General features: G+C 41.3%; 5 protein-coding genes across 6 annotated transcripts; 1 reads left to right on the forward strand and 4 right to left on the reverse strand.

Moving 5' to 3' along the window:
* Positions 1–2,788: 2,788 nt before the first annotated feature.
* Positions 2,789–48,844, reverse strand: grin2db (glutamate receptor, ionotropic, N-methyl D-aspartate 2D, b). Its single transcript, XM_030157951.1, has 16 exons — positions 48,593–48,844; positions 34,276–34,614; positions 33,732–33,938; positions 32,548–32,814; positions 28,907–29,235; positions 27,688–27,802; positions 22,589–22,794; positions 21,917–22,085; positions 20,426–20,579; positions 19,842–19,967; positions 18,773–19,002; positions 18,258–18,418; positions 16,139–16,211; positions 15,914–16,034; positions 9,996–10,231; positions 2,789–9,097 (listed from the first exon to the last, which is right to left on the reverse strand). The coding sequence occupies exons 2-16, from the start codon at positions 34,561–34,563 to the stop codon at positions 7,535–7,537; spliced, it is 4,245 nt and encodes a 1,414-aa protein (XP_030013811.1). The 5' UTR covers positions 34,564–34,614; positions 48,593–48,844; the 3' UTR covers positions 2,789–7,534.
* A 10,094-nt stretch (positions 48,845–58,938) lies between these two features.
* pitpnc1b (phosphatidylinositol transfer protein cytoplasmic 1b) lies at positions 58,939–74,172 on the forward strand. Its single transcript, XM_030157924.1, has 10 exons — positions 58,939–59,530; positions 62,437–62,585; positions 65,276–65,364; positions 65,617–65,624; positions 65,785–65,856; positions 67,069–67,161; positions 70,236–70,391; positions 71,273–71,336; positions 71,535–71,621; positions 73,217–74,172. Exons 1-10 carry the CDS (start codon positions 59,483–59,485, stop codon positions 73,363–73,365), a joined length of 915 nt encoding a protein of 304 aa, XP_030013784.1. The 5' UTR covers positions 58,939–59,482; the 3' UTR covers positions 73,366–74,172.
* Positions 74,173–103,160: 28,988 nt separating this feature from the next.
* On the reverse strand, positions 103,161–117,034 carry LOC115435469 (myocardin). Its single transcript, XM_030157898.1, has 16 exons — positions 116,755–117,034; positions 114,887–115,057; positions 112,742–112,795; positions 111,801–111,856; positions 111,273–111,339; positions 110,391–110,516; positions 110,091–110,287; positions 109,761–109,901; positions 108,985–109,150; positions 108,726–108,891; positions 108,481–108,625; positions 107,482–108,069; positions 106,659–106,757; positions 106,368–106,505; positions 106,218–106,272; positions 103,161–106,130 (listed from the first exon to the last, which is right to left on the reverse strand). The coding sequence occupies exons 2-16, from the start codon at positions 114,939–114,941 to the stop codon at positions 105,712–105,714; spliced, it is 2,472 nt and encodes an 823-aa protein (XP_030013758.1). The 5' UTR covers positions 114,942–115,057; positions 116,755–117,034; the 3' UTR covers positions 103,161–105,711.
* Positions 117,035–123,435: 6,401 nt separating this feature from the next.
* LOC115435999 (zinc finger protein 236) lies at positions 123,436–128,196 on the reverse strand. 2 transcript variants are annotated; one of them, XM_030158672.1, is made up of 3 exons: positions 128,139–128,196; positions 124,650–127,150; positions 123,436–124,540 (listed from the first exon to the last, which is right to left on the reverse strand). In XM_030158672.1, the coding sequence occupies exons 2-3, from the start codon at positions 125,976–125,978 to the stop codon at positions 124,172–124,174; spliced, it is 1,698 nt and encodes a 565-aa protein (XP_030014532.1). In that variant the 5' UTR covers positions 125,979–127,150; positions 128,139–128,196; the 3' UTR covers positions 123,436–124,171. The 2 variants fall into 2 exon arrangements, with proteins under 2 accessions (XP_030014532.1, XP_030014533.1); XM_030158673.1 differs by lacking the exon at positions 128,139–128,196 and adding an exon at positions 127,477–128,128.
* A 260-nt stretch (positions 128,197–128,456) lies between these two features.
* Positions 128,457–136,129, reverse strand: LOC115435956 (sushi, von Willebrand factor type A, EGF and pentraxin domain-containing protein 1). The gene is given in 10 exon segments (XM_075353521.1): positions 128,457–129,056; positions 129,178–129,375; positions 129,547–129,729; positions 130,171–130,247; positions 130,838–130,961; positions 133,988–133,992; positions 133,994–134,084; positions 134,087–134,164; positions 134,574–134,719; positions 135,996–136,129. Coding segments are annotated over 10 exon segments (1,104 nt in total). The 5' UTR covers positions 136,115–136,129; the 3' UTR covers positions 128,457–128,973.
* Between the last annotated feature and the right edge of the window lie 413 nt (positions 136,130–136,542).

A 136,542-nucleotide genomic window follows, 5' to 3' on the forward strand; every position in this document is an offset into this window, starting at 1 on the left:
TTAGGTGTGTTGCTCTCTTTGAGGGTGAAAGAAGTGGATTATGTTAGGTCAGCTCTGGCCAGATCAAAGCTAAAGTCTGACAAGAACCCAGAAACCTCTGAGAAATATGTGGAAGCAGGCATGCACATACACTCACACACACACACACACACACACACACACACACGCACACACACACACACACACACAAATACACAAACCCACACTTTGGCAGAGGACTGCTTGTCAGAATGCCAAAGAAACTACTCTTTGAGCTCTCCATAAATTTACTTTGAAGGAGTTCTGACTGGGTAATAGCCTGTATGGAAAATACTGTAACAAGAGGGAATACACACACACACACACACACACGCACACACACACACTGCACAAACACTATCTCAAAGTCCCTTATTTATAATCACCTTTTTGACAAAGGAAGTGGAAGGAAACACAGCACCACTGGCATTAATTAAAGAGAATCATATTTTATGAAGCAATTCTCAGGAAGTTAAGTGCAGCACTGACCCTCCAGCCCCACCCCAGACAGACAATGTCAAATAAACTAACACATTTAAATTAGGGCATAGACCAGACCAGTCTGGGCTAGGAGCAACATCACCCTAATAGCAACCTGCCTTAGCAACCCGTAAGTAGGCCTATAGTGTTGGCGAGGTTACTAGAGCAGAACTGGGCCTTGTACAATGAAAACACACACACTGGTTTCTGTGGGTATATGTGCCCTCACACCGCCTTTCATGGTGCAACAAGCAGACCCTAGACCTGGTGAGTTTGACGTCTGGCACCCCTGTATTTCCTTGATATAATTCATGGCTAATTCAGCCAATGAGGACCCTGTTTGATTTCTGGAGTACCACACATGCTACTTCCCAGGTCACAGGTCAATAAAGCAAGGGGACAAGCTTGAGGCTGCACCGGTATATCTTACTACCTCAGGCACTAGATTAGCCTGGAGCACACTGCACTAGGCTGGACTGGAGTGTTCGATGCTTATAATCTGATAAGTCTGATAAATCAAAGCAGATTAGGACAACAAGGTAAATCAAAACAGGAGCAAGTAAGCAAAGTAAAACAAATTGAACCCGACTACTCTAAACAGAAACTGATGGATCAGAAGAGGCAGGACAGTGGAAAGCAGAGCACAGGCATATACAGCAAACTCAGGTGACGGATAACTCAAAAACGTTTCCTGTGAATGTATTTAACTTCCTTTGGTGATCAAATTTCTGGGCCAAATTCTGAAAAAAAAATGCATTTTTAATAAATTACATTAGCTACAGTATGTGTGGTGTGCATTGTGTGTGGTGTGCAAAGCCACATGTGTGCCAGTGTGGGATGATCCGTCTACTTGAGGCGATGCTTTAGATTGCAGCTTAAGGAAGGCTAGAAGAAAATGAAGAACCTTGCCTGAGTGATGTCGTATTGTGTGTTTAATATGCATGCGAGCAAAGGGTGTGCGGTGAGTTTTCAGAAATAGTAGTAGAGAAAAGATCAGATTAGGGAAGGAGATCACTACAGAGTCATGCTGTAGTGGGCTTTTACACATGATTAGTGCACATGCAACACACATACGGCATGTACACTGTCAACATAAAGTGAGGATAGACAAAAGACACACAACTGCCTTGGAATTGCCTTTGAAATGATATGCATGTTGGCACAAACTGATGATTGCGTGATTAACACTTTATCACAGCAACGTCAACCCAGTCCAGTCTAGATCAGCATGGACAGCAGATGTGCCATCACTGTGCTGCCCCTCAGCACTCGTCCAAAGTGAGCTTTTAAATATTTCACTTCCCATTGATTAAGGTTAGGACTGAGCAGAGGGGGAGCACAGCGGATCTTTGACCAGTGCTTTGGGGAAAGTGAAGGACATTATGCTATATTACCCAGCAGGTACCAGGTGGTGGCGGTGCAGAGGACACCATGGCAACGCCATGAAAATGCCATGGCAACACCATAGCAACTGTGGCCTCATTTGCTCGCTGGTGGTGTGGTACAGCCCAGACTTGCTACAGTGGCATGGTCGTCAGATACACACTTCAGTCACATCATTAATAGTAACATTGTTCATTAATTATTTCATCAATCAGTTAATTGATCATCATCATTAACAATCAGTCAAAAGGAGCAAGAACACAGTATCTACTGGTCTCTGTTTTTTGCTAAGTGAGAGACATAAAAATGAACTGAATTAAAAAGTAAGTGATCAACGGAAAAGAGGTCAATGGATGGGCTATAATAAACTAATCAAGAGATGTGATTACCAGATGAGAGTACTTTAAAAGAGGATAGGTGGACAATGCTCTGTGATGTTGATGAGAAACAGGAGAAAAAAAAACTGCAGAGGAAAGCAGGTGAAAGAAACAGCAGAACGCGTGAGAAAAACATAATGATGTGTAAAAGCACTGAGTGTCAAAAAGTAATGTTAGGTAGTACGAGAGGAGTGACAGACTGATAGCTATAGTAGATACAGATGAATAGAGAGTTTAGACTTTTACTTGTCTTTTTTGTCACAGGCACTAATGTCTTCACAGTCATATAGGAGGAATCGAAATTCAAAAATGATTTCAGTGTCTAGAATCGCTACAAAGCTAAAACATTGAAAACTATTTCATCTAACACTTCCTCCAAATATACCAAACTTAACTAATATATATATACCTGTATGTATATATATGTATATATTTATTTGTACATATATATTTCTTTATAGATAAATGATAGAATTCAAATGATAATTGAATACAATAAAATATCTCAGTTAAATCACAGTATAACATGGTACATTCTCAAAAACATAGTATATTTTAATATATTCTTTTTTCTCAGCATTAAATTAAATAAATAAAACAAAATAAGCCAGAGGGTTTTTAAAGAGTCACTTCTGTTCATGCAGTCACAGACTTAAGTATTAGCGCCTCAATAGGAATCAGTAATGCTCAATGACATACCAGGTTTAAGCCCTGTTGATTGGGTGAAATGACTGTGTTCTACTACACAGGAAGCAGTCGAACTGTTGCCGTGGTTTCCACTGTTGGGGTGCAGAGTAGAGCGAGCTTAATACCTCACTGAAAGGTGGCTGCCCTGGGTCCTAAGCATTTGCTACAGTTGAACTACACAACCCTCCACCACAAATCTTTGAGATTTCATTCAGCTAAACATGCAATGAATCTGGGGCTTTCCAAAGGAGGGGAAAACGGCAAAAGCATTTCTTTAAAACAAAGACAAATTGTTCTCAAAATTGCCCCACGCAGACCCAGAAAAAAAAGCAATCCATGTGCAGATAAAAGGTACAGTCTGCCCTCACCAAAAGGCAAAGGAGTCAAAAGGGGAATAGAGAAGGTCGACTAACCCTTCGATCTGTGACGACATGCACAAACACAACGCACAGCCCCTCACATAGCAGGTCAACCCCCCTCCCCTCCTTCTAGCCATTATCAACAGCATCCAAAAAGCTACAAAGTCTAAAAGTAGGTGTTCATTTGCTACATCATGTCAAAGCTACATTCAACTACAATAGAAGAAGAGCTGGGCTGTGGCTGGTCTTAGTGTGAGAGATGAGGTTGACATGTTGACCTTACTGTATGAAAGTGGAGTGTGTATGCATTGCAAGTTGGCACAGTTTACACAGTAGATGGCTTTTGGCACAGCTCACCGAGGATACAACGCCACAGTTCACTATTCTCTCCTGAACTCAAAGCATTTAAATTATATATTATAATTACATCCTACCAACTTAGATTAAACCTATCCAATCTATAAGAACATCATTAGAGTTGTGGAACATCTGACTCTTGCTTAAACAAATGTTCTCATTTTAAAAGAGAGGAAAAACAATTACAATGTCTCAGATGCAAACAGATGTGCCATTGCATCCCTGTCACATTGAAGGTGGGAATATTGCTCAAAGTCAAACAGTCATCTGATGATTTAATAACAGGAATTATTACTGACTTTATTCAGTTAAGTCTCAGCTATTGTGTGTGCACCTCAAATTGAAACATTCACAGTACGTTGTTATTTACCGAAAGGCAATACTCAAAGTACAGGATCTTTTCCTCAGCACAAGACGTCTGTGTACTTATGATGAAACTTAGCTGCAGTAATTTTTACTATTCCACAATAGCAACATGAGTTAACATTAAGTGAGTAGTTTTAATATATCAGCAAAGGATTGTGCAGTTAAAACTGTGGCACAATGTCTGAAAAATACAATGAAAAATTGTGCTTCATTTAATCCATCATCTACAAACTTTGCCCAGCTACAGTATAGTGATGAAACACAGCAAGAGAGCTTTACAGTGCACTATGCTTGATTTCAATTCCCCTAACCTCCTCTGCATAAATTCTGACTGGCCATTTTCATAAAACTAATAAAAGTTCATAGCTACACCCTGTGCTCTGCCACAATTATTAAATCCACCACAAGCCCCTTGCACAATTGTCGCCTAAGCTTATTTGAATATTATGCAGCCATCTAGTGCCAATTACAGATATTGCACCAATCATCCCCTTGATCCACTTACATGATGGTGAATTATGCGTAGTTCACATGTAGAAAAGAAAAGATGGAGCTTTATCTATGAAAACAAATTACTCAAAAACCAATCTTGCTTAAAAGCTCTTGAGTGGAAATTTGGCACTGCTATTGAATCATTCCCACTTTTAACACTAGCCACATCCAGCGTCCTCTTTATTAAAACACTAACACAGTGAGAGAAATATATTGATAGAATAAAAAAGAAGGGATGGGGAGAAAAGTCTGAGTAAGAAAGAAAAGAAAAGACAGACGTAAAAGAAAACTTGCTACGTCTTTTTTGTTCATATTGTTTTTTCTCTTCAGTTCAGTTGTTGAAATACTTTGATACTCAACTGTGTTCAAGTTCTGGTTGGACCAGAGGTGACATGACAAGCTCCAACAGGATGTAGGAGACGTGGTTCCTGTTCAATCTGACTGGTTAAAAGGGTTTCTAGTAAAACATGACATCACGTTGATGGTCCTGGGGTAGAGCTAGATGGGTCTGATGATGTGATGGGGTCAAAGGGCAAAGAAATAGCACTGTCCTCACTGCCCAGTGAAATGTGATCAGGCAGATTGGATGTATGCGAGGTGACTGCATTGCTTTTCATATCAACTGACTTACAAAAGGGAAGAAGAGGGGGCAGTCTCTCCAACACCAAGGAGCAGTCCACTGATCCAGTTCAAAATCCACCAGCCAATGAGGACAGAGAACCAGAGTCTACGGACTAAACACTGGCATCTTTTCGCAGGGTGGGACTCTCTACGCCCACAGAGGTGTGTTCTCATAGCCAGAGGGAGGGAGACGTTTTGAGCATATCTTGTCTGTGTGTGTGTGCTCGTGCATGTGTGTGAGTGTCTGTGTGCGTGTACAAATATGACATCATTACTCACAGGTTGGAGACTAATCTTATCCACAGTTGTGACTCGGGGAGGGGAGGAGAACCGAAGATGACATCACAAAGCTCAATTCTGAGCGGAGGAGAAGTTCTGGAGCTGCTGTCCCCGGTAATGCAGCCTCACCTTCATTCTCGTCATCATGGGAACCATCCAAGCGGATGTAGCTCACCCTGGTGTGACGTCTCACTGTCGCCCTCACTAGAACGCGTACAATGGAACGGGTGGCAGCAGTGTTACTCTCACATAAAGTGGTGCCAGCAACAGAACTACTGCCCAGATTAGTTCCCGTAGTGATGGTCGCTAATTGATTTCCTATGGTCACCAAGGCAGCCATGTCTCCGACATCATCCCTGGCTGTAGCTGCCATGGCACCACGGTTCTCAATAGCAGTGGTGCTCGCTCCGACGTCTCCCTCTCTCCTCTCCCCCTGTCATACCTCGCTCTCCAGGCTGGAGAAGTGGGCTGACCCTCGACGAGAGCACAGGCTCTTAGCTTTGAGCGGCAGGTGAGGGGAGTAGAACCTCCGTGGCTGTGGCACAGAGCGAAGTCTCTGATACTGGGTAGTTTGGCACTTGGCTGAAGCCTGAGCCTTGTCCATGGCCTGCCATCCTCTACCCCCTGCTGGTTGGTGAGACAGCCGGATGACGAGGGTTGGAGGCTGGAATGCGGCATTGGGAGGAGGTGGGAGACAATGGACGGCTGCTGTGTTGTTGAAGGTGACGGCTGAGCCGGCGGATGGTATGTGGGTTGTTGTGCTGAGGCTGAGGTTAGGACTGCTGCCTGCTTTTGGCCTGACTGGGATCTGTTTAGGGGGCAAAGAGCTTTGGACGGAGGAGCCCCAGCTGAAGCTGTGGCACGTGGGAAAGAGGAAAAGAAGCTCCTCCTGGCTATGGGGAAGCGCTGTGGCCTCCTCTTCTTCGAGTGGGATGTTGTGAGCGGCTATGAGGATGTGGGTACGGGTGGGGTTGAGGGTTAAAGGCTACAGGAACAACATGGTGGACCGTCCCTGCTTCCTCCCTCTGTCCCGAGGTCGCCCCTTGCTCTTCCTCCTCCACTCTTCCACTTTTTCTCTCCTTTCACAGGGATCTTGTCCATAGACCAGTATCTTCGAGGTGGAGGGAATGCAGCGGGTGGTGGTGGCCACTGTGAACCCAGCCCTCCACTCCCTCCCCCTGATCCCCAACCGACACCCGGCCCTGAACCCCAGAAATCAGCACCAATCCAGCCCTCTGCTCGAGTTCCTAGTAAAGAATCATTCCCGACTGTTTACACTGCCTCCTTTCTCTCTTGAGGGGTAGGTCCCAAAGAACCAGCTCCTCCACCTATACCTCCGATTCCAGTGCTGCTCCCCCCTGCGCCTCCCTCCAGTACCTTTCAAAACGACCCAAACTCCCCTGATGAGCCCTCATCTGAATAACTGTCATCTGCCCTTGCTCTATCCCTCTCTGACTCAGACACCGCCCCTCTACCTGCCCTCCTTCCCCTCTCCTCCACCCGCTCCCTAACTCTCTCCCTCTCTCTCTCCTCCTCTTCATCATCATCATCGTCCTCATCATCGTCAGAATCCCACTCATGGAAGGACAGCCCTTCTCTTGTCTGTGCTTTCTCTTTTTCATAATGCATTAACAAAGGACGCCGCTCACCAATTCTACCACTGTCCTCCCTGTCCATTCCTCCACTTCTTCGCCGCTTAGTGGATGGAAGGAGTGGATGAAGGGATGTTGGCGGAGTATTAGAGTCTCCTCCTCTTCCATTCACCCAGAATTTAACTGATGCAGGGAGTTTGTTGAGGTTAGGGTAACGTTTACTAGGAGTGCGATGTGCAGAATGTGAATGTGAGGACTTGGGTCGCCTCTCTCTGCTTCTACTGCTGTCTTCTTCTTCTCTGTCATTGCCTTCATCTCCTCCCTCTCTCCTACTTCGCTCCCTGTCTCCATCCCATGAATCCCGTCCCTTTCTCCCCAAATGTGCTCCGATATTGAGCAGAGAAGGAAGAGTAGTCTCCTTCCCTTTCCCCCTCTGCTTCTCAGTCCCTCTCTGGCTCTACATCTCCATCCTCAGGCTCAGATCGCTTACCCACACATTGATTTCTTACGTTTTTTTTTGGTCTTAAGTGCCTTCTTCTTTCTCTTTTTCACTTTCCTTCCGCTTTTCTTTCTCTTTCTCGCTCTCTTCTCCTTCTTCCCTCTTTTTCCTCTTTTTGTTCTGTTTTCTTGTTCTTCTTCTCTTTATCTTTCTCTTTTCCTCCCTTCCTTTTTCCCTTTTTTTGCCTCTCAGTGTCCCCACCGCTCCACTCATCTCTCTCTCACTCCAGCTTGCCCACCACTCTTGGAGCTGTGACAGTTGGCTTCCACCTCTCTCCCGCTCTCGCTCCCTTTCTCTGTCACCCCAGGATGTGCGTGGTTTCCTGGGAGGTATAGGAGGTGGCAGACGCCCGTGGCTAAAGGAACGAGGCCGGATGATTGAGCGTTCTCTCTCCCTCCCCCTCCCTAGAAGGAGGCTGGACTCTTCCGTCAGCTCCTCATCATCATCATCGTCCTCTCCATCAATCCCTCCAGTCCTGTCCCGTGTGCTCCTGGAGGAGCTGTAGGAGTAGGTGGGAGAGGTGGAGCGAGATGATGAGGCAGACGAGGATGTAGACGTAGTTGAGGTGGTTGACGAAGAGGACGAAGACGTATAGTGCAAGGACGCAGAAGGAGAGGGAGGGGTATAGGTAGGGCTGAGGGGTACTGGCATTGGAAGTGAGAGAGGGGGAGAAAGCGGGCGTGCCCTTCTCCCTCCTCCCTCTCTCACTCCATCTCTTGCTCCTCCCCTCCGCCCTAGGGGCAGAATGTTCTCGTAAAGTGGCCCTCCAGGTTCTTTGGGCTTCTTGGGCCTTCGCTTCCTCCAGAAGGATGAGGGGAGAGGGGGAGAGGGGTGTGGCAGTGGAGGTGTAGGAGGCAGAGGGGCCTGACTCTTAGGAGGCAATCTGGGAGTGCCCAGAGGTTTAACGGCCCCTTTCCCCTGACCTCCGCTGCCACCTCCCACTACCCTCTTCCCCACCCCATGGTCCATGCCCTTCTCTGAGTAGAAGGCCACACTGGCAGGAGGAGGCTGGGGGTGGCCCCTGGGCATAGTCTTGGGGGTCTGGGACCCTGCCTGCTGCTCCATGCAGGGCCCCAGTCCCTCAGGGTCAATGGGACCATAGTATCTCTTATAGCCATCTAGTCCCCCGCCTCCTCCTGCAGTTGAAGGCCAGTTTGGTGGGACTTTCTGAGCAAATGGTCCCATATCAGTGATGCCCCCTCTTACAGCCATAGGATTGGTTGCTGTAGCAGATTTGGGCAGCCTCCAGCGATCCACCACAGCCAGTCTACGGTCTGGCCGAGGCAGGAAGGTGGAGCAAGGGAGGGGTGCACCAGCAATAGGGGTACTGGAGGGACCCAGTGCTGTCCCAGAATGCATCACGGTGGGAGGAGAACCCGGTAGAGGTGTTTTGTAGACAGGCTGTGGTTGCTGCTGTTGCGGTGGTTGCTGCTGTTGCGCCATAGCAATAGCTGGGTTTGTCATAGAGGTTGAGACAACATGTGACTGGGAAGGGACTGTGACCATCGCAGTGTGATGGTGAGTAGGCAAAGACTTAGCTCCACCTGGTGCTGTTTCATCCTCAAAGCTACAGCAGCTATACATGCCCTGCAACAAAGAGAAAGAATTAATTTAATAAAAACTTTTTGAAAACTTCTTTCTTCTTCTTTTTTCATAAAATGAAAGATTAAATGAATTAAAATGAGTTATATGGGGACAGTGGCAACACAGGTTGCAATGCAAGCATATATAGATGCTGTGGACTGTATATACTATATGCAATTATACTGCACTACTATATGTATATAAGAAATGGGAAGAGAGAGGAGGTGGATGAAAATAGAAAATCAGACACTGGCAATTCAAAGATGCTCCAGTTTCAAAAAGATTGGGTGTAGCTGGTTTACAAAGAACTGCAAGATTGCTATTTTGCAGATAAACATGAATTCCTATTTATAGTACAGTTGTGCATTGTTAGGTTAATGAAATTTCATAAATAAATACATAAATTACAACCACAGTGGTGAAAACAGATAACTTATTATCAGTGAAGCTACAATAATGAAATGCATATGGTGTGGGTCTGTTCTGTCAAGGTCACTGTCAAAGGAACAGGATATCCAGGGTGTGAGCAGAATTGAATTTCAATTAATCTCCTGAATTGACTGAGTGGAATTGAATTGACCCTGGACCTCACACTTTCTAACACTCACGCTCTGTAACAGATAAGGGCACACACATGCAAGAACACACATGTTTACACATGCATGTAAATGACTTTATGCACAATGTTTTGGATTTAATGCTTTATGTTGTAGGGTGGTTAAATGTAGTTATTTTGAAACACAACAGTTATTGTGCACTTGCAACAAGAGTATGTTCTAACAAAGTCATGGTTAAAAAAAACAAAAAAAAATACCAAACCCTTTTTCAAGTGGCCTGAATAACAGAAAGACATGTAGTGTTCTTGTACAGAAACACATTACACACAGGCAAAAACACTTACCCTGCTGATTGCCAGGAGAAAGTCCAATTTTCCAGAGCTGGTGGCCATGCAGTGGCGCAGCTTCCAGTAGACCAAGTGTTCCCAAGCAAACACCAGCAGACTGAGACCCATAGCCACCAGCAGCATGTAGAACACCCCAGCCATGTTGTCGATATCCAGTTTACTGCTCATCACCTCAATTTTGTCATTATGGCAGATTCCTGACAGCCAGAGACGCTCCAGCATTTCAATCTCATCTGTAGAGGGGAGGAGGTAAGGATGAGGATGAGAAGAAGTAAAAAGAAAATCGAGAAGGTTAAAGTGGGGAAAATAACGAGCAAAAACAGGAGGAAAAGAGAGGGATAGAGATGCAAAGAGAAAAAAATACATAAGGGGTTAAGACATGTTGATGGAAGAAGAATTGGAGGATAGATGGGAGAGGAAACTGAGAGATGGGATTATTTCAAGGTTAGATCAACAGATCCATAGCTTCTATTGCATTTAATGTTTTACAATATTTAAAGGTTAGTAAGTGTTCCTAAATGTACATTTATGATAATTCTGAGCACTTGAGTGTAATGTTGGTTTGTGTTAATAAACAGTAAACATAACCATGAACATAACTGGGAAAAAAAATCACTTGAAATATTCAATTCCCTACTCACACTCAAACTGGCAAAATAAACGAGGCTCTTAGCTGAACTGCTGGTCAGTTCCTCCAGAAAAAATGTGGGCAGAATCTTTGATTATGTGATGGAATATGGCAGGGTTTATGTGCTTCATGCAGTGAAATTACGGAAATTTGCAAAAAAAAAATGCGCAAAATTGCAAAAATATGTGGAAACTAGAAAAACATGTGTTTCAATGAAAAAATTGGATTCTTTTCCCACACCCTGTTCTGACTAGGCTACTAATGAATGAAAAATGTCTAATTACATCCTATGATAAGCAAACACACAAGAAGTAAGCATACACTGCATCACATCACTTGTCAAAATAACTTTATGACTAATGCTTTGTTTAGACCCATATTACATAAATACATTTTTTCCTGTATTGCTAAATGTTAGAATAGCAAATTTAATCAAAAGTCCGTTATGTTGGGTGGAAATGCTAGTTCTATGTCTATCCTTCCTCCTTCATCTGACCCAAAAGAAACACTTTAAAAAATTTTTTTTTTTTTTTTTTTTTTTAACTTTGGTTTAGTTTCGAGCATTATGCTCCACTTAGGAGCCTACAACAACTCACAGTAAAACATAAACATTTTTGGCCATAGATATAACATTTTCAACATTTTTTAAGAACAGTTTTAACTAATCTAAATGGCCCAAAAGAGTTACTGTCAATGGCAATGTGAGTGAGAAATGATGGTAACTGATCTGGCCCTTATTCAGGTTAATTGTTTTTTTCAGACCATCCTCCTCAAATGCAGCAAATTATTTTAGTACGACAGTGAAAAAACATTTACATCCCGCTCTGTAGCAACAGTGTGGAGGTGAAGTGGTGGGTGTCCTCTCTGCTCTGGCTGCAGCTCGGTCCACTGCATAAGGCCACTGTGAGGCTGACTGAGTGCTTTGGGGTGGGGGAGGGGCTTACAGCAGCACCTGTGGCTCATTGAGAACAGTAACTGCAGAATGATACGTGCTTTCACGTCTGTAAAACACCAGAAAAGTCTCCAATAACACCAGAAAAAGTCTCTAAATTGGTCGCTAGCTGCTTTTGAAAAGAAAAAGTCACCAAGAGGATTTGAAAAGTCGCCAAATTTAGCGAGAAAGTTGCCAAGTTGGCAACACTGGTTTACCTTCTGTGGACGCTCAAGCCAATGAAATCGCGCATTGCATATTACATCACATTACGTCAAGTTACAATCCAATATTTTTTAAACTTTATGCGGAAAAATGCAGGGATTATGAAATCATGCCCCGAATATTTCACGTATTTTGAACAGAAATATGCCATTGTGAATATGTGCCCTTTTTGAAAAAATGCAGACCCCCACATAATGTGCACTTTTTGCTTAATTATGCATTGAATTATGCAATTGCATAATCGCGTTTTCTAGGAGGACTGGCTAGTAACTACCTTGCCAGAGCTAGCACAGGCTAATCTCCTCATCCTGTTCAAATGAACTTTGTAACGTAAATAAATAATTGTAGGTCAACAATGAAACAAGAAATAAGTAAAGGGACTCAGCAAAAACAATTAATAAATAACTATAGATAAATCCAGTACAGTACTGTTTTCTGTTGGCCCATTAACAGAGGTAACCTCTCAAGGTCAAAGGTCATTACAACAAAAAGCACTACTCTGTCCACTAAAAAAGAGGAAGAAGACTGAGACAGAGAGCAAGAGTCCAAAACAATGAAGGAACACAGAGAAGTAAAATGGCACCGACAACCTAATCTCAACATAGTAACCCAGAGTAAATGAGGAGAGGTGGAGAGAGGGAGAAACAGGAGCCACAGTGAGACCTTGGATAGGTTAAACAAGCAAGGATGAGAGGGAGAGAGGCAATGAGAGAGTTGGAAAGTATGTTTTATAAAGAGCGAAGAGAGTAACTTTCTCTCTCTGTCCACAATCGTGTCAGGGGAAATGAGACAGAGGGAGTTGGAACAAGGGAGATGGAGGACGTGAGGCTGAGATTGTGTCATTATGACAAACAGTGGGAACACTCCTCAGCTTGAAGAGGATGAGAGGAGAGAAAAAGAGGGAAAATGTGAAAAAAGGGTGAACCGATAGGGAGAGACTGAGACCGAGGCGGAGGGAGAAGATCATAATCATTTAATTGTGCTGAAGGGATGGTCAGAATCTCCATCAAGGTGGCAAACTCTTGGGGATTCAAAATTCTCAACCTACCAGGAAAGCAGGCAAGATCGCTTTGCCCCCAACTCTGCCTTTTCATTTAGGATCTTAGTGACCTGACAAATTTGAGCTGCCCTGGTAAACCTGTGACGGGCTGCAAGTGTTGGCAGAGTAACCATAGTGATGGACAGCCAGAAGAAGCAGTGTATGATTCATGATGGAATTAAACAGCCATATTCTCCAAGAGAACTCGTAACGAGAGCTTTCTGTTACACTCATAACAACTGCGGATGAGCAGCACTGCAATAACTAGGTCTGAAGGTTGCATTTTACTGCATATTACAGTCTCTAGACTATTTCAAGTCAAATGGATAAAAAAAAAGGCTTAAAATCCGAGTCTTTAAAATCCAAGTCACACATCTACTCAAACACTACTCTGCTGTGTGAAAACTCAAGCTCTAGCTTTTCATTTGTGCCATCATTAGCCCTGCTTGCCTAGCTTAGATGAAGCAGACTCAGTCATCTGTGTGATCTGGCTAATGTGTCTCCTGTAGAACATCATTAGCCAATCAGCCGTGGCCTCCAGCTACAGCAACAGATGGACATACTGCTACTGCAGCCCACTGGCAGACTTAGGTAACAACTTCCATCTCAGGTTCACACACACATACATTCCTCGACATAAAGGCTTTTAACACCGTAGCCCTGTGTTGACCTTCAGCAGAAGCTGTGTGTCCAAACAAAGGCCTGATGTGAAACCAGCAAGCACCTCCATTTAGGGTATAGATAAAAAGAATACACAGGTACAGTAGTCTCAAGTCTGTCCACTTCAAGACAAATCCCTTCTCTAAGCTCTAGTTCTCACCACTTGGCTTTCCTGCCATCTGAGTTCCAGTGATTCATCTTCTGACTCTTCGTCTTCCTTTTTTTGTACAGTCTGACTCTCCTCTCAATGCTCCTGTTTCTTTCTTCCCACAGACCTTTGTGATGGCAGTTGTCTCTACCTCTCAGTCGCAGCCAGCTAAGACCTGCCAAATCTGACAGGTGTGTCAAATCCACACTCCACCTCTGTCGTTCCTGGCAGGTCAGGTCAGGTAAAGCTGGCAAACCCCAAACCCAGAGCTGGCAAGCACCACACAGATGTTATTTAATAAAGGTAACTGTATTTGTGTGTCTTCTTGCATGTGTGCCTATGCGCATGTTCACATTTTGCAGTGTGCCAGATGTAGCAAGATGCCAAACATGTCTAGGGAAGCTGAGCTCCACAGTTGTTGAGCAGTAAACCATGACCCGTATGATCCTGTGCTTTTATCGTAACATGGCAAACCTCTCAGCATGTACTGCAAGAGTTCAGAAAAACACACTGCACAGCCAGGAGCTGCAAACCCAGCTTCTCACATTTTTCTAATATCTAGCCTCTGAATAAATATATTCTTGGAATCTGAATCTTGATACTATGCAAAAAATAGAAGTGGTCTGATAAGAGGGAAAAGCAAATCTTGCTACTCAGCAGATTTGCCTTTATCGGGAAACAAGTTGTAGTGAGATCAATGGACCATCCCTTAAAGCTGCGGTATGAATCACCAGAGGCTGAAACAAGGAGAACAATACAATCACAGCACTGACAAAGCAATGGTGGACATTTCTAGTGCCCCTCTATCCTCTAATGCAGCTGTAAAGTGATATGACTCAACACTGCATGGCACAGTAATGATGTAACAGTGTGACATGATTTAGCCCAGCTGAAGGTGTGATGCGGGGTCCTTGAGCCGCAGGGCGATTGTTAAGATGAAGTCTTTGAGGGCACACTGAATGTGAGCCCCCTCTGTCCCTCCCTCCACATCCAAACAAACTAATCCTCTTCCTTAGTAATCCACTCCAATAATTCCTCCCCACTACTAGAACCCTCAGCATTCAACATCACCCTGTAACCAGATCCATCCAACATACACAACTGATTTCATGTGCTTTGCTGCACAAAAAGAAAGGACAAGGCATGTACTGCACACAAAGAAAAGGAATTAAAATAAACAACAGACACAGCATGTAAAGGCTGTCTGTGCTCTCTGTTTTTCTTGCACACCACATCCCTTTCCAGGTCCAGCTATTCAGCTCCAGACGTCCGTCTATTTAATAGATCTTGGCACCAAATTGGCATTATCAGTGTGTAAGCAGCTAAAGTTGTCTGCGTGCCAGAAACAGCTAAAGGGCTTTGTCCGCCACGCCATAAGCAAAGCTGATTTAAAACATGAGGAAAAGCCAAACAAGCAGCATCCGATTGAGACAATAAATGTGTGTGGTGAACTGTGTAAAATGACAATCAAGCATTAGTGTACTAACCAACTACTTGCTAAAAACAGATTCTCGCTGTCACAGCAAGGAACACCTATTCCCACAGATTAATCCCAAATACTAAAGTGTGCAGCTGACGAACTGCATACTAATAATAACTCCCCGTGCTATCAGTTACTTAATTATCAAATCAAGTTTCTATATCTTTTTTACTTCAGCCTACCTAACCACCATCCACACATTGAGGAATTTTCAGGTGTTTTCTCTCTTATGTTTTCTCTCACACCTCTTCACTCTCACTTGTCAGTCACAGCTAATCTGTAATGAGTGTAAATCTGTCACCACACAAATTGTGGTGATATTTTTTACAACACTGACTCACGCAAGTAAATCCCTTTTTTTTATTTTTTACACAGAGAGGACTGAGAAGAGTAGGGGGACATTACAATCTAGTTCTTCTGGATAGTTTGAAACTAACAAATATCCAGTGTCTCAAGCTCACCTCCCCTTTATTTCCGCACCTCTCTGCAAGTCAATAAAGAGACCTACAAACCTCTTTAGCTGCACCATCATTTCCTCTCCTACACCCCATTATTCCCATCTGTCACAATCAAAAGCCCTTACAGCCATCGCTCTTTTCCACACCTTATACCCCCCCCTCCACCTCTCAGCATCCCTCTCATTCATCTACCCCTGTGGTCCTCCAGCCAACCCCCCACCCTCAAGCTTCACTTTTGCTCATTTCTCACATCCTGTCATTCTCACCTCTAACCTCCTTTTAACCCCCTCTATTGTCCTAATTATTTTCCCTGTCTGTGCTCCCCCCGCATTCCCATAGTACTTACCATCTCGCAACCACTGCCTGCAGCAAGGCAGGTCAAGAGGACGTTTCCAGAGTGGAGTTTTTGTGCAGGGCGATACCGTAGCCTGTGGTGGCAAAAACTTCCCCGAGCCTATGGTCATCACCTTGAAAGAAGACAGTGTGCAGATTAAAAAAAGTAACAAAAAAGAAACCACGCAGTCTAAACTAAAGTATGTAAGTAAAAGTGCTTCTGTGTGTTTTAACTCACCTTACAACCTTCGCTCCTTCCTGGCCATATAGTTTCAATACTGCAGCAATCATAAATAAAAGCATCCAGCTTCCTGTAAAGGGATCAAGGGAGAGTTCATTCATCATTTAATGGGGGAGAGGGAGCAATGGGGATGGATGGAGGACTGACTCAGGCAGGGGCGGGGGTAACAGTAAAAAGGTGGATGTCTGTGATGTACTTGGGAAGAGTGTGGGGTTGCAAATATATAAAGTAAGCAGGTGCACAAAATGATAGAGGGGGGCATGAAATGTTAAATCACAGCAAGAAAAGGCGAGGAAGGGTGGAATGGTAAAGCAGGCAAGGCAGAAAGAGCGAAAACACAAGGAGAATAAAATAAGGCAGAGATCAGGAAAAGATGTGTGAGTAAGAGGAAGCGGGAAGGTGGTGGAGGAGGCGAGGGGGAGAGTGGAGGACGGGGATTTATACTTCGCGAAGAGTGCTGTGACAGGGAAAGGGAGAGAGGGGGAAAAGATTTACACACTTCAGGGGGAAAAGACATGGGATAGAAGCCAGAGAGTGATGAGGATTATAAAGTTTAAATACAGACACACCGAGAAAGCACACTGGGAGGGGAAAGAATGGACCAAAAAAGAGGAGGAGAAATGGAAAAGGAAGAGAGAGAAATGATAAGATAAGAGGGCAGACGAGAAGTGAGAGGATGGGAATGATAAGCAGAAAGCAGCAGGAAAAAAACACTGGGAGCGGGACATGAAGCATTTCTCATTTTTGTGCACATTAATGCTGAGTTATAATTGTGGTGTCAAGACACTGGGGAGGGAGAAACGATGACAGAGGCTTAGGATAAAGTAAACTGGGATTATCCAGCACATGACGGGTGATAGAGATTCTACTAGAAAGTGAAGAGGGAAATGCACTGTGTGGGTGGGTGGAGATAGCGGAGAAGGTGGAGTGAGTGAGTGAGTGAGTGAGTGAGTGAGTGAGTGAGTGAATAAAGGTGAGAGAATCTGTGCAGCAAAGCAGGAAGTGTGACAGTAGATGTGAAATGTTCGTCGAAGTTGAAAAGAATATCAGTGTATAAGATGCTCTGAGAGTGAGGACATTAAAGATGCACAACTAAGAGTGATCACTCCAATACAACCAACAAAATAATAACATCAACATAACATTGTACTTTATTTACTAATTTAAGTCTGATTGCGTATGTTTTTTGTTTTCGATTCATTTGGCCATGGAAGTCATAGTTACATCTGCTTACAACTACATCACAGTGTTATAAGTTGCGTATTAAGTGCTAAGGCTGTCTGAGATAACCACAATCTCATATTGAAATTTTTAATTCCACATGCAGAGATCCAAGGCTCCAACACCAGCCAACAGCGGGTGACCTTTCTGAATGGAGTTTGCATGTTCTCCCCGTATTTGCGTGGGTTATCTTCGGGTACTCCAGTTCAGAAGATGAATGAATGAATGCAGAGATCAATACATATCAAAATATTCCACATTTTCTGTCAGTTCAAAGAACATGTTCCTACTTTTGGACAAATTTTCAACTAAGCAATAAACAAAATAGATTTTTTTAATTAAATAATATAATAATAATATTAATATTTATAACATTTATTATTATTATTATTATTATTATTATTATTATTAATAATAATAATAATAAATAAAATAAAAATCATGTAAATTGAATATACGTTTTAACTTACTTTACTTTAATAGTGTTCGTAAGTTTGTATAGTGTGTTTTTTTGGGTCATATGAGACTTCATACTCAAACTACGTTCATGAAACAGTGGTAGCCCTTCTTTTAGATATCAGCTCCTCATTTGGTCTTATTAGTTTTGTTCTATGTGGCATTCAATCCTCCATATTTGTACTGCTTTTCTGCATATTTCCTGGTTGCATACTTGCCATGTGAAAAATTACAAAACACAGCCCAAAGGATGAAAACTATAGTCAGAAAGAGTGTGATGTACAACAAAACAAACTAAATAATGAAATGATAGACCTTCTGTTGTCACACAATATACAAATGATCACATCACACAATCCTGGTTCATATAATAATAACAGGAAAAATGATATAAATATGATATGAGAAATTACAAATGCCCACACTGTGGCAAACATACCCAGTTTTGAGGTTGAGTATGGCATCCTCCACTCCTCTCTGGTTGTATTTGCCCATGTATTGGTGCATGTCTGGGTAGTTTGAGCGAATATTTTTTTCTGTGCTCCCGTTGGGCACCGTGCCAAACTTCAGAGGTGGGTACTGCTCCTCGGGATGCTGAAACTAGTGGAGCAAAGGGAGGCGAGGGAGGGAGACGGAAGGGGCATGAGACACACCAGGCTGTGCACCAATCTGTCTGACCTATTTCTGTCCACTTTCCAGACTAACTTACAACACTCCATGCACAGTCAAATCTTTGAAGAGAGAACAGTCTGTGGACTTAAAGTAGCATTTAGAAGTGTCTTTTAAGTATTCAAGAACTGTGGTAATTGAGTTATGGTAAATGAGATTTTATTCATTTCTAAATTCCTGTGCTTTAATCAATTTAACATTCAAATTCATTGGATTTAGCTTAGTCTAAGACTTTAATTCTCTGTCTACATTGCATTCAAAATTAGTATTCAAGCAATGAAGTACCTTCTTGTCCGAGAGACCTGACACTGTGTCTATGTACTCCTCCTGGATCATGAAAGCAGCCAGGTTGGCAGTGTAGGAGGCCAGAAAGATGACAGCGAAGAAGGCCCAGATCAGCACCATGATCTTGCTGGTGGTTCCTCTGGGGTTCTCCACTGGCACAGAGTTGTTGAAAACAATAGCCCACAAAAGCCATACAGACTTTCCTATAGTGAACGTAGACCCTCCAGCCTCTGCTCAGAAGGATGAAGAGAAAAAAGAGAAAGAGAAGGACTTTTTAGTGTGATAAGTGGTTGTAAAATTAACTTTCCTCTGGACTGCAATCGAGCCCGAACACCTGCACAATAGTGTATTCAGAGGCATCTAACTCTAGATGAGGTAGCCGATTCAAATTAAACTTCCCTGAGTGATCTGTAAAATGGGTTTACTGTATAAGAAAATACAGAGTATGCTTTCTGACACCAAAGCTCATAAGCCAGTGACAATACATTTTGTAGATGGCAGCTTTCAATTCAGCTGCAACATGATTGTACAAATGATTAAACCACATGGTCCAAATCACCATTCAAACACTGCGCAAGGGCAGGAGAAAAGGAAGAAGGGAAAAGAGAGATGAGAGTGAATGAGAGGGATATATGAGAGGATGACAGAGAGGTAAAATTATGTAGAGCACAGCAATCATGCAGTAAAAGAGGCAAGTCAAGCTGGGTATTGGACCGAGGCATCAGGCATACTGAATATCACAGGGGTACAAACTATGCTGTTGAATAATAAATGGTTGTTTCAATATTGAGGATACTTGGATGCAGTGCAATATACAGTAAGTAACAAACACAGCCAAACATTTAGACCACCACACTTTAAATGCACAGTTCATGTTATCTTCAAAAACTACAAATAAAAATGAAAAACTACTTTGAACACATTGGAAGGTGCTTTCACTCGGGAATGTGTTAGCCCCATTCCAATAATGTGTTCAATGTCCATTTGATCCATGCAGCGACAGTGATGGACTACACACAGGACAATCTATCAGACTGGGAAACACAGACAGCTTAGACCCATCACTCACTCTTGCCTGTCTGCAGACTGCGGTTGTAGCCCACGGGGCTGAAGAACTCAAAGATGAAGACCGTCACAGCCACGACAGTCAAGCACATGACGAACATCATCACCCACACCGCTGGACTGTAGGGCTCTTTTGAGGATCACAAAAGAAGATTTACATGAAAAAACTCAACATATGAGCCTTGTCCACAGTGTCATATTGGATCAGTATTTTTATAATTAGAGGGGATTGCATAAACATTGCTCTTTATAGTCTGTATACAGTGTGAGGAACAGTGTATGCATTTCAAAAGGAACCAATGGAGCATATATATTCTCTGGAAGTCCATAAACAGTGTTTTTTCCTTTTTACAATCATCTCAATGCAGTCTATAGGCCAATAACACCGAGCTCCCGGTGGAGCCTAGAGTTTGCTGACGGAGTGAAACTATAAGTTGGGAAGACATGAACAGCTCGGAAAAAGTAATGGCTAATCGAGATGTAAGGATCAGCAGCCAAACACTGAGTCTTTTATGCAAACTCAACACTTTGCTATTAGATTCGATTCTGTAAATCAGTTAAACGCCTCACATAAACAGCCTCTCTTACCTAGGAAAGCGGATGGAGAAACAGTTCCGTTGCTACGGGAAACCATGACACTGATCCCTGTTTCCACAAAAGGGACAGAGAAATCCACGACCTCTGACCTTTCCTCATTGATAGTGAGAGAGCCAATGGCCATGTCTGCTCGCTTGTAGACCACCTAAGAATAAACAGTGGTGGTAGAGAAACTTCATTATGAGTGTCGTGGTAATTGACAAAGCCACAACGCTGTAAGTGATTGATTCTAGGTGATTTGCTGGCATTTCTGCACCCTGACCTTTAATACACCAGCAAAAGCTCAGAATTCAAAGTGATACAAATACTGTGCCTCTTGTGCATCTCTTTAGCGTATAAAATTAGCTTAGGCCCATCTCCTCCCTGCCACCATCTAGAAAAACCTGAAAACCGCTGTGTCTGCTGATTGTACAAGTGAAATGTTAATCTACATTAGACATGGCACATCCGCTCTTCAGAGCAAATCAGCAGAAAATTGAAGCGAAGCGGAAAGCAAAGCACCCTCCCCTCAACTTTGCCAAGTCTTTGGATTACCTGATCAAAGAATGGCAGGCTTTGGAACATCTGATCAAAAGACAGACATTAGTTTGAGAAAACAAATTCGCTTGGCCTTTTGCATGTGAAAATAGACTCGACAGACAGCTCTGGCCCAAACTCAAGTTATAAATGATAGCACAGGAGAGCACAGTGAAACTGTTTAGGAACCTGTGACAACTGGTGTTTGGCAAGTTCCCTCTGGGACAAAGATAGAAACAGCAGGGCACTTCAATGAAACAGCAGCACCCGTATCGATCTCAGTATGTGTGTGAGTGTGAAGAGACATGCGTGTCTGTGTGTGCCTGTTTTTTATGTTTCTGCCAGCTTCTCCGTGTCTTACCTAATGGAGGATCATGAGCCTCAGTGAGTATTGCCAAGAAAATATCAAGGACTAATCACCACTAGCCAGGGGGTGTCTGACAATCTGTGTTTGTGCGCCTTTCTCTTATTCTACTCTGCTTTTGTGTATTTGTGTCTCTGCAGATAAACTCTTGATATGCTGTAGAGATATAAATGGAGAAAAGTGTGTGTTCACTGTATGTGTTCTCCATTATGCTTATCCATCTAATTGGTATAACTGTGCATTTTTTTCTCTTGTATCTCACTTTATGTTTGTGTCTGCACATTTGTGTGCGCTCATGTGACTGTGTGTAATAAATGACAGCTGTCTGATTGCTGGCAGTGGTTAAGTGGCCATAACTCTCACAGCGATTGATGTGACACACACTGTTTAACTGGTCACCCATGAGGCAGGAACTCAGGCTGAGAAATGCTACTAATCGGCTCACTGACTGAAAATGCAACACAAAATATGCAGAGGTACAAATATAAAACCACATGCACACCTCTCACACATACACAAGTGACACATTGAGAGGGTATTGCTCACATAGTCAGACAGGCAGAACCACAGGCATACGCATACACACATAAACAAAGACTTGCCTCTCCAATCATGCCATTCCAAATGCCATCAATTTTCTTCCCGTGCTTTCCATTAGTTACTAAGTAAAGGTCATAGGTGAAGCCAACAATCTTAGCCAATCTCTTCAGGATGTCAATGCAGAAACCCTTGCAGCACTGCTTCATCGGAGCTACGCCCTCATGATTTGTACTGCAACAGTCACAGAGGAGAAAAAACATGAGTGTAGAGGAAGAGAAAGGACAGCAAGGAAAACAGGGAGAAATGAGCAGAGAGAGGGAGTATTGTGGCCAAGCCCTTGGTGACAGGCTTGATCGACCAGTGGAGGATAGGTGCTGTCATCCCTTCAGAAGCTGATGAACCATAAAGCTCCACTGTGGTCATATCTGATTCCAGGCCTCTGAGTCATTCCACTGATCCTCTCGAGAGCAGTCGACTATTGATTATGGTCAGAGAGTGAAGAGACCACAGTTTTGATAGGTGATTGATGTCAGCTCAATTGGAAAGCATCATGAAGACTAAAGAACTCCACTCATTCCAGTGATATATGAAGGAATCTCCTGTTCTTTTTTTAAATATTAAATTGCTTTTCCATTCATTACACTTTCACAATTATATGATTTGGTGTAAAGGTCAGCATATGAAATAAGTCAACAACAGCATATTCCTGATTATATGTTGTTTATGAGTCAGACCTGGCATTAAGGGGTCGTCTGCAGGGCACAGAGTCTCGGATGCAGGTCCCAGATGCAGGGTCTGCCAGCTCCACAATGACAAATGGACGTTCCTCCAAGGTGACAACGCGGAGGTGCTGTGCATCATCAGGTGGTTTGAGGAAAGAACCGTAGCGGGACCAGGCGGGGTACCGCAGCCTCAGCACCCCGTTCTCCCACCAGCCTACCTGGGGAACCAGCAAGACAGACATTAGAGAGAGGTGGAGTACCAAGAGCACTTATACTACTGTACGGCTATTAATAATAATATTAATAATAATAATAATAATAATAATAATAATAATAATAATAATAATAATAATAATAATAAGTACTATCAATTCCCTGCATCAATGTGGGAAAAAATTGTGTCATTTAATCAGTGCCTGTCAAGTTTGATTAAGCTAATGCTAACGCAAGCTAGCAAAAACTAGCTATTGAAGTTTATTAAACATTAAAGTCCTGCATTTTCACTGCAAACAACTCATTACATTAGTGCTGATGTTGATTGTCTTACCAGAAGCCAATGTAGAAGAAACCGAGCTATTTCTGAGATTTTAGTTCAGTACCAAGTTTGTCATCATGTAGCTAATGTTAGCTTAGCCGACACACCGTACAGATGTAGGGAAACTATCCTATGACTGGGCTAATAGTGGAGATATGACTCATAAGTTAAGCAGATACACTAAAACTAGACCAGACCTTGTAAACCTGTGTAAAATCTACTTTGGGTTTTGTTAGGAGTTTCTGGAAGGTAGTGTGGTACGTTTGACAAGGGAGCTAAGAAAGCATCTAGGAGGTTACCAGACCATGTGAATTAGGGAGAATAATTCAGTTGTTCTTATAATATAAGGACAACTGAATTATTTGTCATCTGTTGTATGATACGTTAAGGATGCTTAATATATAATACAAATGAAAGAATAGGTAATGTAATGTCTGTTCTTTGTGGGGTGGACATCCTAATTGCATGACACAATTGTAAAATAAAATCAGTAAATATATCACATGTCTAGATCTTAAAATATGCCTAATAACCTTTACTCCTTTTTTCTTGTACTAATATCATGTGCAGCCTCTGACTGCAGCTAACAAGATTTTCTTAGAAGGAGAAGAGAATAAATATTAAAATAATTTTGTTGTTGTTGTTGTTGTTGTTGCATGAAAAGACTGGATAAATGAATATACAATATATTTTTGTCCTAAATAGATCCTGGTCTTTTTGGCACCATATAGGCAATCAGCAGGCTTTAAGCAGGCTACACTGTCATATAATCTTCTGAGGTTTAACAATATCATTATACTGTAATTATTAGGCCTATTTGTAAACCTGAACACTTTATATGGTCAAACTCTATCACAAGTTTAAAAAGCTGTTTAATAAAGCACTCAGTTTTGCCTAAAAACTGAGAATAACATCAGCCCAACTATCCCCTGTTTTAAATAAATGTTCACTTAAGCACTAAAAAGCCAATATACTTATATACAATATTCCCTGAGTAACTTGCTGCCAGCACACTATACAATAAATCACAATTCAGTAATAAAACTCTGCGAGCATATTATCTTTGTTAACCATATTTTTTTAAATCAGTGATGCAGAAATCTCAAAGAGTAATATATCAAACTCATGTCTTTTCCATAGTATACATCACAGACAACATCACTTTGGCATCCCTACATGATACAGATGGATGCATAATTTGTACAATATAAGGCAGTCCAAAGCATCCAGACAGCACAAAATGACTGCAGAGCTGAATGCACATTCTCAATAAAAGGCTGAATATTATAAGCTTCATAAAGGTAGTATTTACAGCAGGGCTGTGTTATTGTATTTCATTATATTGGTATTATACAGGTTATTGTGCCCACTCACTCTACTTTGGAACATCAGGCCTTAAATATTTATGGTTATGTGGGATGTGAACAATTATCTGACACATTTGCACATGCACAAAAGGCCACAGTGATTCACGAGAGTTACTGAAAATTGTTTGTGCAAAATAATAACTTTTTATGATGACTCTGGGTAGAAAAAAGCATGTAACACAAATCATACATGTACAAACAATAGGCTGTGTTGAAAGAGGTTTGATAACAAACCATGGACCCTACAATAAGATAAGGTTCAATTTAACTCAGTTTAATTGATGTTGAATTGAATACTACAAGCTCTGGTCTCAAAGCATTTTTCGAGCCATTGACACATTAAATAAGAACATGATTACAGGGTCGACTTTGAGTACTGTACTCAATTTGGTGTGTTTTTTAGAATCTGTTGAATGATGCTGTAAAACTAAATTTTTCTGTGTCCACTGTTGACCTGAAAATGTCTGTCAAGCATCCTTTTGGCTGTATCATTTTCTCTCCTCTTGTCTTTTTATATGCTCTCTGGATGGGATGCTGGATGTGCCTGATCATTGTGTAACTGAGGCAAGAATCCACACAAGACAGTATAGCACACAAAAAGTCATGCAGATGTACAGTTTGCAGACACACACTTGAGCAAAAAAGTACACATATGAATCTGCGTGCTTAAGCAGGCCAGTTGAGTAAAGTAAGGTTTGGCAGCTCTGTGCAGCGTGCCTGTCTGTGTAATGCAAGGCTGGTGTAAAGAAAAGGAAGAGGTGGCAACAATGACAGTATTTGAATGCACTTCGACCACAGCTCCTCAACAGACATTCAATCAAAACACTTTCAGGGAATACAGACGGGAAACAGATAGACCTTGCGGGTGAGCGCACTGCTCTCTATCAGACAAACACCGAGAATATGCAGACACAAACAACAGGAAAAGAGCTGCCAAAATAACCCACTTCACTAGCGCACATTCACTTTGGCAGAGAAAGTATTAAGCTTTAAAGCAAAAGTTTGAGGGCAGGAAACCACTTAAACGAAACAATTATCCTTGAGCAGCTGTGAGTGGCATTAATAAATGTTCATTAAAGTCTGGTAATATCCTGGAACATCTAGCTCTGTGTTGCCACAACCGAAACAAGCCATGCTAATGCTGGACAACCTTCAGTACTAGTCTGCAGTGTTTCCAGTAAGCTAAGCTGGGTGCTCCCGGGCTCTAAGGTAATGGTGCAGTCATTGTAAAGAGAACATTAAATATTCAGGGAGAGCCAACAGCATAGATGTGCATAATAGGCAGATACAGGCGTCTTATCCTCATTGTGTGAGAGTGTGCAATAGGGTTTATGCAAGGGGGTGTAAGAATATGTGTGTAAGCATACAGTATGTGCCCTCATTTGTGTGCACACACATGTGGATACAGAAACTTTAAGCATGTGTGTGTATATGTGGGCGGGTTTTGTACCCTGGGTTAGCACAGAGTCGAAGGACCAGCGCAGGAGCTTCTAATTGAAAGGGATTTGAGGGATATGGCAGGAGTCAGCATGTTACGACATGCTGAGACTGGACTCTGGTGGGCTGTTAAAACCAGCAGGAGGCTGAGAACCACCAATGTGTGTATTTGCGCTTGTGTGTGTGTGTAAACGTGTGTAGGTGCATCAGTATTTGTATTTGTGTGGTGTTCCTGATTATGTGCACTTGCAGAGTATATGTTCTTAGTGTGTTGTGTGTCTAAATGCATGTGGTGTTGAGGTGCTGGTCTACAGTTGTGAAACAAGCATTGCTCTGTCTTCTGACACTGACGAGTAAAATCCCAGCGAATTAAAATGAAAACATTTCCAACAGGTGACAACAGTACATATTAAGGATCTTTGAACAAATCACAGCTTTATAGAATGTACATGACATGCCATGGGTACTGGTGATTGCTAGACATATAGTTATGTAGACAAGACGCTTAAAAACACAAAACAATGGCAGGTCGACACCCAGATAGTAATGACACCCAGAAATCTTCTGCACTACGTAAATCTGCATGTCATTTAATTGCAAAGACTTGAGAACACACAGGCAAATAAGAATTAATCCAAATGTTTTTCTGCATAATGACATTGAAAGTAATGTTGTGGCTGCTGGTATGCAACTGATTATTTTGATATCAATTAGAGGACAGGTTAAAAAAAACTATTTTGTTACATAGAAATAATTTTTGGTCTCCTTTCAAACCAAAACAGTATTTTTTCTGAGGCCTCATTCTGGGCAACATTCAACCCAAGCAGTCTGAATAAAGCATTTATATCCAAAAAAAACTATGTAAAATTCCCTCATTGTGTATACCTCTGCTACATTTGGTATGCTCTTTTACATGAAAAAAGCACTCTAGATTTTGGCCCCCATCTTTTAAGATAGCATTTCACTATAAAGTGATCTCTTCACATCCAGAGGTAAGAGGACAATGATTGCAGTGACCAGTGTGTCCTTTGACATGTGTAAATAGGGCTGCATGATTTGGTATAAACATCATATTGTGATTATTGTGAGCAATATTGTGATTTTTGATAGTGGAAGAGGTCCTAGTGTTTTTTGTTAATTGATTGACAATCACAGTCATATCCTCACATTTGAAATGGTGAAAAATTAGAATAGCGAAGAAAAAAATAAAAGATTAATGAAAAAACTTCAACAATGAACAGTGTTTATTATCTTCTCTTAGTTGCTTAATCTGTCTGTCTGTCTATCTATCTATCAGTCTATCAATCTAGCAATCAACAGAAAGGATACACAGTAGATGCACAGTAGGAAGAAAAAAATGTACGGTCAAATGGTCAGCAGGCAGCTTACTTTGCCTCTGGCACCAGTAGCCATTGTGAACTTTACATGAACATGAACCCTTGTGACCTAACTATGCACACCATCAGGTTTAAATTCTTATTTCAGATGCCTATAGAGTATAGATCTGCTGCTCCAGCTCACATGTACACATTAACATTCACATGTACAGAATCTTGCTCAAATCAGCACAAAACCCTCTGGTTTAGAATTATGGCCCTTTGTTCTTGCAGATCAGCACAGAGTCTAAAATTACAGCAACTAATGAATCTGTAGATTCAAACTGTATACGGAAACAAATAATGTTTATTCAAGAGCATGATATGATCCTGAAACCATGTCTTTTTTCAAGTATATGAACATGATTACAAACAGAACTGATATCATGTCCTTACATCTTCCCATCCATGTCCAGGTGTCCATGAAATGACATCCAGGAAGGGGTTGGACAGGTAACCATCACTATTGAAAGAGTAGTCTCTACCACCAAGCGTGATGTTGCTGAAGTACCTGCAAAGTAATGGATCAAGATAAAAAGATCAAAGAAAATGGTAAGGAGAAAAAAAGGGACTCATAATATGCCAGTTTACTAATTGTGTTTTTGAAGGGAAAAAGATTAAGTGTTTTTTTTAATGAATCATTTGATATTTCAGAAAGACTGCTGTATTCTCTTTTTACCTGAAACTAAATCACAACAGCTTTATGCTAGTCAGGGCCTGTCTTTTAATCAAATCTACAGACACATGATCAGACACACAGAATTGTCAGGATCTTTGAAGTCAAGCAACTGCTGCTCTCTGCATCGGATGCAAGCGCCATAGTTTTTCCGATAATCAAACAGGACAGATCCACTAATTGTCTCCTCATGTCATTTCACTGGCTTCAAAACACAAAAGCTAACAGTTTTTTTTTTTTTCACATGACAGCCAACCTGTGATGGATCAGCAGCTTGTAGTTACAGACAATGAACAGCAGGTAGCAGTGCAAAAAAAAGCAAACCCAAATGAAACCATGGTATCCCACTTGCTTGAACACAGTTGATACACAAAGTAAGAAGAATCTAAATGCTCAATAACAAAAAAAAAGAAAGAAAATAAAAGAAAAGAAAGCACAATTATAATAATAAAATATTTTGGATCATAATAACAAAACTTAGACTAATCTGTCCATTCAGTATGCTTTTGTTTGGGGTAGGAAGGATGAGTGGCATGAAGAAATGAACCAAGATGATAACCAGAACCACTTGGGCTACCTGTTAGAGTGCGCTGCTGTGTGTTTGCACAGCCTACAAGGAATATATTAAAGCTGGCTCATTAATATACATAAGACATGGTCCGCTTGCTACAGATGCTGGGGTAATTTCGCCAACTCACAACTACACGCACCAACAACATCTATTTTGCATGGATGATGGCCAGCTCCAAATTCAGATATCCCCTCTGTGCCTGCTCTCTGACACTGAATCCACCAACTCCACCCATATACCTTCCAACTCACTGGCATCAAACCAACTTGTTTATAGAAAACACTTTATCCTGTTTCTATTTCCTTTTTTTCCTCTTTCATGTATGAACAGCCAACTGCCTTGTATCTATCTCTCTGTGTTTCGCTCACCTCATCCTTCCTCTCAGTCTCTGCGTCTGATTGGCGTCCGTCATGCAGTTGGTGACAAAGTTTGGCCCACCCGTGGTTCCGTAATCCTTGCGCATTGCCACTGCCCCGTGAGTCAGCACAGACACACCCCGGGCAATCCTCCGGCGAGGTTCGTCCCTCCAGCCCTGGGGCCGAACTGCAAACAAAGCCCGGGGCAGATTCTCCATGCCCAAACCTGAGAGTGCTGGCCCCACAGCAAACCACATGTGTGAGGCTCCAGCCTGACCAGCGGCCCAGGCAGCTCGGAAAACCAGCTCAGCCTCCTCCTGGGAGCAGTACAGCAAACGTACCTAGAGGACAGCAGGAAGGCAGGGAGGGAACAGGGACGAGGGGAGACACACACACACACACATACACGCTAGTGAGATAAGGAGGGGACAGGGGAGACGTGGAGAGAGACAGAGGACGGAAGAAGTAAGGGGAGAGGGATAGAGCCGGAGCAGAGGTGCACCTGAATGAGAGGGGAGGAGGTTGGAAAGAAAAGGCCATATCAAGAAAAAACAAGTATGCTGGGGAAGGTAAGAGGAGAGATAGCTGTTAGCTGATGTGATAAGGTCCATGGAAGTCAGGCATATGCTTCTTAGAGAAAATCAGAGCTTGGGAAGCAGAGGAAGAGGGAACAATGTATGGCTGCATGTGATGTGTGCCAAACAGAAGGTACAGGAGGCAATGGGGGTCAGTGCTTAATGAGCTCAGGCCTGATGAAATGAGTTAGATTTATGAATAATGAAAACAGTAAAACAAGGAGAAAATGTAACTGTACAGGGTTGAGAGGAAAAGCAGAGAGGCGAGGAAGCAAGGGGAGGAGGGAGAGGTTAAAGACCAAACATACCTGCGGGAAAACAAGGGGGAAGAGGTTAAACTCTGACATATGTTATTAAAAGCGGGTGGGGGGGACGACAAGACAAGTAGAAAAAACAAGTGCATGGAGGCAAAGAGGAATGGAAAGGGGAAAACAAAATAGTCACTCCTTGGAGAAAGGAAAGAAGTTGGTGGATAAGCAGAAAAGAAAAAGAACAAAACAAGGATAGCTTATATTATACAATCAGGGCCTAAAGAGATAAGATATATTTGTGAAAGTAGGGGTGGACTCATGGTGCAAGGTAGCAAGAAGAAGAGGAAGGGGAAGACATACAGTTGAGAGGAAAGAAAGACAGCAGTGACAGAATATGAGTCCTCTGCTGCAAATGCTGAGGTAAGGAGGGTTGAGGAGAGAGAGGATGGGGTTAGAAATTGACCAAAGAAGGTTTAGGAGGTTAGAGGGGAAATTGAGAGAGAAGGAGGGGATTGACAAGCACAAGATAGAGCTGAGCTGAGGGGAAAGGAGGAGGGAGCGAGGTTAAATGCTGACAAACAAAAAAGAAGCGAGTAAGTGCAAGAGCATTTCAAATAAAATAAATACATGAAAAATGACTGTGTGAAGAAAAGAGACAAAGGAGAATTAAAGGACAAAAAAGAGCGAGAGGACTCTTTCATGGTGGGGGAAGGGAGAATCAGGAAAAACAGACCGAAAGTACATTTTGAGAATTGCGCCTTCATTGAATTTTGAACTGTAATGGCTTGGCAAAACAATCCTGCCTGTATGCCAATAAACCTCCAGTGAATTAGGCAGGGAATGAGAGTGACAGGAGGGAGGAAGGAGGGGGAAAAGAGGGTAACAGACAGAGGAAGGCTGAAGGGAAGGAGAGAATCAGAGTTATAAACAGACACACGCAATATCTAAAGATGGGAAATGGAGAAAGAGGAACATACAACAGAGGGAGAGAGCAGAAGAAATACTGACAAGGTGGAAGCTGGAAGAGGAATGGAATAAAAGACGTGAGAGATTTGAATAGAAATTGACCCAGAGACCTGCATCAGGTCGTCTGCAATGTAGAAGATATTACCATATGAGGAAGAGAGAGAGTATGTAATGCAAACATAAACAGCATCACTAAGCGATCACAAGCATTTATTAGTTCTGCGTTAGAGAAAAACTAGAAGAAGGGGGGTTGTTGCGAGAGGCAGGAGGGTTAAAAAGCAAGCACTGCATATAGGCAACCCGCTGCAGGCAGTATGTTATATTAACAGTGACACTAGCAGAGTGGAGCCTAAGGAATCCAATACACATGCACACCCTAATAGACACAAACACACACACACACACAAAGCTGCAGTGGCCATGCTGGGACATTAGCGATGACATTGAGACCCAGACTGTACCAAGCCAACAGAGAGCAGAGTCTGTGGTTGGGAAGACATGCAGCAGAAGGAATAGACGAATGGACTGAGGGAAGGAAAGATAGCCATACAGAGAGGGAGGTGAAAAGGAAAGCAACAGAGGACAGTGAGCTTGTCTCTAGGCAAAGAATCACAGGAGGAGAGGCAGAGGGGGATGGAGGGAGTGGAGTAAGCATTAGAACCAAGAGATGAGTGAAAAATTGAACAGGGGGATCATGGGGTCAAAGAGGAGATTTGAAGGAGGACTAACAAAAAGATAATGGATGGTGTTTGGAAGAAAACAGCAATGGATGATAGAAATGAAGTTAAAAAAAAAACAGAAGTAAGTACAGGGAGGAAAGAACAGGCAAGTCAGTGTAAGAGAAGAAGGACAGGAAGCAGGCATATGATGGAATGAAACAGAGGTACCAAACCAAAACCACGAGTTATTGTCAGAGATAACAAACAGGCTGAAAATTAGGGTTGGTTTTCTGTATTAAATCAGTCTTCATTTGACTAATCTCATAGCAATTGTTCATTCATTTTACGAACCACTGAATCCTCGGGAGAGTCACTGTGGTGCCGGTGCCCATCCCGGTTACCAATGGGCGAAGGTGGGATACACCCTGAATGTGTTGCCAATTCATCATAGGGCTAACATATACAGACGAACAACCATTCACTCTCATAACCACCTCTGTGCCAAAGAAAATATTTATTGACACAAAATACTGAAATTAGATTAAAGCAACAGGTTAAACTGTTCCTTCTACAATTTACAGCATTATTTCTCTGCGAATATCTTTTCACGATTTGTATTGTAAGTGACACATCCCTACCTGAATCAATATTGAATCAATCCATATTGTCTCAGGAAATCAGTGGCAATACCCGGCTCTAATGAAAATGATTTTTACATCATCACACAAGATCACTCTGTATACAGTAGATTTAGAGAGGAGGTAACATAAAAGGGTCACATTAATTATAATTTTCCTCAGTTTCTTCAATGAAGATATGAAACAAGCTGTTTCAGGATATGTGCTATATGTGATACTGTCAGAGCGGATTAAAAGGATGTATTTTAAAATGCCAAGAAAAAAATGGAGAAAAGGGTATGTTAACCTCCTCTGCTTTAGTCTCTAAAACAACGCATAAAGTGAAATTGACTCGTGGTTTTTGTTGTACCATTAAACTTTTTATGCCTTGGCAAATGAGAAGGGAAAAGAAGAACAGAGGGATAGAGGAGAGAGGGGAGAGAGAGATGTGGAGGGACAGAGGGAGAGACGAAGAAGGAAGGAAAAAGCTGGGAAGCCACCTGTCAGAAGGGAGGCCCCCAATGATACTAGCAGCACTTCCTCCCCTTTCCTCCTCCCTTTCCCCCTCCCTCCCCCCTGTCTCACCTGCGCCTCGTTCTCCTTCAGCAGCCTGCGCGTGCGTGCCCCCCCAGGGTCATCGGTCACGTTCAGGATCACCACACTCTTCTTCTCCCAGCCAATAAACGAGCCATCCGTCAGGCCTTCCACCACCGACAGGAAATCCTGGTAGCCATGGTGCCGTGTGGACACCACAGAAAAGGCTGTCCAGTCGTACTCCTCCAGCACCTCAAAGATGACCTCTAACTGGAGGGCAGTAGAAGAGCTGAACTGGAGAAAGATGGAACCTGATTCCTAATTTTGGGAAGAAAGCAGCAGATTTGGTTAATAATCCTACTGTGAAAGTCATCTATGTAGGAAATGCAGCTACAATTCAGACAGAGCTTTTCACTGCAATTCTTTGGGCTGCTCCATCTTTTTGCACATCAACTCATCATGGGGCTTGAAGTTTTAATGGAGCAGCAGCACTTGTGCAGCTGCAGGGCTAAAGCAGCTCAGATTGTACGAATTCTCTTATGACGTCCAGAAAAAAATGTTTCTAAAAAATCTGTCTCATATTTAGAGGGGATGAGGAGGACTAGGCGAGGGTGCATCTTCAAAGAACATTCATCAAAGTACTTCAATTTAATTCCTCAAGAGTAAATGGATAAAGCAGTTATTTGTAAGCACAAATGCAATGTTTTTTTTTTTTATTCCTCTTTTCTTGTTTGTTAGTGAAAGGCGTGAACTCACACAAATGTCAGGTACACTCATACATGCAGTGCTCTCATTCGCTCATACACACACCCATGTTTTGTCATTGCCTTCCTCCTAGGAACATCATAGACAGAACGAAAGCCACAGTTGATGCCATTTACAGATCAAACACTGTAGACTTTCAGCAGATCAGCGACCCTGACCTTCAACTTCCCCTCAGTCCCACTGGCACTTCCCCAAACCTTTTCTTCACAAAGAGGACGCATGACATTGTGACTTTATAAGTTGTTATTGCCACTTCTGCCATTGTAGTTAATGCACAGTGCTTGTCAGTCCACAGTACACCCCCTTGTCTCACTAGCCAGTCCTATTTGGATTTGTACAACCTATCTGGGGTATCTCCACTTTTGTACCTCACTGTTCTTCATTCTCTCCGTCACTCTTACACACACACACACACGTCTAAACACTTCCTCTTCACTCACCCACCCCGATCCCAACCTCCCTCCTCCTACCTGTGGCATCCTCCCCAGCCCCGCTCCCCCTCCTACAGCCACTATAGGCAGTCCTGTTTGGGCGGAGACAAACTCCAGCATTGGGGCCAGAGGACCCCAGGCCGTCCGTGGGGGCCTCTCCTCTTCATAAACCAAACCCTGTAGGGGCCGCGCCGCCAGCAGCTCACACAGCTGGGACAGAACTGTCTTAGGACTACTGTCATTCACCTGTGAGATGAGAAGAATGAACAATGACAGAAAAATAGATGAAACACAGAGAGACAAATTGAAATTAGTCAGTAGGTCAGTGTGTCTTGACTTTGTGTTATGCATATGGAAGGTGTCTGTTGTATGTGGGACATTTCTAACTAACAATACAAGCTGTGGTCAAAGAGTGCACTCGGGCGCCCGCTCATTCAGCAGGGTCCATAGAACAGCAGCAGCAGCAGTGTGCTGCCCATTCAGCTCAAATAATGAATATGAGTATGAATAATGGATAGTCATTGTTATTCTCTTCCTTCAAGTAAGGCTGAATGAGCACTAGGCAGAGGAGACGGTGTCTAACCTGTAGCCATATGACGTTAGCAGAGCCCCACTGGGTGACCACGCTCTCCCCCAGGGAACCATATACCCGGCCAAAACCAGGGTAGAGGACCCTTCCTCCAGGCCCCGCCACCGCCGCCTCTGCCTGTACCGTAGCACCTGCATGGATCACGGCGATGTTGAAGTTCATTATGGCCCCCGCATCACGCTCCCGTGGACTGGGCCGGAGCAGGAGGTGGGGGGAGGTTTCCACCAAACCTGCCCACTCTGCCAGGACCAGTAGGAGAGAGAGAGTAGGTATGGCGACCATGGCAACCTGCCGAGGGGGGAGGCCGATATATATCGCACTAAGAGAGGGTGCCTGAAAATAAGAAACAAGAAAAAAAAAGAATGACAAGGTGAGATTAAGTTTGACTCAGGTGTTTTTTTTTTTTCTTGTAATGTCAAGTACAGAGAACATCAAATCATATCAAGAAAGAAAATAGAGAAAGAGTAGAAGTACAGCAAGAAAGGCAGAAAGAGTGAGATAATGATTGAAAGCGTGAGGAGGATAAAAAGAGAAAGAGGCTGAAACTGATCAGAGATTGCATACAGGCAAGACAGAGTAATGAATTCAGAATCCAATCATGGGGTAATAAAAGTTAGCATTGGCTGGAGAAAGCACTGGACTAGGAATTGGGAATGTAGAGAGAAAAAAAAACAATAGAGGGCAGGAAAAGAAAACAAGACAGAGAGATGAAATGGGTGCTATTTAGGCTGCAGGCTGAGAAGGAACAGTATGAAAAAGAAGGAAAATAGAAACTGGCTGTTAGAGGAGAGGAGAGAGGGGGAGAAAGAGAGGGAGTTAATAGCAGACAGAGACAAAGATGGGGGCGGAGGTGGTTATTGTGCTGCATGAATGATAACAACAATTAAGATCACTGTAAACACACTCGGCCTCACACAGCCACAAACATGCATGCAAGTGTTCCAACGCTGATACACACACAAGATGAATGCATGGATGCACTATGCCCGTAGAGCAACTTAATGATAGAGAGATATGAGGGTTAATGCAGTACGCACAAACATATGCACACATACTCACACCAACAACCATACAGAAAGATAATGACTACCTGGGAGATAGCAGGGTTAATATGTTAGCCACACACACACACAAACACAGCACATCATTTTCAATTTACTTGTGGTGCCAACTGCCCTCCCTCCTTTTCTCCATTTCCTTCTCACTTTCTCACCACTCTCTCATGCTCTGCCTTTTCATATTTCCCATCTCTTCTCCTTATTTTCATGGCTTCAGGTACCAACACAATTGCATTGATTAACAGAGGCCTGCTGACATAATATTCTCTCTAAAGTCACACTCCCTTTCTGTGCCTCCATTTCCCCCTTTCCTTCTTTCTGTGTTTTTCACTCTGTCTTCATCTGACTTGCTTTGCTTTGTCACAGTCTGACGATTCTTTGACCCTGATCAGTCTTTTGTATAGCAAAGAAAGCAGCAAAGAAAAGAAGAAAGACTGGGGAGATGAAAAAGTGTCTGGAGGAATGAGAGAAGAAGTCAGGGAATGAATAGAACAGAATAGAAAGATACTGTAAATACAGAGCATTAGATTTAAGATGGACTGACTGAGTGGAAGGAGGAAGACCAGGTGAAGGAGAGGAACCAAGAGGACAAAGAGAGGACAAAGTGAGGTGGGATGGCAGGAGGTGGAGTAAAATATGTGTGGAGAGGAGCAGGAAAAGAAATATTGATTAGTGGGATGTGTATACGTGTTTGGCCTAAACAAATACACTTCCAAACCTCCTGTTTTGAGCGACAGGGACTGTGGGATATATGTTTGTCTGTGCATATGTGTGTGCAGTGAGGGGTTACAGAGAAACACAGAGAGAGTGGCGGAATGAGATGGAATGAGAGGGCGAATGAGAGAGGCAGATAGATATGGAGAGACTGAATGGATAAGAAAAAGAGATGGAGGTGTGGTGAGATAGGTAGAGACAGACCTGTTAGTAGGAAAAGAAGGAAAAGGAGAATGTAATAATGAAGGGGAGAGAGAGAAAAACAGGGCTTTGTTGTTGTTTTTTTTCTTAAAGGTGAGGAAGATGTGGCAGGAAGGAATGGGAAGGACAGAGAGTGGAAGGAAGGAGAAAATGAGACGCAGCAGCAGGAATACAACCCATCATATCATTTGGTGGAGATGTATTCTACGGTGCTGAGCTCTGAGCCATTAACTGTTAGGCCTGTCACTGTATTTCACTCTCTTGAGGTGTTTATGTTGCAGTGCTCAACCAGCATGTGCCATTCCACCACAGCGAGCCTTGTTGGAAGTGTGAGCACAGTGTATTACTATACAGTATCCACTTTCCTGCAGAGTGTACTTCTCTTTCTTTTCTACTGAAGCGCAGTGGGACGTTGCAGTTGCATGTACGATAGCAGGCACAGTATGAGTAAATGTTAATCAAATCCTCATCTAAATACATCTAACAATATTGTTCATAATATGTTCCAATCTGTAATTTCTCTGCAAACTGAATCCTAAAAAGCGTGCAGTGAGGGGGTTTACAGAAAACACACACACATACACTGAAAGACACAGTAAAAGGAAAATGAGAGTGGGAGAGCCAGTGAGAGATTACTGGTTCATTTGATTTGCTACTGTAAATGGATCTTTTGTTAAAATGCAAATGTTTGTATTTTTGTTAAAAAAAAAAAAAAAAATCCCTTCTAGCTTTAAAATGATCCTCTCCGGTCTTTGGAGCCCCTTTTAATTCAATAGGCTATACTGCATACTGTACATATTTGGCAAGAGACTGCCTGCAATCCATGAAATACTTAAATTATGGATTTCTGTTTTCCATGAATTGGATTCAAGACAGAGAATCCATTAGTTCCTGAAATCCCTTTTCCTTACTAAATGTATTTGCTTCATTTAGGTACTCTAGTAACCAAGATCGCATCAGTGATCATGATATTGTAACATCTGATGGTAGGAAGTTAATTAATCTTTGTTATGTGACATATCAAGATGGTGTTTGGCTTGTACATCACAATGTGTAGGATGAACATTATAATCCATAGTGAATTTGGCTGCAGTGAGTAGAGAAGGGAGGAAAAACCAGATAAAACCTCTGCATCTTTGATCATTTTTTCACACTTGAATCTTGAATTCATGATGGTGCATGCACTTTCAATCTTCATTTTCTGTCTCGATCATTCTGTCAATACTTAAAACCAAAGTATTTTTACTGTACCATGTTGATCTTTCAATTTGTCAATCACTGTAATAAGCAGCTTACTGTATCTACAGTGTAATTATTTTTTTCTGCTGAGCCTTTGTAGTTTGTCATTTTAAACAAAGAAAGCAGCTTTTACAGCATGCATGCCAGCCACTGTTAGAAGCAAACTAAAAACACCTTCAGGAATATTTACCAAGTACTTAAGAGCAGCAATATTCTCAGGCTGACAGCTAATCAAGAAGATGAGAGAGAAAACATTCATGCAGGCCAGCCAGACTCTTCTTTCTCTTCCAAAATTGCCAGACAGTACTTCACAAGCAAATTATACTCATCATATCTATGCTTAAACATTTCACTATCTTCACTATGACTCTAAATGATTGTCTATGGCAATTTATAGTTGATGCATGTTCAACTTATAACTCATAACAAATAATTGCTCCACAAATTGTAAAAAATGATAAAGGAGCAATTTACATTTGTATGCAGCAATGTTAAAGGTGCTTTTTATCCTGTAGGGGACAACAATGAAGTCTGTATCATTTCTCCATCCACTAATAGCCTCTAAACATGAAATGAAAAATTAACTTCTTGTATCAGATGGTTGGAAAACAATCAGAATGTTTTCAAGTTTCACATCCCCTCTTTCCTCTTAACTATACATGCTACAGCTGCAACGAGTGCCTGTGGTGACTGAAAAAGGGAGTCGCGGGAGAGTCAGGAACCGCTTGGGTAAAAAGTCAGTGCTGGCATCCATGCCTCCCTGAACCCCTTACCCACTGAACTCCAATGAAGGCTGTGTGCCAGACCCTGTGCTGCATCGGATCTGCTGGGAAAAAGTGAATGGGGAAGGGGTGTGTAGAGTTGTGGGAGTGCAGTGTTCAGCGTTGTGTTTAGACCACATCAGGCTCTGCTGCTTCATTCCATTCTGTCATGCAGAGTAATGGACCTGCTCCCTGCTGCCTTTGGCTGGGGCTGCATTGAATCAGCCCAGTCAGTTTTCCACAGCCAACACACAACATCAAATATATGCAGCTTAATATATAGTCCACATCTAATGTACACCATAAGAAGAAAGTGCAGCGTCTCTGTGAGTGAAACATGTCCTGAATGTGAAGACTCAATTATGGTGTTTTTTTTTTTTCTTTTTCTTTTTTTTTTTCATGCGTCTACATTTAAAACTGCAGTGTGCTCAAGAAAACTGCTTCATGTACCCTCTATAATTTCCCTTGGTCCATAGCTGCACTATGGTACAAGATAAGATAAAGTGCCAGCACAGTGTGATGCCCACAGTGCGCATATATGTGAGAGTATCAATGTGTGTGTTGTGCAGGGTAATATGGCAGTGTACAGGAGCGGAGGAATGAAGAGAAGAGTGCAGCTGGAGCTCAATGCTCCTCGTGTTAATTGGCCCATACTTCAATCACAGCCACTGGAGTGTGTCCTCTCTGACGGAACAGATCCTCTCTCTCTCTCTCTCTCTCTCTCTCTCTCTCTCTCTCTCTCTCTCTCTCTCTCTCTCTCTCTCTCTCTCTCTCTCTCTCTCTCTCTCTCTCTCTGTCCTGATACACTTGTTCACCCACTCATCCACTCGCTCACACACACTTACTTGACACACATAATTCTTGTGCAGAAACACTCCCTCACAGTCTGTCTCTGTCAGTTAATTTGGTGTGTTTCACATGTCCGTTCATCCATTCATTCATTCGGCCATTCATTCATTCGTTCGTTCGTCGTTCATTCAGTCACACTGTTACACCACTCTGCAGCATCTCACTTTCCCTCTCCTTTCCAAAACTCCTTGTCCGTTCTCATCCAGTCCTCCTCCATTCTTTCCTTCCAAACATATTTTTTTCCTGCACTTCTTTCACTCTCTACTTCCTCTCGTCCCTCACTTCCTCCCTCTCCCTATCTCTTTCTTTCTCTCTCTTTGATCCCTGTCGAGTAGAAGAGCCACCAGGCAGGCAAGCGGCTCTTGTTCCCATTGTGCATAGTGTGCAGTGTGATCGGCAAGTAGCGCAGCGTGCAGCAGCAGGGCGTACAGTGCTGTGTGTTTTTACTGCATGGCTGTAAACAGCAGTAGTAAAGCCTGCTGCTGCGGTGGCGACTGCCTTCTTTGAATGTGATAGCTATGGCCATCATAAGCTATTCAATTGACAAACGATGGAGTCATCTATCAAATCCCTGCAACATCAGGTCCTTACAGGGAAACACACAAAATTTACACATCACAGATCTGGTCTCTTCTGTTCTGCTGTGTTCTATTCGTAAATTACACATGCCACCAGGCTGATAACCAGATTAGAGGCAGTCGCTTTCATAAATGTGACATAGAAGTTTATGTAGAACCATTAAATTTGAGGTCTAGCAGATAGATTATGGAAAATAAACTGCAGCTTACAAATTTAAGACAGATAGTCAAATGGTGCACATGCAGAGTAGCAAAGCTTACACATACAGAGATAATGTGACAGTGTTTTTTCCTCAGCAAAACATTACCATGTGTTGCTTTTCTTACATTCTCTTCTGCATTTGCCTGCAAATGTAAAGAATTTTTTTAACAAACTGTATATATGTTGCTGCGTGTCAAACACCCTTTTCTAGCAGGTATTCTTCATTTGTCCTTTTTGTATTTTATAACCTTTAACAAGAATAAAATCAGCCACCTTGACATCTCACTTTGATGTTGCTTCACAGCACAACTGCATTTTATTCTGACATCTCAAGTCCCTTTAATATGCACAAAATGGTACGGTGAGATTCAGAGGATGTCGCTTTTAATTCACATTTTTTATGGGTTTGGATTAAACACATTTGCCAAGAGACAGTGTCAATTAATTGGACTTCACTTCCGTACATTCAGGGGATAAATTTCATTACTTGAATGGGAGGACACTCCTTGTTTTTCTTCCCTCTATGGATTGATGGAAATGAGATGAAGCTGACCCTAGACCTTGCCACAGTGTAGCACTAACAATTCGCTGACCTCATTTTTTAACAAAAAGAAAATGTTTTACTTCTACTAGCTGTGGATTCTGGTACGCTAGACGCCTGCACTGCTCTAAACGAAAAGCACTGACTGGAAATCACATTTATAATGGATGATTATTACTGAAATATTTGACATTACCACATCTTATCTGTCTAACTCATAAGATCCAAAACAGGCTATATAATTACCATGGTAGTGTGTAATTTAACTTCAGCATAACCTCAGTATTTTATTGTAGCCACAGACGTTTAAAAAAAAAATGAACCTGTGTAACCAAAGAGGAAAATCAACTGAAAGACCTGCTAGTTGTTTCACTTTTTGTAATACAGCCTAGGCATCTTAAATTATTCACCCGTGTGTGTGTATGTGCGTGTGAGTGTGTTATCTTTCAACCCCCTGTCATTCATTTAATCCTCAGGACATTGCACACTACACTTAGACACACCTGCACCTTGTTTTGTTGAATAAAAAACACCAATTTGTTTATGAATGATGCACAGTAACAGTTTGTTTTCTCGCTCTACACACCCTCTCATGGACACACACTAACACGTACATCCATTCAGAAAACACCAGCTACAAATGGGTTACTACCCTCATGAGTGTTACGACATAAATAACTGTAAGGTCATATGCTCTCATGTGAAAAGGCCAGGGACCTTGCATCAGGGATTCACATAACAGAGTAAAGGGCATTATTTCAATAACTTTAACTGTCATATGCTACTTTAAATCGAGTCAATAACGATGATTCTGTAAGGATACTACATATTTTGTACGCTCACTGCCAATGCTTGTGTAAGTGTTTACTTCAAGGCTGGCCAAAGAGGAAAAGTATTTCATTTCCCACCTCAACACCTGACATGTAATACAGCGGTAGACTGCAGCACTGCTCTCTGGCCACCTGCCCCTCTGCTCCCAGGTTCACTATAATACTACATAATTTATGGGATTTAATGTACATATAAATTGTTTTCTGTAGTTGCTTTTTTCCCGGCCCTGTCAGGATGTCCTTACAATACCAGACCTCAGGGATTATCTTATTATGTTTGTTTTAAAAGGAATAATTTCTCACTGCTCAACCAGAAACTCTGAGGGTTTTCTGCTGGAAAAAATAGCTTAAATATCACAGTGCTATTAATGCTGTGCAATCATCTAAGAATAAACATGCAGTCACACAATGCATTTACATAATGTACTGTACATTCATGAATGAATCGCTTGGATGATTGTTTTTGTCTTTTTTTTAATAAGCTTTGAGATTGAAATCATGAGCAAATTGGATGAAAGATTCTCAGCAGATGCAATGAGATCGTTGAAATAAGTCCAGGATATTCAGCATTTATGGGAATTAAGTGATGGCACAAAACAAATATTCAGTTTTTTAACAATAACAATAAATTGATTATTTTCCTATTCCACCTCGAGCCAGTAGTCGCTGCTCACAGTGTTACTCTACCTTGCTTGCACCAGCGCTTCCATTAATTCCCCCATTGATTGGCTAGACACTGGGATCACCTAGCCAGATCTAAATCAGTCACTAATTAAAAGAGCAAGATGAAAAGCAGCCGACACTACAGCCCTTCAGGACCTGTAAGGTGAAACATTCTGTAACAACCACAAACTAGGAAGCAGCTCAAGAGTGAGCAGAAAAAGCACCTCGTTCTGCATAGTAATGATTCACAATCTTGTTCTGAGGATAAACAGATTAAACTGGTGTGGGAAACCTTCACTGATAATAGTTATCGGTGCCTTTTTACAAGGTCACACACAGGCAGGTGCACAGGCGTTCACACCAGCAGGCATGCATGTGCATAGTTTACACATATAAATTCAGGTGTTCAGATACTCTGACACTTACGAATACACACCAAAATACCTAACAAATTTTTCAGTAAGAGAGAGGCAGTAAGCTAGTCTCTCTCACCAGCAGGTGCCACATGTTGCTGAAGTCAAGCCGGATTCTGTCTGTTTAAAATCTAACGCTGCATAACAATGTTGAGTGCATTGAGCTGCGTTCACAGCACATCTGGCTCTACCCCCGCTCATAACCAAAGGTGTTAGAAACACTTCTGTCAGCCTATCCTATAAACGGTGGTGGATCAGTTTGGCTCAGGAAATGCACTCCCATGAAGACAGAAACCCGACAGGGGAGAGGAATTTGTGGATTGAGACCAGTGAAGCTTTTTTTTTGTGGAGCCTCAGAGGAAGAGGTGGTGAGAGGTTAGTGAAGGGGATGTCAGAAACCCCACTGTGTTGTCTTCACACAGCCAAATCTAGTAGCCCAATAATCCTCAGATGTTTTTTCAACACAACAAATATAAAAATCTTCAGATTTTTTTATGTCTTAACTTGAAGCTGTGATGTCTTAACTAAACCATTTTCTTACCCATAGTCCACCACTCAGGTTAACAATGTACTGCAACAAAATCACAAACCTAATACAGTCAGTTCAACTTATTAAAAATAGGTAGGAGTGAGAATAAAAATGTATCTTATTTTATATGGTGACACAATGCTAAAAATAGATGCAATAAAGCTTGTTCATTCCTGTTTATTTGCCGTTACTAACTATTTCATGCATGACTACTCCTAAATCAGAATGGTTAACCATTTTCCCTTTATTCCCATTTTGTCAGCGTGGTGTGAAGACAGCCTTAGTGTTGCAGTTACACATCAGTCAAGGCTCAATATCATCAAATCTGAATTTTCCATGGACGTATACACAGGCATTTTCACAAGGTGACACCACCTATGCACAATTTTGTGAGGCTCTTTGTTATCGTCAATCTCAATATTTAGTGTAGTCGAAGCAGCATTCTGTGCCAGCTATTGATCTCTTTGCTATTTCCAATCACTGTTTGGTACAAAATGTATGAATGAGTGCCTCCATTTCCAAAAGCTGCAGCCTTTGATAGAGAATATGCCACAGTTATCGTTGAACGGATGACATAACAATCAACTTGATGAGCCCGATCCCACACCAGACCAAGGTTAGGGTCATTTATTGGCTCATTTGAAAAATTAGATTGAAATTGCTGTTACATAATTGAAAAGAGAGCATTCACTCCTAATCACCTTTCAAGAGATAGACTAAAGAAGGCTTGGATTTGAAAAATGTTCAATTTGAATAATGAAACCTTACGACCTGAATTGAGAACAAATTAATCCTTACCCTGAGTAAGACTACCTGCATTCCAAGCATATTGTTCATTTCCTTCTTTTCAGTGTCAAAAACCAAGAGAGACTCTGCAAGACTGTCTAGAATCACAAGGCTAGTACAAGAGTGGGAGTTATTTACATGCTGAGATGAAGCACATTTAAAACAAGCTCAGGAACATCAAACTATCTCCATCAGAGGCTTTCTACCATCTCCACCCTGACGTTTTCTCTTCCTCCCTTGTCTACCCTCCTTGTTGTACTGTAGATAACACGCTGTGCAAATTCCATTCAGGTGCAAACACGCATATTTGCATTTGTAACAGCTGTATAGTCGGCACCTGTTTATGAAGGAATTTCACATTCAAACTTGAAAGAAAATAGAGCAAAGCTATTTTTATATGAAGTGATAAGGCAATAAAACAGGTTCAACTTTGCACCTGGTACCAGCACCTAGTAAATCCGGCACAGTCACTTCAGTACAAAGCCTCCTATAAATGCCAGCTCCTGGGTTCTTTGAGAAGAGAATGACAAAGGGTTTCAACAAAGCTGGCCCTACATGCAGCGCAGGAAGCCTTACAGATCAGGAGGCATGACACAGCAGCCCAGGCTGACATGCGACATGGGCTTCAGACACAGGCTAACATAGTTTTTATAAATGCTTCCATTTCCTCTTTTTAATAACCACTTATGCTGTCATTTCCTGTCCCATCCATCATCGTGAAGCACCGCACCACACTGCTGCAAAACACTGCATGCCGCAAAACGCTCCAGCACATCTTTTTGCCCTCTTTCACTCTTACTCCTCATCCCTTTCTCCTCTTTTGTATGCTTGTGTGTGTTTCCTCATGATGTCCACACAATATATATACAGTACAGTGTAGGATATAAGTTTGTGCATTCCATGGGCAAGGTCCCAAAGTCCTCTCTCAACCAAAACTGAAATTGGTGTGTGTTTGTATGCAAGTATCATATTCATTGTGTGTGTCTGTTTTGGGTATGCGCTCATTGCTTGTGTGTGTGTCAGTGTGTATCTGACTGCATACCCAAGGGTCCCTGCCTGAATGTACTTTTTGAGAGGACGTGTGATTGTGTATTGCATGCAGCCATGTGAAGCTGTGTGCCTGCTAGCTGCCTCCAGACTTGTATTCCCAAAACAAGCCGCAGGGCTTTGGCTCAGGTTTGTGTGTGTTTGTGTGTGTGTGTATGCACCTGTTTGATAGCAACTGAGTGCAAGAAATGCACGCTAAATTCTCTCACACTGATATGTGACAGTGATACCTGTCTGACTGACTTTCCTTATGAATTTCTGTGTCTGTCTGCCAGCCTGTCCATCCGTCTGTCTGCTACCATCCTCAGCTGTTCCTGTCATTTCTTCTACAATATGTCTTTTACTGTTTAGCGTCTTGGCCCAGAGTTTCGGTGTAACTGGGCCGGGGGCGGCACCTTAAGGCTGCCAAACGACAGCAGCTGCCACTTCGCGAAAAAGAAAACCCTGCAATAAGTAGTTCAGTCGATGTTACAGTGAAGTGATTATACTGTAAATTAGTATCATTTAGTTCCTTAACTGGATATGCTGCTATACTTTTTCATATCTCACTCTGAAAAAAAAATACACTAAAAATCATCTGAACCAGAGCAGCACTTTTATCTCATCCAGCTGTTTACTAGGATGTAGTTAGTGTTAAAATTCTGCATCCAAATGCAGCTCTGCCCTCTTCTGAAAGAAACACAAAGCTCTAAAAAAAACTTCTGTTGAACCAGTTTACACAAATGAGTTTCCAGCTCAGAACTGGATAATTTTTGTTTTTCTGCAACTTGTCATAATGAAATAGGTCTTAATGTCACCATTACATCTAATTACCAGTGGGTGCTGTCGATGATGACTTGGCAGATGTGACAGGAAACATCAGAGGAGATTTGTTGTACCTTCCCAAATGTTATCAAGAAAGTTTATTTGCAAATTGGACCCAGAATATCTTTCAAAGTCAACAATATTTTTGTTTTTACTGCATAGTTTCAATATGAAAATGAAATGAAGACAGGAAATCCCACAGTTCTCTTATGTATTATCTCACATGTGGAGCTCCAGAAGGTCTTATTCAGTGATGGGACACACATTAAGAAAGTCACTGTTAAGTGCTTTGTCACTTCTGCAGTCATTGTCATTTTAATTGTTATCTTCTTAATTCTTATTATTCACTCTTTAGCATAAGCAGCATGGTTTTTATACTTGGACTTTTTATTTTGTTGTGTATTTTTTAGGTTCAGATGCACAAAATGTGTACTGTCTGGCAAAGAGGGAACATATAACTGGAAACATTTAGTGTTGGCTGTCATTTACTGTCTAAAAATCCTGTTTATGCATTAAGTAAGCCTGACACAGTTTAGGCTTTACTTTAGCACAATTAGGATTTAGAGACGAGTCGATCTGATAAATTGTTTCCCCTGCTGATTTTAATGGAGGACTTTGTTTCCTGAAATTATATGGATTTATTTAATGAGCAGAGATGTTATCAGAGAAAATATAGAATGTTAGTTACAGGGTCTGATATATTTGTTTCTGTGAGTAAGCATAAAAACAGCATGCTCAATTCAAATCATGATAAATAAGAGCTGATGGAGTGTGCACAATTTGCATCCTCGTGCTGTATATAAACAGTCCACACACCCCTGCAGTTGGCCATAGTGAATGTGCAACATGTGCAGAAGACAGAGAAGGGTTAGAATAGAAGTGGGAGAGGGGAGTACTGTAATCGCTCCAAAACACCAGCCTCTGATCTCGTTAAAGACTAATTGATGTTTTATGTTAACGAGCTTTACCTTAATTAGTGGTATTAAAAAGAACACTGGGTGCAACGTGTGGAGAGGGGTGGGAGAGGGGTTTTGGGGGGTGGATAGGATTGAGGAAACTATCTACTAATGTTGCATCAAACAAGTGATGAAAGGAAAGGAGAAGGAGAATGAGAGGGAAAAGCAAGAGGAAACTGTGCAGAGGAAGTCACAGGTTGCAGGGGTGAGAGAAAAGACGGAAAGGATTGAGGCAAAGAAGAAACAAGGGGATTGGCAGAAGAAAAGAGAGACAAGCGAGGGGGGATTGAGCTAAGCTTGAAGGTTTTCTGTGCAGAAGTCGATGAATCAATGAGGTGAAATTGATGAAGAGCAGGAGGTTGGAGAAAACAAGCACACAAATGTTGACTCTATTCCTCTCATCTCATCTCCACTGCCTTCCAACCATGTCCCCCTTAAGATATTCAGTTCCAGCCACCCCCGACTATTCCCTTCATTCTGCTGCCTTTCCAGTCTCTCACCCGGCTCTCCCCTCATGCCTTCTCTCCACCTCCTCCGCCTCACACCTTCTCTCATCTCTCCCTCCCTCCACACCTTCTGTCTCCCTCATCAGCTCTCCTCTTTTCCTCCCCTCCCCTCCTGTCTCCCCCTACTCACAGCTGGTACAGTACAGAGATCTCTCTGGGCAACTGTACGACAGATCGGCAGAGAAGGGGGCTCTACTGACACTGAAGGCAACACTTTACGGGCAGCAGTGCATGCAGTACACTGCAGCAGTACAGCCTGTGTGTAAATTTCACAGAGCTTGCAAAGGAAAATGATAAACTGAACACAGCACGTCACCTGTGGGTGAAAGAGCTGATTGAAATGGATATCAGCTAGAGAATTCAACTGAGAGGGGAGAGAGACACAAAACACCCCACAGATATGGAAAAACAAACAACACATTAATTCCAATTTCCATCTAGATAAATGCATTCAGTGGCCTCACAGTGCAGGCCAATAAATTTGATCCTGCACTCCTAATCACTGCAGCAAATCTGTGAGAGAAGCAACACTGTGCTTCTCCATTTACAGGTCAACAGTAGGCTTTGGTCTTCTCTCTTGATGGTCTCTATATGGTCCAGGGCCTGTTTTTATAAACGAAGGAGTGGTGGTGATGGCGGTGGCTTGTGCTGGTGCCTGTTTCTATACTGATAAAGTACTGCAAGGCATAAACAAAAGTTATGTGGCCACCTAAAGGGGGTGCAAATTTGGAAATCTACCTACAAAGTGGAATCTCACACACACTCCTTCACATAGCTGGGGAAAAAATCCGCCTGTTCCAGCTGTCTGAGAGTGTTTCAGGCAAGTCAGCCCGTTGGGGAAGATTCCTCGGTGGCAACAGAGGGATAACTGTGTACAGCCTTACGCCCAAATATTCAGCGTATCGGGTTATAAATAGATCAAGGGGAAAAAACTGATCGGCAATCTTGCGGGCTTATCGGTGGCTATGTAAGACGAGCAAGCAGACGCACTCACTCACGCACACACACACGCACTTACATTGACCACGCAGCCTGAGAAAATGAGCATCAACAGATATGATCACCTCAATTAATACATCCGCAGCAGTGAGGGGGAAACTGCAGCCAGCGCCGGTGTTTAAAGACTTAAACGGAACCCAAACTCTGTCTTTATTAATAATGCATAGAAAATTCCTGGCAGACAAAATCATAGCCTAAAGGTTTAGTCTATATGATTAATTGAACTGCCGGTAATCTGTGTGTGTGTGTGTGTGTGTGTGTGTGTGTGTGTGTGTGTGTGTGTGTGTGTGTGTGTGTGTGTGTGTGAGTGTGTACATCCCGCCAGTGAGGAACCTATGCGTTAAGGGGCTAAGACGCTTGTGAGTTTTCAGGCGCAGCAATGACAGAGGGGTCAAAGCCCCGGTGCGCCGGCCGTTTCCACCTCTCCATCCCCGGCCATCCATCTCTCCATCACAAGCGGCCGTACAGATGCCGACACCCGAGCCCCTTATTCCTGTCTCAATGACGCGTATCACCCTCTCACTGCCCGAGCCGCAATTAATCTAAGCACCACGGGTCTGTGTGCGTGTGTGCGCGGGGTGAAGCGGCGAAAAATGCCTCCGCACTGCAAATATCATTAAAATAAATGTACTTACTGTTTTTCACCAGCCTTTCCCCCCTCTTTTCCTGCGTCCCTCCATCCTTTTTCACATCCTTCCTTTTTGAGGTATCCGTTTTGCGGGTGTCCCCCCCCACGACCACCACCACACACACACACACTCACACACACACACACAGACACGCACGCTGCGAAAATATATATCTAAATATATATATGTTCTACATGTATTCAATTTCTCCGATCTCTCTCTTTTCCTCTCTCCCTCCCTCTCTCCTCTCTCCTCTCTCTCACACTCTCTCTCCCTCTCCCTCTTTCCCTGTTCTTTTGTTAAAATTCAGTATATGCGCCCCGTCACCTAGCAACCGTCAACCTCTCTCTCTCCCTCTCTCTCTCTCTCGCGCGCGCTTCCTCCTCCCTCCCTCCCTCTCTCCATCACTGGCGACACGTGTTGAATGCTAAACTTAGCGGTCCGGAATAAAATTAATAAGGGGATGGACGCTCTATATCTCCCCCTCTCTATGCCTTTCCCCGTCTCTCTCTTTCACTCTCGCGCGTATCATAATGCAATATAAATATTTACTACAACCACTCAGCCCTCTTATTGCCCCCCTCACCCCCCTTCCTCTCCTCCCTTGCGTCCCTCCGCATTTCCCCTCCCGCCCCTCCTCTCCATCCATCCATCCATCTCTGGCTCCCTCCCTGCATCCCTCCCTCGCCGTCCTGCCTTTTCTCCTGCCTCCTATCGCCTCTTTCTGCTTCTCCAAGCAAAACGGAGGCGCCACACCAGCGTCTGTGGATCCACATGTGAGTGTCACCCTGCTCTTTGCATGGAGAGGGAATCTGCAGCATGCGTGCGCCTGTGTGCGCGAGAGTGTGGCTGTCTGTGCGTGCGCGTGTGAATGAGAAATCTATACTCCAGGAGCATGTCAGTGATCATGTGTGAGCATGTTTGCAGAGAGAGGTGAAACATGCAGCATAAACACTGCAGCTCCTTATGTTTTGCCTACCCTGGTCATATGAAATATTTAATAGGAATAAGTAACTTTTCATTACCATTTGTTGAAGTGGAACGCATTGAAGGGGTATGCTCAGTTATGTTTTGTTTGTAATTCACTTTCATCTGAATGTAAGCTCTGGAGACATGATGGAAGGTGTACTGTGGAGTACTTCATGATTTGCTGTTATCTTCCTCTCAGTCTTCCTTCCTTTCCTCTTCCTCTTCCTCTCTGTGTAAACCGGGATCAGCAGCAATCAATGGAGGAATAGTTAACCTCAGGTCATCAGCACACTGCGCCCTGTACTGTTCAGTCAATGATCCTATGATTGGGGGGTTAACCTTTTTTAGAGGACCTTGAGCTGTAATTCATAGGCTTTACATAGAAAACACACACTGTGCATGCACATACAGTGAAACTACACACTTACTGCTTAAATGTAACAAACCTTTAGGACAAACAGGGCAAAGGTCTGTCCATGTTGATAGAGGGGGTTGGTAAACACATACCTCACTTCCAGCTAGTTGAATACTAATCATCTATATGAGACAGGCTGGAAGCCACACACTCCCGGAGCAAAAGCCACACGGAATTTGCAGTGTTGTGTGTATGCAGGTGTCTGTGTGTGTAGTGTGGATGCAGATCGATGCCTTCAGGCACCGTCCCCTTTATCAGACTTTGAAAGATCTGTCCAGTGGAGGCTGCATCATTCTCCCAAATGCAGTCATTATTATACTCGCCTGCAGACACTCAGGCCACCACATAGTTTTTGTATTATTTTGTGAGTGTATGAGTGTGTATATTGTTGTGTATGAACTTAGTTTGGAAAATTTCACTTTTAGAGGATCATTTGACATGAGCACGTAAGTAGTATTTAGCCGAATAGAAACAGTTAAGTTTAGATTAACTGTTGCTGATAAAAGTGTTGAACAGACAGTGTTGAATTAGACAGAATCAGTGTGTTGGATAGTCTTGATAATACATACAACAAACTATCAATAGTTATTGGCAGGCCTAAATCCTACACAAAAAAAAAATCCAAATTGTTTTTGGGTATGGAGGAAGGTGGGGGTAGAACTAAAGTATTAATGCAATTTCAGTGAGCAACAAGTAAAGCGCTCACATAGAACTAAAATGACCAAGCTGTGTTTACACACTAATCCATAAGACACATGGCGTCATCTCCTGCTATAGACACAGATGGGCTGGCACATTTTAAAAGCTGTGCACTCTCCTTTTAACATACACCCAGAATGTTGTGTGATAGAATGTGGATGACGTTGCACTGGGGATAAACCATTAAGAACATAAACTGTTACAAGTTATTTTGCTCGTACACTGATATACGGTCAGTTTTCTGATTGTGTCCATATGGCAGTAAAGGTTTGGATGTGGTACGATTAAACTGATCTGTGCGTCCCAGCCCAGTGATTCAGCTCCAGATGGTATAGAAAGACTGGCGATCGCTGCTCCTGGGCCGTACGATGTGTGATAAGGGATCCAAATCTGGTTCAGCGGTGCGTTCACTGTCGTTGCTGTGGTATTAATAGTCTAGATACACATCAGCTATTCATATTTTTTGCTACGGGGAAAAGGTGAACCAGCCACTGTAGTCTTCATATTCCTCTTGTTATCTGTATTTGCCACATGCATTCATCTTCATTTGCATTCATCAATCAATTCATCATCGCAGCTCGCTCATGTGCTGCTCTCTCTCGCTTCCTTCCTGTCTCTATGGCGGCCTTTTCCTCTCACCGGAGGCCTGAGGAGATATTGCATCGGTAACATTAGGGTTTATGAGGCATGTGATGGTATGTGTCATCACTGTTTTTACTCCACGGTCTGTGTCGGCATGTTGTAGCTTCTAGCAAACAAAGATCTACACTGTCAGTGGAACGTTACATGAAAGTTACAGTGTGGGAGCATGTGTTCCTGTTGTACTTAATAAAAGGTCAGACACATGACTATAGCACACGGCTGCACTGATGTCTGTTTGATTTTCACCTCTTTTCATTGTCTGCGAGTGTATGTGCGTATACTCATATGTGTTGCAGACTGAGTGAGAGAGACAGTTTGATTTTTGTTGTTTGGTCTAATCTGACGTGACTGGGCTCTCCTATCTCTATTTACGCATCTGTTTAGCTCTGAGCTAACAATCAAACAATAAGGTTCTCTCTGTGTCTCCATCTCCCTCTAAAAACATATATAAATACATACCCATTGTGTACACAGATGCTCAGAAACACAAGGGTGCTCTTGGAATCTATAACGCTCCTAATTAAAGAACTTGCTGGCTTTTTCGTATTTTTGCTGGCATTGTATCATACAAAATAGCAGATCTGATAAATGAATAATCTGTCAAATAAAGTTGTAAAATATTTAAAGCTAAAATTTAATTTAAAAATTTAGCTTATGAAAAAAAAGAATAAGCAATGTGACAGATGGCTAAAAAGCCAATTTGTGTTATGTAATTTGTGAAACTAAGTGTTAAAACTAATTTATATCTAAATAAGCAATTAAAAATGACCTGAGCATTATTGGCGCATAAACAGTCTCATGTGTAGTCTGTAGGAGCACTAATTACTGACCTCTATGCTTTGTTATTGTTTTTCGCATTTTGTCTTATGCTTATGCTTAAAGGTTAGCGGTCGTGTCAGCAGCTGTGTGTCGCATGTTTTCAGTCTAAACCTAACCATTCCTACTGACTGGTTTTATGTAAAGCTGTCTCTTAATGGTCGATTACCGCTTTCACTAAATTAAGTGTTCTGCAGAAAACATTTAAACACTGACAGACCCTGTGCTCATGTGCCATAAGGTTCTTAATAGCTTAGTTTTCACTTAATATTTTATTAGACAATCCAATCCAGAAGAGTGATGATATTACTGTACGTGTTTTGCAGCTTTAACAGCTGACGTGACACACTTGGAAAAAAAAATATTGCTTTAGACTGTGACCACTTTTAAATATATTTCACAAAGCTGCATTTTCACCCCAGTGTTATTTTTAAAAAAATATTTTAAATAAATTAAATGTCATTTTTCTGGCCTGGCTAGAAATGTTAAATGTCATCCCTTTCTTTTAGAAATGGTTTGAAGAAAATATTGTCCAAGCAGGAGTTTTAAAAAAAAATCAATAACAAGTGGAAGAAGGAGAAAGAGGGCTTGACCTAAACCGTTTCATCTCACAAGGCATTGCAAAGAGCTGTCTTGAATGGTAAAATACTGTCTGCTCATTGTACCGTATCATATAGTATTATGTAATTAATCATGTTACAATATTTAGCTACTATTAATGAAATCATAAAATCATACAGCCTTGCCAGTGTTTCACCCCAGTTGCAGCGCTGCCAGACACACACCACACAGACACGTGCTGTATACAAAGCAGTAGAAGTCATTGTTTTCTACATTCTAGATTTCAGTAAATGAGACCAGCTAAACAAGTAAAAAAAATCTGTTTTGTAATCTCCCTGTGACTCGATGTAATTTCAATAGCACAGATCTTCAGTGAGAGATTGAAAATGTACCAAAGAAAAAAGATGTTGAGTACAAGGAGTGAGAGACTGCAAGAGTGTGAAGGCTACTAGTGTCTCAGAGGAGTGGTGTTAGACAGGTGGTGTACTCTACCTAAAATTGAATTTGGCATGTTCACACAGGCCAAATGGCGGTTTCAAGTGCAGCATCTGACTCTGATCACTGCAGTGGGGGAGCGCTGATCATCTGAACTAGCCTTGGTCACCATTATACATCACATCTTTTTTCTATTTCTGCTGCTTGTTCTCACTGTGAATGTCAAGTTTCTCCATCTGCCGTGGATGTATGATGAAGCCACGGGAAATATACTGAGACTTTCACGCAGTGCCCCATTCAGTAGCCATTTCAGAACTTACCGAATTTTATTTCTTTCGGAGTGTGGGCCTCAAAGCCAAAAGGGTTGACTTCCTGAGCCAAGCTGGAGCAAGTGGAATTAACATTAAATATGTGGAGCTTTGATATGAAGCGAGACAGTACGGTGTATGAGATGATGAGAGGATAGAGGCAGATAGGGTACGGGGCTGATAAGAAGTGAAGGGGCCACAGAGTGATGCTTTGTTTTTAAAACAGATGGAGATGCCTTTTTTAAAATCCCCACACTATGCAGACTATATGTGCGTTTACTTTGCATGCAGGCATTCAGTCTATCTCTCCTTCCCTTTCCCTGCCGCTCTCACACACCAGGCAGAAAGTGAAGGAAAGTGGCAATTGAATTTCCTTTCAGTGGCGGTGTGGAATAGGAAAAAGCACAGGGCCACAGTGCTAGCCTCTATCTCACGCAGACACCGAACGCAGCCTTAATCCATTCCCCTGCCCTTCCCCTTCCACACATACTTGTCTGCAAATCCCCTCCACTCCATTCCTGGAATAAATTATTTCATTTCTTTTTGGTCCGCAGCATTTTTATTCGTCTCTGTGGCACGCCTCAACTTCTGTCCCTGTGGAGAGCCCTGATGAATGTGTTGGGCTCACACCCTCTGATCATCCCTGCTCTGAACGCCTTCAGATACACACTGGCTGCCTCCAATGCACATAAGCACACTCTCCCCTTCTCTCCTCACCCTCCTCTCTCTCTCTCTCTTTCTCACTCTCTCCCTCCAAGGCTCACAAATACACAAAGGAATAATGCAAACTATAGAATAGATCTGGATCCTTTATCTTTTTCTTCTCAAACTCTGCAGAGACAAAAACACATTTTCACACTCTTCTGTGGATATGAGCTGCCGCTGTTGTTCCTTGTTCAGATTAATGATGACATTTAAGAACACTGAACAATTTCAAATAACATCTATAATTCATCTGGGAACATACGCACAACAATGTATGGAATTCAGTCCATATTGCTGAGCTCATGAATATGGAGGGTGGCTGCAAATGAATTATTCTTTTTTATAATTGCGGGAGAGAGTCTCAGGATTTGATTACCAGGGCAAGAAGCCTATATGTGTAATATATAGCATGTGTTCACACGGGTGAACGTATGGGGTCTCCAAATGTCTGTGCGCATGTGTGTGTGGTTAGAATTAACGAAGGCATTTGTTACTTTCTCTTGTGACAACTTATCATGGTGGGATGGTGCACTGATTGGCATGGCCTGATACACTGTCTGGAGCCCCTAACGATGTCGGATAAGACCTCATCTTCCTCACTGGCGTGCATGTATGTTTCCCAACGGGACACAGCTTGACAACACGAGATTGGGATTCGATAAGGATAAGTGAGCACTCTGTTTCATTGGGGTCACCAGGGGATTCACTTCTAACTTCTAACACACCCAAAAGCACATAAACTCTCTCACACACACACACACACACACACACACACACACACATACACAGAAACCACATTCCCCCTGGCGGGCGGTCCTCCAGTGGTATCAATTAGGGAGCTGGTCCAATCAATGTCTTAGCACCAGCCTGATACTCAACTACAAGGAGATTAAGACTAAGCTTACATCTGAACACAGAGGAGCCCGCCACACAGACATACATATAAAGACCGCCCATACGCACACAGCACATAAAACACACATTACACATCAGAACACACAAAGATGTTAGCACAACACTAGCCTGCTTTTTGTCTGCCTGAGCAGTTGCATCTGGCGGCGTTTGTGCTCTGAGACACATTCTGAACAGAGGACAATAATGGAATGTGTACTTTCTTTTTGCACACTGTTATTTTTCTCCTCCTCTTGTCTCTCCCTTTGCTAGGCTAAAGTCTGACCTAAATACTTCAGGTTTTGATGATTGGACCAAACAGAGATCAGAGGCGTCCAGCGGGGCTTGTCGTGATAGGAGTAGAAGGGAGAGAGGCTGAGGATCCGGACACACTCGGAGAAAGATGTTAAGACTTACTACATTTATAACTGTACAACATGGAGCTCATAACCAGTCGCACCTTATCCTCACAGACTGCTGAATTCATCATCTTAATCTTATCGAAGCTTTACCTTTCACCCTACCTGAGATCAAACGGCTGCAGTGTATTGGCTCTGTACCCTCACCAAGCCAGGACGAATCCAGGCCCAGGCAGGAGTGGTCTATCATTCACACGCTCTGAGGGACACCAGAAAACCTTTGACCTTGGTTTGTGACCATGCGTTGAAATGAATAGCCAGTAATGCAGCGATGGCAGCTGGCCCACCAGCTAATTATCTACTTCTTCCTTTTTCCTGCCTAATACAGATCTGTAGCGCTCAGTGCCATCACCCTGACACATGACCACACACACATACATGCATTGTCTCTCTACCAAACACACACACGGACACAATCAGACAAGGTAACATAGAGGTCAAAGAACGCCTCGCTGGCTTTTTAAGTGCACCCATTCATTTTTCATTTAATGATGTGAGGGGATGTGATAGGTGTAACAGTGATGTAGTCCTCTTCGATTCCATCTGCTCCTTCATTCTTCCTGGACAGGAAATGAGGGTGGGCAGCTCAGACCACAAGGTGAAAGACTTTTCTGTTTTTACACTGGATGAAACACTGTACTACTTCCAAAATTAAATGTCCAAAGATTAATGAGACTTTCATGCATAAGTTAAAAAAGTGGTTTTTAAGCATAAAAGTGGGCTTTTGCTTCACACATATGCATTTTTACCTTATATAAACCATGTAAAGCCATCTTATCCAAAACCTAACGGCCTGCTTCAGCTGTCTAAGCCTACCAAATAGCTTTATACATTAAAGAAAAAGTCCTCTGGAATTCAAGTCACACACGGTATTTGAGCCCCCGAACTCCTATATGACCCCAGTTCAGAGTCATGTGTTGTGACTTATTCTTCTCATGATTGCACGTTATAAATATTATATTATGTATGTCTTGTATACAAGCTTTTGGGTATAAATAATAGAATATCTACCAAATCGCTACTTAGTTTAACACAGTTTAACCTGATAGTTAAGGGTGAAAAAGAAACTAAAGAGAAAGAAGTCATGCAGATTGAATTTCTGCTCTCTGAAAAGTACTAGGCTGATGAAAAAGCCACATTCACCGTTATTTATTAATGTATCAACCACACAACATGGAAAAAAGTATTAGAAGACATTAAATTCAGGTGCAGCAAAACAATGACAAATACCACTGTAACAAACAGCTTTATTTCATCGTCAGGAGTAATTTTATTTACAGTGCCATCTAAAATGCTTACAAGGATGCTTCAGAGTTTATTTAACTTAATTTACATCAACAAAAATCATTATGATTGCTCTGAATGTTCTACCTGTACATATCTGAATTATTTGTCCTGTTCTGACCATAAATAATCACTTAAAACCCCAAGTAACAGTTTGTTTTCTTCAGCTGTCAGTCAGGAAGAAAAAGCAGCCTTCAAACTTAAAAGACATATTGAATAGAAATATAATGTGATAATTACTCACAGGAATATTTTTTATAATGATAATATTCCACTCAACAGGAGTGGGAAGTCCTACAAGCTGTGGTGTGATGTGACCCAATATTTTTTTTTCACATAGTGTAAAACTGCTCCTAAGATTTATGGACGAGATGAGTATTTTGATTTATAGATGACGACAGCTGATAAAACTTTACATGTCTATTTTCATTTCTACAGTTTTAAACTTAGTGCCAATTCTGTTAAATCTAAAAATATATCACTTTAAAAAAAATGTTCACGGTGTAAAGGAAGTTTCCTCAACTCCCAGGAATAAATGTCATGTCCAATCTAACACTATGAGTACAAGTACAGCAGTGGGAAAAAGTTTTTGGACACCCTTAAAATTTTACACTTTCTCAAATATTATCATGAAATATTTGAAAAATCTTATTTGTGTTTCAAAAAGTGTGGTTGCTTCAGACAGACACAAACAAACAAAATTTTTTTGTTTCTTTATTGTTAACAAGAAAAAAAAACCAAAACTAAATTCTTGACAGTTTCGACATGTCATGTCCTGGACATGTTTCATTATCTTCCTGAAACATCCCGTTTTGACCTTGATGGAACGTGCAGAAGAGACCATGTGGGTTTGGAGAACGGAACAATACTTGGCAAAGTTCAATGACTTCAGAGTGACTTTTAATGCAGTGTTACAAATGCATGGGGTGTCAAAACAAAAACTTTTTTCCACCTCTGCATCTGACTGGGGTGATACACAGAAGACACAGGACAAATGTGGAGTAAACATCTGTTTCATCTATTAATCAATCCAGAGACCAAACTTCTGATCGGCTCAATAATTTGCTAGATCAGTCATCCACGAGGGCTGCTATCTCTCACCACAGTTGCCATTTTCTGCGTTTTTAAACAATCCTCTGACCACAATTAAATAATCAATCAGAGTAATCAAAGACTCGATCAACTGCTGAAGACACATCTAAGTCACCACCAATCATTCTTTAACCTGTGCTGATGCATGTGCTGTCAGAGCTCTGTGTGCATTGAGTCCAGGGAGAATAGAGGCAGAGACAAGCAGAGCACACCTCAGCTCTCTGAAGTGGCTTCCCTTCTCTAAACACTAATCTGATAAGATAGGAGCAAACCCTACCAGGAATTTGTTTTCACCGCTCTTTCAGTGCAGAGTGGATGATAGCGAGGACACGTGGAGAAGAGAGCCACTTTGGCCCCTTCTCAAGGCACTAAGAAAGACAAGCGCATTCCACCGGAGAGGAAGAATCCAACGCCAGTTATTGGTTTTGGCCCAGTCAGACTGACTCAGGGAGCCAAACATCTGCTTCTCTTATTTGATGGGGAGGCCACAATATGTGCCTGGCAGTCCCCACCAGCTCTCTTTCTCACAAAAGGAGAGTGCCCTGTAACTCAAGGACAGAAGCGGGCGAGAAATTATGACTGCTTCGATTCCACTGCTCATTGACTAAACACAGATTCAATTAAACCCAGCTGAAGGTCATGAGGTAATACAATGTAAGCAATCGGGACGGCGAGCTTAATGGAAGTTCTCATGGCTCTGGTAATATTTAATCCAACAGCTCACCCTGACTACTCCTGTGTGTCAGCCATTCATATACCTGAGTGCTGTCAAATGTTTGTGCCACAGAGGGTAAGGTGGCCTGATTTGGGAGTGTGCATCAAATTCAGATGCCATTGTTACGGAAAAAAAGAAAAAGGAAAAAAAAAACTTGGTGTTGCCAAAAATAGAAAGATGAGAGTGTTACTGTTGAAAACAGTCGTGGCAACAGAGAAGAAACAAAAGATAGAGATCAGACGGAGGGAGAGGAAGGAGCAGAGGAAGGGGAGGAGGGGGTTACACAGGTGAGGAGGTAGTAAAGTACAGTGGGCGGAGAGTAGACGCACTGGGAGGGAGAGAAAAAAGAGATAAGGAGGGAACCAGCCAAGGAATTTGTGAGGAACTGAAAGCAGCGGAGAGCGGTTGAGGGGAAAGGGAGGAGCAAGACAACAGAAAGAAAGGTTACACATGAGAAGTCTGAGGAGGAACTAAACAAAGCACAGAGAGGGAGAAGGAGGCAGAGAACGGGTAGAGTTGGTTAGGAGTAGGTTTCAGTCTCACCTCGCAGCTAATTACCTCTTCTTTACTGTGGTGAAAGAAAGCAAACAGAAAGTAAGTGGGACAAACAGAACACGCAAACAGAAAAGGGCAGCAGGAGAAAGCAGAAGTTAGAGGAAGAGGAGGGAAGGTAAATCAGTTAGAAGACACCAGGTGTTGGAGACTAATTGAAGAAGAGAATAAAAAAAAAAAAAAACAAGGCAGGAGGGGGAAATTAAGAATACAGCTGATACTCATTGACAGAGAGCAGTGGACCTAACTCTGTGGACTACTGACATCAGCAAAACAAAGGAAGAAGAGCTTCAGGAAAGAGGTCACAGCGGTGCAGCAGTAGTGTAGCTTGCCCGAGCATGCCAGCTATGAGATAGACTTAAACACAGACAGGCAGTAGTTTCTAACAGCACCATGTTGATGAAAGAGTACCGCATATGTATGCCACTGACTGTGGATGAGGTAAGTTGTGTTTATCTTTCCCACACATTCTGACACACACTCACTGAACACTCCTCCAGTTGAAAATTGAAAGACAAAAGTGTTTTTTTCTCTCAAATGTGAAAGTGTTGTTTCAAGTTGTAATCTCAAAAGTGTTAATGTGCTGATAAGAGAAGTGCCAACAGAGCACACAGACCTCCTGTGGCTGCTCTGTGGGAGCTTGGCACACTGGGTAGGCAGGTAGGTATGTTCAGCACCGATGAGCTTATTGGAGCCAATGCACAACACCTGACTAGAATCATCATAGCACTGCTGTCGTGTGTACATTATCTCCCTATTTGTCTCTCTCCTGACTTCGCTCACATACGTTAGCACACAAACTAGTTGGACTGGTTAGCGACTTTGCAAGTCCTGAGAGCAAACAAAAGCGTTGAGCCTGCAGGTATGAAAACAAAAGACAAGCTCTATTAGCAAAAAGGTGCATGGACAAGGGAGTTATGCACCAAAGTGCCCTTCAAAAGAATGTCCTCTCCTCCCCACCCACCCTCAACTCTACCTGTTACCCACAACAATGACAGTGAGAAATAGCAGTCCAAAATAGGATTTACAGTATCAGTACAGGGCACAGAGAAACTTGAGCTTGCAGCAAATCCTCTTTCGCCTGAATGTAATGTAAGTTTAAGTGCAGCTTATTTGAGGCAGTATCATATCATGAGCGATACCTTATTCTGGGCCATTTACAATACTCTTTCCAAATTTTTGAAGGGGAATAGTTGAATTTCAGAAATGACAATTTCCATACTCCTGCTGTATTGTAATATGGGTTGGCTACATCGTGGAATGCTTCACTAAAGTTTCCTGGTGTAACAGAAGCTGGTCATGCCTGTAACCAAAGCTGTTTGGTTCAAAGGGTCAACATATTAAAATGCTGTGTAATAAGACAATGGACCTAAAAGCCTCCTTTCCAAGTGTAATATAAAGATATGATACTGGACATTAAGGAGACAAGTATGCACCAAGTCAATGTCATATAACAGTGTTTATCTAACCTGTAATATCAGAGTGCCACTTTATTAGGATCAAGTGGTGTCAGGAACAATAAAAACCCATCCCTCGCACATATTTTGTCCATTATAAGTAAATGGGAAGATTTTTTTTTTTTAATCGTAAAACATTTGAACTTTGACCTACCTTTCCCAAAATGTAATGACATCTATTCTGGGATACTGGCAATCTATGAACCCAGTTTGGTATGAATTGAACCAATCGTTTTGCTGCTAAAGTGTTAACAAAGAAACAATGAAACAAGCAAACAAACCGAACCAGGGTAATAAGGCAGAAATGCTTCAATTGAGGTGATTATTTTGGGATGATAAGTCTCATTTACAGTGTCAGTGGACGGTGTCTTGGTGACATTCCAGTTTCAAGTTTTTTTTTAAGATTTAATCATGAGCAAAAATAGAAATGTTCTTTGAACTACCTTTCGTTTTAATCAGGCATCTTTCATTTTCAGTTGCTGTCACATTGACATGATCTGCTCCACCCCACAGGCACAAAAACACAGTGTAAACCTGTCCTTCCCTTTTTTTCAAGACAGTTGGATAAAAATACACGACAAGCAGTGTGTGAATGCTTGAGTTGCTAAACACATCACTCATCACAGCTGCTGAGAGTCCGTAATAGTGATTTAAGGACAAATAACTTCCTGCTAAGATTAGCTATTTAGAAAGGGAAAAAGCTAGTCAACCAATGTGTGGGAGGATCCGCTGCTCTCAAGTCTGTTAGTCTTAAGATGGGTGTACAGGCACCCATTGCGATGATTAATTAAGTCCCATGAATACCCAATAAGTAAATATTGAATGTTGACATTCCACTGTAATTGGAACAAGAAGGAGGAGTGTCACAGGGATGTCAACAGAGTACAGTGAAGGATGGAAATGGATATCTGACCTCCTCTTTCTCTCTCCCTCCCCATCTTTCTCTGTTTTTGCTTTTAATTAAAGTAATGGTCTAGTGGCACACCAATATAGGGCAACAAAATGAATTACATTATGATGGCCACTGTAGAACAATTTTTGTGTACTCAGTATAATTTTATTGCCTTTTCATAATAACTTTAAAAACAAAGTTAAGAAAGTTATTTCTAAGTAAAACAGAAAAAAAGGGCAGTAACTGGATGGAGTGGGTAAAAACAACTATTAGTGTGTACAGTGTGTCATATAAGTAGCTCGAACGACAACAGTGATGCTGTCAGACTCCAGACAGCCTGTGCCCAAAGGCCTCTTTAGACTCAGTAACAGTAAATACAACTCCTCATCAGGACCGAGCGCAAACTAGGGCTGCAGCAGAGAACAAAGTCCCTTCCCCCCAATTTAGACCCCATGCACTCACCCTCAGTGGCCAAATTAAATTTTGATGTCTGATTTGGTTACTTGAGGGAAAAGCCTTATATGCAGCAAGTGACTATTTAAGAAGCGGAGAGCAAATACAAAGCTTGTGCCTAAGCAGCACTGACTAAGTGCCTGCCGAGACAAAAACAGACTCAGCAACTATGGCTGAACCTGCTGCCAGCAGCCTTTCTATCATCACTCTCAGTAGATGCTAAGAGCTTTGTCCAGTCCAATATATTATCAGTTTATTGATTTTTGGTTACTGAGTTTTCAAAATTGAAACTTTATGTTGTTGTCAATTTATGTCCATATTTCAGTGATGTAAGGTCTAAATATTGTTCCTTTATTGCATTATCAAAACCACTATACATTTTGATTACATTCAAATCATGTCACTTTGATGGAAATATGAGCTTTGAGATTGTTTTATTAATATACTTGAGTTTGACATTTTCTCACGGCAGTTTTTTTCTCTTTCTTTCTTTTCCATTCAAACCCACTCCTAAACTTCATCCTGAATGTCTCCTGGGGCTCCAGTATAAGATCGGACAGCTGTACATGATCAGTAAGTACAGCTGTGAGGAGAGTGGCGGAGGAGAAGGTGTGGAGGTGGTAAGAAATGAGTCAGACGTCCACCCCCAGCACGGCGCTGGACAGCTGACCGAGAAGCGGATCTACCTCAGCAGGTAGAGTGCACCCTAATGACTGTATTCATACACTGATTAGATGATAATGTTTCTGGGCCTTATCCTCAAATTGTCAGTGTCTGCAATTATGACAGCTGATTGTGTTTGACCTTTGGTCTCTTAGTTCAGTGTAAAGGTTTACATACTGTTCTGTCAATCCCATGTGGGCCACCAACAAGCAATAAAACATGGTTTCATCACAGACAGATTGCAGTGTGGCCTGCCTATATCCAAAGTCCACGTACCCCAGCTTAAACGTGTTGAGGCCTATTTTGTGGGATTGTAATGGAAATGTTATTGTAGCATGAGATCATGAGCCAGGAAACATTCAAGTCTAACTGTAAGTACAGACTGTGAGAAAAACAACTCCTTTGTCATCCTGCTGGTGATTACTGGATGTGTGAGAACTTTTTAGGTGCTGAGATTTCCCTTCGTGTGTTGAAAATGTACCAATGTTTTCAGTAAACATGCATTAAAACCCCAAACTGTCACTTACTGTTCAGTGATACATTCACATGGGAAATACTTGTTTTGTTATGTTCTGTAATCATTACTTTGTAAAGTACTTATTAATTATTTTTGGAGCAATATAGCTTCTCTTATTAAGGACACAAGTATTTTTTACAGTTAAAACAGTTTTTAAAAAGTTATAGATCTATTGTCATGCATAAGACAAAATAATTAACCCCTGCAATTTTAAACCTTTAAAGCAGTGCATGACTTTCATCATAATTTTTCTGTCAAATTTATAAAACCCCAGTGATAGCCTAATTATCACTACTCCATTAGTTTTTCCGTGCTTACACACCTGAATCACTTACCTCACGGTGAACAACTCAAAGATGACGCAGACACAGTCTGCTTGTCTACATAACAAACTGAAACGTCATTTTTTGGAAATTTGGTCCCGAAATGCATTGTGGGTATGCAACCAAGCGAAAGCAGTTTCTCACAGATTTGGCAAGAAAATGAGCCAGATCACTACAACATAAAACTATCCAGTCCACCAGGGTTCTTTTAAAGAATGAGTGTAGTCGGTGGATGGAGGTAAAGGCAACATTTGGGTTCAGCACTAACGAAGAGACAGTGAAATTGCTGCTGCTTGGAATTACCATTCCCACAATGCACTTCGCGACGAAATTTCTGAAAAGGCCCGAGTGACGTTATGGTTTGTTATGTAAACAAGCTCAATGTTGGAGTCATTTTCAAAATTGTTCACCATGAAGGAAGTTATTCAGGTGCGTAAGCACGGAAAGACTAATGGATTAGTGATAATTAAAGTATCACTGGGGTTTTACAAATTTGAAAAAAAGATTTGGGATGAAAGTCATACGCCGCTTTCAAGCCAATACTGATAAATCTGTGATGTATATAATTATTTACAGAAATAACAGAGTTCACTATTTTTAGATGCCCATTTACACCATTAATGATGCCTCATGAGAGAATTAATTATTAACTAGAAGCACTCGGAGAGCGCAGACCTCCGCCAAGGCTGATCAGTGGCCCCCCCTCGTGGGCCCCCCCACACCAAGGAGGTTATGTTTTTGCCAGGGTTTGTTTGTTTGTTTGTCTGTTTGTTTGTTTGTCTGTCTGTTAGTGTGCAACATAACTCAAAAAGTTATGGACAGATTTTGATGAAATTTTCTGGTCTGCGCCCCCCCCGTGGGCCCCCCCACCCCCGATCACCACCAAAATTTAATCATTTCTTCCTTATCCCATTTCCAACAAACCCTGAAAATTTCATCAAAATCTGTCCATAACTTTTTGAGTTATGTTGCACACTAACGGACAGACAAACAAACAAACAAACAAACCCTGGCAAAAACATAACCTCCTTGGCGAAGGTAAATATATTAACATTCAAAACAGATTACAACTATTTAATAATGTGGTAGAAACATATCATATTTTGTGTAATGCCACCAGTGGTTAAAATAACGGAAGCTATTTTTAAGGAAATTTGCAAGCAATCTTAGGACTGCAATATGGTAGTAATTTTTCACCGACAGGAATCTGGGGAAAGTAGTGTCCATGTTTTAGGGTTGAATGAGTATTTTCTTTCTTGTCTTTCTTTTTTTAACAAACCAATTATAATGGTGTCAGTTAAAAAGAAAATCAATGAATTGTAATTGTGGCCAGAAACTAGAGTAATCAGGTCCAGGATAAAAACAATCTGAATTCTCTTTTAACTCTCAATTCATTTTGTCACCCCAAGCCCACTCATTACCCCAATGTAACCTCAACTCTTATTCTAATCACCATTTTAAAAACCCAAGGCCTAATCCTAAAATAAACTCTCAAAGAAGTAAAGAAGTGTTCGCGCTGTGGAGGATTGTCCTAATCTTTCTTTCCTTGTGGGACATTTGGTCCTCATTAGTAAAGATCTGTTAGGACACATGCACACTCATTTACAGTCCACCGTGTGCAGAACGTATTCCACCTCAGTCATGTTCTGACATGTGACCTCAAAGCTACAGTAACAATTCATCACCACAGGTGTAATTGGGAATGAGTCACACAAATGAATGCTGTGGTGAGACTAGCCTACAGGTAATCTGGCTATAAATGGCACAAAAACCACTTAGTATCTCTCCGTCTTGTCCATAATCACCCTCTGCTACCCCCTCCACTCTTCTGACTCCCAGTCTACTCCTATTTTTAATTTTTTTTATTGTTGTTTTTTTCAGTAAACTTCCATCCTGGGCAAAATCATTTGTCCCACGATTCTTCTACGTGACAGAAAAGGCCTGGAACTTCTACCCATACACCATCACAGGTGCTTATGTGTGTGTTTGTTTGTGTTAAACATCAGGTAACTTTCATTTCCATGCATTATACACGACATGTTTGGTTTTAACAGCTGGTTTTTCAAGTGCCATCAAATATTTATCTCAATGCATGCATGAATCCCCCAGTGGAAACAGTGTGTGTGTCTGCAGTTTTGTGTGAGAACTACTGCGTGCTCATGCATGTATGAGTAACTAATGCTGTTTCTCCCCATCCATATTGTACATCCCTGGTGCTGCAGAGTACTCAGTAAGTATTCTCACACATCATTTACTGTACATGAATGCAACTCAGCTCATTCTCATCTCTTTTCCAGTATCTGTGGATCTAATCTGCAGCCTGCTTTCACTGTTTCTATCTCTGCCCTCAACCATTTTTTTCCCCATTTATACCTCTTGTCACCCTGTAGGCATCATTCCTCCCCAAGTTCAGCATCCGTATTGAGACGAGATTTGAGAACAACAACGGCGATAACGACAACGTGAGTATGACTGTGAGCGAGTGAGAGGTGAGAAAGATTGAGTGATTAGAGAGCAGGGGGAGGAGAAAGGCAAAGGAGAGGAGCAAAAAAAATCACAATTTTCTCTGCAGTGTAAAGAAAATGTTCATCAAATTGATGTGCCCATTACAAGGAAAACAAGCAAAGTACAAAATGCAGTATTGGCAGATCTATTAACTAGACATGCAGCGTGGTGAACACGGCTGCCATGCTGCATTTTGTCCCAGGCCAATACGCACACTAAACATTCACACACAATTGCAACTCTGTCAGGCTCTGTGCTGTGTAATCAAGGAAATCTCAAATAACAAGAGTGAACATGTAAAAATATGAGGTTCTCATATGGGAGAAATGCTGCAAGGCTTGTTTCATTTCCTTGGCAGTTACAGGTTACATAAGTTTATTCCGATTACAACCATTCATAGAGAGTCGTGCATGACCTACCTATCATCATGCAGTATGTGCTTGAGGCTTTGTGTCCTGTGTTCTAAACAACACACAGAACAGGGAGACACAATGCGTCCGACAAGGAAGCAGTGAGAGCGTCATGCCCTGAGCACATTGTAATAAGCAACACAATACATCCAGCTAATGTAACACATTCCATAAGAGGGAGCAAGACCTTGGGTAGACACAGACCGACGAGAGCGTCACAGGAGCGTAGCGGGTTATTATCTAACAGCAGGTTTTTCTTATTTGTTAGTTTTCAACTGTGAAATGAACAGCTTCAGCGGGGCATTAGAACAAATTTTAAACAAGGTCAGATAAAAGTGCTGTCAGTTTGCGCCCTCCTCGCATCAGCTTCCTCCAATTCACTCTCGAGGAAAAGCGCGTTCTGCTCTTCTTTTTTATTTGTAACTCTTCTTTTTCTGCTCTGTTTTAATATCCCTCCTATGTCCTTGTTTTTTTCCCTTCTCCCTCTTCTGTTTTCTCCTCTGTTTGCTCCAGTGTGATTTGTTCCAAGGGCCCCAGGGTGGGATATTGTGAGGGATGTTACAGTGTGCGACCTCACTTTTCTACACAGTTACTCATCTACTCTCATCCCTCTCTCTCCACTGACTGAGTGGCCGTGTATATGTGAGAGTGAACATGCAAGAGTGTGTGCGTGCGTGTGTGTGTGTGTGTGTGTGTGCGTGTGTGTGGTGTGTGTGCTCTCGTTCTACTGTATGACCTCTCCCATCTGTTCGGGTGTAGGTGTTTGGGGACACGCCGACCCCAGCGGGGAATGTGAGCTTCCTGGATATCCTGAGTGACCCCATCCCTGAAAAGCACTACAAAGAATCAGAGGTACACGCTGCACTTTTACAGACACAAACCCAAACAGAAACATGTATTCCAAAACTATATTGACTCATTGGATAAAAAATTATTATGTAAGGGATAATGTACAGCTAATGCTTTCCTAGCTGGACATTATCCTCCCTATTATATGGTTATTCACCAAAGCAGCTGCTCCCAAACTTTTCAGCTCGTCACCCAATCAAGTAAACAATTCAAACACTGATGTACACAAACAAATACAACTGACTTATTTCTCCGCTGTTGGAACACTCTCTGAAAATCTCCTCTTTGCCCAGGAAAGATTCTTTTAACTTGCCCCAATACTGACAGCTTTCATTACTGAGCACCTCGCCACACAGAAACTTACACTCATCTCTACAACTTTTCCTCATCCTCACATTTTTAAGTCTAGGTTCACAAGATAAATAGAGACAAAACAAGAGAAAAGGACAATAGTGGAAAACAATGCTCTTCTATTTGAGTCAAGAATATGAATTACAAATGTAGTATTGTCATGTATTTCATGTTACCTGAAACCCGTTTTTTGGTTCAGATCCCAAAATAAGAAAAAGGCAGCACAAAAGAAAAATTGGTAATCGTACACTACATCTTTATCTTGATTTGATTTATTTGGAAATCATTTCATTGCTTCAGCTAAATAAAAATAGAATTAGAATGGAACTGAACTGTGTGAAGTCATGGTCTGTTGTAGTGAAACGACAGGCGGCTGAGCGTCGTCATTGATCAATCAGAATCAAATATTCAGCAAAGCTGTATGATATTACATTATGAAACAGTTGTTATGCTATTACCAAGAGTTAGAGGACACAAATAATACTTAGTATTTTCATGAAAACCCGAAGCAGAGGGAACAATCTCACTTGGCTTCTCCAAAGATCAAAAAATCCCTTAGAAAAAGCACAAATTGTTGGTTTTTGCATTTGTTTGTGTGTGGCTTCTCCAGACAAGACAAAGCATGTTTACTAGTGAGCTTAAGAGATGTTTTTAGGAGTATTAGGACTGCCTGGCCTGTTTATGCAATTCTCCAGTCCTGTTTATGCAATTCTTATGCCCAGAGATGGCAAAAGTACATACTTTTTACTCAAGTAGAAGTACAGCTACTTGTGCTGAAAAAAAAAAAAACAGTAAAGGTACAAGCTCTAACGTTTATATCTAACTAAGAAGTATTTCTGTTTCTGCCAGCTGTTTCTGAGCAAGTAAACTGAACTTTATCATCCATGTTGGTATTAGTTCACATAGTCTGGTCATGCTACATTGTTTACATTGCTATGTCCATGTATGACATGAACAGCTCTATTCACTAACAGCTCATCTTTTTTATGTGTGTCCATTAGTGTAGGCTGAAATGAGACTTGATGTGGTATAATACAATATGAAAAAAGTAATCCCTCCCGAATGCATTAAAAACAAGGGAATGAATCTATTTTGAAAGTGTAGAGAGTACATATTACATATGTTTGTGTTAAAATGGTGGGAGCATATTAAATAAAATACTCAAGGGAAGTGTTGATCTGAAAAAGCTGCTTGAGTGCAGTGACTTAGCTTTTGTATTTTCAACATCTGCTTATGCTAGGCTAATTGTCTATCTTTATACACTGCCATGTCAAAAGTCACACACACAACATTTCGTTAATTACCCTTTCCGTTAATTACAGGGTGCATTTGTCGTAGCATCGCAATGTCACACAATGCTTATGCAACGTCCCTATAAATGTCACAACATTTATTTCTGTCCAGAGTTGCATTAATTTTTCACCGAGATCTTGTATTAATGATGGAGAGTCGAGCCGCTGTGTAACGTCTTCTCCACCACATGCTAAAGATTCTCAGTGGGGTTCAGGTATGGACTCTGTGGAAACCAATCCATGTGTGAAAACGATGTCTCCTGCTCCCTGAGCCACTCTTACAATATGACCCTGATGAATCCTGGTACTGGATTATATCTGTGTCATCAGAGAAGAAAAACCACTGATCAGACCTAGTCATTCAGTCTATTCAGGTAGTCATGTGACCTCATTCTATGGACACGTGATGTTACTGAACCTAGAATTGAGCAACTGAATCACCCTAGAACATATCACTGCCCCCACAGGCTTGTACTGTTGGCCCTAGGCATGATGGGTAATCAGTTTCTTGTCACCCTAATCCATCACTCTGGAACAGGGTCAATCTGGAGTCAGACCACATGACCTTTTTACATGGAAACACAGTCCAATCCTTATGCTCTTTATAAAACTTATGGTTGTTTCAGAAATGAGAAGCTACTTACTGCATCAGTTAGAGTTAAAGAGCTTGCAGGTGAAACACATTAATCACTGTAGTAATTATCCAAAGGAAGGATCTGACCCGTTTGCCTAGTTACTGTAAATCCAGACAGTGACTTTTTGTGGCTGGGTTGTGTATCTTACTATTAAGTATGTGTGTTGATCTAACCTTTGACAGTGTATTTGTTATTATTATATTATTATTCCTTTAAGATACTTATTATGGATACAAACGCTTTCATACTGTATGATGAGAAAACTCCTCTTTCCCCGTTCAATTTCATATGCTTTATGGGTAACTCAGATTTGCATCCACACATCTCTTGCGAATCTGTCTGTCTTCATTCCCTCCACACTAAGGTTTGGCACTTCTTTACTCCCTGTGAATCCTCAGAGACAAGGGTTATTTCACAAGGCAATTCAAGTGCACACACATCAAAACAAATGCATCTAAATAAACAAGCTAGCAGATAGATGTACATGCACACACAAACAGCAAAACAACACACCAAAGTCATAGATTAATTGAGGCGGTGAAACAGAAAAACACAAACACTTTCCAGTTGTCTATTGGTCGCAGATGCTGCACGTGTGTTATCACATTTTGGGGCTCTTATGGGGCTGTGTGAGGAACAATCTGTTTGCACCACACACACTCACAACATATTGTCACACTGTTTCTCACGCACACATACACACTTGCACATCCATACTCCTCCCTAAAGACATCTCACAGGGCCAGGGCTTCTGCGGATTCAGCAAGTAATGTATGGATGCACTGTTTGCTCTGTGCAGGACCTAAGTCGCTGGCAATCGAGTAAAACTGGCCGTGGGCCCCTGAAGGATGGCTGGAGAGACGACCACAGGCCCATTATGTGCTCCTATAAGAGGGTGTGCTGCAGCTTTGAGGTCTACGGCTTCCAAACTAGGACAGAGGAGTTCATACACAGAGTAAGACACAGCTTTTTATTCCTGTCGTGCATTGTTCTGGTGTTAAGCGTTTTGGGATCCATAACATTTGCAATTAAAGTTACAAGCCTGTATAGGTGTACTACAGTGGGGAAAACTTAAAATATACAGCTAATTGGATTTATTAAAGTGCTCTGCTTTATTTGATTTCTGCCTGTAAGAGTCTTCTACTTTATTCTTGTATAGTAAAAGGATTAATCTTAGTGGCATTTGGTATTTAAATGCAACATGTGTCACATTTTGACAAAAAAATAAATCATTACATTTATTTCAAGACATTGATATAATTGTCCAGACCCTTGCCAAGAAGACTGTTAGTCTTGCCTCAGATCACCTCTGTACTGTACTTTATGTATTGCACCATTAGATCAGATTTATCGGGACATTTGCTGTATTGCTTTACACCACAAAACAATAAGAGAGCCTTAGTAAAACTTGTCTTAACAAAGGTTTTTTTTCTCAGTTTCGCACCGTTGAGGTTGGAGGGACAAGTTAAGCAGGTGATGCAAAAGCTCCAATGTAAAACAAAAAAAAAACCCGCCAAGAATGGAATCAAATAAAAGCACTCTTTTATTAAATGTTTACATTAAGTGTAGCTTTAGTTTTGTCAAAAGTTAGTGCAAATAACTGCACTGAGATAAGGCTCTTCTTATCTTTAAAAAGTACCACTTACCTCAGTCATAACCTCATTTGTTTAAATTACACTCATACATTACACAACCGGCATAATTTTGACATGACGTCTATTCCAATAATGAGAACTGTTGCCCTACATTTCACATTACAGATACACACTTCTAAATTCTATGCACCTTGTAGCAGATTTAGTAGCACTTTATCTGCTGCTCTATTTTTGTTTCCAGAACATCAGGGATATTCTTCTGGTTGGTCACAGACAAGCAGTCGCATGGATAGACGAATGGCACGGTGGGTAAAAACAATATATTGTCACTGCATGTTTTTAGATTCTCCAAATATAAAATGAAGTGTGCAGGATAGTAGCAGTGTACTGTGGTGTATTTTTAAAAATAACTTCACACTCAATATGCATTCTGTGAACTTTGAGATATATATTTCATACACTGTTCTGTTGGTGCATGTGTATGTATCTTGCTTTCCCCACAGGGCTGAATATGGAGGAGGTGAGAGAGTACGAGCGGACAATGCAAGAGAAGACCAACAGCAAAGTCAAATTGAACCAGAACAACACAGGTGAGGTTGGAATTTTTGACCTGAAATGTACAGAAATACCCGAAAGATGGGAGGTGAGACAGAGGGGAGATGGAGTGGGTGGTAGGGTGTAGAGAGAGAATATAGTTGCATGTGAAAGTGCCCAGAGTGGAAAGAGATAGAGGTGAAAACAGAGAATGGAATGAGTTGTAGATGAAAAGACTCGTGTGAATTGTTCTGCTCCGCTGTAATTATTCTTGCATTTAATTTCAGCATATTAAGCAGAGGATAGAGCAGGAGATGTAATAGTTTACCAAAAAGGAATCAGTGAGACAAATAAAACCACCCAGATCTCATCCACAGCATACAATTGCAGATCATTAAGAAAGTGCAATAAATGTGAGCAGGTATTTTGTTTTTATTTAGCCTGCTGTGCTGTCTGTTGCTGTCAACAGAGTGCAAAGTAGTTTGAATTAATAATGCTAACAGGCTTGAACAGAGGCTGGTTGCACAGAGGCTGGTTGCTCCACGAGTCCCTTAGCTGTGCCCTACAAGTACCCAGATGGCTGGTGTGCATCTGTGAGAGAAAAATGGGGGGTAGAGCAGTCAGGAGGCATTTCACAAACACAAGGAGCAGAGAAGAACACCAGACCGAGTGTACATGCCCGAAAAAGACAGAGAGACACATGTAGAGGGGGAAAGAAGAGTGTAGGTTGGCTCATGAAGTGATAATGCCACTGCGTCGGTCTGATAAACAGTGTAATGCAGCCACCTGCTGAACTCTTCCCATCACCAGCCCTTTCAACATAAATAACCAGCCATTGCAGCACTTAGCTGCAAATGTCAGCCCTGGTGGGGGTCTGTGTCTGGGCATATGTGTTGTGTGAGTGTGTGAGTGTGTTTGCGTGTTTGTGTGTGTATGTGTGTGCGTGTGGTCACCCTGCCCCCTGCTGGTTAGTCTGGTGAACCTCTGCTGGATGTAAGAGATATCAAAGGTAGAGTTCCCAATATGGCCTGTAGCATCTCACTGCCTGTGTGCTCGCTCGCTCCCTCTGTCTTGCTCTCTCTCTCCCCCTCGGTGTGTGATGATGAGAGACATCAAGCTGCAACAAATCTGCAGTCATTGCTCAACCTGCTGCAGCTCGCTGCACCTCCATGACCCCCTACAGGCCAAAAACTGCTACTGCATTTGTCACTGCACAGACCCAGTAATAGTTTTCATTTCATTCATCTGCTGTAATAAAAGTAAATGGATGTCATTTACTCTAGAGAGTCTAATGAAAAAAAGTCTTGCGTGTGACTTGAATACCAATAAAGACTTTAACTAATGGGAATTTAAGTATACGGCGTAGATCTTAAGTATACTTAAATAAATTGAAAAGCCAAACAATTCTGCCAGTTGTTCTTTTTGTCAGTGTCACTTTATCTTTTCTTCCTCTTTCATCTTTGTCTTGTTCTTTATTTCACGCAAAATGTGTCTTAGTCTCTGTCTCATTGTTTCTCCATTTCACCTTGCAGTATTGACATGCGAAATGCATTGTTCAAGCATGAAAAGAAGGTAATTTGTGCACAAAAAGAAAAGGTAACAACAAAGAAAAATCTCCTTGTCTATCCATCTATTTGTCTCCCTCTCTCAGACCCATCAGCTGCCTTTCGTCCTCGCTCCATCTCGGAGTCAGATGAGCGTTCCCTGAAGAGGATGGGAGTGGTGAATGCGGCCATGTCTGACCCCCCCGCTTCCTCAATTGCAAAAAGCCCCATGCGCCTCAACTCCACCCCTAGATGAAGCCTCACATACAGATAATATGCACAGACACAAGACAAACATTCAAACATTCACCACAGCCATGTGATGTTTTTTTCTTTCAAACACAGACCCAACCCACATGCAAACAGTGACATGAACACCACCACAGAAAGATGCTGCTTGTAACATCTTGTACGTTAAACCACATACGTGCCACACAAACACAAAGTGCCTTCTCAAAACCACCTTCTGCTGTTGCTTTGTCAAATCCCTCCAGTCTTTGACAGCCAAGCCACACTCGCCTGTAAATGCAATACATGGTTTCCTCTAAGTTCCTCACCAACCACCAGCAGGGCTTTCCAGTTGTTTCCCAGCCCCTGACCAGCAGCCTACAGACAGATGCATAAGGAGTTTAATAGAGTGGATCTAATGAGAGAGAGGAGAAGGGGGAAGTTGTCAATGCTATAGATCTGCTCCCCTTTCCACCTCAGCCAATAGGTCAGACCAGTTGTATTGACAAAGGCCAGTGAGGCGTTGTATTGGCTCCTTGATTGCATAGCTGAGAGCTGCAAATGGGTCAACCCAGGGCTAAACTTCAATTATGAGTCAATGATGTGACCATCTATAATTTAATTAGTTGAATTTTTAATACACATATTGAGAGGTTCTCATCATCAGGGATCAAGTAGAAGAAGATACGGTGCATACAATGTTGCTGTAAAATGTTGCTTCTCTGTAAATACAGCTCACTCAGCCTGAATGATAAAAATCAGGTGAAAGATTTATGTGGAAATTGTGGTGTACAGTCTTTCAATAAATTATCTCCAATTAAGACAATGAACTTCACTAGCGTTGTGATATCTGTCCACATGAGCACATAAATAGACTCACTTCACACATTCAGACATGTTTGATCAGTATTGACTGGTAAAGATTGACCAGCTGCTGGTACACTGCAGCACTCTCATGTAATCTAGTCACCAATTTCACACTTGTGTGTCATGTGGAACTGGCTCCAGGAGCAGTGGACATGAAAAGATGCAGCCGCCTGCTCCAGTCTTGGTTTTGCTTTGCAGTGTGCAGCAGTTTTCTCTGCAAAGGCAACAGAGAACAATAATGAATGTTTAACTGATGCGGGGTGTTGTGTTGGGCGTTTGTGCATGTCTGTCATCACTGCAACACTTTATTGTTCAAGACTTCAGGACAAAAGCCCAGGCTTGTCAGAGGAAGACTTGGAAGTTCCTGAGATTGACAGACATGGCAGCTTGCTTCAAATCGTGCACTAAATAGCTCGCATTATGGGGCTCATTATGGTGTCTTTTATCCATACAAATCAAGAGTCAGCATGACAATTTGTTATTAGTTTCCCGACAAAGGGCTGCTGACGTGCATTCGCATACACATACACAAACAAATACATCCATGCAAAACTCTTCCTCTCCATGTGTCTTTTTACAGTAGCAGCAGGAGGCTGATATGAAAGAGCAAGTGCTCTACACAGTCAGGAGTGTTCACAAGTGCTGCAGAGGGAGCACAAGCTGCTGGCTACACCACATTAACATTACCTGTTCCCTTTTACTTCTTTGTCCTCTCCCATTAATTTCTCTTCATTATTGCCGTCTCCCACTGTTTTCCTCTGCTTCTTCTCCTTTCTCTCTGTACTCCTCCTTTATTCTGTTTTGCTCATTCTTCAAATCTCACTTGATCTTCTTTTCTTTCCCTTCTCTTTATCTTTGTGTCCTCATCTTTGTTCCTCAAGAGAGCCTCTAAAGAAGATGTACTGTGTTCATTTTATGGAAATGCTCCCCATGGTACATTATCATAGATCCTGACCCTGTAGCGCTGAATCATCCTGCTATTCCCAGTTTGCCCATCAGACCCCACAAATAGCATGTTAGAGGAAAGACAGGACACTCAAGAGCTGTATCCAGTCAGCTGCCGCACTGTCGCCTGACTGTACCTTACTGTACTCTACAGTCACTTTTATGTGAAACCTTGAGTTGAACCCCCAGAGAGTGAGAGAGCACAGCTGAAAGACAAGGGATGAAACTAAAAAAAGCAATAGTACATTGAGAAAAGACAGCAAAATGAGCTATAAAGACTAATATTTAATTGTAGGCAGTTTGAACAAGCAGGATGTGCCATTGTGATTATCCTGGCAAAGAATGAGTGTGCGTCTGGATGTAATTTCTCCTCCACCTTAATGGCATTTTGCCTAACCACACTGATGTACGAGCTCCTTTTCAGATCAATACGTGCTCTCCATTCACTAGACAGACAGTAATGCAACCGCCTCATTTGTTTGATGATGTGTACATGTGCATGTGTGAGTGTGTGTGTGTGTGTGTGTGTGTGTGTGTTCACATCTTTGAAACTGGTCCCCATTTACTGACTATGTTTAACTCTGCCTGTAAAAGTAAGTGACCATTAAGCAACATAGCTTAGCATGTCACTAACCTGATCGCTTAGTCCACATGCCAACATTGATTTAATAAGGGTTTAATGTGTGTGTGTGTGAGAGAGAGAAGGAAAAGAAAGAAGGCAGTTTCATAGATACACACTCTTCACACAATGAGTGTAAAATGAATTGAAGGGTGACTTGGTGTGTAAGAATGTGATAATGCTCTTAGAGTATTTACCTCCTTTTGTATAGTTATCTGCCTCTGATATGATGTGTGTGTTTCTATGCATGCGTGTGTGAATTCCCAGGAGTGTAAGTCTTGTATTAGTCTAAACGGTGAGGCCAGGATGCTTGTGTTTCCTCATTACAGTGTCAGCAATACAGTTTTTAGCCCACTCAACCACATAAATGACTTCAAATCCTCTGCGTATAAGCCCCACCACTGGGAACCCAATTTGTAACCTCTGCCCAGTAATACTTTAACTGACTTTATCTGGGGACTGGCAGAGTGTAAAATTCATACAGTATCTGAGAGAACTAATTGAACCAATTAAGAAAGTGAATATGGATTACTATGGGACTGTGAACACACACATCCCCTCCGGATAGAGTTGGAGACCACTGCTTTCCACGCGATAATGATTGTCATTGCAAATGGATGGCGGTGCAGGGTCTCAGAGTGCTGCACAACAACACTCCCAGAGTCTGCTGGCTTTGCATTTACACTGATGTGTTTTCATTTCTTTAGCAGCTGATCCCAGGGCTGCTATTCTGGGCAGTAATTAATTGCATGCGGGTAAAGGAAAAGTCAAGGATAAGTGTTAAAACTGTTCCTTGCCTTGCATACACCCACAAATACAAAGGCACGGTACAATTTTCACACAACACAACCATTGCTAGAGGAAATAAAAAGTAAAAGTGTATCTACAAGAAGGTATGCACAGAACTTGCACCAAATAAAAGCCTGGGGTACGCCATGCTTTCAATATCTTAATCAGCACGACCATAAAGCCTCCCAATTTAATTGCTTCACTAGACTATTATTACATAAACAGCCATTGTAGCCAGCGTGCCCATATGTTTACTAATAGGAAAGGCAGATTAGAATAGTGAGTGAATACATAACATACACTGCTCTTTACTGATGTACAAAGGTAAAATTACAGTTCCCCTGCAGGAGGAGCATATAAACAGCAGCCTTTTTGGTTCTCATAAACTCAAAAGAATGACAATAAAATACATGACAGGAGACATCTGTGAGAACAATGGCTTTATTACTGTAAAGAGGTTCCACAAAACAAAACACGGATCACAAAAGATGCTCACAGGCTGCGAGAACAATACATAATACTGTTTAAAACTGAAACAATATATTTAGTGGCAGCCGGTTTTAATTCACATCAGGGAACATTGTTGGCATGGTTGTTTGTAAGATGAGCAGATATGTGAAGAGTTATAATGGAACAATCAAATAATCCATTTTGAGAAATAACCAAAACAAAAAGTATCTGAGCTGAGTACTGAAAAATAACTCAAGAACAGACCTCAGTTGTTTTTAATCTATAAAATGATAAATGTTTGTCAATGCATATACAGCATCCTCCATTTTTCTCCATCCAGCAGGTCAAGAACCTTTGTAATACAGCCACACAACTCATCACTGTAGGGAATGTATGAATGTACGTTATTTTGTAACTGCACATTGATTAAAAGTATAGTTTTTCTGATTTTGTTTTTCAACAAACTGAAATTATGGGGGTGGGACCTTTCTGTGAGAACTTTGCATGGTGCTGTGTGGGTTGTCTCTAGGTACTATGGCTTCCTCCCACCATCCAAAGACATGCACTGATAGGTTAAATGGTTCATTTAAAATTGTCCATAGGTGTGAGACTGATTGGTTGTTTGTCTCTATATGTCAGCCCTGCAATGAACTGGTGACGTGTACCCTGTCTTCCCCAGCATAGTAGCTGGGATAGGCTCCAGCGATAATGAATGAATGAAAGTATTCAGAGATATATACACAAAAAACATTTTTTTTAATAACATGTTTCTTGTTTGGTGAACAGGTGTTTCTGTTGATGTAAACACATCAAATATATATTAAAACTGCACATCATCCATCCAGTACCACCTGCAGCTGCACAGACATCACTTATTTCACACTCAGAGCAAAAAACACAAACCCGTCAGTGATTTGAGTCCAGTCCTTGTTGTTGTGGTCATTTCTGCATTTTGGGAAATATTTGCTGTGAAATGTTATGAGAGTTTGATGTGTGTGATTTGAAGCGGTGGCGTAAAGCCTGCAGTTAAGATGGGACTCAGAGGAAAACATCCTGGTCCAAATGTTGTTTTAGCTTTATCTTCAGTGACTTAAGTACTCAAGTCTTTTAAGTTGACATTGTGGTCCTCATCCTTAAATGATTATGTGTTTGGCAAAATGTTGGATAACTCTGCTTCTTCAGTGCACTTTCTGTAAAGTTCAGTCTTTGGTTTCATCTGCACTTTAAGCTTTAGTGATCAATTTAAATCATTGCTCAGATCTAATTATTTTTTTGGCTACGCACATTCATTCATTCATTCATTTAATCCTCTGAGGGTTGCAGGGCCTTTCTTAACTACCATAAGGCAAAGGCTGGGTACAGGCGTGACATGTTGCCACTTCATCACAGGACTCATGTACAGACAAACAACCATTTACTTTCATATACACACCTACGGGTGATTTAGACCAACTACCTTGTTGAGGTGCATGTCTTTGGATGGTGAAAGGAAGCTGGAGTACATGGAGGAAACCCATGCATGCATAGATATTCACATTATCTTTTAAATGTGGTCCAGTGGTTGTGGTCCTGAACTGAAAGAAGACATCACTGCAGCTTTGTGTCATACTATGGTAAACATGGATGTCACCGAGGTTTATGGACAAAAAATTTTGGGGCAAATCATACCTAGAGGGTGTAAGACTTCCTATTCCCACTGATATTATACCAATAAAAACGCTTATGTCACTTGTTATCAATAGTAATCACAATAAATGTCAAATCAATATTTCTTGCAAGGTTTAAGAGATTTGAAGAATCCAGATATTAGATGTACAGGGGTTGGACAAAATAATGGAAACACCTTAAAAAATCAACAAAATATAATTTAATATGGTGTAGGTCCGCCTTTTGCGGCAATTACAGCAATTACGGCAATTCTCCGAGGTATTGATTCATACAACTTGTGAATTGTTTCCAAAGGAATTTTAAGCCATTCTTCAGTTAGAATACCCTCCAACTCTTTTAGAGACGATGGCGGTGGAAATCGACGTCTTACTTGAATCTCTAAAACTGACCATAAATGCCCAATAACGTTGAGGTCTGGGGACTGTGCCGGCCATACGAGATGCTCAACTTCATTAGAATGTTCCTCATGCCATTCTTTAACAATTCTAGCTGTATGGATTGCGGCATTATCATCTTGAGGTGAAGTGTTTCCATTATTTTGTTCCAACCCTGTAGTTCAAAAGGATCGTGGTCAGAATGTATCAAATATTTAATGGATCTAGAGTTAGAACTTTAACATAATTATAATATTAAAAAAGAAAAACATAAATTTACTATTATTACAGTACAAAATGATAGTAGCCTACATAGCCCAGCCTCTTATTAGTAATGAAACACTTGAATTCATTGTGTCCCGGTACTTTTGTACATTTTGATGTGCAGTAGAAGTCAGTTAATCTGCAAACAGATCATAACAAGGATGAAGATGAGATTGAGGAGAGCTACACCCCCTCACAAACTACCCCCACCAGTGCAGAACTGTCACAAATATTGATCTAAATTTACATAAAAGTCAATGACTGTTCAGACTGTAATTGCCTTGAAATAATCAGACTTGTGCCTGATTTAAAACTACATACAGAAGTGGACTAAATCTGAACTGAAAAGATCAGATTCTATGGGATTTATGCTTTTTCACAACGTTATGGAAAAAAAAAAGATCTGAATCATATATGAGAGGAAAAAAATCAGATTTCCGTCAGTTTTGCCTGCAGTCAGACTGTAGCCTTACTTTGAGGTCATGCTGACAGGAGGCTGCTGACTGACTGTACGGTACAGTGGGACATGTGCAGACACATATCAGCCAGTGATTGGCTCCTCAGTGACAGGTCAAGATGACAGTGAGTCGATCTGATGTTGGAGGCGACGTCTCCTTTCATTTCTCCCAGCTCACTTGTCACTTTATCATGGCTGGAGTACCAGGCAATTGGGAAGATGACCCAAATGTAGCACGCACAGACAGCCAGGAATGGTTCAATGACTTTATTAATAATAATGGTGGCTTGCACAGTGACATGTAGAAAGACAGACAGGCACAGGTAGGCAAACGGAAAGGCTGGCTTAGAGTGAGGCAATGTCAGTAAGCAGCGCAAGCCAGAAACAGGCAGGCAGATGAACAGTGTGGAACAGGAAAAAGACAAAGACCAGGAGGCAGGCAGAAGTCCAGAAAGAGAAGGGGAAATGCACAGGAGGAGTAAACAGTGGCAGGATGAAAACTAGCAGAAGAAACATGGATGTGGGCAGCTCTATAAGTGGAACAGATGTGACAGGAGACGTGGTACATCGGATAGGTGAAAACTTTGGCTAAATATATGATAATTCTAGAATAGAATAGAATAGAATAGAATAGAATAGAATAGAATAGAATAGAATAGAATAGCTCTTTACCGTCACTGTTACAGGAACAATGAAAATCAGTTTAGCTGTTCTGTTCTGTTCTGTTGAGCAGCAGATTCTTAAAGTGCAAAAAGAAAGACTGTATATAAAACTATCACATAAAATTATACTGAAAATAGATTTTGAAAAGTACTAACAATAAACAAAACCAGAAAGAAATACTTAAATATACAAAAAGCTAACTCTATACTACAGAGGGAAGCATATATACAATATATAAAGGATATATACAAAGTAATAAAATATGTGTAGAGGGTACAATTAAAAAACAAGATGCCTGAGTTGTGAGTATTACATTGACCGTTAGACTGTAAATCGTCGCATTCATACAATGATTTTTCCCCTGATTTTGACATTATTGACAATCAGTAATGTCAATTGTACAATAATTTAATCATTAATTTCTTGAAAAGATGACAGTCAAATGCATGTTCTGATTACACACGGATATTTAGCAAAGCAGATATCTACTTTTTGTTCAGTGCTACTAGTAAAAAAAAACTTTCCAATTTATAGATTTATAAAAACTCCCCATTGGGAAAATGGAGAGATTAGAAAACAATGCAATCAAACCAAATTTTGCACATGTCTATTATAGCTTTGTGGAATGAACATGTGCCTAAAACATCAAATCTAGGTGTGTAGATCAGTGTATGGTCGAGTTCAGCACAGATACGTCTGGGAGACGGACCGGACCGGTGTTATGGACAAATCCATATCATGTAAGGAATACACTTCTACAACCTGAACCAACACTTAAGGAAACTTAAGTTTTTAACTGAACTTGTTTCTGGTTCACTGTCATGACAGATTAAAGTCTCTGCATGTGTTACATCCACTATTATCCACAGTGTCTGCAGATTTAAGGCCAACAGATTCAATAGTTTCTCAAAGCATCTGCACCAATTTGTAGTTGTAGTTGTTGTGTTGTCATGTGGACAGAGATATTTTGTAAAACATAAACGTCACATGGACATAATTTAAAAAAAAAAAAAAAAAAAAACAGAGGACGAAAATGTCCGTTTAGAAAATGCCTATAGTGTTAGTGTGGATAGGGCAGTAGTTTCCTACATTTTTCCACATAATCATTGTTGTGTTCCTGATCACAACTTACAGATCAGTGAGCCTGTTTACATGACCATAAATATCTAATAACTGGGAATAGTCAGATAACTGTAACAACCAGATGTGATGTGCTTGCGCTTCAGAAATGTGATATTTGAAAACCCCTGGTTTAGATGTTTTCAGTCCATTTTCACATTTCTTTCAGAGTACGTACACGCGTAGTGACAGTATACTCAAGCCATTATCTCCTATTTGACTGTGCAACTTCCATTTTTTACTATTTCTTTCTTATGTCTTTTTTTTTTGCACATATGCAGATGTTGAAAACAAAATCAATCAGATTAACGCGTATACATGAGTGAACACATCAAAGTATTGGCAAGAAATCCAGTTGTGTTAATCTGATTTCTGATAATCAGATTACTGCTGTTATCTGATAAATCATATCACATTATACTGTTTACATGATCACTTGAATAATCTGGAAAGTCCAGAAATCAGATAATGATCAGAGTTTTAGTGCATGTTAACAGGCTCAGTATTGTTTCTTTTCATTGCAAATCTCTTGCTTATGGTTTCCTCAAAATACAATAGTTTCAACCCTATAAAACCATTTGTATCATATTTGCTACATCTGGTTCTGAGACCTTTATCTTGTCAACAAGATCAATGTTTTTCTTAAAAACTTATTGTATATGACCTGATGCGTGTTTTCTGTCCCCTGGTTTATCATCCCACTACAGTCAGTGGAAATGCTTTTTTTGTTTTGTTTTGTTTTTTGCCCTTTTCAATATGGCCACTAATGTTAAATCATCTAATACACATTTTGTAGGAAAGTCTTTGGTAATTTTCAAAACGTTTCATTAAAAAGAACATTTCTATTGTTATTCGTTTGAAAAGTGAAAAATATTGAAAAATATTGACATTTTGATGCCATTCAAGGGAAATAAATAGGCTGTAAAAAGTTTTATGTAAAATATATATATATATATTCTATAGAAGGAATGCAGATACGTCACTTCCCCCCTGGGCCACGCCCCTCTAGGTCAGACTGAGTGGCAAAAACAAACCGGCTCAACATGGCGGAGTATAGCAGTAACTACAGCGAGACCGGGAAAAATGTGGAATATAACATGAAATTAAAGACAACTGGACTCAACATGGATCCATACAACCTACCAAACAACAAGTGGTCTACGAACATTGATATGTGTCCAGAAACCACGTATCCTGACATTTATATGAACCTGATTTCAACGACGGGAAAATACCCAATGCAAAGCCTGAAAGTATACAAAAGCCAAAGAGCTGTTGACATCCTCGTCATCGTTAATTAGAGGATTACAGCTGGTGAGTGCTTTAATTCAACATACTATTGTTTTTGAGGTTTTCTGTCAGTGCAGACGTATTTTCTTGGCGGTGATTGCCAAGGTAAAGGCCCAGCAGTAGTGCTCACAGTTCACTACTGATTTACTGGAGTTGAACCCTTAGTACTGACCCAAGTGAGTGGATGATCTACTGGTACTGTGGAGATTTAAGTAGAGTTAACATCAAATACTTGATCCAACACAGCTACAACAGCTTTGTGCTGGAGTACCCCCTTATTTGGAAAACTAGGTTAGCCTCAGTTAAGCTAGTTTACAAATCATGTAGAGCACAAGGTTCAGAATCACACAAATGAAGACAAAAATGTTTCAGTTATGAAACATAGAACTAAATGACAGATGCTAACAGTAAGCGCTTTACTAAGAAGTAACGTTAGCCAAAACGATATGTAATTTCAGGTATGATTTTACGCAAGAACACAGCATAAACTGGACAAACTCGGAGAGCGAAGACCTCCGCCAAGGCTGATCAGTGGCCCCCCCCCGTGGGCCCCCCCCACCCCCAGTCACCACCAAAATTTAATCATTTCTTCCTTATCCCATTTCCAACAAACCCTGAAAATTTCATCAAAATCTGTCCCTAACTTTTTGAGTTATGTTGCACACTAACGGACAGACAAACAGACAGACAGACAGACAGACAAACCCTGGCAAAAACATAACCTCCTTGGCGGAGGTAATTAACGTCACCTGACACGAAATGGCAACCACAAATCCAGGTTTCGTTGCCTGGATTCCAGTTATTTCTATGAATTGCAGCGATCCATCTGCTTCTTCTGTCTTTGGCTTTAGGTCACCGCTAAAACGATAGCTCAGAGTGCTTTTTAAACCTATTTGTGCAATCAATGGCACAACAGCTCTTCCCCATTTTTTAGATTGTTCTAAAGTTTTCGCAGTATTTAAGCCAAAGCCGCTACTCATCTCCCTCTTTCTGCCACTCAGTGGACATAACTGCGGTGACTTCGGCTAGCGGTGACATCACGTGCATACCCTCTATATTTTAACAATTTTACTGGTAAAATGTATTTTTATATCTAAAATTAAACGTTGTGAGCAAAAGCTGCCAAAACTCCCAATGTATCAAATACAAAAAAATATCATAAAGAAAATTATGTGACAATTTTTTTTGTTTGGATTATGTTAAAAGGGCTAATAATCATTTCAATTCCAAAAAATGTGAATTTTGTGGATAGTTTTAATGGGTCAGGTTTTACAGGGTTAAACCTCTTTGTCAGTACTTCAACATTTTCCATCTGGCAGTGCTAGTAGACAAACCTTGACAGGGGAATGGCAGGTGAGATAAAAATTAGTTTGTCACCGTTTAGTTAAGTTGCCCTTTCTGCTCACAGACTAAGGCCCAATCCCCCTTACCCCTAACCCTTGGCCCTTGCACTTGGCACTCCCCCTTGAAATGGAGCTGCAAGGGTCAAAGGTTGAAACATTCCCTTATAAAATGGGACAACCCTTCATGACCTGTTACGTCATCAGCAGTCATCAATGCCACTATGAACAGATGCCACAAGTTTGTTTCCTAAAGTATTCCCCATGTCGTCAGCAGCTGTGACCGTCTCTGTCCCATGGGCTTTGGTCATCTTTTTGCTGCTATCAACTATAAACTGCAGAAATGTGATCTATAACACACTGAAACGGTGTTAAACAGTCGATCAAATTATTAAGCTATTGACAAAGAAAATATGTAAATTTGTGTGTTTCTTTCATCACACTGCTGCACTTTTTGGCTGTGTTTACCTCCATCTTGCCAATGGTTTTAACAGAATTATGGAAAATTTCTCCTACCCCTTTGTTCGTAGTGTGGTCCTGAAAAATCTCCATTTCGAGGGTTATACAACCCAACCCAACCCAATTAGCCCTTCCTTTCCATCTAATCAAGAATTGGGACAACACTACCCCTTTGCGTGAATGTGCAAAACAAAGGGGTATGGGTAAGGGGTGAATTGGGATTCAGCCTTAAGAACAGACTAATATACTTGTTAAGGCATTGTGGTTTCTATAGAATCATACGGTAATTGTGAAATGTAAAAACACGTTGAATGAGTGACTACAACACTATAAATATCTCAGTATCTGGGTAGATGAGAAACTTACTTTTGGAGTTCATATAGATACACCGTTATCAGAGCTCAGACTTAAATTGGGTTTTCTTCTTAGTAATAAATCATGTTTTCCTTTATCCACCAGAGAAGGGATGTTGAAGCAGTCTTTCTGTCAGTATTGGACAACGAGGATGTTATTTATGGGCGGGCGGCCAGTTCAACTCTTAAATCACTACATGCAGTATATCACTCAGCATTAAGATTCGTCACTGGTCGTAGTTGTGGCACACATTGTCTTCCATATCAGAAAACTGTACCTGCTTTAACAGTGAGGAGAGATCCACCACTGTTTTTATTTAGTCTCAGATCTACTGTCTTTGGATGTTTGGACCCACTCACAGTCAGGATTCAACCTCTAAGGCTATTGACCCTCATGTCTGGAAGTGGATTCAACATAACTGACAATATTAATGCACTGGGATGCCTGTGTAACTCCGCCCCTTTCTATGGGACAGATGGATACATGAACACAACCCTAGACTGTAATCACATGAATGACACAGTGATAAGCTATAACTATTGTCGGCTGCAGTAACGCGGGGTCATATAATGTGCAGTTTAAGCTTTCATTACTCCAGATGACTTAATTGTCAATACGACATCCAATAACTTGAGGCATATTTCTTTTCATCATCTCAGGTAATTTTACTGTCATTGTTGACAGTATGTGTAATAAATGTGGCCTTTTCCTGAAGCACCTAACTTATATTATGTCTGATTTTATGCATCTATTTTTGTTTGTTATTACTATTCATACTGACTTTATTTTTCTTATATTGTTGTAAACTGTTTGGACAACAACATATGATGCAAGAATTTCATCCAGGGTTAAAAATTATATCTGAATTACCAACCTTATTGATTTATTTTATTTTAATGTATCACTTAAGGTGTTTTCATTACATGATTGTCCATTCCTTACTTCTATCATTGTTCACTTCTGTTACTGATTTAGTGTGTTGCTATTTGGCTTTAGCTGTGTGTGTTTTTATTTTCTGACCCTCCACCTTTAAAATGGAGGATTCTCTCTAAATGTGTTTTCCAAGGTTTTAAATAAAATGGAGAAATGAATTGGAGAGTTATAATGAAGGTTATATACGGTGGCCGACAAGGGCCAAACACATTGCAAAATGGCCCATTGGGTGTCAGTTGAGAGAAAACAGCTGCAAGTACAGAAACGATGCACATTCACAAACTCAAACACAAGTCTGAACGAGGCACAAAAAGAGGAACATAGTGCAAATGAAAAAATGTGCTGCAAGAAACCAAAACAAATGCATAATCATCAAATACTCTGCAAATAAAGAAACGATGCAAACCAAGAAAACATCAGCAAACGAAAAACACTGCATAATCAGTCACTACAATAAAAGTGCTCCAAACCTGCAGCCAGCCAGCATTTATAGACAACAGGCTAGTGTAAAATATAATCAAATAAAAGTCACATTACCACACTACGCCATAACTTCAATTTGTGCCCACTGTAGTTGGAAACACCGTCAGTCAGCTGTTCTCCGTCTCTCTCTTCGTCCTTTGTGTCTCTGCATTGAGCTGTTCTGCTGGCAGCGCACCCTACAGGTTAGGAGCACTTCTGTTGTCGTGACTGGTTATGCAGCATTTTTCGTTTGCAGATGTTTTCATAGTTTGCATTGTTTCTCTGTTTGCAGAGCATTTGATGATTATGCATGTGGTTTTGTGTCTTGGCATTTTTTTTTGCACCACGTGCCTCTTTTTGTGCCTCGTTTAGACTTGTGTTTGAGTTTGTGAATTTGCATCGTTTCTGTACTTGCAGCTGTTTTCTCTAACTGAGACGTATTGGGCCATTGCAGTGTGTTTGGCCCTTGTCAGCCACCATAGTTGTGTCTGTAAGAGAACAGAAAACTCAATATAAATGTAAATAACAAAATATGAAACAATAATCTGAATATCTCGTTTGTTTTCACTAATTTATTTGTGCTGATTTCTTCAACTTAGTCTGGACAGGAAGTCCCGCCCACTGCCAGCTGATTGGCAGGTTGGCTAGTGAACTCACACCAATAAGGATTTAAACAATGATTTTTTTTGTGTCTTTGTATATTTGTTCTTTTTCTCTACACATATTTATATTAATAAAATGTTTCGAAATATATATATGTTGTTTCCTGCATATAATCATTGTTATATATATTTTTAAGAGACACTTCTTTATTTTTATGTCTCATTTCTGTCATGCAGTAGGGAAATGATAGGACTCATGCACACGGTGCTGTAGGGAGAAACAGATTTAATTAACAGAAGATACAACGTGAGGAACTAACATAAAACCTGAGGGGGATAATAGCAGCAGTCAGAGTCCGTACAACTGGATGGTAGAGTTATCTGGGTTATGGTGAGGTGATGAAATACAATGATCCAGCGCTGCACAGTCGCAGAACAGAACCTTATAAACAGCTCCTAATGACAAAGAGCTGTGGCTGTGCAACAGGTGAAAGAAATGTGAGACTGACCGCAGACCGTGACAATTTCTTCATGTGTATCCCTTTATTTTCCTTATTCTTTCCATTTTGTCTTTATATTTCCCATTGTCAATATTCTATTGTATTCTTTCTATTCCTCTTTAAACTCCAACATTTATTTACTTTTTGTACTATAACAGATGTACCTGTTATTACACCTCTTCTGTGATTACATAAAATTCCTCTTTCAGTCTGTTTATCTGCTTTTGCATAGGCTACATGGTAACTTTATTGTTTATCATGTAAAATTATTATTAATGAGTGAGAGTTCATGAATAATATTGGTCCTTGTTGTTTTAAATGAAATTATTACGAGATCAGGTCCATTCTTTCAGATGTGGAGGGTTATCTGTGTTCAGTGTCAGTGCCTGAATTTTAATTTTAATTGAATTTCTTAAGACTTCACTGTCACGTCTTCCTTTTTCCACTTTAACAGCCAAGAAAGTAAGACTTTTTAACTGCCCTTGGATATGAGGTTTCCAGTGTTGAAAATGTATCTGTGCATTATTTGGGAATGCAATTTGAAAAACCAATGAAATAGCTGAAAAGTCTTGGACAGTATGGTAATACACTACCCAAGTCTTAATTCCATATAAACGCCCACATGCTTTTTATTCTCCTGCTGCTCACATAACATCTATTACAACTTTCTATAGCTTTAGGCCAAGCTTTTCTCTCGTCTTTCTTTCTTCTCACCCTCTGTCTTTCTCCCCCTCTCTTCTGCACTCATTTCCAACTTTGCCACTGCACTCTGTTTTATTTCCAAATCAAAGTAATGAAATGGATCTTCACTGAGGTGATTTTGTAGCAAGTGAAAAGAGGTAGTGATTACTGCATCACGGGGAGGGATGACGAGTAAAATGAAAACAGGAGGAAGTGAGTCGAGAGACAAATCAAAGAGGTCCCGGTGCCTGACTTACTTTTATTTCACATTCCACCTGGATCTATATAGCATTGTACCTTAAGGAAAAACCCACCTTTGAATACTCGAACACAGTCATCAATCTGTGGTGTTCAGTGGATTGTGGGAGTTCGTTTGTCATGAGGTGGTGACATTTTTACTCTACAATGGATTTCTCTCTGTGTAATTGTTGAATCCTGGTGCAAAATTGCATATCTGGATAGAAGCTCTTGTCCTTTGATTCAACGGTGCTGCTTCAGACACAGTTGATTTTTCTCCTGTCTTGACCAAGCACAAAATATTTGTACATGTCTCTACATCATCTGTTTGGTCAGTCATTCGTGGAATGTGTTTCACCAAAGAACAAATTGACAAATGTGTGATGCAGCAGCAAAACCTGCCCTTAAGAGTTTATTTTTTCCTGCTGTTTTTCTTCAATAGTTAAAAACAAGTCAGTGGAAATAACAAATGGTGCTTTTTAATTCATTAACTGGAATTTCTGTGAATTCCCTGAAGTTATCAGGGTGAAAGGAGCTTAAGCGCACTTGCAAACCTCTGTTACCATGGGCCGCTGTATTGTGCTGTCGTGTCTACCTGCTTCACAGTTCTATTATAGAGACATCAGGGGAGTAACAGAGGCCGACAGAGACAAACAGGTCACCCTTACCTGGGCTGCAGGATAAACGATTTCCCCTCCACCACTGCTCAGCCGCCCCTATTTTCTCTTTCTCTCTACCTTCATCCCTCCTTTTGCTCCCCCCATCAGCCCACCACCCTCGTCTCTCTTCTACCTGTCTTCCCATCTGACTGCTTCTCTCCACCTTGTGTTCCCTCCTCCAGCGGCCCAAACACCAACCCACCAACACCCTACTCCTCATCCCAACCCAATTTCTGTGCCCCAACAAGCCTCCCACCTCCACAACCCTCCACACAACAGAATTAATATGAAAACGGTGGTGTGTGTGTGTGTGTGTGTGTGTGTGTGTGTGTGTGTGTGTGTGTGTGTGTGTATTTGAGCAGAGGGATGGGAGGGAGTGATGAGGGGAGGACAGCATGTACAATGACCTTACTCACAAATCGTTGCCTCATGTACAGCAAGCATGTCCTTGTTGCAACACCAAAACAGCTCCCAGCCGTAGACCACAGAATGGCATAAACAAACACTCACATAAACATGCACGCTGACTGTCTGTTTCTGCAGCAGCGTTGCCTTACGCTCATTATCTACCTTTAAGAATTCACTCAGTTTGCTTGGCTGGTATTTAACAGGAAGAACAAGTGATACTCCCGTCTTGTAGGGAAGTATTGCCGCTGAGTGTAACGCTGCTTTTTTAGGTCTGACACCTAAGTCAGGTGGAATAAGGAGGAGGAATGTGCCCAGAGCTTGTTCCTCTTTAACTGTCATAGAAAGGGACAAATGATGTCAGACTCTGTTGCCACTGCTTCAAAGATGCACATGTCCTTTTAAAAAGCCCTGGAGCTCTGGCATTTAACATTAACACAAGACAGGTGCTGTCATGCATTCAACTCTGTGTCACCGGCGAGTCCTTGCGTATTTATGCATGCAATCTCATCTGCTGATGTATGATCACATACATACTGTATGCGTTAATGCATTGGTGTGTGCGTACATATGTGTGTGGGTCTGTGCTACTGTGGCATAAATCACTGGAGCTGAGCAGGGGGTTGGTGCTGCTCTCTCCATCTGTCTCTGTCTGCAGGGGTGAGGTATTTTACAATGATGATAGGGTGAACGGAGGGAGGCGAGAAAAAGTGAGCCATGCTTGAGTTGTGTGGGATGGACAGAAAAATAAATGCTGGTATCGAAGGGCAGCGTCTGGATCATATGAATATGTGGAGAGACTTGGGGGAAGGGATGCGCCAAAGCCCTCAGTTCACATAATCCGCATCTCTGCAGGGCCTGTTACTCACTACCTAAGATCTACTTGTATGAAATAGATTCTGTTATCCAAGACTGAGAAATCACTCTGCCCATAATGTCTGAATGCTCCCTCACCTGCAGACTGCACTCTGTACACCTATGGATACAGCTGGAAGCTACAAACTGTTTGGTCTTTGTAGAAGTTGGGCATCAGAAATATAGACAGACTGTATGAGCTGTCTCTTGATTAAAGGTCAAGGACAGGATTTGGATTAGTATTAATGTAATCAATCAATCATGTTTGGAAATGAAGCACATCTGCTGCAAAAATGTATGTCTTGATGTAAAATTTAAGAGGAAATACATTGAACTGGGTGGATAAAGATCGCAATGTTTGATGTTATCATATTTAACAATAAAAACTAAAAACTAAAACTAGTAGAGGACTAGTAAACTTATTACCTGAATTTAAAAAAAAAAACAATTAAAAAAAAAAAAAAAAAAAACACATGACAATGTGCACAAATGAAAAGGAAATAGAACTGCAGGTAAATTCTGCTTCTTTGTCATTTTCCGCCAGTATAGGTAGTTCATGGTGTACAAGAATAAAATGACTTTGCAGAATATGGGACCTTCATGAAGTAAAAAAAAAAAAAAAAAGTGAAACTCTTGATAAAAATAGAAACTAGTGTGAAGACTATAATGACGCTGGTGGTGAGGGACAGAGGCTACAACATCTTATCTGAAACTGGAATCTGACCTCTGGTCTGTGTAAGAGAGGCTGTGTTTGGAGTCACTCTTTGGATACTGTGTGTTTCATAGGATGCAGTGTGCTGTATGTGAACATTAATGCAGTGGACCACACAGCTATGTAACCACCAGGCTTATCACCATGGCTACAGTTACCTGTCAGCTGTTTGCAGACATTTACATTCATTTGTGCAATGTTGTTACGAAAAAAACAAACAAAAACAAATGTGCAATTGTTACATATATAGGACATTATTTATCTCAGTTGCAGGTGCTCTTTTTAGCTTGTTTGTTCATTAAGATTGTTTGACTTTTAACACCAAATAATCACTTTTATGAAAATATGCCATAGCAAATTGTACCACACTTGTTTGATGATGATGATGAAGATGGAGAAATTTTCTGACAAATTTCCTGAGCTGACTATCCATATTTAGCATTTGTAGGTTGTGAACCCATGCCTAAAATGCAGAAGATACACTAATTCCAACTTACCATGAGACAAAACAAGAAGATACTGTATAGCCACAGCAGCATACAGAGAAATTTGGGCAGTGTAATGGGTATTTCAGCTCTGTCACGTGCTGCTTACTACCGTAGTATTCTGGCCAGAATCAGTATGCCAGTAGTATGTAGGATCCCTTGACACTGGCTGTTAACTGGTTACCTTCCTTCTATCAGTCCGGCTCACCTTTTCTTAACAGGATAAACTAAAGCAGAACAGCTCCTGAACAAATGTATCAGGTACTTTCTAATCAGGTTGTCACAGTGATGAGAGAAAATGCCCTTGAACCACAGAACAGCCACTACACTGATCTTGTTCCTCTGAAGTGTCCTTGAGCAATGCAATGAATCCCTAAAACACCCTGAGATTGTTCCCCAGCTGACTCTGCAGGGGAGCAAAAGGAGAAATTACACTGTAGGTTACATATGCAGCTAACCAGTTAAAGTAGCGGCTTTGACAGCTTGACTGGACACTTTGTTTCCTCTGATCCTGCTGTAGCTGCAAGAAACTGTGAGAGCTTAGTGGAGAAACAATTGAAAAGTTGGAATAGGTTTCGAGCCCTCATTTATGACTCATGTTGCATCCCTCATCCCTCCTATCAATTTGGATTACAGTTTCAAAGAGACTGAATGACAAAGACAGAGAAGAGGAGAGACTGTTGGCTCACATGGGTCTCCCATTGAAGGAGTGAGGGTCATGCTTGGTTGGCTTGGTTGTTAAGGTAGAGGGAGCAGAATCTCTCCTGACAGACAACCAGTAGCTTGCCACAGTGTAAGATTTGGTTCTGGGTCCTGAGATTAGCTCAAGCATGGCAATCTCTCCTTGGAAGCATTCTGGAGGGTTTAAAGAGGCAGTCATAGAACAGCAACACAACTGTGGAGTGGACACAGCCATGCCAGGATTTCTTCCCCCACAAATGTAGAATTAACCAGTGAACAAACACAGTCACCAGAAAACAAATGCTGCTACCATACATTTCTGCAAATCAAGGATAGTCACGTCGTTGTTTCTTAATAAATTTGATAAATTCATGTATCACTGGAGCTTTGTGGTGTTTCCTCACTTATTACATCTCTGCAGATTATTTCTGTAATAAATTAAGTCATGGTATTTTTCACTTACCAAATGTCTAAACCTGGCCATAAAAATAGTGAAATATTTACATATGAATGTAATTTTCAAGAGCTGATCAAACCAATTAAAGACAGAGGGACTGTTGCTGTTTTCACCGCTGGATACAGCTCTAAATGAAAAGACTGGAGTTTGGGTCTGAGGTCACAGTATTTCTTCTACATGGGTGAGTTTGATTATGAGTCTTATGAGGGTATAAATTATTCCAGTGTGTACTGTAATGTGTGAAGAAATTTACATGTATTAATACTTTGTCTGATTTTCTACCAGTTCTCTGTTGTACTTCTAATTCATTATGTATAGTGTGTTTACTCTTACATTCGATTTTTATTCTTACATTCTATTTTTACTGTCTGTCTGTCTGTCATGTTGTCTGTCATGTTGTCTATCTATCTATCTATCTATCTATCTATCTATCTATCTATCTATCTATCTATCTATCTATCTATCTATCTATCTATCTATCTATCTATCTATCTATCTATCTATCTATCTATGTGTGTAAAGTGATTCCTGACTTTTTTGACTTTCTCATTTGCCCACATCCATGAAAACAGTATGTAGACTGATTTGGACTGAGACTCGTGCCAGTTTTTCCATGAAAATCCTAAAGGTGACATTGCTCACTCCCTAGTGCCTCAGTGCCTCCCCTGTGCTCCTCTAGAATAGCAACAGCGTGCAACATTAGCTACCGTAGGCGTAAAAATTGAGTCCAATACTGTAAATAAATGACCAACAACACAAACTCCAACACCAAATTCATGTCTGCATATGAGCGCGCACAGATGTTCCATGTTGTACCTTTAAAGATATGCTGTGCACAACATACTATCAGTCACCTAGCATGTAAAGACACACCATCAATGTGTAACTAAGACAGATATGTGTGATGTTCAGTCAGGTCAGACCAAGGTTTAGATACTGTTGTAAACATGATTAAAATGCAGAACAGCACTGCTGATGATATGAGTAAACGGACTGGGCACACATTTGGTTATACATGTGTGTATGTTTGCAAAGACAGATACCCACACATGTGACGAGGTCAGAGTAATCTGTGAGCGTCCATGGCCGTATCCAGAGCATATGGAATAAGGATTCAGCGGGTGGTTAATCTCTACAGTAGTGTGGATGACCTTGGTGGAATGATAGTCCTTATATCCTCATTAACATGGATGAAGCATGGCCACTGGGGGAGTACACCTACTGGCTCCTACCCCAGCACCCTGCAAACTAATGGAGGAGGTAACACTCATACAAAAACTCACATGCATGTATGCACACACAGTCAAACAAGCAGTCAGGCATGCACCAACCTCCAGCATCTATTTTTCATTATTATAATGCTATCAGCTGGAGGCAAGGTTGGCTTATGTTACACTACAGCTGTACAGCTGCGGCTGATCGAGTGTGAGGTGGGCTGACATTGACACTTGGCCTCAAACACGAGTCGTTGCTAAAAAGTACATTGGAGGCCCAGCGGGAGCAGAGCACGAGAGAGGTGAGCAGAGTCGTCTAGTACACTCTGCTGGAACTCAGCTGTGTCCTTTCCAGGCACAAACACTCACAAGCAGCCACACTCAGTGGATCGCACATAAGACTGCTTGTGGCACAGGCCTTGCTTTATCTGATTTTCTGTGTAATCTTGCTGTTATTGGATAAAACCTCTGACATTTTATTTAACATCAGTGTATTTCGATCATGTTTTTAGATATGCTTCTCTTTGTTCCTTGTCTTACTATGTAGTGTGTATTAGTGGAGTGTTGCCTCACAGTCTTAGTGGATGCAACATGAGTGGAAGTAACCCTGAGCCAATAATGCTAATGATGAATCTTGACTCCAGTGCCATGTCATGTGGAATTTTACATCATGTTTTGTATCAAATGGTCCATGTACTATTTGTTGACTGCTGTGACATGGCCTATTATGTGTCCTCTAAAGTACTGTCATGTAAATAAATGATCATTTAAAAGAAATAAAAATGTGTCTAATGTTTGTGGCGTTGGTACATTGGCACCGTAATGAGACCGTTTTGAACTGCAGCGTCAGCCAACACAATCAGTCACACTACACTGGCCAAGTTTCTAAAATTAGCATCACTCATGTACAGAGTAACTTAACACTAACAACAACAATAAATAAAGGTGTAATCACTCCATAACTGTGTCAATTGATGTAGGGTTTTTTTTAATGTCACAATGAAATAAAATAAAAAAGGCCTCAAGCTCTTTGTATCTCTTTGTAGATTCAAATTTCAATATAAAAAATTTAAAAAAAATTAAGGTTGAGAGATAAGATACGTTCATTCAAGTTATTAATTTCATTACATTCACTAAGTGATCACTTTCACTTCTGTCATCACTCATTTTTATTTTCCTTAGTTACAGTACCTAGCGATACATTATTTGTTAGTATCATCATGGTTATTTAATCTTTATTTAATCAAGCATCTCATTACAATTAGATTCAAGAAAAAAGACAAATAAAAACATAAATGTCATAAAATCATCATATAATAAATCTTTAAAAGAGGGAGTAATGGTCCAGAGTTCAAGGACAGTTCGCACTTCATTCCATTTAACAGGCCCATCCATCCATCCATCCATCATCCATCCATCCATCCATCCATCCATCCATCCATCCATAAAGACCCAGATGTCTCCCCAGCCACCTCCTCCAACTCCTCCAAGGGGACACAGAAGGCTTCCCTGGTCAGTTGAGAGACACCAGCATGTCCTGGTTCTACCCTGGGGTCTCCTCCCGGGTGGACCTACCTGAAACACCTCACCAGGGAGACATCCTGACCAGATGCCCAAAATCACCTCGGCGTCTCTATCGTGAGCCCCTCCCAGATGGCTGAACCCCTCATCCTGTGTCAAAGGGAGAGCACAGCTACCCTGCAGAGGAAACTTATTTTTGTTCTACTATTCTGTATTAATTGAAGATCAACACTGTCTTCTGTGGCTGTAATAACTATACCTAAAAAAATGTGTTCAGTAACTTTAGAAACAGTGAAGCTGCTGATATGGTTTTCAAAGTGGAGTTAGGTAAATTGGAGCTTCTCAGCTTTCTACTGGTACTTAATACACCATGTGCTCTAACATTAAGCAGCATTTATTCACCATAATTTCTTAATTTGTGACAATGACAGGCTCTAGGTTTTGGCACAGTCTCAAACATATATATTCATCTGTCCTAGCTTTGTGAGGCTGAAAAACAGATCTGCGATCATCAGTGTGTACATGAGGAATATCTAAGATTAAATATATATTGGAATGTGTACTATAGAAACAAGTTGATAAATGACAGATGTGAGATAGAGATGAGGTTTCAACAGCAGCGCTTTGTAAACAAATCAGTGCAGCTAAAAATCATGTACAAAACCTTCAGATCGTCTTTGCGTTTTTTCTTGAGATGTCTCCTGCTTCTCAACTGTAACAAAATCCAACCCGTACAAGAGAACCATCATCTGGAGTTAAGTTGTCATTTGTGATTTATGGACAATGTAATGGTATAGAAGGGGCAGCTTCACAATATACAATATCTCCATAATCAACTGGCACATATGTTGCCTGCAACTGTTTTTTGTTTGTTGTTTTTTGTAGTTTTTTTTTTTTTTTTTTGGTGCAGACAGTGATCCTTTATTCTATATAATAAGCCAGATGCTGGATGTTAGTAGAAGTTTGTCATTAAGCCATAGATGCTGATACTTAAATGAGGAAATTACTTAAGAACACGTACTTGTGATATACTGATGCTGTTATTCAGCATTTCATTCAAATTCATCAAGTTTATTCTCAAAGAATGTATTAGACAGCTTGAAAAGGCAGTTCCTCAGGAATAATGTGCCACAAAATGAAATAAATTTCATATTAAAATATTCACAAAATCTACGAAAGCTTCTTAGCTTTTTATATTATAATAATCACTAAAATGTAAAACACTGTCTATATTTATCCCACCCTGAGCCTGCAGCATGCTAGTAAAATTTTTAAGATAGGCATGGTAACCAGAAAGCCTCTGGGTGATTTTCAGATCCACTTGTATGAGGCAATGTGTGAGGTGTAAGGAGGACTCTTTTTTGGGGTGATTTCATGAAATACAGTGCTAAAGAATCAAATGATAAAAACCAGGTACAAAACCTTCAGATCATCTTCATGTTCCTCAGCAGATGCTGAGCAGACTTCAGCAAAACACCCACTGGTTTAATGTGTTACATCAGGGAGCAGTCTGTGTACACAGTATAGAAACGTACAATAGTTTTTATAGAATTTCAGACCTTTCAAGCAGCCCAAAGCCCACTATGGTCTATAGTGTGGTGTGCTTCTGAAGTCTTGGGGTCTTGGGATTACTGCTGGAAACTTCAAGGTAACACTGGGCCTAAAAAATCTGGTTCAGACAAGTAAACTGGAGAGTTGGTTTGCTTTCATCCCACAGGGTAATGGCTCAACTACTGACTGTCAAGAAGCTTGGTTGGAGTTGTTGAGCTTCCCGCTATTGTGGCAAAGGTCAGTTACAACAGCAGTACATCAAAAACATGTCTACACAACCCATTTGATGACTGCAGAGAGCTTGATAATGCCATGTTGAGTTAGCCTTGAAAACAAGGCACTTTTCTTTCTGCATCTTTTTTTTCCACTAAAAAGAGGCAAAACATCTGTGGTACAGAAAGACTGTTCAGTTGAGTCTTGTTTTGGTGCTAATTAGCCCAATTAGCCTTCCCCATCTCACACGGTTTTAAACAAAGACGAACAGCAACACCGCTCAGCTTAACCAGCCCTGCAGTTTCATGTGTGGCAGTGCTGGAAAGCTGCACAAGCCTCCAGTTACAGACGCAGACACCGGCTACTTTAAACAGTTTCAGGCCATCCTCTCTTCACAGGATAAATCTGCACCCTGTTATGTTTTTTCTGAAATATTCTCTGTGTCCCTTTAGCAAGATTTTAGCACAGAAACATGCTTTTGTCAGTACTCTGTGTGGAGGTAAAATTCCCACAGCCGTAATTTCATGATTAGCAATGCTGAGGGGCATGTTCCACATTGGTCGGCTGTACCGTGTGATAACAGATTTCATGAGGAGGTGTAAATGAACCAGTTAGATGCAGTCGAGCAGAGAACTACAAGGAAATTAGATATTCTGAACATATAAAGAATAATTAATCACTGCTCAAAAACAGCCACTTTACAGAAGCAGTTCATGAATCATGAATCAACCTTTATCTATTCCTCATCCCCCATCTTTACAATAAATACAAATTAAACAAACTACCAATTACAAAACCTGTAATTCTGTAAAAGACACTGATATTTTACTGTTATAATTTCTAAATGGCAGAGAGAACAACAAGAGCGACCAACATTAGCAGTATTAAATATTTCCTCCTTCAGGCAGAGGAGCAGTAATAATTCACTAGTTTCAGCAGCAGGAAACAAGATTTCAGTAGTGGTTTCATCCAATCTCTGTGGTTTGGATCCCAATAGGAAACGAGGAATTGAGGTTTATTTCTATCAGTGAAAAGAGTTAAGATAAGAGTGTAAATGACTGTTCAAGGTGTATGTCAAAACATAAATCTAAAAATTTTCTCACTTGTGTTCTTGTCCTGTTTTGTTGGTTTCCTTTTTGCTTATTTTAAGAGTATATTGAGACATTGCAATGAAAAATTGTTGCACTCAATGTGTTGCCTTCAAGGAGAATGTGGTGGCATAGCTGCTGAAGTGTGTCGTTTGATACAACAAGCATCAAGGCCAGATATTTGCAAATTTATCATAAATGATATAGTGTTCAATTGAACTATACCATGCCCTTGGAGGCAGCTCAGTTTTACTCTTTTTTATGGTCAGAATAAACAGATACAAAATTTGCAAGGCACTCAATTTAGCTTTTATTTATTATTATAATCAATTGTAACAATATAAATCTAAAAACAAAGACTGGAAAGTAGGAGCCTGTTGTGCATCTTTCAGCTCCAAGGAGGAATGAAAAACAACATGAGGTTTATCTCACTAATAGTAGTATTTATTGATTAATAGAGAATGTGTTCAATGAGAAATGTTTTTGTTTTGTTTTTTTTTAAGTCAAAACCAAAATCAGGTCTTTGTAAATCTGTGTTTATGACCAGCAGTAAAAAAGGCTTTTTCCTTTGTTGATTTTGAAATGAGTATCAGATGCATGGATTATGAAGGTGTAGAAAAATAGAAATGGGCCATTCCACCGAATGGGTGCCATTTCCTTCCCCAGGACATTATATGTATAAATGTGCATGAAAATCAACTCTAAAATACATTTTACTATTAAGCAAAGTGTCCTGCACATTGATTTAATTGCAAATTTCAAATATTTATTGACAACATTAGTAAAAACTACCTAGAACACTGGAAAAATAGCATTTGTTGCCTTTCCCCATTCTCTAATGCTACACTTTACCATGAAATATAATGATTAAAATACTTCAGAAATGTTTTTTTTTTTTTTTTTACAATGTTGTGTGACTCCAAAAAAAAAAAATATTGCAAAAAAAAAAAAAAAATTTTTGAAGTTTTTTTTTTTTTTTTTTGCAATGTTGTGTGACTCCGCAGCCCTGCGATGAACTGGCGACTTGTCTAGGGTGTACCCCGCCTTTGCCCCTATGTAGCTGGGATAGGCTCCAAGCGACCCCCGTGACCCTAGTGAGGATAAAGCGGGTTCAGAAAATGAATGAATGAATTGTGTGACTCCATATTCCATCTATGCTTTAAATACATTTTTTTCATGAGAAATCCATAATATTTTTGTGAAAATATACATTTTAGTAGTGTCCCTGGGTTCTCACTCAGTCCTGTTACCCTAACACATTCTCCCCTCTGAAAAATTTGGAATATTCCACAAGTCCCATGTTCAGCAGGAAGTTACATCAGCTGGATTTTCTGAAGGCCATGGGAAGATCAAAACTAAGTTCTTTCATTTTTTTTTCTATATATTTGATGATATTGTAACTGTGACTGAGAAGGTTAATCTCAACGCTCAGTCCTGTTACCAAAATTATTTCTTAGATGTTTTTGTTTATCTTTAAAATACATATTTTTTGCAAATCACAAGAATGTGCTCAGTGTCATCATGCTATTACCATGAATGCCATGTGGCTGTATTTCATGAACTTGCTAATTCTGTGCTAAAAACTCATTCTTGTTACTTTCAGTCCTGTTACTCAAATAAAGAGTAACAGGACTGAGTAACAGTAACGGGAGTGAGTAGCATCCTCTGGTTTATTGATTTATTGGTGAATTTTACTCAATATAATACTGTTCACTTGATTTTAAAGTTTTACAGTTGAAATTATTATATTCATTTGGCTAGTTATGTTATAGTATATAGAGCAATCTGCACGTGTCTGTGCAACCTCTACAGTAAATATTAATTAATTTGCATAAAATTTGGACCGAAGTAATTTGGCCAGATATGGAACCAAATGCAGGGTTCTAATCCAGAGAATCTGAAAAAAAAATGTTTTGGACCACTCTAACACACACACACACACACGCACACATACACACACACACACACACACACACACACACACGCACACACACACACACACACACACACACACACACACACACACACACACTCATTCCTGTTACCCAGTGTTCATTCCTGTTACTAAATAACTTTTTCTAAAAAATAAAGATAAACCACTGGATTTTTTCAATTATGTGTGGTCCATTCTTTGTCCAAGTATTTAATGAAACACATCGTAAAAATTTTGATAAATTTGAGGTTTGGGTCTCCTTTAAAATGAAAAAATGACTTTGCAGTTTTAAGAAAATTACAACTTGCGTGCATATATAGTGATTTTTTGTCACAAACATTAATTATTTTAACATGTAACCAACCATTTCTTTAAAATAAACACTTTGTTCAGAGGAAAACAAAGGAATTAGTTGACAAGCTTTTAAGTGTGCTTTTTAAATGTCACATGAGTTTTGGTAACAGGACTGAGAAAAATGCGATCATGTTCCGCTTAAAAACCTTGTAAAAAATGAAATAAAGTTGCCTGAGATGGACCAATACACATTTTGAATAGTTAAATATGTGTGTTATTAGATTCAGTGTTGAAAAAAGATAAAAAATGAAGTTTAATTTGGAAGAGTTATAACAAGCAAATGGCACCCATTCAGTGGAATGGCCCAAATAGTAAATATTCAGCATTTTGAGAACGTAACATATATTTCAGAAACCTTGTGATTAAGGAGCTCATGTCTTTTCAAGAGGAGCCAACCCTTCCATGCTGTTCACACCCCTGTTTTCAAAATATTACTCAAAATGAGCAGCAGCAGATACATTTTGACAAATAGTAAGAAAAAAATAGTATAAATGATAAGACAGTGGCTCAGATGAACACAGATTTAAAAACACTACCACATTATCACCTACAAGAATAACCATGTTATTATTTCTTTGTTTGTCATGTTTGTGCATCTGCAGCTTCGGGCACTGGACAGCGAAGCATTGACCAGGTCAGAACATCCAGCTGACCTGATCCAGAACAGACGCTCTGTGAGTTTATTGTTGATACTGGAAAAATGTCTCATATAGACTGGGTTCATGGAACGGTGAACAAGGGAACAACCCTGCATTTCCAGGTTAAAAGCATTCATGTGTCTGTTTGTGGTCAGATTAGTCATTTAAGACAAAATATACTACAATGTTTTGTCCATCAAATTGTACTTTTAAGATCAAACCATTTTTTGTTGGCATTTCTCGCGTATGAGGTAAAAATTGGGACCAGCAGAAGTTCATGGCCTCAGTCCTTTATCTTATAAGCACAGGCCTCACACTGTAGAGATTATTTGATGGGTTTTATATCCTATGTACTGGATGATATGGTGTCCAATGCCTTTTTCTGCTTCCTACTGTAAACGTGATTACTGGTCGCTGTTGACTAACTGACACATGGCTACAGTAGCTGCTGGGAAATTAACATCTCTGTGCCTTCTCTCACATGGTTTATAATTGCAGAGCAAACCTCTCAGAGGAGCGCCAAAGAAATCGAACCACTGCGACCTTCTGCCAGTGATCAAAGCCTACCTCAACCAGCCCCCTCCCCCCTTAGATGCCTCACCCCAACCCCAACCCAGGAGACCAAATGAGGGAGAGACGGAGAGAGAGAGAGAGAAAGAGAGAGAGAGAGAGAGAGAGAGAGAGAGAGAATCCACACAAACCATCTCACGTCTCGGTGAGAGCTACCTGCTTTACATATGAAACACACCTTTCTCCCTTTAATTCCCATGAAATCCTGCAGGAAGCAGTTATTACAGGCAGAGGGGGACAAGGAGGAAGTGATGTGGAACGGCTAGAGGGCCCATTACAGAGAATCCCTCATTACACCCTGGTCACAGCTTTCAAGAATTACCCCTGTGAAAACATACACTCGCCCCCAGGTGGGTAAAGTCAAAGAGAAAAGATTGTTTCATTTTTTTTCTGTCTTTGTGCCTTATCTCTCGACAGGTGTGTTAGGGTTAAAGTTATCAATATATGCAACTTTAACTCACTGTCAAAGCAGCAGATAGGCTGGTTTTGATCCTTATTGGCTGTAAATGAGCCTAAAGAACTGTCTGCTCTATCTTTATATTCCTGTCTTTGATTAGAATGGAGACAGATCCTCACAACACATGTTGGTTTGTGATCAATCAATCATTTAATCAACTCACCTGCTTCCATAGAGCTGGCTCATTTGCAGAAACTGAAGAGAAGTATGAAATCATCAAGGTAGGATAAAAATGGGAAGACTGAGCTGTTTGGTGAGACATCAGAGAAGAAAAACACCCTGACTCATCTGTCAGATACATGTTGATCCATTCTGCCAAGTTTCTCCGTTCATTAGGAGGTGCAGTTTACAGTAGAAGCGGCTTGCCACAATGTTGACAATAGGGGGAAAAAAATCATTATTGTAAAATACACAATTCAGTACATCAGCATCAAAAGACGTTAGAGAGTAGCTTCCACAGACAGAAATAAGTTATGTAATTAAAACTGTTCAGGTACTTCTCTTGATTATAACTGTGGCCTATAGTAAACGGCTCATTAAACCACGATGGCTATAATGATCACTGTTTTTGGACTATAGTTATTCTGTGTTTATTTACAGCTTCATGATGAGTCCTCTGTACTCTCACATTGTGTCTTTTGAAGAATATCCATAAAAGCATGCAGATGTCAGGACTGTTTCATGGATACTTAAGCAGCATATTGGTGAATATTAATATCTAATTTCCCCTATTATTATGAATATTTGATAAGACATGATTTGGTACAATTTCTTGTGAAAAAATAAGTGATGGACAATTTTTGGTTCATGAAGACATCCACTTGTTAATCCTTTCAATGTGCTTTGTCACTGCCATGAGCTTATTGATGCAATAATGAATTTATTCATGACACAGATACAAGGAGCACAGTAGCCACATAGAAAATCTATTAAGACTTTAATTTTCTTAATGCTTTTAAATATGTTTTGGACAGGGGATGATATCTTTGGCACAAATAAGTTACATAATAAATAAAAGCAAACACATTTTATTTCACAATAGAGCATTTATAGCAGCAGAATTGGCCTAGAGAGCCTCAGTTGCCTTTGACGCCCCAGTTTTCCTGTTGATGTCTGTCTAAACAGCCTCAAATCCAGTTAAAAATGGAAATATTTAACCTGGGTTTAGTCAAACATGGGAAAATGTCTCAGGGGCGCTTCAGGCTCTGAAACTGGAAACGCTGCCCCAGTGTTTGGAAATTACACAGGAAACAAGGAAAACACCAGCATAGGCCAAAAAAAGCATTGGAAGTCACAGGAGGTAGCATCTTACTCTCCTGCCTATTTTATCTTTTCTCCTTTTTTTTTTTTTTTTTCATGCACCAGGCAATGTCTATTGATCGCTATGATTATCATAGCGATCCATTCACATTCAGCTGCATTTTTATGTTACTGTAGTGAAAGCTGGATTGCTTCAACACAAAGCTACAATATTGTGTTGAAGGTTTGCATATGTGCAGATGTCACTTATCTACAATTCACCATAGCTGTCCTGCTAAGTCAGACACCAGTGTATCTTCTGAACAAGAAACTGGAAGCAGCAAGGAAATGTTTGCATACAAACAACATGACATGAACATCATACAACTTAATCTGCAAGTCACTGCATCACATAGATATATCATAGAGATCATATTGCACTTGACACAATACATTTGGATTCAGAAAAAGAAAAGTTTTATCCGCATGTAACTGAACTAATCGGAGCTCTAAAAAAACACTACAAATTGAAAGTAGAATTCAATTGAAGGCAGATAAAATCTTGCATTCTTGTCTGGTACAGCAGAGGCTTGTTGCAGATAACCTCTGAGATTTTTTAAAATTAAAGTTATTATGTAAAGAAGAGTTTGAAATATAGACAGAACACTGAAGATTGAACAAACCTCAATAAATGAAGTGTCATATTCAAACACATAATATACAATAACCATTATGACATGGCCATGACATTATTTAAAATATGAAAATGTGATCATTTTCACCATTAAAAAATGTAAAGCAATAATAGTTTCAGGATCAGCCAAGACTGACAATGTGTCGCTAACAATGTTCTAGAATTAGATCAAATTAATATATATATATCTAAATTTGTTCTAATTCTACAGTGCATTTTTCCCCACATTGAAATGTACAGCAAACGTTTAACAGTGTCCAATGATCCATGGGTAGAATTAATTTACAATAAGGGAACAGGTGTGGTCTTGGTGTTGGGTTATAAATTGTGCTAAATCTGGCTTTGCTAGTAGCAGGGTAAGCACGAGCTGTGAGCCAGACGCTGTTGGGGGTTAATCAGGGAACAAAATGACCACCTGTTTTTGCAAAGTGATGAGGTAACTCTCACTTGTCTGATTGGTGCATTTGTATGGGGACTATTTTTGGGGTGGTTGCCTGATTGCTCTTCTGGAGAACAGTAACTTGAACGAGATAATATGGTCGTTCCGATGATTACACTGGATAACTACTGTACACTGGAGTTACTGCCCACTGGCAGTGAATCGACAATGAAATGCCTGGTCTGAAATGTGGACACAGAAATGGACATCCATAGAATTTGACAGTTCTCTGTGTCTTCCACACACATCTCCCCACACATCAGTCATACCACACTGAAACAGACATACTTAATTGTAAGCAAACAACTACAAATAGATTTGGCATAATGCTGATAAATATACATGGAAGCATTTTTGTGTTGACACATACAAACAAAAGAGCCTTGTGTGCACAGACACAAGCAGTCAGACAATACTCAACACACACACAAAGGCTGGCACGTACACTTGCATACACGTGCACACACTTCTTATGTGTAGCTTCTGCCAGCTCTCACCCTCTACATGCCGACTGTGTGTCTGGCACTGGGGTTAAGGTCTGGAGCCACACACAAGCTGTGTGCTCTGTCTGGCTTATACACACTCTAAATGGGTTTTATGAATGGCTAGGACTCAATGACTGAGTCAACACCAGGGGCCACACTCAACCCAATCCACCAATGGGTTTCAGAGATAAGTCAGGAACAACATTCTCCCGGCGCTGCCAAGAAGCATGTTTAAATTAATATGCCACCAGGTTTTCTTTTGTTTTGCACTGCAAACATTGTGCTGTGGAGTGTGTCAATCCACAGATGTGTTGCTTGTTTGCCATTTCTGGCTGAGCCCAAGTGCTTTTAAACAGTGCAGTGCAATGTCTACGTATGTGAAAGTGTGTGTGCAAGTGTTTGTGTTCACATTGCCCCATCAAAGCTATGTTTGATCAGATTGTTGCAAGGTCTCCAGCTCTCGACATTGCGTAGAGCCAGAAACTGACAATCGATCACTGCTGGATTGATGGAGGCATCTAATCACAGCTTTGGGCCCTCATCAGGGTGCATACAGTTTGCTCCATTCATAACCATCCAAAAATACAATGCTCACATTCATCCACTGTACATACAAAGGAGTTTTAAAACATACGTCCTCACCTCTGCTCTTTAGATTAAATCCATTAGATCCAACACGCGGCTGACATTCAGATCTGAATCCAGACTGAAGTCTGTTTCAACAAAGGGTGCTGTCGGTGGGGTGAGAGGGCGGAGGCCAGAGGTCAGTGTTTCAAGCCAGTCAGCGGCGTCAAACTGTGTTGGAGCCCGTCGTTTCCGTGACTTCCCAATGGATGACAGAGGGGAGGTACAAATGGGTGGTGGTGGGGGAGCTGGGATCACCTGACTGGGAGTTATTACAGCAGGAGATGGAGGGAGTTCCAGCAGGAGAGAGGAGCAAAGAGGTGAGGGTAGGAAGCTGTCATCTTTGGTGTGTTGCTGGGGGGCATGGGACTGATCAGCTTGAGGAAATGAAGAAGGGCTGGGGGCTGAGTGAGCCAGGGATTTACGATCAGAGACATTGACAGAGTCTGGAAAAGATGGAGTATGAAAGAATTAAACACTGAAAGAAATAAGAGATTCATTGAAGTATTTTTTATTAATGGCAAAATACTCACCAGCACAAGTAATTGACTCATCCAGAATGTCATCTATTGACTGCCGGGGGTCCATCTGTTAACATCAGACAGTAAAAACATTTCATTCCCAGTAAAAAAAAAAGGGGTCAAAGTCTGGTAGCTTCTTGCTGTTCATTCACAAACTCTAACCTGTGCTTTTTGGATAGCCTCCTGCAGCTCTTCTTCCAAGCTGCGAACACCAGGTGAAGCCTGCACAGGACTCGCTGTAATCTGCACTGGCAGCTCAAAATCCTGGCCGATCACCTCACATGGTTGGCAGCAGAACACCTGGTTAGAACACAGAGGTACATTAGTTGACAGGTGGTAATAAGCATATGCTAACATTTGGGCAATATTTCTTGACTGAAGGTTGTGCAGTGTTGACAAAAGTGAACAACATGTGATTATCCAGGATATATGTACATTGATTTGTGTGTTTACCTGTGTAAACAACACTTCTGTCTGTGCATCTGTTTCTGGCTTCCCTCTGGAGCATCCTGGATCCTGTTGCAGGAAGGGATGGAGGGATCCTCCACATGACTGGAAGACAAGAGGAAATAAAAACTGGAAATCACTCTTCAATTCAAGTTTATGAAGTTAGGGTTACAGGTTATAACTTAGCTTCAGGACCAAAGATTACACCCTAATAGTGTGTCTTACCCCTTTCTCCCCTTTTCAACCTCACCCCATCACCTCCAACCGCCAACTCTTCTTTGTTTCCTCTTTTATTCACATAACAGGAAACAAGGTCAGGGAGCCAAAGCTTCTCAAGACATGACCTCACTCTGAGTCACTACGAGGCCACTCATCATCCTCTACCTACACCACATTCGACTGCTCCCACCCTCTATAATCTGCTTCTAATTGATCTAATTGAAGAATTAGAACATAATATTTAGCCTTGTGTTTTAAGCTGTGTATTATCACCAGAAAATAACAATATGCTTTTATTTTGTATAGATAGCACGGGTCCGCTACAGTAGCACAATGTTTTCACAGAGGCTCAGATCAGGCATGCTTTTCTTTCCTCTGTTTTATCTACGATATTTGAGTGGGAAACAATGTTATGTTCCCATTAAAGTGGAAATGAACACACCAATCATTGCATTTTTAGAGGCCACCATAGGGGAGGGTGAGTGGTACATAGATGCCACTAACTATCACACTGATCCTTTAATAATTTACTGTACATATTCTATGATGTTTTCTTAGTTAGTGAAGTATTCTACACTCTGTGTTAGACTAAATATATGTCTGTCCTTACCTCAGCGGGGTTAGTTGAGCGGTCTCTGGGCCTGCTCCTTATCCTCTCCCTCATCTCCAACTCCACACTCAACTCCTGCTGCTGTTGCTGCTGCTGATGCTGCTCGCACTCAGTCCTCCAGGGAGTCCCACACTGCAGGGGCGAGGAGGACGACATGGGTAGACTTGGACTTGGAGTTCCTGAGGCAGTGCTGGCAGGAGCCAGGAAGACAGCGTTGGTAAGAGCACACTGTTCACCTGCCAAACTGACTGACGCAGCATTTGTGAAACCATTTGGGACAGCATTCAAGATCCCATTCGGGGCGTCGCTGAGAATCCCATTAGGAATTCCCCGGTCCTGTATGTAAATCTGTTTGTTCGGGCTGCTGGGTGAGTCTGGTCCAGAGCTGGAGGCTGAGCTGGGGCTCTGGCTTGATGGCAGTAGGGTGCAGGGGGTGAGGGTCTCCAAGCTGGTACCCAACTGGCAGAGCGGAGCAGGAGTGACACAACTGTGGGGGAGCTGGAAGGGCCGGAGTCGCTGCAGCAGGGCAGGTTTGGTGCCGGACACAGGGAGGCCACGCTTACGCAGCTGCTGTCGCAACTCTGACACCTGAGGAGGGGGTGGAGGGTGATGAACATGAGCTGTCCCAGAACACACCTCTGACATGTTTAATGAATATAAACTGAGTAAGGCTGAGTGAGTCTCTTCTCAGTGTCAATGGCTGGGCTCTTAAATTATTCTAATTGTACTTCAAGTATTATTACTATGTAATTACTGTACATACTATTATAATTTTAATCATTCTTTCATCACATACATACATGTGTTATTGGTAGAAAACATCATTGTTATTGTCCTCTGGGTGTTCTTTTTTTTAAGTAAATCATTTTGCCTTTGTGTATGAAAGGTGTTATATAAATCCATTTTAACTGCCTTGTCTTATGACCGCATCCTCAATTTGACACAGACTATTTGTCATCACACATTTTGTGACTTTCATGGTGTTGATGTAGCTCTTACTGTTAGATCGACCAGATTTGCAGGAAGAAGCTCAGGCTTGGCCGCGGGCTTTGTGTCCACAGGGGTGTGATTTGTTGTGGCAGGGACAGGTTGAGGGTTCAGGGGCATGGCTCCAGAGGACTTCACAAGATCACTGGGGTCTCCACTAGAGAAAGGATGGAAGCATCGACACACCCAAAATATGATTTGACAGAAGCTCCACAGGAAATATCCAACACAGTATCACCAGCAAAACATGTGCAGACCTGGGTACAACAGCGAGCTGCTGTGGTTGGAGTTGCTGCTGTTGTTGCTGCTGCTGGTTCTGGAGAATTTGTAGCTGCAGGAAGACCTGCTGCTGTTTCAATAGATGGGAATAGGCTGGATCTATAGACTGGGTAGGGGTAGGGCTCTTCTGTTTGGCTCCTCCCCCTGGAAATAAACAGGTTTTCACAATTAACTTAAAGTGCTATCAACAGGAGTAGACCCTAACATATACTAACTGTATGACCATCATATTGGTACCTCCAGTCCCAGACCCTCCTCTCTGGTCTGGAGGAATGTACTGGTGATATTTGAGTTTCCTCATTTTGGGTTTGGTGTCCCGCGGTTTCCGTGGGCGGGGAAGGTGGTTGAAGTTCAGGGAGGGCGGCAGGGAGGTGGAGCAGGTCGGGCTGGGAGGCCGAGCTGTCTGTGAAAACACATTTTGTACAACTCTAACTATACTGTGATTTCAGAGTGTAATTTCAAGAACAGCATATAAAATATCACACCAATAAAATGTCATGTTTGACAGTGTTCGCCCTGTGTCAAGGTTAAACTCTTACACGAAACGTACAAATGCCTCACAAATCTCTAGATGACAGCACGTGCTAGTTCTGACATACAGTCATGCTGCTTGTGCATGAATGCGTTAACCTGCAGGGCAATACTGAGCTCCCCAGAAGTGCAAATTGACAGTAATGAATGCAGAGCAGCTTACAGCCGAGTATTGTGTTCGACAAAACAGGGGAGTGACCATCCTGTTAGGTTAAAGACCTTTACAGTGCTGCATTATCTCTAATGCTGTGTGCCTGCTGTGAATATGTGTCACACAGCAAATTCAAACACACACACAACCTAAATGATGTGTTCTGCATGAAAATAATACATAACACATTTATTTTAGCTCATAAGTTAATTTTAAAGAGTAATAAAAATATTAGAATCAACAGGAACCTTGTAAATTTTAAATGAGCCAAAAATGAAAACCAAAGGAGGTTTTTATGTGACATTATTAGTATGCACTAACCCTGCATTACCTTTGGCAGCAGGGGTGTGGTCTGAGAGGTCAGATACATCCCATTTGGTCTTCCAGTCGTTGCCATGGAGTTTGATTCACCCAGTGTTACACTCATAGGTTGTCTGATGCCCTCGGTTGCCGGGAGCAACGCCAAACCAGACTGGAGGCAGAATATCATGTTATCAGAGTTGACATATAAGGCTATGTAGAAAGTCATCAGTCTGTTAGTATTTACTTTAATGTGTTTATCAAAGGGTATTGGTGGGAAATAATTAATGACTTTGGCAGCACTAGACTTTCTTGTTGCTACTGTGTGAAGCGATGCTGTACATGAATGTTAATGACTCACCTGAGCAGGACTGGGGCTGTGGTTTAGCGCAGGGCCCACAGCTGAGAAGTCACTCAGTAATTGGTCACCTGAGAGGCCTGGTAATGAAGGAAAGCCTGATGATTGGTGAATGCCATTTTGCTCAGTGGGTGAGGAGGAGGAGCAGGAGGAGATGTCATCTTCGAAGACATCAGAGGACAGAGGGAAGCAGGCAGAACCTGAGGATATTAAAAGTGAAAGGAGGTAAGGTCAGCAGAGGAGATAAAAATATGTGCGACTCTGTCTGTGTGTGCTGGTGCATGTGGATGTGTGTTGACTCACGGTTCTCCAGGGGCAGTGTGTGTTCGTGCTGTTGCTCTGCAGGTCCAGACGGACGCTGGATCCTCTCACTGAGGTCCTGAGCCTGGCGAGCCTTCTTCTGCCTCTGGGCCCCACACACACTCCTCTCTACAGGTGGGGAAATGAGGGAGGGACGTTGCAGATAAGGGGAGAGGCGAAGACAGATGGGAGATCAGCAGAGAGAGGAGAGTGAAGAGAGAGAAGCAACAGGATTTCAGAGCATATGCGATGTGAGCGTGCACAACAATTTTGCCATAGGCGATTAGTCCCAGTTCAAACTGGCAGAGGAATCAAAAAATAGTAAACACTCCTACTCCTGGGGAGAGGGAGTCCTTATGTGCATAATTATGCGCATACACATATATTAACACAACATTTAAAGGGTAGAAAGGTGCTATTCGGGAAATCAGACATTTAGAAACGCTAGTATCACAATAGTGCTATTTTCAATTTAAAAGCAAAGTTAGAGGGGAAGTGCAGAGGAGCAGAGAAGAGATAAAAAGAGAAATAGAGATGAGAGAGTGACATGTCAGTAATGGAAGAAAATGATGACTCTGATCCCCGGATGGGCAGGTTTATCATGTGCTGTCAATCAATGATATGTTTGCAGGCTGCAGAGTTACAGTGTTCAACAAGGTCACATTTCTGTTAAACTGACAGCTGATGAAACACAAAGCCCATTTCCAGATTTACACACTTCATTTCCTCACACAACTACTGTACAGTGGGCAGATATGATAAAATACATACAGAGAGAGACAGAGACAGAGAGGGGTGAATTAAACTGTGTTACTGTGCACGTTTCATGGAGCATACAGAGCAATGCACAGTGAGATGACAGTGTGACTGTGGGCAGGAAATCACCTTTTGCAGTTTCAGTGTTCAGACCACTAGGGGGCAACTTCTGTGTGGCACCATCATCAGTAAGACGCTGCATCAGGAAACAGCAGGTCAAACCAACAGCCAGAGCCCAAAGATCACAGGAAACGTTCAATAAAACTGAAATTCAGTGGTGTGTTGCAGAAGACTATTATTGCTTTTGCACCAGTGTTTACCCCAGAATATTTGCAGTATTTGCAATTTGTAGGGTTTTTAAAGCATGTATGCATGTTGGGCTAAAAAGACTTTTTGATGAAACCAGCACTAATTCAGTCTGTAAAGACCACTTGATGCAGTCAATTGAGAGGGAAACACTGCATATCCATTCTAAAATTTCAATCAGGCAGCAAAGATAAACAAAAATGTTGTTTGATTCTGTAAAAATATTTGTCAAAGCAAATACTGTAAACTGAAATGATGGAAAACACTTTTATCTCATTTCATTAAAACCATATTATTACATTCATGAATGACATTCTGCTGAAAATAATTAAGAAACAAGCTGCTACTTACCAGAGCTTCACTCTGGTCTTTCTCTGATTTTTGAGTGGGACAGGTAGATTTCAACCCTGTGGGAGAACACAAAGAAGATAATATAATAAAGCAGCAGAAAAGGTATGCATTTCAAACCTAAATCTTATACTTGTATTTTTTAAGTGTGCTAAAATGCTAAAAGAGTTGCTTAAAAGAGGAGTAACTCAGGTGAACCGTTGCATCAACAAAGCACTTGAGGCTTCAAATGACTGCTGTAAGTTACAGCATGGAGCATTTCAGGCACTCTTTTGTGTTGTCAGGAATCAGAATGTGCAGCCGCCTCAGCCTGAGACAGCTGGGAACTGAAGCGTTTGTCGACAAAGTAACTAAAATTGCTCCATTCTTTTTTACTCTGCTCCAAACTACTTTACTTTACTTTACTTTTCTATTTACTGCACCAAAATGAATCAATGTACTATGTATTTTTGCATATAAGACATTAATATGGCAAACAACTTGATAATTTGTTTTACCATTTTCAGTGCATTTTCCATGCATTTGTTTTCTTTTGCATCAAAACGTACATTTCTAATTTCACTACAGGCACTCATATAACAGGTACATAAAAGGTAGGTATTTTTTAGACTAATGAAGCCTTGTCAGTGTGAATATTTTATGTATTTGTGCTTTTCTTCCTAATTTCTTCACTGATTTATAATGCAAAATACTTGTTAGTGTTCCATATTTATATGGTTTCATAGTATATGTATATTTGAAACATTTAATAGGGCAAAAATACGACAACTTGAAGTATGTTTTTGCACAAGGACGCACAGTTCGACCAATTTTATTAATATGATAAATTTGCAAAGACATTTACAAATCAATAGCAAACTGTCTGTCAATGAGACAAGGTGACCTGATGATTAGTATGAAATCAGATCAATTACAGTATTAAAGAATGGCACACGTAGACTAACCCAGATCTGCATTGATTTCGCTCTGCCTTCGGTTCTGAATCCTCAGCTGCAGGACTGGAAGACAAGAACAGAGATTAAAGTGGCTTAAAGTGATGAAAGAAAACTGTAAATTGGTTTGATTTCTTTTTTGAGACTAACACTGAGACATTGTGAAAGAAATCATGCTGATGCAGAAAGGTAAGAGTTGAGCAATGGATGAAAATGTGATCACTGTTAAACGATATGGCCTTGTAACTTAGAGTACCCCTTGACTTTGCAGCGCTTGTAGATTATATATCTTCTCGCATGCCTGCACACATCTACACACCTCTCGAATGCGTACACACATTGACATTCAGTGCGCGAACAGGTGAGGCAGGGCAGGGCCGGGCCCATTACACCCAGCGCCTCGATGAGTTTTGAGACCTGAGAGACCTGAGGAGGGGAGGGGAGGACAGCATGGGGGAGGGGGGGGGGTTGAGGGCAGTGACTATTTATCTCTCAGTATGTCTATTTCTGTTGGCCCCATCCCCCCTTCAGCTGTCCCGCTCTCTCTACAAGACTCCCATACATCTCCTCCTACTCACGTCATCCTCATTTGTGCTACTAACTATACTCTTCCTGCCTCTCAATCTACTCAAAACAAAATGTTAAACATTGTGTATTTTTGGATTTAAAGTACAAACAAGCTGCCCTTAAAGCAGCTGAACACGGAAGTCACACTGGGGTTTCAGTGTGATTGAAGTTTTATCAGTGCGAATGTGTGTGATGATTTGTTTCCTTGTGTCTGAACTGAGGGCATTTCATTTGCATTATACAAAAAGATTACAAAATAAATTGAAGGTCAGTCCCAGGATCAATCTTGTGAATTTCACTTTCCAAAAATGTTTTTTTCCCATCTTGCTTATTGATTTTTTATATATATATATTTTTCATCTAAAAGGTAGTTTATTTTATACCTTGGGCCTCTAAAACAAACAAATGGAACGTACTGGTTGAAGTACTTGCAAATGGTTTCAAGGTGTTTTACTTAAGTTGTAAAAATGTGTCAAAGGTTGAGAGTCAAAGCTTTAACCTGGAGATTAACACATTATCATATCTGACCTTAACACTGGTATAATATTATGTAATGTTAACATTTTAAGCATTTGTCAAACGTTTCTGGTCAGTGAGAAGAAAATTCGGAACCGAACTACATCCGATCTCACCCTGGCTTTTTTTTTTTTTTTTTTTTTTCTTAAAACCCCATAATCTGTCTCATATACTGACAAACAGACACATTCCTGGAGCTTAGCTATGTGTAGACATGATTACAAACACAGCAGCTGCCCCAAAGAATCACGTTTTCCAGCAGGTGTTTGTACACCTAGGGGACTGTGTCTATGTCGTTTCCTGCTTTCTATTTTGCAAGCCGTTTATGACAGCTGCCTGGGATCACAACAGCAGATACTACAACTTGTAGAGGAACTTACATTATGTTGTTTTGGATAGGGTTGTTCAATGCTGTTTATCACACATTGCTGACTGCCTCTTGGAAATAGTAGTCATTAAAGCAATACAGTGAATTAGTTCATCTCAGTGATATAATTAATCATTATTTCCACCTCCTTTCTCTACAATTTTTGTCATAATCATTCAATTATAAATAACTTGGACGCTCACATTTAAAATTCCCCCTTTGCTTTTTTTGTTCTCATAAATATCCAGGCATAATGCATTAAATATCACGTCAAAACAGTCTGTTACACATCATCTGAGTTTATTCCAGCTGAAAGGTGGTTATTAGTGTCACTTTAACAGCAAACCTTAGCTATATGTGTCATTATTTGTTTAAATGAAGGACACTCCACTGCTCCAGTCTTAGTTGAAGTGTCTTTCGGAGATCTTTAGCCCCAGGCTCAGCTGTCTTCATGTCTATTTGAGACATCTCTGTTTGTAGGTAGCAATCAATAAATCCATTCAGGATGATCAATATTTTCACTCAATTGATCATGCGGTAGATAACATGACTGACAAGCCAATAACCTTGACGAACATATCACCTCTACATATTGATGCTAATGTTGCCAATTGTGCCTGGAGATGTAAAGGCATTGTTGTGGAGAGAATACTTCCTTCTCCAGTTAATTGGGCTGAACTGAGACACTGATGCGTTGGCTGTCTCACCTGAGCGGAACTTGTTCCGGATGAGAAGCGATCTCTCGGAAGCCAGCAGTGTCATGGTGGAGGGTGATGAGGGGTGGGATGGGGTGGGGCGAGGGTGAAGAGCAGAGAGAAAAGAGGAAGTTCCTGGTGTCAGTCCACCAGGAGGAATGGTCCCTCTCCTTCTGTCTCTCTCTGTGTCAGGAATGCAAGGACCAAGAGGAAGCAAAGAGTGAGAGAGACAGATGCTTGTTAATCCACTGATAGACACAAACCGATATTGATAGAGGCACACAAAGCACAGCAGAGATAGATTGAGGAAGAAACAGAGACGCAAAGCCTCTCAGACCTACAGGCAGACTGAACACTGTGGTGAGCCGCTCTGGCAACAGCAGGCCTCCCTATAGACAGCCTGTCATAATCACACAGAGTCACACAGGCCCACCCACAGAGACAGAACTAACGACACACAGAATTAAACAGACAAGGAGGCTTTTAGAGAGACAGAGCGAGGAGGCAGAGGAGGAAGAGGAAGAGGAGTGATGGAGACAGAGGCCCCAGCAGATACTCAGACGTCAAGGCTGAGGCTTGCAGGAGGACACTGATTGTGACGGACAAACATGAACTCGCAACACCTACAGCATCCCACAGGACATTTGTACTGTGACAGTGAGACCAACTGTGTTTTGCACTGAAAGAACAGGAAGTGACTCTCAGATAGTGAGGACTGCAAGTCTACATAAACTGAAATAGCAAACTTACACAGAACCACCAACACAACTGACCTGCAGCAATGGGATGTATTTATGTAGTGCACATTGGAGATACTTTTACTTTACTTGAGTATTTACATTTTCAGCTACATTTTGAGGCAAATAATGTACATGTTGACTCCTCTACATTCACTACAAGTAAAATGAGGTAGATTTGTATCATTAGAATAAATTAAAAATGAACAAATATGTACTTCTGTATTATTAAAAACTGAGCTTTTTCCGAGTAATTTAATGTGTATGTATGAATTTTATGTTGTTTGTTGAATTACAACACAGTGATATACAGAACAGATCTGAAATCAGCCATTTTGCTTCTAATTATTTGGTATTTTTACTTTAAATGCAGGACTTATAGTATTTCACGATGTGGTATTTCATCTTTTATAGAACAGTAGCTGATCTGAGTACTTCCTCCACCACTGCTGATTCCTATCTATGTTCTGTACTTTAGAGGTGCTTTTACTTTACTTGAGTTTTTACATTTTCATTTACTTAATACTAAACCACTACATTTTGAGGAAATAATGTACTTCTGATTCTATTCCCTACAAGTAAACTGAGTTACTAGGTGGCAGAGCTGTAATGGTGTGATTAGTCTGAATGAAAATGAAGAAATATTCTGTACTATTAAAGATTACATTATATGTAAATACTTTTACTTTGATGGCAGGACTTGTAGCAGACTATTTTCACAATGTGGTATTCCTGCTTTTACAGAACAGTAACACATCTGAGTACTTCCTCCACTGGCCAGCCACAGAGCACCCAAAGGAAGTCTGTTTGAAGGGAATGGGCAAACAAATAAAAAAAAAAAAAATACACACACACACACACGCTTTGAAAAGCTGGGGTCATGCATACTAAATCACCATAGTGTTCTGCCAATTCCCAGGCCCATAACTGCACACACCTTAACTTATTTACAACATCAAGAGTTTGGCCAAAACAAGGTCACACACTCACTGATGCAATCAAATAACAAACGATTGATTGAGATTTGATGTCTGGCACAGACATTTCACAGTAGGGCACTGAGGCAGAAGAAGAAGAAGAAGAAGCACTGAAAACACTGAGCAACCTGAGAATAAAAGGAAGAGAATGAAAGAGAATACTTACAGGAAAAGAGAGAATTGAGTCCCTCGGGGGAAATTGGAGTGGATTTAAGATTAAATTGAGAGAGGTGCGAGATGGAGGAAGAGAGGGAAAGACAGAACTTCGTAGTGTTTAATGACGATTTCTTTCTTTCATGTTCTTTTCATATCCTTTTTTTCTGCCCTTTTCCACACTTCTCAGAGTCTCAGTTTTTCCTAAAGGTGAAATGCAAGGAGAAGAGGGATCTGTGGTTCCTTCAACTCCTTACGATAGAAACTCACCCTATCCTCTGCCTCGCTCTACCTCTGCCTCACTCTCTGCCCCTCTCCCTGTCCACCCCAAAGCATCCTGGATCCTTAGTGCCAACTGTGAGCGACTGTCAAAGTTTACCCCTCCCCCTTTGTGGCCTCATCTCCCCCTGTCCCGGCCTAGCAGCCATTCACTCCCCCTGTCGTCTGCTGACTGTCTGATTGAAGTACAGATTCACAGACAATAAGCACTTTTGTGTTTGCAAAGGACGTTGTAAAAAAAGCTGATGAAGTTCAGTCACTTAATGTTAGGAGTTGAATTGCAACATAATGTGATGGCTGGAAAAGTGAAGGCAAGATAAAGAGTCAGTTTATTACAAGGCAGAGAGAGAAGCCTGGGAGTGTTTTGGACTCACATCAAATCATGTACTGCAGCAAGAGTGCAGGCTCATATGCTCCTGTCAAGACACCTTTGGGTCACCCTCTTAAAGTGATTTAGCACTGTTTGCGCGCACATGTACGTGTGTGTGTAAGCGCATGCCACCTCAGGGAGTTACAGGTCAGTAAGTCAGTGACCGTCAGCATATAGTTTACAGTATGCAATGTATCTGCACTGGTGCCAAGCAAAACCACCCAAAATTCACCTCTCTGTTCAAGCGAAGCACGGAGTGAACATGTATGAGAGTGTTTGCCTATGAGTGTGTGTCTGTGTATTGTATGCGTGCACATGTGAGTGCACATGGGTGTATGTGCCTTTGGGCTGCATAGGGGGAAAAGTGGGGGTAGTGAGGTCGAAGCTGAAGCACCTGTTCAGGCAATTTGACAGACAGGCCTGTGTGTGCTGGTTCAGCAGGTCATAGAGAGGGAGGAAGGGGGACAGAGAGGAGAGGGGAGAGGAGGGGAGAGGGAGAGGGAGAGGGAGAGGGAGAGGGAGAGGGAGAGGGAGAGGGAGAGGGAGAGGGAGAGGGAGAGGGAGAGGGAGAGGGAGAGGGAGAGGGAGAGGGAGGAGTGGAGGGTGACGTGATGGTGAGAGGACAGCAAAAGTTATAGAGGGAGGGAGGACAGGGGAAGACTTAACGACAAGGACAGGAAAGAGCTGAGAAAAACAGAAAAACTGTTTGTTTCCATTTTACACTATAAGTATTTGTACTTCTGTAACTTTTTTAGTGTCACTGGGCAAATATTCCATAATGATCTTTCAGTGCATTGTAATTCAAGTGATCTGAGTGGAAACAAAAACTCTCTGTTTTCAATGTGTACAAAATCCCCTGGGTTAAGTCCAATCACAGGTGTTTTTAGACAGGTAGGGGGGGTTAATATACGTGACTGATAGTTGTACTTAACCATTCGCTGAACAGATCCCCTCCTTCAGACCCTGGATTCTACTGCTTTACTCCTTGTCTTGATATGAAAGAAAACTGGCTTCACTTTGCTGTAAAATTGTGAAATGAGATTCATCTATATTAGTCTTCTGATATGGACTGAGAAGAGAGAGCTGCAGAAGGAAGGCATATATTTTCAGATTGTGTTCACATCTGTTCTGCAGCTTTAACTGTAGAGTTTCATAATGTTAATGTAAATGAATATTAACTAAAATATTATTATGTATAATGAACAATTAAGTTATCCAGAATACCGAATAAACCCAGCTGCAAGATGTGCATATTAATGCGTCAGTAATTATAACATAGAAATATATAGTCTATTATTCCAAAAATAGCACATTTACTTTTTATATTTTGATGCTTATGTTCATTCAAAGCAGCTTAAGCTCAAATCTAGGGGGAAAACACAAGAATCTGAAAATAAACATCCTTTTTCCTGCTGTTCTCTGCTGTTTCATGCCACCACTGAAAAGTGAACTTTCCACTTTTCTGAGCTTCCACCTAGAGCAGTGGAGTCACGTCTGACTGAATCTGATCAGCGACTAGTAATTACAGCTGTCATTCTTAATTACAGTTGTAAAAATGTAATTAACTTCCCTACTGGTCTGAAAATACCTATGTACGGACAAAACCTCCCACCAGGGTGTAGTTTTCCACAGCCTGTAGAAGTGGATACAATTCTTGTTTCCTCTCAGATTACTTGAATCGTAATATTGAGAGGTAATTACAGAATCAAACCAAAGAAATATAAAACACAGCCACTTTAATGAAGGTTTGAATCAGGACTTAGCTTCTACCTCTGGTTTTCTGAAATGGGTTCTGATTGTAAAGTCCATGTTAACCCATAAAGACCTACTTTTGTGGCAGTCCCCATACAAATTTTTCTCTCTATTTAACCTTTCATAAGTGATCTATCGCAATTTATTTTAATATTATCCTCTTTATTTTGCATTTTTCCATGCAAATCAAGTATTTTTCCCTATACTTAATTTACTGATCAGGTAGATGTTCATTGAAACTCAGAGTACATTCAAAGATTATTATTTCACAATGGAGAAAACTCAAGAAAAAGCAACTTTTTCAGTAAGGATATCAGTGACTGATGATAAAAACAAGTATCTACAACTTGTGTCATCTGTCAAACTCTGTGGGTTTTACTGGTGAATCAATGTTATAGAAGATGATGGTGTTTCCACATTCACTACGAAATCTTTGAATGTCCAAATGGGTCATATCTGATGACCATGAAGAGATGACAAACTGCATTTTGCACTGATTATTTACATGTATTAATAGAATTAATAGATCAACAGTTATTAAACATTATAGATGAGTAGATGCTTTTGGTCATCGGTGACTGTTTGGGTCTTTATGGGTTAAAAACCACAAATAATCATCTTGTTTTTTTCACTCATGAGCAAAAACCAGTCTTTAAACTGAAAAGACTCAATGATGGTTATCATTATAATTATTAATATTGACTGACAACAATGACATTTTTATCCATATTCCCCAACACTTAATTTGTATACTAGACTTTTACATGTAACAGGGTATTTTTATATTGTGATATAATGCAATTTAATGAAGTAGAAGACCTGAGTACATCAGTACTGCTGATGTACAGGCCACAGAGCTCCCAAAGGAAGAGAGAAAACAGAGGTAGACCAGGGGAAGACCTAACAACAGGGACAGAAAGGAGCTGAAAAACAGAGAAAGGGGGTTTGCTGCCATTTTATCTGATGTGGGTAAAAAAAAAAAAAAAAAAAACAGACTCTGACATCGAGATCCACTCAACAGAGAACACAGGAGCAGAGATAGCACTGCATGGGCCAATTACGGTTGCCATGGAAGAAAATGGAACGACCGATGGATCCCAAAATGAATGGGCACCGTAATTTAATACATCAACAGGCAACTCTTCTAGAATCCATTTGCACAGTACATCTGTGTTTATCATCATTATAAAATCTCACCTTTGACAGCTTTTCCTCTCATGCCCTGTCATTGCTTTTTGACACAGACATACATAACACATACACATAAATAAACACTGAGGGCATGGCACATAATTGAGGCAAAGGTGATGTAATTGCTTTTTCCTCTGGTTCCCCACCAGTCACCCCTACCCCCCCCCCCACACACAGCCGGGACTCCCTTTCTGATTAACACCTGTTACTCTCCTTCTTTTCCCCCCACTCTCCCTGAACATACACTCCACTGCGTTAATCCTGAGCTGTGTCTGGTGAGCGAGCAGGCTTGCATGCCGTTAACCTTTCTCTTGTACAATATCATATTTCATACAGTCAGTCTGGTCTCACATAGAACTGTATGCTTTCACATACAACACACAAGTTAAAAAGACAATCTGGTGCTTAACGTAGCTTGAAAATAGAAATATAAGTGTGTTTTCTACTTCCTCCACTGTTGTTAGTGTAGCTTTTAAATGCAATTCACCATACTGTATGTGCTAGCTGTGTTCTGCTGTTCACCCTCAAGTAAGTATTCCTTCACCATTTGAGAGTGGACAGACTCATCTAACATATTATGTGGCATATTATAAGTCTAAGTGTGCCCTCACATGGCTGTAGTGTGCAATGACAGCCATAAGTGTTGGATTCAGAGAAAAAACATCCATGGTTAGTTTAGCTTTTGGCTCTCAGAGGCAATAATGGGACGTCTGTGATGCAACCAAGCAGATATACAAAAAACATATCAAAGTGGGGAACGTATCAAAGAGAATAAAAAGCTGAAACACACCAGTCTAACACACTTCATTACATCTGCTGCCTCTCCCTGGTTGTTCATCACTAGATCTATTCTCGTCTCTCCCTCCTCTCCTCCTCTACCTTTATCACTTCAATCACTTGGCGATGTGCCTTGTGCCACTCAGAAGGCCTGCTGCCCGTTCCACTTCACGCAACACAAACACACAAACACAAATACACAAAAAGAGGCAGATTTCAGATACACACACAAACACTCCACAGATTCCTGCCCTTACTCTGTCTGTCATCCATCTGTCTGTCAGTCAATGCACTTTGAAGCTTTGTGCAATCTGGATAGTTACCAACCTCACAAATGCACACACACACACACACACACACACACACACACACACACACACTATACTGTACACACACATCTCCAGCTGGACTGCTGATCTCACACACTTGGTCAGTTGAATATTCATCATCTTCATGCACAGAAGACCTTGTAAGCTCAGCGATGCAACAGCCCAGTGGTGTCAATTAGGGGACCAGAATCTGCTTTGTGTCAATTTATTCTTTTTGTTCCTGACAGGACAGCATTGATTTAAAGGCCGAACCCTCAGAGTGACCTTAACAACAAGTATATAGTGTTCAGTAAGTTTATACTGCAAAAGGTTAGAAGTTAGCACTGGGAGAAGAACCAAGACCGGTTCATTAAATCTTTAGATGATCACATTACCAAGGAGGCTATCATAACAGGGACTGCAATATAGATGTACTTTAGTGTGTCATTATACCAATGGGAAATACAATAAAGCTGTGGTATACAGGTAAAATAACCACACTACTTGCCTGCTCATTACCACTTTATACATAAACATTGAAGGATAAGTTCACATTTTTATGTTCATCTCAAACCAGTACTCACAGTGTAAAGGAAAAAATACACAAAACTTTTGTTCAAAGTGTAATGTATCTTGTTTTTAACAGTAATATTGATACCATAATCTGTGATGGTTGTAAAATGTGCACTGTCTCACAGAACATATAGTAATATCTCATGAAGACCATGTGTATTGCATTCTCTGTAATGTGTTATTGTATAATATGTATACACACTATTGTATATAAACTGCAGGTTATTCAGTGTATTCTGTCAACCCTTAAAGAACTAGAAATATTTTTCTGGCAACTTTCAAATAAATGTTTCATCTCATTTAACCTTTCCTCAGTGATTTATCATCTTTTATTACATAATATCCCCTACATGTTGCATTTTTCAGGGAAAAATAGGTTTCTTCACCAGCTAAAAGCTCAGCGTAAACTCAGAAAAACAGAGAAAACACATCTTTTTCAGTAAAATATATATCATATATCATTAACTGAACTTAAAAAAGATCATCTACAACTGCTGTCATTTATCAAACTATATAGGTTTTCTGTTGAATCAGTGTTACAGAAGATGACAGTGTTACCATGTTCACTACGGAGCCTCTGAACGTCCAAATGGGTCTTATTTGATGCCGATGAAAAGCAGAGAAACTGTATTTTACCTTAACTCTTTACTTGTATGAATAAGATTAGTGGTTCAAAAGTCATCTATCATTTTATATCAGTAGAGGCTTTTGGTTGCTGGCAGCTGTGTGGGTCTTTCAGGGTTAAAGGTAACATGATGAAAGTAAGCTTCTGATGTTTCTTCAAGGAAACACGCCTAACACCAAAAACTGTCTGTCACAGCGGCACATTTTACATCAGGACTACTTGGTTAACCTTTCATCCACACTTTACACCTCTTTTCTTCTGCTCACCCTCTATAAAAGTGAGCTTGCCAAACTAAAATACAATGGGGCATTGCCGAAGTCTTTTAGCATGCCAAATCATCTTTGTTCACACAAAGTCCAGTGTAGAAATAAGGAATGGGATGGCCAGGAGAACCCAGTCCGGTCATTTGAGCGATACAGTATTTAATAACTTATCTTGGGCTTAGCTCTGTTAGGCTCAGTGGCTTAAATGGAGCAGAAAATTGAGAGTGAAAAAAAAACAGAAGACTATCTTACAAACTCAATTACTCCCTGGAGGCAGTCCAAGTGGTCAACTTGCACGCCCCAGCAGATATATATCAGGTATGTTGAATTTTATTTCTAGTCACAAAGGTCCACACAGCCTGATCCCGTCATTGGTGATTAATATAGAAAAGGCTAGATAATCAGCTTAATTCAAATTCACGATCAAGACCCTGACCTGGTGTTCATAACCATGAAGATGTGACTAAAACCATTTTATGCATTTTAAAATACTTTGATTTTTAAAGATCGGCATGGAGAAGATATTGAAAGCAGGAAGAAAAAATCAGGACAATGATCCAGTGACAGTGGGTAAAATTTAATTGAAATAAGTTAACATAATTCACATTAAACAAATATCTGAATATATGTCAGAATAACTCATGACATTTGGTCAAACTCTTACATGATATGGTTTAAATACAATAAAGTTAACAGGCAACAAAATAAAAACTTAAGCTTTCACAATGTAAAAAATAGTAAATATTGAGTTCAAATAAAAGAAGTGCAAATGACTCACAGTGTCTCTGACAGTAAGAAAGATAGATTACATCTTTCACATAAGATAGTGCAGCTCTTACAAATAGTACTCTATATATACAACTAAAGCAGACAATTGTTTAGAGTTAATAAGTTAGCCTTCTTTTCTGAGCACTTTAGGGTTTTACATATTTTATGGATTGTATGGGAATGCAAATTCACAAGGTCAGGTTAGACGTGTAATTGATATTTTCAACACATACAAAATATGACTGAAAGTAGGACTTTTCCCTTTAATATATCTTTTTACTATAAGAGGGCTAATTCAAAATCATGTATGACTTTGAAGCCTTCGTTTTTGGCCCTATTTTATGGAACTGGAATAATATACATTCATAAAAATAAATTATTATCAAAAAACTGAAATAAATATTGCAAGTGCTCCCTCCTCTGAATGTTAATAAATATGTTTTCAAACAGGGGAAAGTTGAGTGTCTGATCGGAGTCTTTCTTAACTCTTCATCTCGTAATACTCCCCTTCAGGTTTCAGTTTTTTAAGTTTCTGTTTCAGACTCTGAGTTCTCCAAGTTGGACACAGTGGAGCTGTACCATTCTGCACTCTCTTCTTCTTCCTGTACTCCAGATCCACCACCGCCTCCTCCATCCCCTCTGTTGCCTCCGCCTCCTCCGTTTCTTCTTTCACTCAACATTTCCATGGCTACTTGGTGGTAAGGGTGTTTGCGTTTGGTGTGTCGGCGTAGTGTGTTGCGCTCTGCAAAGCGTGTGTGGCAGAGCTGGCACTGGTAGGGTTTCTCTCCAGTGTGTACCCTTTGGTGGCGCTGCAGCTCACCAGCCTCCCTGAAGCGTTTGGCGCAGATGGGGCACACAAAGTTCCTCTGGCCTGTATGGATGTGCTTGTGTCTCTGTCAATAAAAAGAACAACATGTATTTTAATTACACTGATCAATCATTATCATCATTTGGTCTTAACTTCTACATTTACAAAAATGATGTTAATAAGTGAGCACTGACCTGCAGATGGCTGGAACGTTTAAAGGCTTTGCCACACTGCTGGCAAACATGAGGCTTCTTTTGCGAGTGAGTGATAGCGTGTCGCTCAAGATCGGAGAGGTAAAAGAAGACCCGTGGGCACAGCTGGCAGTACAGCACCCTGCGGGAGTTCATGGTGTTGGGTGACTCTGCTGGGGAGAGAGGATCGAGTGGGTCAAGTGAGTCAAGTGGGTCGAGTGGGTCGAGTTTGGTGGAAGAGAGAATGGGTCCGATAGGAGGGGAGGGAGGAGCAGCAGAGTTGGAGAAATACAGATGGTCCTCCAGAGGTAAATGATCAGGCTGCAGGTCAGAGGAATCGAATTTGGGCTCTGAGGCCGGTGATTTGACTTCTTCCTCCGTGCTGGGCTGAGCTAAGGGGTCATAGGTCAAACTAGCAGGCTGTGTGTGTGGAGAGGATGCTGTAAAAGCTGATGGCTTGTTGTTCTCATCAGAGACTTCTTCAGCAGATATGGCTTCAGTTCCAGGATTTGAGTTGGAAGAACTTATTTGAGTATGAATGAGCGGAGTTATGGTTTGAATGGATCCATTGGAAGAGTTTTGGTGGTCGTTCTGGAGCACCGGGGAGGGTGAAGTAACAGCAAGAGAGCTGAGAACAGGGTTTACATTATTCACTCCTGAAAGGATGACAGGTGGGTTATTGGGGCTCAGTCTGATGACGGGGTGTGACAGCGTGGGCAGAGGTGATCCAAGTGTGCTCATCTGACCAGAGGGTAGTGGAAGGGACACCGGGGCTGAGGACGCAGTGATCTGTGAAAGCTGACCGGTCGAAGGGTCAAGGACAGCGATAGGAGTGGAGGTAGAGGTGGACTCACCTGAGGAGGAGGGTACAGAGGAAAAGAGAAGGAACATCGGAGCAGAAGCACCAGACGAGGTCTGAGAGACAGTAAGGGGGAGTGAGAGACCCACCGGAGTGGAGGAGAGCTGAGGGGAGGATGAAGGGGATGACAGGAGGAGAATAGGAGTGTTGCTGGGAGGGTTTGCGAGGATCTGGATGGGTTGGTTCGGGACTGATATCCCAGAGGTCTGGGACAGAACAGTGTTAGCCTCCTGAACAGATTTAGCACTTGGCTCTGGTGCCTTAGAGGAATCTGAGTTTGCTGTCAGCTGATCTCTCGGAGATGGTGAAGCGGTTGCTGAGGCTGGTGAAGGGTTCGGTTCATCGGAAGGTGCATTTAGTGCAGTATCTGAACTTTGGCTGAGGCTAGGGCCTGCTAATGTGGCCATCTGTGACGACCCCTGTTTCTCGCCCTCTAATGAATCAGCTTGATCTGACTGAGGATCCTCGGACATTGAAGAACTGATTTGCGGCACTTTGAGTCCATCGGGACTGAGAGTATACGGGATTCCCTGGTCATCAATGAGAAGAAGGTTTTCGGTGTCACAGTCTATTGAAGAAAGAGAGGTAAACACAGAGGTAGCAAGAAAGAGGGAGACAGGCGTGAGTCCTCCAGTGTATCTGCGCCATCAACGCAGAACACAGAGGCTTGTTCATCATTGTCATCCTCTTCCACTATGTCTCTGTCTCCTTCTCCCTCATACTCATCCACCTCCATAATCAGTGAACTCTCACAGCCAGAATCATCCAGAAAACGTCCATATCTCCTCTCTCTGCTCTCTCTTTTCTTAGGCATACTCAGGTCCAGTGGTTCTGTCTGTTCGTCAGTTCCTACCGCATCAAGCTTACAAGTCTGCAAGTCCATTTCTTGCAAAATTAAAGGAATCTTTTTCTCCAGTTCTCTCTCTGTATTTTCTTCTTTAATCTCCCGTTGGCTTAGTATTTTAATTGTACTAGTGCTGGCGATAAAAGACGTTTCTGACTTATCAGTGTGGATAATTTTCTCATCCAAAACATCTGTCTTTTTGCATATTCTCCCCTGGCCATGGAATGATTCTGCTTTAGGTTCTTCAGTCATTTTACAAGTGATGTCCTTGATCTCTGCTTCATTTTTAACAGCAGACATTTGGGTCTTACTTCTGTTTTTATCTCTGATCACTGTCCCTGATGTGACCAGGACAGATCTTTTAAAATGTGTGTGAGTAAAGTCTTTGGTCAGGCTGATTCTGGAGTTTGTGATTGGCCTCTTGCACCGTGGAGGAACAACAATTTTGATTCTGATTGGCTGGCTGCGCAGAACAGGCACTCCAGTCTTTACTGTAATTGGTTGTCTGAACCCACCAATCTTACTTGTTTCCTGAGAGGCTGGCTTAGGAGTCCCGCCCACCTCTGGCTTTTTCCCATTGATTGATAGAGCGTCTTGCCTGATGGTCACTGCTTTGACAGGGCATGGCTGGAGGTTACCTGGTACTGTATTGGGTGAGGTTTTTTCCTTTGGGTCCAAGAAAACCTCTGTCACTGGTCCTGATCCCTCTGTACACTGGCTGCCATTTTGGACATCCAGGCTGCCACTGGTCAGGACTGTAGCCAACTGAGAATCCATTTTGGGGCATACCTATTTATATTTCTGCAAAACAAGGATGTAATATTAAATCAGATCCTTAGAGTACCAAAATGAAAACAGAATTAAAACAATTAAATGTATATCTGTATTAATCTGTATTATAAGAAGGGGATAAAATACATTTCTGGGGTTGGATGAGGGAACTGAAAGTGTGGTGATTATTGGGGTCAACTTTAGTACATAAAGCCAATGATCATCATCGATTCTCTAGTATTTCTAGCAGCCTGTCAGATCAAGCAGATCATCCCCTATACCTTATTTCTCAGTCCGATATGATACATGACCCCCTGTACAACACACCGGCCCAGTTCCTTGTGTTGGACAGATACCTTGTATGATCCTAAATAATAGCTCAGCGAATTTCATCCCGGGGGGTCGACCCGAGTCACCGATCATTCAGAGAAACGCACGGGAGAACAGGAGGCTCTGGATGATGTGAGCGAAAGACTTGTACCATCCACATGCAACATAAACCCACCAAAACGCTTCATCCTAAACTAAAACCTCTGAATATTATTCAGATTCCACATCATTTGTAAATACTAGCCTGATTTGTGTGGTTAAAATTTGCGACCGAGGAGTAGTGTCCGTGGAGGACGCCATTACGCACAGTCCACGGTCCGAAAATGCCAGGATTAGAATGGAGCGTGTGCGTCTTGACAGCTCTCGGACCTGGGACAACGCCATCACTAACGCGTCGCTTGGAGTAGAGAAACGTGTATATTTACAGACAGTCGCGGTGTGGAGCGGATCCTTCCCTTTTGTGCCGGAGCTTCCTCGGACCTACAGCCAGCCATTTTAGAGCCGAAGGTCCGAGACACCGAAAGCGCAACCCGGCAGCTTTAGGACAAACTTTCCCGGCGCGCTGTCATTTATTGCAGCCCCGCTGTCAGAGCCGGCGGAAGATGCGCCGGACACGCTTTCGATACATTTAAAACTGTATTTTAAACTATACTCCACCCATACGCTCGCTGCATAGGGACTGGCTTACCCGAGCTGTGGATATTTCCGGAGGACCAAATATGACTGTGCAGTGTAAAGGGTGATGCTGCGAATGCTGAGGGAGGGAGGGGTCAAGGGGAGTTGCTATGGTGTCGCAGCCTACCGGGTCCGACCAGTAGCCATGTTCAGCCTATGACTATGGTAGAACCTGCAGCCTGCAAAGAGAGGCTGTGTGAGGGAGAGGAGGAGAGGCAGGACACAGCAAGACAGGGATGAAGAGGATTCAGCCAAATGGACCTGGACTCACCTTCTTGGACTTCATGTGACACACACACATGCACTAGAAGAGATGGATCAAACCTTTTTTCTTTCCACATTATTTTATTTTAAATCACTCACACCATTAAAACTTACAAGCCTTAAGACTTGCTGCGTCAGACTCAGATAAGAAAAGAAAAATCACACAGTGAGGTATCACAGAGTCAGTATGAAGATTGTGTACCTTCTCAGACATAACTGGTTTTGCTTGTATACTGCATAAACATCAACATTAGACATATGGATGGCATCTCTACCAAATCCACTGACACAAGCTGTGGAGGATCAAAGTAATAACTGTAGGTTTGTGGGTCATATTTATGTCTGCAGTTTAATAATATGCAGGAGAACGTGACCCATGAGCACGGGAGAAGACAGCATAGCCTGCAGATCCACAAGATCACTGTGGGAAATATTTCAGTGTCTAAAAGACCTTTATCATAGTATAGATAAGCGAAGCTGCTCAGCTAGGGGTGGTGCATAGGGTGCTGGTGTGTCAGGAGGTGCTCATATTGTGGCACACTGTCATGAATGTTGTGGTGGGTCAAGGTCAGACGTGCAGGTCATCACTCTGTCTCATCAGGCTCACAAGCTTCAATCTCTGACACCAGCCGATGGGGGAAGAGTTTATACTGCAACCACGTAGGCTCTAAAAAAACAAAGAGTACAAGAATACTGAAAATACTTGAACTACTCTTAAAAAATAGGAACAAGAAAGCAAGAAAGAAGAGGTGGGTGGGAGGGAGGGAAGGAGGGGGGGTTGAGTTTACCAAGGTAGCAAGCGGGTGGCTGCAGTTTTCCATCGAAGCAGGTCTGAGATGCTGTGGTGCTGCACTGCTTCTGGGGATGCTTGCAGTAAAACATCACATTTTCCCCATGAGGAACCATGGCATCAGTAATATCAAAAGGCCATCGCTTCACCCCACCAATCATCACTCGGCTTCGCTCAGCAGGAATAAGACAGCGAGCTGTGAAATTTGACAACAATGCATGACAGAATATTGTGAATATGAAATAAGAATTTAGTCAAGGACAGTTTAATTAAGTAGTCTGTGTATTTTGATTTATATACTGAATGTTTTAAGAATTCTTTGGTTTGAATGGTTAAGTTTCACTGCTACTGAGAGCATCTCATTTACTTCTGCAGTAGGGGGGTGATTCACTCCAGCTGCCATTTGGGAGGCAGGTGACCTTCTGGGGTCCATCTAGCAGGAAGTTCTTTTTACAAAGGTAGTGGATGTCAAAGCCCACTTCATATTCAGTCTTCTGGACAGCCACCACATAGCCATGTTCTACTTCTCGAGGAGGCTGGCAGTACACCACTGTAAAAGAGCAGGTCAATCTTAGTATTTTCCCTAAAAGCACAGATCAGTCATATTCCTTATAGCATGACTAAAAAGTCCTCTGTTATTTCCCACCATAGAGAAGGCCATGCAATATTAGTTTCAGCCACAAGATGGCAGAAAGCACTGTAAGACAGAACAGGTGGTGCCGAAGGCTGGAGGGTCTGTACACTTGTGTTTGCTGCTTTAACAGTTTTTTGTTTTTTTTGTTTTTTTGTTACACATTTGCACACATATAGGATCACATGCACACATATACAATTACTGTCTTATTTAGCTTTACATTCTAAAGGCAGGTTGTTCAGTCTTCTCTATACAGTCTAAGTCCTTTAACTCATTCATCCTCTGAGTGTGAAGATGAAGTAACACACATGCATATGGTCACTATATTATACTGTATTATAGACACTGCCCACTTACTTTTACAGATAGGGTGAGGATACTGCCAGGTCTGGTTTTCCTGACAGAAATTTTCACTGCTCCCTACTATATCCGCTCTGCAGGAGAGAAAGAGGAGAGAGGTGAGGATTCACGTACAGTATACACAGCTGAAGAACCTCATCTAAATAGAAGTGATGAAAAAAAAAGGTGCAAATCATTTCTTTTCACTACACCTCTCTTTCAGAGTGTCTACATTTTATGTGTGCACAGTTCTGGCTGACATATCCACTCAGGCTCATCTTATCCTGTGGATGAGTCAGTGTGTAAAGGGGAGTCAATACAAGATTAGACTGTAATGACCTAGTTAGCTCAATGGAGAGATCGTCAGCTGAGAGATCAAAATGAATTTCCTGTCATTCATCAGTCATCACCCGTCGTTCCTCAACACCTCCAGTATTCAAGCTCTCCCTTCACTCCCTCTCTCTTCTTCACACTCCATCTCTGTCCTCACACTTCCTCCGTTTCTACCTTCATGCCATTTTAGGTTTTCAGAGCTTTTTTTCCCTACACACTTACAACCTTAACCTCCTCTCTTCAACCCTGTCCCCATCATCCTCTCTCGCTCCTCTCTCTCTCTCTCTCTCTCTCTCTCTCTCTCTCTCTCTCTCTCTATCTATCTATCTATCTATCTATCTCTATCTCTCACCCAGACTGGCAGCTGTAACGGATGGAGGTTCCTACTGTTGCGTCTCCCTGGATGTTGAAGGTGTCAATCACATCTGGAGGCAGAGGGCAGGTTTTGGCAGCAGCTGGTTCAGGTGGCTGAGTCTCTGTAGGTTAGAGAAAAGCGGAAGAGAAAGAAGTAACAGTGTCATCACCTTGTTCCTCTTTTAGATTTTTTTCCAGGCAGCTTTTCTTCATTTGTGATTATCATAATTTTAAAAAGTTTCAGTAGATCAGGATGTATTTCTGTATGGTAGAAACAAAATTGAAGTATAATGATATGCATTCCTGAATTATAAGGAAATTGAAGTTGCAGCATTGTAACCCTTAATCTACTATATTAGACAACAGCAGATTGAGTGTCAAGTATATTTATCCTCAAGTAAACTGCACAAGCTCCCTCTTGTCAAGCATCAGTACTAAAATGGTATGCAATAATAATATGCTGTATAACACTATGGGGTGCAACTTTTAAGCATCATGAGTAATGACTCTACTCTTTAAAATAATAGGAACTTCCTTCATGCTACCTCATTTGACTTAAATTAACCAAGGATTTTATATAGTTTGTGACCTACAGAGGCGTTTCACCTAATGTCTTTTTCTATTTAAGTTGGAATAACCCTTCTTAGGTAATAAATCAAAGTTCGATGAGCAGGTGAAACACCGCCCCTCAACTTTCCAAAACAGCTATATATGTGATTGTATAACACCTGGCACTGTTCATTCCTGGACGTTTGAGTACCTCACGCTTGTGGAAATATAAATATCAAGAGTGGTGCTTGGAGAGAGGCTGGAGCGACCCGTGCTCCATCAAACGCGGGGCTGCCGAGCTGAACACAGCTTTGAAAGGCAGAGACAGCTCTAGCCTGAGGGCAGTCTTAGGTATCTGAAACCAAACAACATTAATATAAGAATGTAAGGGACCTATGGGAGATGGAGAGTTACGATTCTGTTTGGCTGTGGATGAGAGCCCGAAGCTGAGTTCTGTTTTCACATACCGCCCTTCTCCTGCCTCGCACCGATGCCACCCACACAGACTGCAGCACAAAACTGCTATGAAGCAGGTATAGAGCTCATCTATTTAATAAAAATATAAATCTGTTTTTGAATGAACTGTTATGTTAAGTAGTGGATTCTGAAAGATGTTAAGGTCCAGCCAGGCTTAATATCACCCCTTTCTGCATTTTCCCTCTGTTTTTCCTCACATAAACACACACACAGATGCATGCACACAGAACAAACTAAATAGCCTAGAGCTGCATGCTTGTCCTTGGCTCCCATTGTAGAGAGAGACCTTATCAGAGGCCTCAGATGGAAGAGGATGAGAGGAGAAAGAGATGAGAGGAAAAGAGGATAGGAGGAAGAAGAGGAAGAGAGCAGAGGAGAGGAGAACAGGGAACAGAAAAGCCTGGAGCAGCATGAGCAAGAGAGCTCTCTGACTCTCCTGACTGTGATCTGTCGCCCACACACACACACACACACACACACACACACACACACACACACACACACACACACATTCACACACACACACACACACCACACACAAACTCTGCGACACATGTGCAATCCACCCCCTACACATACACATCTAATGTATACAGAAAAATGTACCTCTGCACCTCTCTTCGATAAACACACTGTCTCATGCACAAGCGCAGACACATATTCACACTCAGACTGTGTACACACAGCTCTGTGCCACTTTGACGGTGATCGGCCGCCCACTGCCTCACAACAGGCATGAAGGAGCTCAACTCACACTCAAACACACATGCGAAGGACACACAATATTAACACTACCATTCGTTCAAAACCCACCTACCTTCTGCCCGTTTCTCAGCATGAAGCTACTCCACGAGAGCTGAGAATCATCGTATCCTGATTTTACATCTTTGAGTAGATAAAACGTCTCAAGGGGACACCAGGACCCAGCTGGGTTCAGAATTTCTATGAAAGCATGTTTACTGTAGCTCCTGTTGTGTGATTAATGCAACAATTCTCAGATCTTTAAAGCTGAAACTGTAGTGTTTTTATCAGAGCTGACAGTTTGACAAAAACAATGAACGACAACAATATTTTCAAGTGCTGTATAGTGATGAGATGTTCTAGGGGCTAAGAATTATTGATAGCTTTGCTTGTGCTACTGTGCAGCCGTATGGCACTGCAGTGGAGGTAATAAGGATGCACAGCAGTAGACCACTTTTTGTCTTTTGTCAGCAACCTTTACAGGTTTTACCCATTTTTGTCTGTTTGACAGAAGTATTTTACCCTCAATCTCAGGACACAATGGTACCTTTCATTAGCTCACGCAGTTTGTGTTTTGAATGATTTTTAGCAAACCAGTGGTTTGTTACATTATGTTTACAGCTCTGCCTGAACAGGTGTATTAAGGACAGTGGAAACCCATGTTTATCACAGATCGTGCTGACCTTTATGATATGAAAACTGAGACAGATCAAATGATTTGATGGAATTAATTTGTGTTAAATGTTAAGTTTTTTGGTATTTCATATCATTCTAAATGTCAGTTTATTGTGTCTGTCTTTCAAAAACAAACCAGAAAGGTCCAACTCACCATTTTTTCCCTCCTCCTTAGTGACTGTATGAAGGCCTCAAAAACACAAACAACACAAGATACAGCCTAAGAGGGATTAAATATTATTTCCTACACATATATATAGTAGCACAAATAAATATTTATACATTGCTGTATGTTAACACAGACAGCATCATCCAGTATGTCCTTGGTGTTCCTCTCCTCTTTAATCTTATCAAAAGTTCAGCCCTACAAACCTTCAGACGGCCAATTTGAGCAGTTCTGGTTGCTATGGTGACAAGGAGAATAGATCCCAGTGGTTCAGATTCTCAGTCGACATGATCACAGAGGGGTTTCAATCCCAAATGTTACTTTCATTTCCTCTCTATCTGTCACAGAGAGCTACCGTTACACTGTCTACAGACAACGTACCTGTTGTCTTTATTAAAGAGACATACTATTGTAAAATCAGTTTTTAACAGTCCTTTAGATGACGTTCATTGTCTGTTTTACTTATACTTTAGAATAGATGCTTCAGGAATAGCAGAGATTGAGCAAGAAATAAAAAGTAATTTAGTTACTTAATCCCACCTGTGCAAACGGCTCATCCCACTCCATTGTCGGTCACCTTGACAACGCGAATAGAGCATCCAAGCCACTGGCAATGTGAATCCTGGCTTACAGCGCACTCGAGCAGGGCAGAAAAGGATTGAGTAGGAGAGAGGGAGGCGAGATATGGAGTTTTCACTATGGGTTAAGGCCATGGACCAAGTACGACCTAAGAGAAAGGACATGATCAGAAGGACAAGAGTGAGAGACGGGGAAAAAAAACAATACTCAGAAAGTGTGTGATTGTTCCCAGTGGTAGACAAATGAAATGGTTAACACTAAAGCATTTTAAAAGGGCACTAATGAGGTTGTGTAACTAAACTGGATCTGTGCACAGTGCCCTCTTTAACACCAAACAAGCATAATAAAAAGCTTGTGTTCAGCACTGGGGTAGGGTGCAGTTTGAGCCAGGTTCTGTTCATAACCAAGGCTTTATTTTATTTTCCTGGAAAAAAAATAACAACAACATTCAGATGTATGTTGGCACGCTGTGTGTACAAACCAACACTTTTAATGGCCGAGTCCACAATGGTGTTCATGCTGGCAACTGAGGACACACATGCATACAAATAGTTACCTGGAGCCACACAGCTGAGACCACACTGGCCGTCACACAGACATTGGCGCTTGCTGCCACAGTCTTTGTCGGATTTGCAGGGCCGAGGGCACGTCCTCCCTTCTCTCCTCTCCCAGAAGTCCTCTCCGGACATGACCCTGTTGTGATACCACAACACACTATCACACCGTCACAGTAATTACCCCTTTGTTTACTTCCACTCCATTCATGACCCTTGTAAAAATGGCAACACTAGAGCCATAATGAGATTTGGTTTGGCTGATTCGGTCTTGTTTTCTGTTTGAAAGAAAGTAAATTCGATGTGGGTGGCCAAGTAAAACATTTGCCACCCAGGCTGCTGATGAGGATGAAGGCTTTATTACTCTTCACTATTCAATCTAGTTTATCTTATTGAAAGGAAGTACCTCCTTGCCTTTTTTTCTTCAAGTTCAAAATGTTCTCGATATACTGTTCTGGATCAGCCCATCTACATACTTTCAGTTACTGCAACTCTCATCCCCCTCATTTCTCCATATGTATCCCATCACACATCATAAACCCAAATCCTGCACTTAGTTTATATTGCACTGACACACCCTCAATGTCCAGAACATTTGCAATAAACAGAGGAGGCGAGGAAAAGGGGGAAACAGGGTTCCCCATCCTTCATTTCTAAGAAAGTGAACATGTGTACTACTGTATTCATGCAACCTACAGTACATGTGACCGCTTTTTCCAGCCAAACACACATGGTCTGTGCTTGAACATACACATGATCACCCAAGCTCTGCATGGAGACATACTGTACAGAACATACACCTGGTCACATGACCATTTGTACAGGTTATTGGCCATTATCAGATCCATTATTCAGCACTTTCAATCATTATCTGTACTCTCCTGTTCTTGTAAATTAATTTATAATCTCTCACTTTGCACTGAGTGAAGTGATATTTGTAATTAAGATTACATTTCTGGTGCACATTTAAGCAAATACAGTTTTTCTTTCTTTATTATAATTTTTTTGTTGAAAATTTGCATGCTGGTAGTTTCCTGCACTTTTTCCTAAAGAAAATGACAAGTTCACTTTTAATGAAACATGAACTCAAAGGCCTTGCATCAAATTTTTTGTGCTCAAGTTTGTGTTATTCTAAATTTTGACACCAGGATTTTTATTTTTACTACAAAATTTACATTCCTTAATCACTAATATATGCCATTGGCAATGAAAAAACATATCAATCAACTCTATTCTTCTCTGCTCATTAAAATCCAATGCAGTAGAAAGTCCAGCTGTGCAGTAATTGCATTTATTAAGGACACTGAACTAGTAAAGGTAAAGGTCATTCCTCATTAATCTGCAGTATTTAGTTACACTTCAGTGGGTTCAATACTGTTCCAGGTGTGAGTGATGGATAAAGTCAGAGGGCTTACCTGCAGCCTGCAGAGACACGGTTCCAGTCAGAGCCCACAGGGACAAGAGAAGCAGGGCACAGTCCATCCTTGAAGCCAGGCCTGAGACGATATGAGGGAGGGACGTGCAGACACAGCATTTTTAAGGAAGGGGAACAAAGGGTGGGAGGGGAGGGGGGGAGCAACGAGAGGGAGAGTACGAGGGTACAGCCCAGGAACACGCACACATCTGGTTTGTGTTGAGGAGGATAGAATTGGGGAAAATTCCAGCATGAAGGACCTTTCACCCATTTCTGTTGAGACAGGAGATAAAGGGGATGACATGTGCCCAGCTGTCCGCCCCCCCATGCGACAAACAAACAGGAGTAAACAAGCACTTAAGCAAACAAGCAAGGCTGGGTTTTTTCCCCCTGATGTCGTAAATGCAACATTCGCTTTTTAAAACATCCTTCCACCCCACTGAGTGAGTCTGTATTCTACCGATTACAATGGAGGCCAGAATAAACAAGGTTATATATTAGGATCATGCATTTCACAAATAAATGTAGTGCATTATTCTACCTCAGCT

This window comes from Sphaeramia orbicularis, chromosome 16, assembly GCF_902148855.1.
Source record: "Sphaeramia orbicularis chromosome 16, fSphaOr1.1, whole genome shotgun sequence".
Taxonomy (NCBI): domain Eukaryota; kingdom Metazoa; phylum Chordata; class Actinopteri; order Kurtiformes; family Apogonidae; genus Sphaeramia; species Sphaeramia orbicularis.

Excerpts from the sequence above, each read along its gene's own strand:
- grin2db (XM_030157951.1), bottom strand. The coding sequence starts at position 34,563 with ATGGTCGCCATACCTACTCTCTCTCTCCTACTGGTCCTGGCAGAGTGG. Across the intron at positions 33,939-34,275 it reads CTAACGTCATATGGCTACAG|GTGAATGACAGTAGTCCTAA; the intron begins GTTAGACACCGT and ends CTCATCTCACAG. Across the intron at positions 9,098-9,995 it reads TTCTCCTGGCAATCAGCAGG|GGCATGTATAGCTGCTGTAG; the intron begins GTAAGTGTTTTT and ends TCTTTGTTGCAG.
- pitpnc1b (XM_030157924.1), top strand. The coding sequence starts at position 59,483 with ATGTTGATGAAAGAGTACCGCATATGTATGCCACTGACTGTGGATGAG. Across the intron at positions 59,531-62,436 it reads TGCCACTGACTGTGGATGAG|TATAAGATCGGACAGCTGTA; the intron begins GTAAGTTGTGTT and ends CTGGGGCTCCAG. Across the intron at positions 70,392-71,272 it reads CAGAGGAGTTCATACACAGA|AACATCAGGGATATTCTTCT; the intron begins GTAAGACACAGC and ends TTTTGTTTCCAG.
- LOC115435469 (XM_030157898.1), bottom strand. The coding sequence starts at position 114,941 with ATGACACTGCTGGCTTCCGAGAGATCGCTTCTCATCCGGAACAAGTTC. Across the intron at positions 111,340-111,800 it reads AAGACCAGAGTGAAGCTCTG|CGTCTTACTGATGATGGTGC; the intron begins GTAAGTAGCAGC and ends TTCCTGATGCAG. Across the intron at positions 109,151-109,760 it reads CCACACCCCTGCTGCCAAAG|ACAGCTCGGCCTCCCAGCCC; the intron begins GTAATGCAGGGT and ends GTGTTTTCACAG.
- LOC115435999 (XM_030158672.1), bottom strand. The coding sequence starts at position 125,978 with ATGTCCGAGGATCCTCAGTCAGATCAAGCTGATTCATTAGAGGGCGAG. Across the intron at positions 124,541-124,649 it reads AACGTTCCAGCCATCTGCAG|AGACACAAGCACATCCATAC; the intron begins GTCAGTGCTCAC and ends TTTTATTGACAG.